The 134101-nt window shown below is 40.1% G+C and overlaps 5 protein-coding genes and 1 long non-coding RNA gene across 8 annotated transcripts; 3 read left to right on the top strand and 3 right to left on the bottom strand.

Annotated features, from left to right (window-relative positions):
• Positions 1 to 13280: 13280 nt before the first annotated feature.
• On the bottom strand, positions 13281 to 15833 carry LOC122645536 (phospholipase D alpha 1-like). Its single transcript, XM_043838847.1, has one exon. It carries the CDS (start codon positions 15798 to 15800, stop codon positions 13329 to 13331), a length of 2472 nt encoding a protein of 823 aa, XP_043694782.1. The 5' UTR covers positions 15801 to 15833; the 3' UTR covers positions 13281 to 13328.
• A 32537-nt stretch (positions 15834 to 48370) lies between these two features.
• LOC122646677 (60S ribosomal export protein NMD3-like) lies at positions 48371 to 54490 on the top strand. The gene is made up of 3 exons (XM_043840268.1): positions 48371 to 48431; positions 49604 to 51190; positions 54296 to 54490. The coding sequence occupies exons 1-2, from the start codon at positions 48419 to 48421 to the stop codon at positions 51139 to 51141; spliced, it is 1551 nt and encodes a 516-aa protein (XP_043696203.1). The 5' UTR covers positions 48371 to 48418; the 3' UTR covers positions 51142 to 51190; positions 54296 to 54490.
• Positions 54491 to 58975: 4485 nt separating this feature from the next.
• On the top strand, positions 58976 to 63703 carry LOC122644567. The gene is made up of 3 exons (XR_006330413.1): positions 58976 to 59121; positions 62423 to 62426; positions 63692 to 63703. It is a non-coding gene; the product is annotated as an uncharacterized LOC122644567 (long non-coding RNA).
• A 1457-nt stretch (positions 63704 to 65160) lies between these two features.
• On the bottom strand, positions 65161 to 86405 carry LOC122646516 (AFG1-like ATPase). Of its 3 annotated transcripts, none has more exons than XM_043840087.1 (15): positions 86282 to 86405; positions 85389 to 85634; positions 85177 to 85285; positions 84571 to 84671; positions 84285 to 84407; positions 79173 to 79242; positions 78545 to 78631; positions 78358 to 78423; positions 78136 to 78228; positions 77896 to 77952; positions 77662 to 77790; positions 77482 to 77572; positions 77004 to 77092; positions 66265 to 66458; positions 65161 to 65367 (listed from the first exon to the last, which is right to left on the bottom strand). In XM_043840087.1, the coding sequence occupies exons 2-15, from the start codon at positions 85607 to 85609 to the stop codon at positions 65259 to 65261; spliced, it is 1539 nt and encodes a 512-aa protein (XP_043696022.1). In that variant the 5' UTR covers positions 85610 to 85634; positions 86282 to 86405; the 3' UTR covers positions 65161 to 65258. The 3 variants fall into 3 exon arrangements, with proteins under 3 accessions (XP_043696022.1, XP_043696021.1, XP_043696023.1); XM_043840086.1 differs by having other exon boundaries at positions 65162 to 65367; positions 86185 to 86399; XM_043840088.1 differs by having other exon boundaries at positions 65163 to 65367; positions 85177 to 85259; positions 85390 to 85634; positions 86185 to 86399.
• Positions 86406 to 92351: 5946 nt separating this feature from the next.
• On the top strand, positions 92352 to 93570 carry LOC122644733 (F-box/LRR-repeat protein At1g55660-like). Its single transcript, XM_043838125.1, has 3 exons — positions 92352 to 92603; positions 93057 to 93212; positions 93295 to 93570. The coding sequence occupies exons 1-3, from the start codon at positions 92352 to 92354 to the stop codon at positions 93568 to 93570; spliced, it is 684 nt and encodes a 227-aa protein (XP_043694060.1).
• A 9729-nt stretch (positions 93571 to 103299) lies between these two features.
• LOC122644731 (F-box/FBD/LRR-repeat protein At1g13570-like) lies at positions 103300 to 132142 on the bottom strand. The gene is made up of 4 exons (XM_043838124.1): positions 131830 to 132142; positions 131332 to 131693; positions 103682 to 103837; positions 103300 to 103590 (listed from the first exon to the last, which is right to left on the bottom strand). The coding sequence occupies exons 1-4, from the start codon at positions 132140 to 132142 to the stop codon at positions 103300 to 103302; spliced, it is 1122 nt and encodes a 373-aa protein (XP_043694059.1).
• Between the last annotated feature and the right edge of the window lie 1959 nt (positions 132143 to 134101).

The following is a 134101-nucleotide window of genomic DNA, read 5'->3' as shown; positions in this document are numbered from 1 at the left end:
TGAGCTGAGCAAGGATTCCTCTAAGAAAAAGTCTTTCAAGCCTCCTTCTATGCCTTCTAGAAGTTCTGAGATTGTTGAAGCTTCTTCGGGTAAAGAGAGGACTCCTGACCCGAGCTTGATCTCTCAGGAGGAGGGATCCTGGATGATCCCAAATGGTGTTCCTCCCCCCACGAATACAAAAAAGGATAAGGGGAAAGGCAAGGCTGACCTTAGTGCGTTTGTTCCCCAATGGTCTATTACAAATGATCAGAGGGTAATTGGCGATATTGCAGCGACTGAGGATATGGCCTTAAACTGTGTCGCCCCGGCAGATCAGGTTTATCTTTCTGAAATGCCTGATGATCTCTTGGAAAAGTCTGCTCTTGCTCGGGGTTATGAGGTAATATTCTTTCTTCAATTGGCATCTTCATTTATTCTTCTACGTACACTAACATGGTTGTCATTTATTTTAGATTTTGGCTTTTGCCTCTGAGTTGGTGGAACGAAGAAGGAAAGTTGCAGAAGTATACAAAAAATCTGAGGAGGAGACGAGAGAGTTAAGAAAGACTCTGAGGTATTACGAGGAAGAGTCTCCCGGCTACGGAGAGATTTGACCAAATTAAAGGTCGACAAAGAGTCTATTGAGAAGACGTTGTTGGAAGTTCAGGAGACCTTAAGGAAGACTGAGGAAGAACTCCGATCTTCCAAATCTTCTTGTGAGAGTAGTGAAAAGGAGTTGAGCGAGAAGAATCAGTTGCTCGGTGATGCACAGGCTGAGGTTGCTAGCCTGAGAATTCAAGTTCAGGAAGCTGGAAGCAAAGCCCTTAAGGATTATCTGGAATCCGAGCTTTGGAAGAACCACCATAAGGTGACTGCTTCCAAGATTATGATGAAAATGTCATACTCCATCTGGGCCCGAAATAAAGAAGAAATATCCAGATCTCAGCTTTGAGGGAATATCTGAGGTGGAGCAAATGTTAGAGCGATTGGAATCTAGTGCTTATAAGCCCACCTCCTCAGTTGGAAATATGGATATCCCTCGCCCTTCCTCTTTCGTATTTCCCCTTGTAACTATTGTTGAAACTAGTGATCCAAGTTCTGGGATCAATCCCGATGGAGCTGCGGTTACTATTCCCGAGCAAGCTGTGCCTCCCGATGTCCCTAAGAGCGCTTCTCAAGAGAAGGAGACACAAAATGTGGAGTCGGGTACCGATCAAGGAAGGGAGTTAGGAGAAGAGAATCCTCCTCCAGATCCATCAACCACCTCGAATGCCCTCATAAACCCTGGAGATGCTGTAGATGCCTCTATAGCCTAATTTTTTTCATTCTGTTAAATGTTTCTGTGTTTTGGGATCTCTCGCTGTTCCTTTTTTTTTTTTTTTTTTTTCTTTTTTACTTTGCATTTTTTGTTCTCGTTGTAACCTCGTACAGGTTTTGTTTAATGGAGTACTTACCTTGGGTTTTCTTAGCTATCTCAAATTTTTGTTTATTTGCATACCCGATCATGACTTCCTACTACTTTTTGCTTAGGAACCTCTTCCTTTGGTCAATGTGGTTACCCGAGAAGCTTTTGAGTAGGAAAAAGAGTTACAATCTCGGATTTCGGTATTCGAAAGAGCTAACGATATTCTATGGAGGCGAAATTCTCAATTACAAGAGGAATTGGATGATTATAAGATTTTGGAACGTCGGCAAGAGGATTTGTTAGCTAGGTTGGAATTCGCCCGAGACATAGTGGACAACGTGAATGATTATCTTTTGGCAGAGAGATATGTTGCGGCCAATCTTACGATTAATCACGTGATCCAATCGCCAACGTTTGAATGTTTCTGCCAAGATAAAGTTTTGGAAGGTGCTCAACGTTTATATGATTGGGTGAGAGAAGTTGCCCCCCAGTTCAGTTGGAGAAAAATAAGGTTGGGTTTTGATCCTCGAGTACCCGTGCAGGAAGTTGTACTTGACTCATTGTCGTTGTCCGTACCTTTTCTTCCTCCTTCGTAGAATATTCCTGGGCATCTGCCCCCAGTTCCACCTAGTCTCGAGCTTAAACTTTTGAAATTATAGTCGTTATAGCTCAAATTTACAGACTTTGCTTCTTTGCGCTCAGGACGGGTTGGATCTATGTTGTTTTTCTATTTATTGAATAGTTAAATCCTTCTTTTCTTCTGACTTCTGTTGACATTTTGTCTTTTCCAATGACATATTTCTTCATCATGATGCAAATCCCTTTTTTAGAGATTTTTTGTAGATTCCCCATGCCATCATTTATTATATCCCTATTTGACTGGCTTTTCATATGCGTTTGCATTAATGTGACCGGTGAGAAAATCGAATCGTCGTTTAGGTAACTGTTTCACTTACAGTTTCTGAGAAACCATTGGTCCATTGGGGTTGAAACACGTGGCCTTGGGCATAACTTCTCAGTAAGTGGGACGTATTTCTCCAATATTTTGTGTCTCTTTTGAACCATCATCTTGCCCTATAAGTAGGGCTTGCATTTTTTCATAGTTTTGCTCCTCAGAGAGAAATGGGTTTTTCTGCATTTTTTTTCCTTGGCTGTTCCACAGAAACTCTTTATCTCTTATGGTGCTTTAGTTGTCATTGCTTTCTAAGATGCAGGGGTTGCAAGTTTTTGGAGATCTATCTTCTCAGAAGTATCACTTTCAATCGACATTTTTCACCACAGCTTCGATCCTCAATCGACATGCAGTGTCTTTTGAGTTGTCAAGTTGTAATGGTACCTCTCTGTGGGACCTTCCCATTACCAATTCTGTGGAGAAGGAAGGTTGCATCAGAGAGGTGGAGAATCTTGAGGAGACTTCTTGTTGCCGACCTTCACTGTTAACGTATTTGGTAGGCAGTGGTGTGGATCTGTCAGGGTGCTGAAGGACCCAAAGCCAGTGTTTCTCCCAGGATTTTTTGGGCTCCTCATCTCTGATGCCTTGAGAGGAGTAGAAATAGGGCTATTTTGGTACTTTAGCATACTGATGGTGAATCCCATTTGGCAAGGTGGTCAACTGTTGATTCTCGGGGCTGCTGTGGAGTAGGTGGTTTTACTTCATCATGATCGAGCTCGGTATCGATCATTGTGTCAATGCTACTCTTGTCTCACAGTTCCCCATTCTCGGCTTTTGGTTTTCATTAGCCTTCTTTTGTTCGGGATCCCAAAGCCAGTTTTCTCCTGGCGGTGCGGTTGTGCAATTAGTTTGCCACGTTTTCTCCTTATGGAAGACTTGTTCTGAAACCGAGCAGAGCTTCATCGTAGTACTCGTAAACTTTATTGTGTACTTGTATTTGAGGGATGTAATTGCTTTGTAAGCTTGTATCTGTATACTTGTACTAATGTACTGAATACTTAATAAAAGGATCTCGTTATCCAAGCAATCTTTTTGCCATATTTTTGTGCATTTTTCTTTAGTGATATTTTCTTCTGTAATCTTGTGATCGCTTCCTGTCGTTTGTGGAATCATTCTTGTAATGTTGCTCTCCAGTATACCTGATTGCTCATCACCCTCGCTCTGGAAAGACACTCCTATGGTACAACTCACCGTTGTGGTCGGATGACCATCTTCTTTACCTTGGGGAGGCGCCCCTATGGTGCAAATCACCATCATGGTCGGATGACCATCATCTTTGCCTTGGGGAAACGCCCCTATGGTGCAACTCACCATTATGGTCGGATGACCATCATCTTCTTCGGGGAAATGCCCCTATGGTGCAAATCACCATTATGGTCGGATGACCATCATCTTCTTTGGGAAAATGCCCCTATGGTGCAAATCACCATTATGGTTGGATGACCATCATCTTTGCCTTAGGAAAATGCCCCTATGGTGCAACTCACCATTATGGTCGGATGACCATCATCTTCTTTGGGGAGATGCCCCTATGGTGCAAATCACCATTATGGTCGGATGACCATCATCTTCTTTGGGAAAACGCCCCTATGGTGCAAATCATCATTATGGTAAGATGATCATCATCTTTGCCTTGGGGAAATGCCCCTATGGTGCAACTCACCATTATGGTCAGATGACCATCATCTTCTTTGGGGAAACGCCCCTATGGTGCAAATCACCATTATCTTAATTGCTGGCACATTGTTAATAAAAGTAATAATATTCACAAAGAATTCTGATGTTTGTCTTCAACTTTATTGACTAATCATTCATTTTTCAAAAAAAATGTATTTGGAGTCCCAATAACTAACAGCGCTGGAATTTAATTTTAGATTTTTCAAAATCAAAGTATTACCAGAATTCAAACAGCTGGGAATTAACCTCATTATTGATAGAATTTTCGCAAGTTCTTTGCATTCCAGGATCGTGGTATGGGTGCCCCCTCCAGAGTCTCCAAATGATATGCTCCTGGGGCTACTCGCTTAGAGAACCTATATGGTCCTTCCCAATTGGGTGATAACTTCCCCATGGACCTTGGGTCTGAGGCTTCTGCCTTGCATAGGACTAGCTCTCCTTGATGGAACCTTTTGGTCTTCAACTTTGCATTGTAGTAGCATGACGTGCGCTGCTGGTGTACTGCGTTTCTTACCCGAGCTGTTTCTCGGATTTCTTCCAATAAATCTAAATTTACTCTTAACTCTTCATTATTGATCTCGGGATTGTAGAGTTGTATCCTCAGCGAGGTTTCTCCTATTTCCACTGGGAGTATTGCCTCAATTCCATATGCCAGCATGAAGGGTGTTTCTCCAGTTGCTATCCTCATAGTTGTTCGGTATGCCCATAGATTATTGGGCAATTCCTCCACCCACAATCCTTTGGCTGTTTCTAGTTTTTTCTTGATTCCGTCCAATAGAATTTTGTTCGTCGCTTCTGCCAGTCCATTGGATTGGGGATGGGCTATTGAGGTCTTTCTTAATTGAATTTCATATTGGTCACTAAATTCTTTAAATTTTTGCTCAAACTGCTTCCCGTTATCGGTAATGAGGGTTCTCAGGATTCCATATCGATATATAACCGAATGCAAAAAGAATTTTCAGACCTTTGTAGCTGTAATGGTTGCCAATGCTTCTGCTTCTACCCATTTGGTGAAATAGTCAACAGCTACCACTGCAAATTATTTGCCTCCATATGCTTTGGGAAAAGGTCCCAATATGTCCATTCCCTATTGGACAAAGGGTAATGGACTAGAAATGGAAGTGAGCTCGGTGGCCGGCTGACGGGTGATTGGTGCAAATTTCTGGCATTTCAGGCATTTGCGCACAAAACTCACTGCTTCTTTGCAGAGATATGGCCACAAGTATCCTTGTCTAATGACTTTATGGGCTAGTGCTATACCCCCCAAGTGTTGTCCACAAATGCCTGTGTGTATCTCCTGAAGTACATACTCTGCTTCAGATGGCCGGAGACATTTTAGACAAGGCATTGCAAATGCCTTTTTATATAGTATCCCCTCTATCACTGTGTATCTAACGGCCCTCATCCTGACTTGCTTTGCTTCTTCTTTATCGGTGGGTAATATGCCCTCCTGGAGGTAGTTGACTAATGGATCCATCCAGCAGAGTTCTGTTTCCACCGGTAATATTTCCTCGGACTGTGTTATACTTGGGGAGGTGAGTACGTCTAGGTATACGGTTCTACCCAAATCTTGAAAATCCGAGGTGGTGAGTCTGGAGAGCGCATCTGCTGATGTATTTTGCGCTCGAGGTACTTGCAATATCTCGAAATGATCGAAGTTTGTGATCAGGTCCTGGACTCTTCTCAGGTATTGGGCCATCTGAGATTCTTTGGCATCATACTCTCCTCTGACTTGATTAACTATCAGCTGAGAATCACTGTATACGGTGATACGCTTTATTATTAGAGTTTGTGTCAGCTTCAATCCTGCAATCAGAGCTTCATATTCTGCCCCATTATTAGTGGTCTGGAATTCGAAACTTAGCGCATATTGCACGATAAATCCTCCAGGGCTGGTTAATATCAACCCTGCCCCACATCCTTACGTGCTGGACAAACCATCCACATACAACGTCCATTCTTCAGTTGTCTCCTCGGGCTCCATGGTGGTATTGATTTCTTCGTCGGGAAGTGTACATTCTATTAGAAAATCTGCTAAGGCTTGAATTTTTATTGCAGTTCGGGGTCTATAATGGATGTCAAATTCTCCCAACTCCACGCAACATGCTACCAGTCTTCTTGAGTGGTCTGGTTTGGCCAATATCTTCTTCAAAGGTTGATTGGTGAGCACTTCAATGGTATAAACTTGAAAATAGGGCCTTAACTTCCTAGCCGCCATGACCAACGCATAGGCATATTTCTCCACACTGCTATATCTGGTTTCTGCATCTAGGAGGACTTTGCTGACATAATATATCGGTTTTTGGGTTCGCCCATCTTGTCTGACCAATATAGCACTTATTGCAACGGTAGAAATGGCCAGATAGAGTTACAATATATCCCCTGGTTCAGGCTTGGCTAGAAGTGGGGGTTGTGCTAAATACCTTTTTAGTTCGATGAAGGCAATCTAGCATTCTTTGGTCCATTCAAAGGTAAGCTTGAGTCCTTTTGTTCCACGTTCCTTTGCTCGATTTTTGAGGGCCTTAAAGAAAGGTAGACATCGGTCGCCCAAAGCTGAGATAAATCTTCTGAGCGCCGCCACTCTTCTTGTAAGTTCTTGTAATTCTTTGACTCTTCCTGGTGGACGCATATCCAGTATAGCCTTAATCTTGGTCGGATTTGCCTCGATTCCTCTTCTTGAGACCATGAAACTAAGGAACTTCCCAGATGTGACTCCAAAAGCGCACTTGGCTGGATTTAACCTCATCTTGCTTTCTCTCAGGACTTGGAATGTCTCACTTAGATCTGTAATATGATCTCATGCTTTCAGGCTCTTCACAAGCATATCATCTACATAAACTTCCACGTTGCGGCCAATTTGATGCCTGAAAAGGTAATTCATCAAGCGTTGGTAGGATGCTCCAGCATTCTTCAGTCCAAAGGGCATGCAGATGTAACAATATGTATCTCTGCCTGCGATGAATGAAGTTTTCAGTATATCGGGCTCATACATCCTAATCTGATTGTACCCTGAATAGGCATCCAGAAAAGAAAGCATTTCATAGCCTGTTGTGGCATCTATTAGTAAATCAATACGAGGCAAAGGGTAGTAGTCTTTAGGACAAGCTTTATTCAAATTAGTAAAATCGATACACATTCGCCATTTGCCATTAGACTTGGGGACTATTACAACGTTAGATAGCCATTTCGGGTAGATGGCTTCCTCGATAAAGCCTGCATCAAGTAGCTTGGTCACTTCTTTAATCACTTTTTCTTGTCGTTCTGGTGCAAAGGTTCTCTTCTTCTGGAATACTGGTTCGGCGTTGGGATAAACACTGAGCTTGTGTTCAGCTATCTTTCTGTCTATCCCCGGCATGTCAGCAGCAAACTAGGCGAATATGTCTGCGTTAGCTCTCAGGAACTTTATGAGGTCAGTTTTCCTTTCGTCGGTTAGGTTTGCGCCTATCTGGACAATGCGCGTGGCGTCCCCTTCTACTATCTCCACTGGAGCTAGGTCCTCAGCTGGTTCACTCCTTTCTGGCTCTTTGATATCTCGGTTATCATCCAAATGGATTAGGTTCATTTGTGGTTCCTTCCCTCTAGTCCTCAAATATCCTTCATAGCAATGACGGGCCGTCACTTGGCTTCCTCGACATTCCCCAACCCCATGATCGGTTGGGAACTTCATGACTAAATGGGGAGTGGAAACCACTTCCTGCAGAGCGTTGAGACCAGGACATCCCAATATCCCATTATGCGCGGAATTCACCTTTACCACCAAAAATTTCATCATCACGGTAGAGAGTTTGGGTTCTGTCCCCACCGTGACCAGCAGCTCTATCGATCCTTCGACCTGGACAGGGGCTCCATTGAACCCGTACAGAGGGGATTCCACTCTTTTCAACATCTTGGATTTCAGGAGCATCTTTTCAAACGCATCATAATATAGGCTATCAACTGAACTCCCATTGTCCACCAAGATCCTCCCTACCGCGCAGTTAGCGATTACCATCTTAATCACTAGGGCATCGTCATGGGGCGTCTGTATATCTGCCAAGTCTTCGTCAGAGAAGGTTATAGGATAGATAGCTCTCCTACTCTTGGGCGTAGTCTCGGTTTGGAGTACATTCCGTGCATATTGCTTTCGGGAGTTTGAGGTTTCTCCCCCCATGCCAGGTCCACCAAATATGGTTGTGATCTCTCTCATTGGTGCATTCTCAGTATGGGGTTTACCTCGGGGGAGTTCTTCTTTATCAGCCTTAGGGGGTGATCTCCGCCTTCCCTCGGGCTCTCGAGCTCGGTAATCCGTCCTTCGGTCATTCGCCTCTTTCTTGACAAATTGACTGAGATGCCCTCTCTGGATGAGTTCCTCTATCTTGTCCTTTAACTATCTGCATTCCTCAGTATCGTGACCATGATCTTGGTGAAAACGGCAGTACTTATTCTTGTTGATCTCGTGGGCTGGCTTGACCATTTTGGCTGGCCAGCGTAGTGTCGTCTGATCTTTGATCTCGTTCAATATATGCGCTCAGGCTTGGGTCAGGGCAGTATAGCTTGGCTCGGATTCTCGATCTATAGCCTTAGGAACCCAAGCTTTCCTATCATCTTTCCTTTTCTTTCCATCCACATCATCTCGGTTGTGCTTCACGCCGGCCTCTCGGGGGATTTCTTCCTTCTTCTCCTGAGCTTTCTTCTCGGTTTTGTCTTCTCTTTTTGCCGCAAGGACTTCAGCCAAGTTGATATACTTTTCACATCTCGAGAACAGTTCATACATATCTCCTGGTTCGTCCATGATTAATGACTTTTTCAACTTTGTATCTCGGATTCCACTTCGCAGAGCTTGAAACTTCACCATTGGATCCAAGTTTTGCACCTATAGGGCTTCTTTATTAAATCTTGTAAGAAAACTTCTGATGGATTCTTCTGATTGCTGCTTTATAGCCAAAAGATTGGCGGCTGTCTTCTTGTGTACCCTGCTGCTCACGAAGTGAGCCAAGAAGGCCCGGCCTAGGGCTGTAAAATTAGAGAGAGATTGTGGTGGAAGACGAGAAAACCATTGACGCGCTGCCCCCTTCAGAGTGGAGGGGAAAGCTCTGCACATTATAGCGTCGGAAGCGCCTTGGGAGAATAGGAGGGACTTGAAAGTTTCCAGGTGATCCTCTGGGTCGATGGCGTTGGCATATTGTTCTACGGATGGCATCTTGAACCCTTTTGGGAGAGGTTCAAATCGCACCTCATCTGTAAATGCGAGATCTATCGTAAAGTGGAAATTGTGGATTGAGGCCTGGTTCTTTCCCTTTATGACTTCTTGTAGCTGATCTTGAAGTTCCAAGACCTTGTCATTCAGAGCTTGCTCTATTTAGAGCTTGCTCAAACTTTGTCATATGCGAATCTTGATTCTTGGCGGTTCTTGGGACCTCCTTGTTCCTTCGTCAAATATTATTTGCATTGCTGTGGTTCTTGCTGTACTCCGGTGAACGAGATCTTTCTCTATTTGATAATGGAGGTGGGGGTACAGGAATCCCCTGCAGTAGACTGCATTGCATTTCCAACATTTGCTTGATCTTATTGTCCCAGTGAGTCTGCATTGCGTTGAACTGCTCCACTGTCACATAATGCGATAGATCTCCTGGAAGTCTCGGCTATGATTCAGCCGAATGCGACAGTTTCGGATCTTCTGGGATACGATCTTGCGCTTCTTGTTGGGGAATTGCTGATGGGTCTCCTCCCAGACCAGCGATTGAGGGTCCCGAAGGAGGAATAGCAGCACGAGCAGCGGCAGCGGTGGATCGTGTGATCCTTGCCTGATTTCTTGTGTTTGTCATGGTGGGATCTTCGCAGGTTTCTGTTTTCGATTCCCACAGACGGCGCCAAATGTTGTACCAGAATTAATGCAGGAGAGAATCCTTGTTACAAACAGAATTCTTTGTGCCGTTAGGAAAATTGAAAAGAAATCGGAAATGGGAGAAAAAGACGAAGAGAAAGGGAAAGATCCAAAATACTCTATTCCTCTTGTTGAATGTTAATACAATCTGCCCTTTTAGGTGGGACTTGCCCTGTATTTATACAGATGGAGGGGGGGGGGAAACCTGTTGTAGTCCATTCTTTGTTGGCCACAACCCTCCTTCGTAGCACGATTTTTCTGGTACCTCCGTTCTTGATGTGGTCCCCTCTTTATCTCCGGGATTCTCGGTCCACGTGGGAGTTTTTCACTAGGGGGTCTCTAACGGCCATAGTTATGTAACTGTTGGGCACATGGGACTTTGCAAGCGTGCTCTCCAAGTCTTATCTTTGGGTGAGACCATGTGTACGGACATGATTTAAAGTGGAGATTTATGGTATAACAATGTTGTTGCTTTAGTTTAAACATGGTATCAGAGTGGGTATAAGAGTCGATCAGGTTGAAAATCTTGTGTTGTGCCTACTGCTGCTGTTTGCGACGTGCTCGTCGCGGTCTGGACCTTGCGTTGCCGCTGCCTACGCCATTGCTATCGCTGATTGTTTGTGAGTCGGTGTGTCGCTGGTTCTTTGCGCTGTCGCTGATTGTTTGTGAGCCGGTGTGTCGCTGGTTCTTTGCGAAGTGCTTGTCGCTGTATGCGCTTGATCGATTGTTGCATACTGCTCATTGTGCTTTCGGATTTCAGATAAGTCTTAATATTAGAAGAGTTTTTTATTTAAAAAGGATTATTGTTCGTAATGGGTGATGCAACCATGACCTCCTCTGTGTTCCCATTATTGTTAGACATACATTTTTGGGAAAAAGAACTCTGTCCGGGAGTGTGGCCTACACCAACACTCCCATGAGTCTATCTCTCTCTTCCACATATGAAAAGACACCTTTGCCCCTTTGTTTTGAGGAGGAGAGAGATAGACACATGGGAGTGCTGGCATAGGCCACACTCTCGGACAGAAAACTATTTCCCTACATTTTTATATGACATACACAATTCTATGGGTGCATACAGTTTTGTCTGTCGTACACGATTTTGTGCATTGCCCGAATCGAAAACAGAACATTGTTTTCCTCCAAATTGGTTAAAATCTCTCTTCTTCGTCTTCCTCCTACGTGTGTTTTTACATCGGTAATGGTAAATTCTTCAGTCAAATGGAACCTATCAATATGTTGTTTCCAATTAAGATTAATGAAAAACCATTTTCTTTTCTAATTATGTTGAATGCACATCATCAACACATGTCAAGGTTACATGGTTTTTAGTTTTTGATTTATGGCTTTAAGGTTGCTACTAATTTAATCACAATATTAATCCCTTTGTTGTATTTTAAGGTTTTAAAATATGAGAGAGGGTTTCCCATGACACCAATGGGGAGCAGGGAAATCTGCATGTCACAACAATGGTGGTGCGGAGAATGATATTATCCAAATTAGCACATATTGTCAGAATAGGAGAGAGAAAATTATAAAAAAAGCCTAATGTGAGATGAAAAATAATACCTAGCATTGTGGGGAACTTTTTCCTTCAAAATATATAATCTACAGATTCAAAATTAATAGATCCAGTCGACCAGATAGTCCAAGTGGTTGACCGACTTACTAGGATAGTTGATCACTGGGAACAACTTTTTTTTTTTTTTCCCTCCTTAGAGTATCTCTGAGACATACTTGTTGGGGCCGTTTAGACAGGTATGTCCAAGAGGATCCTCTCTTCTATATATAGAGGACATCCTGACCATTTGGGAGCGCTAAGTGACTTTTATTTCTCTCTCTCTCTCTCTCTCTCTCTCTCTCTCTCTCTCTTCATCCATATCGCACAGTTTTTTTTTTTTGTGTTGGAAACTCAGATTTGGAACATGCTAAACCACAAAGACGGGGAAGAAAGAACATGATATTACTGTTTTTCCCATCAAAAGAATGGTTGTGTACCACGTGCTCATTAACATCAGCGTGAAATAAGGTGAATATAATTTCAATTTCAAAATTGAAAGGATTTCTCACCTATTTCAGAATTTTTCTTTCATTTGATTTTTATTTCACTGAAATAAAGTGCAAAAATCAAACCAAACAATTTTTTAAACCAAAATCATCCCATGAAATTGAAATAGAAACTATACCAAAACAACCCTAAGTCGGGCAGGACAAGACAGTACGTTCTTGGGTTTGACCTAGCTATCTCTATTTGTCATTCCAAGCTTAAACATGCTAGCAATTATAATCACTTTGGTCATTGCTCAATAAAAGCAAAGAAAATAGACACAGGCAACCCTACATACAAATCAAGAAAGCTCTAACCCACAAGAGTATAAAATTCACATCCTCATAGTCTCATTTGTTTTTTTTTAATTATATTCCCTCATATCAGATAAAGATCAAGTTTCATAGATTTACTTAATAATTCTTAATTTTTTTTGTTTTGGGTACTATTCTTAATTTTCTGTAATTCAATTTTTAAATTAAGAAACAAAAATTTCTGAAGTACGAATGACATTTTGAAGTCTACAGATGCATTAAATTGAAAATCTTTAACCATATGAGCTAATTTATTCAAATGGAGATCAAGTTCCATTCGCTGAAGGCTTGACTTTCTTCAAGATTATGGCAAATAGAACCCATTAATAATTTTCTTTAATCTCGTTTAACGCAGTTTGATTATTAAAACATTCAAAATACAATGAGGAAATTGTCCCATAATTTATTATTGGAGGAAAAGAATGCAACCTGGTCGCGTGGACTGTGTGGCTCTTGCACCTAATACAGAAACGCATGAGAGTACCGTGCTGCCCCCATGGAAAGGCTAAAATCCTCCCCAGGGCAATGCTTACATGTGCACTCCCATTTTTTGGGTTTTCAGTTTCTTATCAGGTTACTATCGGTCTGGTCTCAGTTTTTTATCGCATACGGTCCAGTCTTTAGTTTCAATCAGTTTTGTTCGAATTTTCCATAAAACCCCAACCCCAAACAAACCGATAAAAGTTCAACCCAAGCCGAATTTGTCTTTTGGGTCGGTCCATCCGGTTTACAGCAAAGTTAAAAACAAATGAAATATTAAACATCTCTTACCACACAATCTGATCAGTTAACAGTCATTCTTAACTACTGAAACACATACATGATACAACATTAGAACTTATAAATCCTATAAATGCTATAATGTATTGAAGACAAAGATTAAGCAAAAAGGACAAGTGGAAATTATTTTATTTGAGCAATCCTACTATATAGTAAGGATTGGAGGAATTAACAGAGATTTGGCACCAAGAATGCTCTTATTACAAATCCTTATCCCCCCCCCCCCCCCCCCAAAAACCCAAAAAAAAAAAAAAAAAATTACAATACACAAAGACAAGTGGATATTACTGTATCTGAACTTAACAATCCTACTATGTAGTGAGGATTGGGGGAAGCAACAAAGATTTGGCACCAAGAATGCGAGCCTTGGTGTCAGGGAAACAATCAATCCCTGGAAGTGCTGTGACTTCTCCATTGCTACACACTTGAATTGGGTATCTAAGCAGGTGGCCTGGAAGATCATGTTCTAAAGACTCTTTAGAGTAAAGATCCCAATACTTGTCTGCAATCCCATTCACCGTCTGAACACATTCCAAACTCTCAGGATGGAGGAAGGATTTGTCAAGCATGCCAAGGTGCTCATACCATAATGCCATCCTGAAACCATGGATCTCACCCCTTGCCCTATGCTTGGTTGCTAGTTGGTAAGGTTGATATGCTCCCATGGCAATCTCAGTGTCCCTACCACCATCCATTGATCTCTGATTAAGGTTAGCAGATCCAATGATTATGTATTCATCATCAACTATCATCATCTTTGAATGAACATAGATCATGAATCGACGTGCTTGCTGTGCTCTACTGTAATCTGTTCCATTCTCTGGTTTCTCTGAAGGTTCATATTCACCACTCCTCTTCTTCTCCCTATTGCCAAGGCAAAAGAATGTCAAGTAATCTCTGGGATTTGCCTTAAGCCCCTTAGCATGGAGAGCCCTTGTGATATCAGAATACATCATTTCCATTGTCCTCCTCTGCCCATCTAAAATAGCTTGGACTGAATCATCTTCTGGAATACCTTCTGGCCACATAGGAACCACAACATAGGCAACAAACCTTTCACCTGCTTCAATCTTACTTACAATCTTTAGTGAGATTTCTTTTGGAATGAGATGTAAAGCACCAATATCTTCAACCTTGATATCACGATCTGGCTTCCAAGAGAATGAACTTCCAAGGAAATATTGATTTTCAATGTAAATGGAATGCTTTGCTCTTCTGATTGCATTTATATAGGCATCTTGAATGCTTCGGTCGATGATGTTGTTCTTACCACTAACAAGCCCTGCTCTGGTTGCATCTTCAGGTGTCTGAGGGAAGCCAAAAGCTGCACCACCATCGATTGATCGAAATAACTGAACATTCCATGTTTCATTGTCTTCGAGAAACTTAACTGGAGATGAGGATGGAACAATGTCTTGAAAGTCGCGGATCTGAACAAGAAGGTTCTTCCCACCTTGCTTCCACCATCTTTGCTCAAAGGTGTATAGGACATCCCAAGCTATAGGTCCTTCTAGCCGACAGTGAATATCATGCCAAGGCTCCCTTGGACCACCTTTTTGGATTGAAGAACCTTTGAAGGTGGGCTGATGAAAATCATCATGGTGAGCTGTGTTCAAGGTCCTGAAAAGGGAATGGAAGGGTGTATCATATCTCCCATCACAAAGATCAATACCACCAACAAAACTCACAATTCTCCTTTTATGCTGGGATGATGATCTGCTGGCCATGGGCATCTCACTGTCTACCACCACAATCTTCTGATGATGAGTGAACATTGTTGATGTCTGAAAGCCCTGAACCAAGCTATCACCAACATCAGGAACACGACCACACAGAACACAATGAACATCACTGTTGCGGAAGAATTCTTCGGTTTCTGTATCATGGTTACCCATAATTCCTTCATTCCTAAATACACCCACAGAAGTTATGTCATCCCAAACAAGCATAAGAACCCTAACACCTTCACTAGCCTTCTTCTTGAGCAGCTCCCCAAGAGTAATGTCTCCTCCATGTTTTGGCCTCGTCGAATCCCTTACCAAGGTAATCTTAGTATATACAGACCACCCGGTAATATAAATCAAGTGCTTCGCATTACTGATCGCATCAAAGATGTCTTCCCAGCATCTCTGAGGCTCATAGTACTTGCCTCCTGAAAGAGGGATTTTGGGGATAAAGTTGTTTGGGATATGAACATCTTGGTACAGAGTGACTCTGCATCCCTCTCTCTGTTGGAAGTAAGTGAAAGGGACACCGGGAAATTTTGGATTGCTGATTCCCCTTGACCAATTGAGATCATTAGTAACAGGAAGAAATTGAAGCTTGACATGGATCTTTGAATGTTCACGAATAAGCTTAGGATGTTCATAAACGATCTCAACCCATTTATCTATTTCTTTCCCACCAAGGATTTCCTCAACAGGTACATAAGCTCTTCCAATTAGAGTTGCCCCAATTGGATTATCATCTTTAACAGTAAAGATAATATGAGAAGCCATATGAGCACAGTAAATGTGAAAAGATTCATACCATCGAGGGTTGACATTCTCGCGTTCCAGCACTCTTGTCCGGCCAACTCTGGTTTTTTCTAGATCAATTGTTGCATATAGTCTACTAGCCGGTTTGCCAAATCCATTGTTGTTGTCTTCGAATTTCTCCTTGAGCTTCGCCAAGAATTTTGGGCCACTGAAACTTGGGCCAGGGCCAGGGCCACCTCCCAAGTGCAGCTTATCCACTTCAAAAATGGTGGCATGAAGTGTGCCATGGATCAGAATCTGCGCCATTTCTTAACTCCCGCCGGCCTACTGCAATGACCTCCTAAATTGATTTGAATTGAAGAAAATAGCTCTTGATGTATGCAGTAGTTCTTTGGAAGAAATCTTTACAGAAAAGGTATTTAAAAGCTGAGAAATTTAGATGGAAGAAACTAAAGAAGAAATGACAAAATAAGTAGTTTGGATTAAACAGAGGAGAGGAAGTGATTTGGTTTCCTTGGGTTTTGAAGTTGCAGGTAATCCAATCAAGAAGTGGAGTTGTAAGAAGTTTGTATCAGCTTCAGATACAAACCCAATTATATTGAAGGAAAATGGAAAAAAGAATGTCTGGGATAAGAGGAAGAAACTATTGACAGTCAAATTTATATGAATACGAATTCAAATAAGATGTGAATATACAATTTAGTGAAGAAACTTCCTTGTGTCCGCGAGAATGCTTTGGCGGCAAATAGGGGAGAAAAAAAAGGGGTCAAAATCATGGAAAGTGAGAGTGAGAGAGAGGGGTTTGTGAACTCTAGTCAACCTTCAATGGTGAAGGAAAATTTTATTCTTTGTTTTAGGTTATATCTGTGTTTTCTAAGCAAAGAAATCCTACTGCATCTTATGTCTAATAATTTATACAGAATGGGGCAAAAACACATAGCTCCTATGTATGCAATGTGTAGAGTACTGAATACCGAAACTGTTTCTACACCGAATAAATTCAATATTGTATTAGTATGAGATACCTGTATCAAGTCGGTATTCGGTATGGTATTAGTATGAACATAATATTGATATACACCATACCAAATACCTGTACCAAATAATATCGAATCAATTTGATACAATATTGGTATGAGATACATGTATCAAATTGGTATTCAGTATGGTATCGATATGGGATATATATGCAATGTATTGTACCAAAATCGTACCGATTGACATCCTTATTTGCACCCATAATTAAGATTTATGTCCCATCTTTGGTCCTAGTTGCTGGTCAAGCAAGGGATCTTTTGGCCAATTGAATTGTGTCTAATTAACCTTTGCCCTTTTATTACGTATTTTCATTTTAAAGGGAGTGTCACAATGACATCTCTATGTTCTACCTATATTCTACCGGCGTATGTAGAACGTGACAACTTCTTTTAATTACCAATTGTCTTATCCCAAAAGTCCTTCAAAATAGGTGTATAAAAAGAGTTTAAAAAAATAACCACATCATTGTGTCATTGTCATGCAAATTGTTTGAGTACATATATGAAATGACAATGTTACCCACATTGGAAAAAATTTGTGTGTTATACTAAAAGAGTAAAAATGTAAAGTTACAAATTATTTGACACCTTGAGGAATGTCAAATTTTAAACTAAGGTTGTCACTATGGCATTTTCTCTTAAAATAAAGGGTATTTTGGAAAAATATTCTCCACAACGCCAGTTGTAGGCAGCTTACCTATTCTGCATAGTTTAAATTTTGCCATGTGGATAGGTGATGTGGCTATTCTGGCTTTTAATAGAGAATTCATGCTTTGGATTAGCCACATGTTGAATCTTAAATCCTCATTTGATATAAAGAGAGGTTTCTTTGAGCAAGCGGCATAGAGATGCATACCAATGAGGTGCAACGGTATAGTCTCACATGTAGGAGGGCACGAGGTCATTTCATGTGATGAGAGAGAGAGAGAGAGAGGATGCTAGGTACCCCTGGCGGCTCAAAGAATATTTTCCATTTGATATAATACCCTCCAATGTATTAGAATGCATCCTCATGCATGTATGTCAATGCACACCTATGGTACTCAAATTATTGCTACATATTATCCTAAAAAAAATTCAAAACTTTGTTTTACCACATGGCAAACCCCGATGCTATTGAAACTTGAGATAAAAGTAGAGGACATAGGGCCTACTTCTCCACAAAATTTAGGTCTCATCTGATCTATCACATTGCAGTTGTTAGCATATAAAGCTGATATATGAGAAAGATTCTCGATGGATTCTCGATACCAGTGCCAGTATCAATCTCCGTTGATATGGATATGAATCCCAATTAATATAACACAAATATGTTAACTATGCAAGAGCGGGCCTTAGTGGAATGGTAAGGTTGCTCCATTGTGACTAAGTGATCATGGGTTTGAGTCTGTAAACAGCTCCTCTATGAAAGCAAGGATAAGACCGTGTACATTATGACTTCTCAGAGGCAGATGCCTTGTGCACTAAATACGTCCATTGAGGTTTTTACCTATTTTCATTTTTCTTTTGGGAGAGAGAAAGCCATCCGGTTGTGCTAGACATGCCACCGTTGCATCCTGACACAAGGATGTGCAAAATGACCGCATACCATTGATAATTTTGGGATTTCAGCAGTACAACGATCATTTCGTATATCCCTGTGTGAGGGCGTAAGGACAGCATGTCTGACGCAAAGGGGTGGCGTTCTGTCTTCCTTTCCTTTTATTTATTTATTTTTTTTTTATTTTTGGCTTTGTTGAAGCAATTGTACAGTCAAAGATGAACAATCTTCCCAGAAAAACTTATGGCACGCCTTCTAGATGGAATGACGAAGATTGAGGCTTGGGCGAAACTTTTTTGTTTTTTAGCCGACTTTGACTTGATAGTCTGCTTCTAGATGTAGATGACCTCTTTTCTCATTTTCTCATCCCTTTTTGCAAATTTAAAAAATTAGAAATCAGGGAGGTAGTTGGCTTTATTAAATCCTACTTTGACTCGCGCTGATTTATTCTTGCTCAAAGCTAAGGACCATGACCCAGTGCATCTATTTTTACTTGGTCCTAAGAGGAAGGATCTGATACCTCTACTTTCGCTTGCCCGGTCATGTCGTGCACCCCAACATTCAAGCACATAGGAAAGTACCGTTTTACCCCCACTTGGGCAAGGCACTCCTGTAGGGGTAAGAGTGTAAGACGGTACATTCTGCCTTGATTGTGTGTGGGGCGCACACGACAGTAGGGGCAGGCCGAAATAGAGGAGTCGAATTGGCATAGGAAACGAACATATTTATAGCATTGACCCAATTTTTAAAGGGGTAATTAATATCACTACCTTTCACTTAACCTATATTTACTAAAACTATCCTACATTAAACTTTTTTTTTTGAAACTATCCTGCTTCAAAACATTGACATCTTCTTCTACCCCTATGTTTTTAAATGCCCAGATTGCCCTTCCTTTTCACCTAGTAACCTGCTAATCTATTTAACGTACCATTTTTCTTCTAGTTTTTACTATTTTTGTCATTAAAATAGTAAAGGGTAATTTACATATACCACCCCTGAGGTTTGACGAAAGGATGATAATAACCCCCAGTTTTGGAAAATTCTACGTACCCCCCTGAGGTTTACAAACGGTAACAAATAAACCCATTCCGTCAGTTTATGACTAACACTGTTAAAATCAAAAGGTAAAGTGACAAAAATGCCCTTTCAAGAAAAAAAAAAAAAAAAAAAAAAAAAACACCTGCAACTCATCTTCCCCAAATCGAATTGGGGAAGATAAGTTGCAGGTATCCTTGTAGGGAACACCATGGAACTGATCCTGATTCACTCTCCTTCCTTTCCCTCTCCATTTGCTTTAGGTTTTAACCCATTTGTATTTGTGTTTCTAGCTTTTGCTTTTAACTCTACAATCAGCTTTGTTTCTGTTCAGAATCTAGGGTTTGTTAATTGTTACCGTCTTCAAAACTGCAGTTTAAGTTCAAAGAGTAATAACTAATGGGATTTTATGCTGCTTTGATTTGGTTAAAAAATTCCGGATTTGTGAGATGGAGTTGTCATTCACGCAAGGTCGTTGGAACTATGAACGATGGGGTGGATTTGATCCTGTATTGAGCGCAAATGCGAAACCTCCCGGAGTTGAGTTGTGGGCTGTCTTCGATGTCCCCCTGATCAGGTTGATTCAACCTGAAAAAATCTAACCCACACCTTCTCAGGTCTCTTCTGTGCTTCGATTAACTTCTTGGAATCATCTATTGCTTATGCTTCTCCACATTGGAGCTTTCGACCATTCTCTGGTACCCTTAGATATGGTGCTCTGCCACCGGAGGTTGTTTTTACTGAGAACCTAACTCCCTGGTTGAAGTTGCTCCCTTGTCGAGACAAAGCTGGGCTTGCTGTTCTAATGGACAGACCTTCTATCTATAGCCTGCAACTCATCTTCCCCAATCGATTTGGGGAAGATGAGTTGCCGGTTTTTTTTTTTTCTTGAAGGGGCATTTTTGTCACTTTACCTTTTGATTTTAACAGTGTTAGTCATAAACTGACGGAATGGGTTTATTTGTTACCGTTTGTAAACCTCAAGGGGGTACGTAGAATTTTCCAAAACTGGGGGGTAAAATCATCCTTTCGTCAAACCTCAGGGGTGGTATGTGTAAATTACCCAATAATAAAAAATGAAAGCATTCACCCGCTTCTTCTCTTTCCCGTGTTTTACTCCATTCGTTTTTTTTTCTTCAATTTTTCTATTTAATTAATTTTTGTCTTCAACATTTCATCCTCATCATTCTTCTTCGAACAGATCATGGTTCTAAGTATCGGTATCGTATCACCTGTATCAAGCGATACGTACCGGTTTTGCTAGTCATTGATACCATGCCGATACTATATCAGTAGCATGGTACAGACAAGGGGTAAAATGGTCAGAAAACTCATTTTTTAAGGAGATTCAAGGGTAATTTGGTCTGATACAACCGATCTAGGCCGATATTGTATTGGTTTTGTAGGTTACTGATATCGTGAACTAAAACCATGGAACAGATGGACTATCTTCAAAGCACCCCACTTCTTCTCTCTCTTCCTCTTTTTATTCAATTTGCCTTTTTGTGTTTTTTTATTAACCTACAACATGATTCTTGAGTCGTCACTTCTTCTCCCTCTTCATATTCACAGAAACAGAAGGCAACCCTCCCTCTCCATTACAATGATCTCTACACGACCATCTTCATCTCTCCTCAACCTCGTAGCCATGGGATAGAACGGCACAAGATCAATCATCGGATTTTCTCTGCCTTCGTGGTGATTTCAGTTGAGAATCCATGAAAGATGGATCGGTTTCAAAGAAGGAAACACACCTATAACGGAGATGAAGGAGAAGAACTGGATCACAGTGTGGATTAGATCGATCTGTTCGAAGAAGAACGACGAGGATGAATTGTTGAATAAAAAATTAATTAAATAGAAAAGTTGAAGAAAAAACAAAAAAAAAATCGAATGGCGTAAAAATAGGAGAGAGAAGAAGCAGGTGGGTGCTCTCATTTTTTACTATTTTAATGACAAAAATAGTAAAAAATAGAAGAAGAAAGGTAGGTTCAATAAATTGCAGGTTAGTAGGTGAAAAGGAAGGGCAATTTGGGTATTTAAAAATATGAGGGTAGAAAGAGATGTAAAAGTTTAAAAACAGGGTAGTTTCAGAAAAGAAGTTTAAGGTAGGGTAGTTTTAGTAAATATAGGCTAAGTGTAGGGTAGATAATAATTGCCCCTTTTTTAAATAAGTGGTCTTTGTTAGACTTGTTCTTTTTGTACTTGAAATTATGGTTTAATAAGGTAGAAAGAACGCCACCCGATCACGTCTGACACGCCATTCCTGTGCCCTTGACACTGGAGCATGCAAAATGAGCATGCACTATTAGTTATTTTTGGGTTTTTAGCGGGTACGATAGTCATTTTATGCAACCCTGTGTCAGGGCATAGGAGCAGCGTGCGCTACACAACCAGGTGGCATTCTCCTTCCCTTTTCTTTTGGGAGATAGATTTGATCTTTATGTGAATTGTTTACACATGCTTGTCTATGAGAGATCTTTTTGGTATTGATACCAAGTTGATAGTGGACCCCAGGCATAAGATCCTTTATTGTGGGTGAGTTGGGTTCGGGGTTATTGGCTGAAGGGAAAAAGAAAGGATGAATCCAGTGCATGAGGCTTCGGCTACTACGGGCTCTAGGCAAGGTCATAATGTACGTAGCCTTACCTCCACTTTACGGAGAGGTTGTTTCTTGAAATTTAAACCATGACCACTTGGTCACCACGGAGCAACCTTACTATTGCACCAAGGTCCACAAAAAGGGTATTATTATTAATAAAACCACAAAAAGATATGGCAAAAGTTGTCATGCACAGTTCAATAAATGTTATTGTTCTACCAAAAAAATAAGTTCAATAAATGCTAATGCAAAGACATAAAAGCTCTTGCCCCCCTTATTAGATGAAGTTGATGGGAGAACCTCCTGTGTACAAATAAATTCTCCAAAAGATATTGAAAAAGTTAATAGCTTTTGGGCGAGAAGGATTCAAGACCAGCAGTGTGGAAGGCAGAGAGTGTAGTGTGCCTGCATTTTTTTTTTTTTTTTGCCACATTACTTGTTAACTAAGAAAATTGGAATTGACTAACTAGTAGAGGGGATCTTGTGTTGATAATTATTAGTAGTTAAAGTAGGCATATGGGAAAGGTTTCCCACAACAGGGGTGTAGGAACCTGGCCTTGGAAAGAATTTCAATGCATAGACCATATTTATATGGTTGAGATAGACGACGAAAATTAGCAATTGACCAATCTTGACCATTATCTATATGACGAATGATTAGAATGGCCAAATCCACAATCCGCATGTCAAAGAAGGATTAACAATGGATGTCATTGAATAAAGGTCGGGGATCAATGAGTGTTGAGGTGGGTCGGTCGTATTCAATCATTCTTACTCCATTCAGAGATACCATACCCTCCAAGGTATCAAGTATCAGTATCAGCCAACATCTCAGAAAGCTTGTTTTAAGAGACTTCTCGAAGGGACACTTTGATGCACATTGATATGCTTATGATACATGCTGATACATCCAAGATTCACCGGACCAATTAGCGGCTGCCACGTGTCACAGAGCGACCCGCTCTAGAACCAAGGAGAACCAACCGGGGGTCCCACCCGGGCGCTGCCAGCACCCAGGCTCGGCCTCACCCAGGCGTGGCCTGCACCCAGGCGTGGCCTCACCCAGGCGCGGCCTTCACCCAGGCGCAGCCTTCACTCAAGCACGGCCTGCACCCAGGCATGGCCTCTCACTTAGGCGCGGCCTGCACCCAGGCGCGGTATTGTGGACACAGACGTGATGTACACAGACACCGGGGCCACTCGTCTATGACCCAATCGTGTCACTATAGACTCATGTCACCACCAGGACTCTAGGCCACCGCTTAGAAGTCACGTCACCCAGACGGATTCAAGCACCAATGACGTTATCACCACACGCGGGTATCTATCCGCCAAGGATCTTGATACCACTAGGACACTCCCTCCCGCGGGGAGATGGCCAATCAGGATAGAGCCCCATTACCCAGGGCCTCTATCCACTCAACGACACACTCGCCATCAAACTGGGACTCTCCACACCGCCATACACTACTATATAAGGCAAGGTACACAACCCCATTGGGGGACATCTAAACTCATATTGAATAATCACTACTCATCTATTTGCTCAAGAGATCTAACTTTGGCATCGGAGTGCCCTAGGCCGAAACCACACCAGTTCTCTCTGTTGCCCTTGGTCCACTAGCAGGTGACGACACTCGCAGGACCGCTCAACGATTTCTTGACGCAACAGATTGGTGTCGTCTATGGGAACGACGCGAGTCATTACAGTTACTAGCTCGCTTCTATATTCATTCAATGGCACGAAGGAAGACTACCACCACCAACAACGGAGCAAGGAATGGATCACCACCCCCAAAGTGCTCTCGCCGCAGAGCCAATGACCGGGACCATGTCCCTCTGGAGGAAGAGATCCCCCTTAATGACCGGTTTGTGGTCGATGAACCCAACAATGATGAGGCAGACAATGTGGTGGTGGAGGTGATACCTGACCCCAATGCTCCAGCCACTGTGGGTCAGATCAACGACCTACAATGACAGATCCTCGATGAACAACGACTCTTTCGAGAATACTTGACATAGAATGCGATGTCTCACCGCCGAAGGATGTCGCCATCAACAAGGGTGGAGTCCGTACCTCGACAAGAGCAGAACCCTAGGAGATCATCTCCCAGGGGCGTGGGATCAGAAAGACTTGCGCAATGGGCAACCCCCACTCCGCAGTGGGGGGAGCCTTCCCAGCGTCCCAGGAGAACAAGAGACCTCTCACCACGGTCAGAACGTGGGAGGACACCAACACCCAGGGCGAGGGTGCCTAGCCCGTAGAGATCGGTCCGGAGGTCTATGTTCGACGGACGACTTGAAGAATGTCACATACCACGACGAAGCCGGACCTATAGAGAGGAAAGCCCTTCACCTTCACGACAAGGTTCATCACGGTGTGACCATTCACCATCCCGCCAACACTCAAGGCGGGAGGGGACATCCAGGAGAGAGCGTGAACGAGGTCACAGCGAACATCCTGCCAGGCATGAGGGACAGACACTAGACGAGGAGCTCGATCGAAGACTCTGCGACCTGGATGAGAAGCTGGAAGGGTTGAAGAAGTAGACTAAAGGCGAGACACATTCCATACCTGGACAATACCCATTCTCGACAGAGATCATGTCAGCCACGCTACCTTCCAGATTTTGACTACCCACCTTTGAACTTTACAGTGGTACCACCGACCCTAATGACCACATCAACTACTTTAATGGCATGATGATGCTGTATGGTGGGTCGGACGTGGTCTCCTATCGGGCATTCCCTGCATCCCTCAAGGGAGCAGCCACATCATGGTTCTCTAGGCTACGACCGAGATCTATATGCTCATTCGTAGAGCTATGCGAATAGTTCGTCACCCGCTTCCAAAGCAGTGTCAAGTAGAAGAAGACCACCGTCAATCTACTAAACGTGGTACAGAACCCTGGGGAATCTCTCAGGGAGTACGTTAGCAGGTTCACCAAGGAGTCCCTGGAGGTTCGAGACTTGGATGACCAGACACAGCATGCAGCCCTAGCAGGAGGTATCAGGGACCTGGACCTGATCAAGGACCTGGCACCTCATGAGACCAGGACTATGAAAGAGCTCCTGGAGCGGTGCAACAAATTTGCAAATATGGTCGAGGTACTACAAGCTAGAACGAAGATAATCGAGGCCAAGCCGCAGGACAACAAGAGGTCAGCACCTGATGACCGTAAAGAAGGTAAGAGGTCGAGGACAGAGCATCGACAAGAGAAGGGCGATCGCCCATTTGGGAGGACAGACCGTCGCCCAGAGAGAAGTGAGAGGGCAAGCACCCCTGAGTTCACACCACTGAACACCACCAAGTCCCAGATACTCATGCAGATCCAAGACCGTGACCTACTCCATTGGCCACGGCCCACGCTAGCAGGACCAGAGAAGAGAAACCCTAACAAGTACTGTCTCTTCCACAAAGAGAATGGGCACGACATAGACGAGTGCTATCAATTGAAGAGAGAGATAGAACAACTTGTAAGAGCAGGAAGCTTGAACAAGTATGTGAAGGGGAGACGTGACAACCGCTCAGGCCAAGGAGACAGAAGTCGTGACGGAGACAGAGTGGAACCGAGACGAGAAAAAAGAAGAACAAATCGAGAGAGAGACCGCCCAGAAGAGCGGAGAGATGCAACAGAACCTAGTGGAACCAAGGGACCTCCTATCCTCACCATACTTGGAGGACCAGGGCAAGAGTCCACTAGAAAAGCTAAAGCCCATGCCAGGTTCGTGGGAGTGGCAGAGAAGCCAAGCAAGATATCCAAGACCGAGGCGGTGATCTCCTTCTCGGATGAAGACTTGGAAGGACTAAACTTCCCACATGAAGATGCCCTGGTAGTACAGGTGGAGGTAGCCAACCGACCCGTACACAGGGTATTGATAGACATAGGGGCGTCTGTTGACGTACTCTCCTTGGACGCCTATCGATAGTTCGGGTTCGGGGACGATCAGCTCAAACCAGAGCCCACGTACCTCCATGGATTCTCAGGTGCCATCGCCTCCATCAGAGGTACCATAGAACTACCTGTCACCTTCGGCGTACACCCTCGACAAGTGACTATCATGGTGAATTTTATGGTTGTCAAGTCCGTGGTGTCCTTCAACGGCATCCTAGGGCGACCATCTCTGACAGCCCTTAGAGGAGTCATATTGCCACTTCACCTGAAGATGAAGTTCCCCACCGAGAATGGGGTAGGCGAAGTCCGAGGAGATCAGAAGAAGGCAAGGGAGTGCTACGCCACCTTCATGAAAAAGAATAATGGTAACACCCGTGGAATGGCACTCTGCCTAGAGAACATGGTCAGTGACCAGAGAGATGAACTGACAGAGAGAAGAGGAAGACCAGTAGAAGACCTCATCCCATGGCCCCTCAGTAGGGATGACCCCTCTAAGGTCATACAGGTTGGCTTGCTACTAAGCAAGGAACAGAAAGAAGGGCTTGGACACCTCCTCCAAGCGAACATGGATGTCTTTGCATGGTCGACCTCCGACATGCCTGGAATACCACGTTCCATAGCAGAGCACCGACTACATATCGACCCAACCAGGAAGTCCATTCAACAAAAGCGGCGTAACTTCACCCTCGACCGACAAGCAGCAATCAAGGAAGAGGTCGAGAAGTTGAGTCAGTCAGGGTTCATTAGAAAGGAGAAGTTCCCAACCTACCTCGCAAACATGGTCATGGTACCAAAGCCAAGTGGGAAGTGGAGGATGTGTGTCGACTACACTGACCTGAACAAGGCATGCCCAAAAGATGAGTGCCCACTGCCCAGGATCGACCTACTGATCGACGCCACCGTCGGCCATGAGATGCTGAGTTTCATGGATGCCTACTCCGGGTACAACCAGATCCTCATGCATGAGGGTGATGAGTCCTACACCGCATTCCAGACGGACAAAGAGAACTACTGCTACAACGTCATGCCGTTCGGGTTGAAGAATGCAGGGGCCACCTATCAGAGGATGGTCAACAAGATGTTCGAGGAGCAGATTGGGTGCAACATGGAGGTATATGTGGATGACATGCTCGTGAAAAGCATCCGCGCCAACCAACACCTGACCGACTTAGAGGAAGCATTCACAATACTGAGGAGGAACCAGATGAAGCTAAACCCTGGAAAGTGGGCCTTCGGTGTAACGTCAGAAAAATTCCTAGGGTTCATGGTCTCAGTACGTGGAATAGAAGCCAACCCATCCAAGATCAAGGCCATCCAAGAGATGGCACCTCCTCGGACTGTCAGGGAAGTGCAGAGGTTGAATGGAAGGGTCCCCGCCCTTTCCAAGTTCGTGTCATGATCAGGTGATAAGTGCTTATCATTCTTTAAAACATTGAAGAACCTCTGAAGCCCTAAAGATTTCACATGGATAGAAGAGTGCCAGAAGGCGTTCAAAGAATTAAAGGAGTACCTAGAGAGCCCACCACTGCTTGGGCGACCAGAACCTAACGAAGAGTTGCAGCTCTACTTGACCACCACCCCTGTCGCGGTCAGCGCAGTACTGCTAAAGGAAGAAGACAAAGTCCAGAGGCCTATCTACTACATCAGCCATGTTCTGATCGATGCAGAGACCAAGTACACTAGGATCAAGAAGGTAGCCTATGCATTGGTAATCGTAGCTAGGAAGCTACGACCATACTTCCAAGCCCATAACATCACAGTCCTCACAGATCTACCTCTGAAGAAGATACTCCACAAGCCAGATGTCTCCGGACAATTAATAGCATAGGCGGTGGAGTTAAGTGAGCATGACATCAGGTTCCAACCAAGGATAGCCATCAAAGGCCAGGCTCTTGCAGATTTTATTACAGAATGTACCCTGTCTGAGATCAAACCAAAGATAGGGGAGCCCGAGGAGAAGGATCGTGGATCATGGGACATGTTCGTGGACGGGTAGAGTAACGCGGCGGGAAGCGGCACTAGCCTCATATTAACCAGCCCCGAAGGATTCCGTATCCAATATGCTCTCCGATTCACCTTCCAAGCATGCAATAATGAAGCAGAATACGAAGCACTACTAGCTGGACTCCGGGTAGCCAGAGCCATCCAAGTCACACACCTATCCACCCGGAGCGACTCCCAGCTTGAGGTGAATCAAGTGAATGGAGAGTACGAGGCAAAAGATGATAGGATGGCATCATACCTAGCACGTGCTCAAGCATTGATCGAGGGTTTCATGAAGTTCAAGATGGTTCGAGTTCCTAGGGACGAGAACGCCGCTGCCGACGCCCTGTCCAGGCTAGCTAATGAGGAACTCTGAAATTTGGCTAGTGCAGTCTATATTGAGATCTTGCATGAGCCAACGTATAAGGAAAAGCAGGTTAATGAAATCGAGGAGGGACCTAGCTGGATGGACCCTCTACTCAACTACCTCCAGAATGATGTCTTACTAGAAGAAAAGGCCGAGGCAAGGAAGATCAGGATGAGAGCTGCAAAGTATACAGTCCTAGACGGGGTACTATATAAGTGGGGGGCAACAACATCACTACTCCGGTGCCTAGGACCCAAGGGGGCGGAGTACGCCCTATCAGAAGTCCATGAGGGGATATGTGGAAGCCACATGGGGGGACGAGCCCTAGCCTACAAAATCCTCCGCCAGGGACTATACTGGCCACGAATGCAAGAGGAGGCCATCCAATATGCCAAGAAATGCGAGCAATGTCAGTTGTTCGCCCCAGTACCCCATCTACCCGCCACCAAGCTGACATCAATCCTCAACCCCATACCTTTTGCCATGTGGGGATTGGACATCTTAGGCAACTTCACCGCAGCACCGGGAAACAGAAAGTACCTAGTCGTCGCAATTGACTACTTCACCAAGTGCGTCGAAGCTAAACCCTTGGCCAAGATAACAGAGACAGAGATGGAGAAGTTCGTCCGCGATGACGTCATCTACAGGTTTGGGGTACCACAGATCCTCGTCTCAAACAACGATAAACAATTCAACAACCCCAAATTCCAAGCATTCTGTCACAGCTAAAACATCGACTATTGGCCTGTATCAGTAGCATACCCACAGGCCAATGGTCAGGTGGAGGTCACCAATAGAACACTGCTGGAAGGAGTCAAGAAAAGGCTAGAGGGAGCCAAAGGGAAATGGGTCGAAGAGCTACCAAGCATTCTGTGGGCGTACCGAACTACAGTACGGACACCCACAGAAGAGAGCCCATTCCGCCTAGCATATGGCACTAAAGCATTGGCGCCAGTAGAGGTCTGCGCTATGTCCCATAGGGTTCTATAATTCAATGAACGTACCTATATCGATGGACTATGGGCGAACCTAGACTTTATAGATGAGATCCGTGAGAGAGCACTACTAAGGAACGTCGCCTACCAACAATGTACTGCCAGGTACTATAATGCCAGGGTCAAGGAAAGGCTATTCCACCAGGGAGATCTAGTCCTACGGAGGGCAAGTGCATCATAGCCACGAGAAGGCGGGGAAGGCTGTCGGCCAACGGGAAGGACCCTACATAGTCTCCAAGCAGATACGTCCGAGGGACCTACCGTTTGAAGACTCCGGGGGGCAAGAAGGTAGACCGTACTTGGAACTCAGAACACCTGAAGAAGTATCACCAGTAGAAGCAAACAGCTCCATCAATAGTAGCAGTCAAGTAGTAGCAGTAGTGGTAGTGGTAACAGCAATAGTAGCAGCAGCAGTAGTAGTAGACGACATCACTGTTTCAAGGGCAATTTGAAAAAATTTTCATTCAAAATAAAGAGGTGTTTTGGGAATACTTGCCTTCTTCTACCACTCAATCGAATCACTGCCACTACACCAAGGCGTTAAGCCACCACTGAGGCTTTATGTCTAAGGTGTCATACCACCACTGAGGCTTTATGCCTAAGGCGTCATGCCACCACTGAGGCTTTATGCCTAAGGCGTCATGCCACCACCGAGGCTTTATGCCTAAGGCATCATGCCACCACTGAGGCTCTACGCCTAAGGCGTTATGCCACCAAGGTTCGATGACCGCCCAGGCGCAAGGCCACCAAGGTCCGATGACCACCAAGGCGCAACGCCACTACCAAAATCCCATGACTATCAAGGGTCATAGGGCACCAATGTGCAATCAACCACCAAGAGACAATGCAATCAAAGAAAAGCAATAGCGATCACATAGAGAAGTCATAATAGTTACAACTCAAGTTCAAAGAGGAAAAAGTTCAAGACATCTACAAGATCGGTACGGCCATAGGGTCAAGGGACCACAGAGGGGTGGGTCACCTCCGACCCAACAGGAGACATCATGTCCACCTCGAGAAGGCACGCAGCAGCACCCCCCTCAGGCAGGGCAGCCTCCACCTCTGACACTGGAACGCTCTCCACCACCGCTACACCAGGAAGCGCCACAACAAACTCAGAGGACCACAAGACAGAGAAGTCATAATCGGGGGTCACCTCCAGGACACAAGCGGCTAAGTCTCGGACCCCTCCCTCATAGGCAGATTGAAGTTGCGCCTAATACAGCACCGAGAACGCTGAGGACGCCTGGAACTCAGCCACAGCTCGTTCGCCTGCAGATGCATGCTCTGCCTCATGACTCCCCCTCAACAAACGAAGCTCCTCCTCCAAGGCAAGAACCCTGGCCGAGCTCTCGGCCGCACCAGCAGAGGTCACATGAAGCTCCTCAGACATCTCCAGGAGCTTCCTGGACACCACCGCGAGCTCCTTCGATGCCCTCTACGCGTCGGCCTCGGCCCTCTCGCGGGCATCGATCTGTCGCTGGAGCTCCCTCTCCACATCACGTAGGGTGCGCTGTATCTGTACCTCGCGAGAAGCGTGACGCTCCAGTCAAAGCACCACCTCAGCAACACGGTGATGGACCTACAATCAGCATGGCAAGCGATAAAACACTCTAAGTATAAGTGGAGCAGCGAACATGATGAGACAAAAAGGGATAACTCACTGAAGCCATATCATGGTAGAGAGTCTGGGCCGGACACACATCGCTAAGCCTCTGCAAGGCCACCCTCGCGGTAGGGAGCCTACCCTTGTCTACCCATTCCTGCGACACACTGGCTACAGCCAAGGTCGAGCCCTCCGGCACGCCCAAGGTGATCACCAGGGACTCATCCATTGCAGAAAGATCAGTGGCAGTACCACCGGAGGAACTCACCCCTTGCCCCTTGGAGAGGGGCAATGTAGAAGACCCGGAAGGGGTGACAGATGGAGGCAGAGGCACAGAGCCCGAAACACCATCATCATCAGGAGAAGTATGGGGAAGGAGGACACGCACACCAGAGCTCATCACATGGGCATGTCCCGGACTACTCTTCCGCTTCGCCCCAATAGCCATAGGCGCAGAAGGACCACCAACATCTATCACTCCAGCAGATGGACCACCCTGAGAAGCGGCCTTCCTCCGCAGATTGCCATGGAGCAAACTGAAGTCCGGACGCATATCCACTGCATAGATCGCCCAACCAATCAGATGACATATATATTCAAATACAAACATGCCAATCAAGTACAAAAGATAGTGCTCTTACCAGGACTCAGCTTCCAGAGGGACAGGAAGGCCTCCGAGTCCAACTCCTGGACGTGGAACGGATCGCGACCCAGGCGCAGCTTGAGGGAATCACCCTCAAAATCACTCAACTCAAGCCCCTGGTTGACCCTCTTGAGGTTAATGACTTCCCTAACAGCTCGTAGTGGGCATCGGGGGACCATGGTAAAAAAGAAGCGATCGCTCCAATACTTCACGTTGCTAGTGATCCCCATGAGAAGCTCCAAAGAGGCATAGGGCCCCTTGAGCATGCGGCGAGCAAAGTGATAACATCCATGATTCCCTTTCTTCAATAGATAAAAGTGGGAGAACAGGGGAACAGGCAAAAAAAACATAGAAACCCAAGATCGCCCTCCAACAAGTGGGTGAGGTGCCAATGCTCTAACACCAACTCGACAAAGCGAGGGATAGGAAGGCGAAGGCCCTGGAGAAAAAAGGAACGGTAGAGACAGATCTCATCCGCATGGTGAGAGAAGGCACACTCGCCAGGTCCAGGAGTACGTAACACGACCTCAGCGGGAATATGGAACTCCTCATGGAGGGAGACCAAGTCAAAAGGGGACAAGATGCTAACAACATGACCCAACCTATCAGCAGGACCGACAACTAAGGACGCCGCCCCAGAGGGCCTACGATCCCTACTGGGACTAGAGACACTAGAAGGTCCCACACCCCCATCAATAGCACTGGGGGAAGGTATAGAGGATGGAGTACCCACAGAAGAAGGCGATCCTGGGGAATGCTCCTCTGAAGATCCAACCCCGACTGAAGCAAGGCCAAGGTCACCCGAAAACGACATGAGCGACAAGAGAGGAATGGACTACTTACTCAAGAAAGTGATCTCCCAGATAAGAAGCTAGCAAGAAAAATAAAATGAAGGCCACCTGCAAAGTATAAACAGCAGATCCATCACAGACAAGAAGAAGAAAAGTGGAGAAGCATGAGGGTCCATCGCACCCACACCGCGGCCACCCTAGGTGCGGCCTCACACCCACAGGCACAGCCACCCCAGGCGCGGTCCCATGTCCGCAGGCACGGCCTCACACACGTGGGTGGCGGCCACCCAGGTGCGGCCTCACGTAGGCGCGGTGACCCAGCGGCCTCATGCCCTCAGGCACGGCCTCAGGTGTCACACCCCCATCCCTGAACCACGGGGAATGCAATTGGAGCGTACCAATACGCTCTCTAACCACCAGAATCACGATGCGATGCCCAAGACTAACTCATTCACAACGACAAATAATAGGTAAAAGGAAAGGATTAATATTAATAACATCGAGTTAGCGAAGCTAGGTGATAGCATATAAAATATTGTCTATTCAAATTTACCCCTTCATATCAATGGGTTCTAATCGGGATCTATGTATTATCACTTGTATAATAAATACACTTATCAAGAAAGGAATAAAAGAATACACCTTTGAATCAGAAAATAGTTTATCAAAGTGTAACAAAAGATGGCCACCAGCCAAGAATCACTGTTCCCTCGTGGAACACATCTCACGATAGCACTCCGGTCCATGATCCTCATACTCAAGTCCACCACTCTTCATGACCTTCATCAGAGTCTTGAACTCCGTGCCGTCATGCTCGAATGTACTGCATCAACTAAAAAATATGTTTCCTCGAGGAGTGAGCTCCAATGAGCCCAATGAGTGGCTAAGCCACACAAGCATACACAATAATAATAATGAATGGGGTTGTTGCAAACCATACATGATGGACGGATACCAAGGTGTCCCATACCACCAAGGTAGACCGTACATCACATACAATTACAATCATGCTACATGAATGAATGATGATGTATAGTTTTATTGTTATCCACCTAACACACAACTAAGTCGGTATAGTACTATAGCAACACCTTAGGTAGCATCCCGACATCGGTACCATAAACGGATGGTATACAGCGATGACAAACCCAAGTCGCACCGGAAGCCTGCTGTACGGTCTCCACCAAGAGATATCGCATAACCCCGACTCAAATCCCGTCCCGGCGTTCGGCCCAAAATACGGTTGGCGCCCGAACTTCCCGGTGGGTATACCCGAATAGCAGTCGGAACCCACGGTTTGACCGACACACCTAACCCCCGGTAAGGGTCATAAGTGCTGGGTAAACATTTATCCTAGCCACATTCACCTATTGTATGAGTGAGGAATGCATGTGCATAGGCCGAGGCCGAGTCCATAGATACCGAAATACGGTGGCCGGCTATCCTCTCGCCCCTCTAGCCCATACGTACGTATACAAGTACGAGATGTGAATACTGAGAAGCGGTCGATCGGTCACCATCCCGTTTCCACCTAATGCAATGGACAACTCTAATGCAATTTCAAGTACGGCAATCTCAAGCCCAGCACCCACGCACTTGGATCCCGCTCCGAAGCCCTAGATCTACATGCCATGAGTGAGTCCATATTATGGAATCCTCGGAGTCCGGCCAACGCACCCGAGTCCCATAACTAAATCCAACACCATTCGCACCATAGTGCGATGAAATAAATAATATCGCAAGACAAGAATGTAAAGTCCTATCAACATCTAAACATTTATATCGTCCTATATCTTACTAATAATTACATATTATAGCACACATGCATGAATGACATTCGCAAGACACGACACACAAACATTCCATAAATTAAGACGTTTGCTTAACTCACTCACCGATTCTCATCAATCGTCGATCAGGAGCTCTTCAAATCGGCGTTCGATGCCAAGTACACCGTCCCCACGTACTAATACGCTCCCGAGCCGGGTCAGTCCAACCTAAAGAGAGTGTACAACGTGGGGAGAGATTAGTGCCTTAGGGCTAGAAGAGTTGGGCCCCATAAGTTATCAAACAAGGCTAAAATAGGGGACCGGCACATACAAGAGCTATATCATGTGCTGTCCATGTGCTGTCCATGTGCTGTCCCTCTCGGACTTTCCCACCAGCAGATCTAGGTTCTCAAGGACTGCACTTGTATGTGCTGTCCATGTGCTGTCCCTCTCGAGACCTCCCACCGGAGATCTTTCTCGGGGACTGGCACTTGCATGTGCTGTCCATGTGCTGTCCCTCTCGGGCTTCCCACCGGATCTACTTTCTCGGGGACAGGCACTTGCATGTGCTGTCCATGTGCCGCTTCTTTGTTCATGCCATTCCGAGAATGGTTTTGCAGCCCCAAAGTCTTGGGCTAAAATGGGGTATTCTTAGGGGTTTTTAGGGTCTCTTTGGCCATGAGAACAACTCCAACCAAGGTGCCATAGCATACACCCAACATGGGTTTGTAAACCCCATGATCGATTAGGTTTTCTTCCATTAAAATACATATGGAAAGAAAACCCATAGGTTTGGGTATTGGGGTTTTGAAAGGGTCTTTAATTTATGTTATTTAACACCCCTCAAACCCACACATCTACGGTCTTCCATGAGGGTTGGTAAAACCCATAAATGGAGGTAAATCCCCAACTTAGGGTTCATAAATGGAGAAGGGTGAATGGGTTTAAGGTAGGGTTAGGTGCTTCATAGTTAAACATCAAGGATTTGCCATTAATGGCTCTTCTAATTGAGTAGATGGAGCACTCAAGGTGTGCTCAACCAATTCAAACCCTAGGTAATAGAATTAGGGAAAGAGAGATGGAGAGAGAGAGAGAGAGAGAGAGAGAGAGAGAGAAAGAGACTCACCAAGGGTTGATGATGATAGCTTGTGCTCCACCATACTTCTCCCTTCTCCTTCCTTCTTCCTCTTCTTCTTTCTTCTTCTTTCTTCTTCTTCTTTCTTCTTCTCTTTCTTCTTCTTTCTTTTTCTCCTCTCCTCTCCACGATTTAGGATTGAAATGTGAGGTGAATAGTAGTTTTGGGTCTTTAATAACCCATCTAGGCATTAGGTCTTGTTTGGTTAGTCTCAAGTCCTTAGGTCCATTTGTTTAGGAGCTTGTTTGGTTAGGTATAAGCCCAAGGTCTAGTTTAAGTCATTGGGCCATTGGATCCACTTGGGCCCATGGCCCATGGCCCATGTCCTAAGTTCTAGTTACAATTAGAAAAAGACTAAGCTCCTAAGCCCAAGCCCATTCCAGTTCTTATGCTTATTAATGGTCATGCATAGGCATGAATTATTCGGATAGTGACTTACTCCCAATCATCGTTAAGTGGATAAGGGCGATTCAGGTGCGGGCCCCATGGATCCCTATCATAAGGAATTCCAAGAATATGCTTTCGTGGGCGATTTTCCCCCTTTCTCGGCGGTGGATCTTTCCTCGAGGACTTCCCTGTTTCGCGATCGACAATCTCGTGTGATGGCTTGAGTATTATGACCCACGATTCACGGCGTACTCCACTCTTGGTTTTACACAAAGGTTTAAACCAGACCGGTGGTCGAATCGCGTTTCAAACCGGGTTTTGGGCGCGGATTTAACATCCTCCCCACCTTATAAGAATTTCGTCCTCGAAATTGAGGCGTACCTAGGTATACTGCATAGGTGAGGATACTTCGACCGCACTTCACCTTCTCATTAACGAGATGCCCCTTTAATCAATGAGATTGCTCCACCGAACTTTATCAAAAGTTACGATTCGATTGTGAGGATTGCTGTCCTTATAATCAAAGTTCTCTTGAGTAGCTCTTCATGTGTCAATCCATGACAAGGCTGATGTGGCTTTTTAGTCTTGACAATATCAATGTAGGGGGTGTACTTTCTCACATCATTACGTAAAATACATTAACACACTTGCCCTCTTTGTCGGGCGAATTACTCCCTTAGTTGGCGGTACTCGCAAGAAAACATAATCGGCATAGCTCTTCCATTTAGATTAAGCCGCCATGATTCGGTCCCTTATCAAATCTACTTTTCCACAAGTGGCTTGTATCAATTCAGACCCTAATATTCTTTGCTAATCAACTTCCTCCCAATATAGTGGTGTTCGGAAATTTCTATTGTCTTTGTGCTTTGAACGGTGTCATACCTATAGTAGTTTGGTAGCCGTTGTTGTAAACAAACACTACAGTGAGATGTGCTCATCCCGACTACCCTTCATATCAATGACACAAGCCCCGAGCACGTCCTCTAGGGTCCGAATAGTCCGCTCCGACTTACCATTAGTTTGTGGAGGGAGAACCGTACTAAAATTCAGCAGTGTACCCATAGCCTTAAAAACCGCCACAGGACTTCAATGCAAACTCGGGATCACGATTAGAAATGATATCCATCTCCATGTAAGTGAGTCACATTTTCCATGTATAGCTTATTCAACTTGTCCATTGGATAGATCTCCTTTATTAGGATAAATGTGCTAACTTGCTAAGTCGGTCAACAATGACCCAAACGGCATCAATACATTTAGCTATCCGGGGCAATTTAGTGACAAAATCCATAATGATGTATTTCCACTCGTTCGGGAATAGGAAGTGATTACAATAGTCCATATGGTCGTTGCCTCTCCATGCCACCTTAACTCGCTCACCATTGGGTACACATAACCTATCCACTGAACCGAAGGGCGTTATTTTCGGACAAGGTAAAATCACGATTCCTCCCGCATCTCTTCTGAATGTCATCTATCAATTTACGTAACTCCACATTGGTATGTTAGGCTTCCTTAATCTTCTCCGCCAATGAGGGTTGTCTTGTCGAGGCGGCAAATAACATAGTAGCATCATCAATTAACACTTCCAGCCCCATTCTTACGGCTTCCTCTATAAGCCTCTCATTGATATTAGAGGGCAAGGAAGGGTTTGTGATTTCCTACTAAGTGCATCTGCCACCACACCGGCTTTGCTTAAATGGTATTGGATAGTCTGCGGATAGAGGGGTTAAAACTATGCTCAACTTCCGCTCAGGAATTGCTTAGTTATTTAGCTTAAACTAAGTTGTATGGATTTGTCCTCTAATAGTTTCCACCTTACATAATGGTATAAATCAATTCCGGTTTAGTTAATATAAAGTCCAGTGTATATAAGGACCCGGTGAAAATCAAACTCGAGCTTATACTTCTAGGAATAGAGAGATGCAACTATTTCCATATACTTCGTCCGATGTCTGTACTCCTAAATTTTGGGTTGAATGACACAAGGCTGTACTACTTTGCTTACCTGGCTTTTCCTATGAGGACTTTCACTTTCGATCCTCCAATACCTAACTCAGACTTTAGAATGAATTGGAATATTGATGGAATCCCTCTTGTTCCTCCCAATAACGGAGGGGACATTCGGGGACCCATTACTCCACTCATATCTATTGTTGAGCAAAGTTTTGTCGAATCCTTCGGTTCCAATTCCTTTTCGTTCTTGATTGCATTTGGCTACACTAACACCGATATAATCTTGTTCATCAACTTAAATTGCTAGATCTATCATTCTCGTCCAACTACATGATATAATCCATACCTCCTAGCATCCGTCCTAAATTATCCTTTCTAGATATCCATCGGTTCATGGGTGTATAGACATATCGAGATTTAACTACGTGCCTATATATATATATATATATATTTTTTTTTTTTTCACCGTCCCTTCGAATCTAGACGCAAATGGGGTTTCCCTCTTGGGCAAGGTCCCCGAACGTACCAGGCCCATACACCAAGCCAATCCCAGCATTCCCGTAGATTTACCAACAAGTCCAAAAAAATGGCTCTCTGAGAGACATGTGGGCCATAGGCTTACCCAAGGGTACTTAGGACCAATACTCAAAATTTCTAGGTGGTTCCCAAAGAAAGCGGGCGAGTCCATCGAGGATACGAGAAAATGAAAGATAATTTCTCCCTAATCATTAGCCTACGTAACAGTCTGTGAGAGTCTCTCACCAATAGCTAGCTTTTTATGGTTAGGCTAATCCCAATTATCATTATATTTTACATCATTGTTCATGACTTTACCCTCATAAACCTTAGTATATATCTTCTTCTTTTTTTTTTTTTTTTTTTTTTTTTTTTTTTTTTTTTTGTAACTCCTAGGGTTTAGTATGTAGTTTCTCATCTTTTCTTCATTTCTAAACTGGTTTATGTTCTATGGAAGTCCCATACCTTTATTTGTATTATTAAAGCATTGTTCTATCGCCAAAATTTATATATTCTCCTTGTTCTCTGATTCTTGTTTGTGGATAAGGTTTTTAATATTTAACCCTAATTTAGAGTAAATCGGGTCGTGTGAACCAGGTTAGTCCATAAGGTAGAGCATCGCTGCTCGATACCAAGTCACACCCCATCCCTGAACCACGGGGAATGCAAGCGGAGCGTACCAATACGCTCTCTAACCACCGAGAATCACGATGCAGACCCAAGACTAACTCATTCACAACGACAAATAATAGGTAAAAGGAAAGGATTAATATTAATAACATCGAGTTAGCGAAGCTAGGTGATAGCATATAAAATATTGTCTATTCAAATTTACCCCTTCATATCAATGGGTTCTAATCGGGATCTATGTATTATCACCGTATAATAAATACACTTATCAAGAAAGGAATAAAAAGAATACACCTTTGAATCGAGAAAATAGTTTATCAAAGTGTAACAAAAGATGGCCACCACCAAGAATCACTGTTCCTCGTGGAACACATCTCACAGATAGCACTCCGGTCCATGATCCTCATACTCAAAGTCCACCACTCTTCATGACCTTCATCGAGTCTTGAACTCCGTGCCGTCATGCTCGAATGTACCTGCATCAACTAAAAATATGTTTCCTCGAGGAGTGAGCTCCAATGAGCCCAATGAGTGGCTAAGCCACACAAGCATACACAATAATAATAATGAATGGGGTTGATTGCAAACCATACATGATGGACGGATACCAAGGTGTCCCATACCACCAAGGTAGACCGTACATCACATACAATTTACAATCATGCTACATGAATGAATGATGATGTATAGTTTTATTGTTATCCACCTAACACACAACTAAGTCGGTATAGTACTATAGCAACACCTTAGGTAGCATCCCGACATCGGTACCATAAGCGGATGGTATACGGCGATGACAAACCCGAGTCGCGTGGAAGCCTGCTTGTATCGGTCTCCACCAAGAGATATCGCAAACCCCGACTCAAATCCCGTCTGGCGTTCGGCCCAAAAATACGGTTGGCCCCGAACTTCCCGGTGGGTATACCCGAATACGGTCGGAACCCACGGATTTGACCGACACCTAACCCCCGTCGGTAAGGGTCATAGTACTTGGGTAAACATTTATCCTAGCCAGCATTCACCTATTGTATGAGTGAGGTACGCATGTGCATAGGCCGGAGGCCGAGTCCATAGATACCGAAAATACGGTCGGCCGCTATCCTCTCGCCCCTCTAGCCCATACGTGCGTATACAAGTACGAGATGTGAATACCGAAGGCGCGTCGGTCGGTCACCATCCGTTTCCACCTAATGCAATGGACAACTCTAATGCAATTTCAAATCGGCAATCTCAAGCCCGCACCTGCACGGCACTTGGATCCCGCTCCGAAGCCCTAGATCTACATGCCATGAGTGAGTCCATATTATGGAATCCTCGAGTCCAGGCCCAACCGCACCCGAGTCCCATAACTAAATCCAACACCATTCGCACCATAGTGCAAGAAAATAAATAATATCGCAAGACAAGAATGTAAAGTCCTATCAACATCTAAACATTTATATCGTCCTATATCTTACTAATAATTACATATTATAGCACACATGCATGAATGACATTCGCAAGACACGACACACAAACATTCCATAAATTAAGACGTTTGCTTAACTCACTCACCGATTCTCGTCAATCGTCGATCACGGAGCTCTTCAAATCGGCGTTCGATGCCAAGTACACTGCCCCACGTACTAATACGCTCCCGAGCCGGGTCGTCAACCTAAAGAGAGTGTACAACGTGGGGAGAGATTAGTGCCTTAGGGCTAGAAGAGTTGGGCCCCATAAGTTATCAAACAAGGCTAAAATAGGGACCGGCACATACAGAAGGCTATATCATGTGCTGTCCATGTGCCTGTCCATGTGCCTGTCCCTCTCGGACTTTCCCACCGCGAGATCTAGGTTCTCAGGGACGGCACTTGTATGTGCCTGTCCATGTGCCTGTCCCTCTCGGACCTCCCACCGGCAGATCTTTCTCGGGGACGCACTTGCATGTGCTGTCCATGTGCTGTCCCTCTCGGGCTTCCCACCGCGATCTACTTTCTCGGGGACAGGCACTTGCATGTGCCTGTCCATGTGCGATCTTGCTGCTTCATGCCATTCCGAGAATGGTTTTGCAACCCCAAAGTCTTGGGCTAAAATGGGGTATTCTTAGGGGTTTTTAGGGGTCTCTTTGGCCATAAGAACAACTCCAACCAAGGTGCCATAGCATACACCCAACATGGGTTTGTAAACCCCATGATCGATTAGGTTTTCTTCCATTAAAATACATATGGAAAGAAAACCCATAGGTTTGGGTATTGGGGTTTTGAAAGGGTCTTTAATTTATGTTATTTAACACCCCTCAAACCCACACATCTACGGTCTTCCATGAGGGTTGGTAAAACCCATAAATGGAGGTAAATCCCCAACTTAGGGTTCATAAATGGAGAAGGGTGAATGGGTTTAAGGTAGGGTTAGGTGCTTCATAGTTAAACATCAAGGATTTGCCATTAATGGCTCTTCTAATTGAGTAGATGGAGCACTCAAGGTGTGCTCAACCAATTCAAACCCTAGGTAATAGAATTAGGGAAAGAGAGATGGAGAGAGAGAGAGAGAGAGAGAGAGAGAGAGAGAGAGAGAGAGAAAGAGACTCACCAAGGGTTGATGATGATAGCTTGTGCTCCACCATACTTCTCCCTTCTCCTTCCTTCTTCCTCTTCTTCTTTCTTCTTCTTTCTTCTTCTTCTTTCTTCTTCTCTTTCTTCTTCTTTCTTTTTCTCCTCTCCTCTCCACGATTTAGGATTGAAATGTGAGGTGAATAGTAGTTTTGGGTCTTTAATAACCCATCTAGGCATTAGGTCTTGTTTGGTTAGTCTCAAGTCCTTAGGTCCATTTGTTTAGGAGCTTGTTTGGTTAGGTATAAGCCCAAGGTCTAGTTTAAGTCATTGGGCCATTGGATCCACTTGGGCCCATGGCCCATGGCCCATGTCCTAAGTTCTAGTTACAATTAGAAAAAGACTAAGCTCCTAAGCCCAAGCCCATTCCAGTTCTTATGCTTATTAATGGTCATGCATAGGCATGAATTATTCGGATAGTGACTTACTCCCAATCATCGTTAAGTAGATAAGGGCGATTCAGTGCGGGCCCTGGATCCCTATCATAAGGGAATTCCAAGAATATGCTTTCGTGGACGATTTTCCCCCTTTCTCGACGGTGGATCTTTCCTCGAGGACTTCCCCTGTTTCGCGGTCGACAATCTCGTGTGATGGCTTGAGTATTATGACCCACAGTTCACGAGCGTACTCCACTCTTGGTTCTACACAAAAGGTTTAAACCAGACCGGTGGTCAGATCGCGTTTCAAACCGGGTTTTGGGCACGGATTTAACATCAGGCCCCACAGGTGTGGTGACCTAGGTGCGGCCTCGCCCCGGCAGGCACGGCCACACCCGCAGGCGCGGCCTCACCTAGGCGCAGCCTTGCATAAAATAAAAAAAATTTTAAAAAAATTTTAAAAAAAAAGAAAAAGAAAGAGAAGGTGTCGAACTTACCTCAGGGGGAAGGCGATCGCACGGGGAAGCAGGCACACGACGACGCGGCCACACCACTGACACGATCAAGTGACAGAGACCACCAGATGCAAGGTACTCAAGCCAAGCACCACTCAAGCCCTCCAAGTAAACAAGGCACCAAGTGAGCACAAGGCAAACGCAAGGACCCAAAATCAAGCAAAATGGATACTAGTCTAGGTGACCCAAGGACAAGCACATGGTGGGCACCAAAAAGAGGACAAAAGACAAAAGTGCAATGCAAAGGAGAAATTCAAGAAGAGCAAAGTGGGAGACAAAAAGTAAGAAAGAGAAATGAGAAGTGAAAAAAGAGAAAGTGAAGGAGAGGAACATATATCTACAAAAAACAAAAGAAGAAAAGGTGTAGGAGGAAAGGTTTGAACCCCCAACCTCTCCTACCTCACTAATAGATTTACAGGCAAGCCCCGTAAAGAAAGTTTATTCGCAGCGGACCCCTCACTATGTAAAGGCATCTACTCTCTTGGACATCCTATCTCAAGAGAGTGGGGGGCAAATGATACATCTAAGATTCACAGGACCAATCAGCGGCTACCACATGTCACTGAGCGACCCGCTTCAGAACCAAGGAGAACCGATCGGGGGTCCCACCCGGGCGCGGCCAGCACCTAGGCGCGGCCTCACCCAGGCGCGGCCTGTACCCAGGAGTGGCCTGCACCCAGGCGTGGCCTCACCCAGGAGCGGCCACACCCAAGCACGGCCTTCACTCAGGCGCGGCCTGCACCCAGGCGCTGCCTCTCACTCAGGCGCGGCCTGCACCCAGGAGCGACCTCTCACCCAGGCGCGGCCTGCACCAAGGCGCAGCATCGTGGACGTAGACATGATGTACACGGACACCGGGGCCACTCGTCTATGACCCAATCGTGTCATTACAAACTCATGTCACCACCAGGACTCTAGGCCACCGCTTAGAAGTCACGTCACCCAGACGGATTCAAGCACCAATGACGTTATCACCACACGCGGGTATCTATCCGCCAAGGATCTTGATACCACCAGGACACTCCATCCCACGGGGAGATGGCCAATCAGGATAGAGCCCCATTACCCAGGGCCTCTATCCACTCAACGACACACTCGCCACCAAACTGGGACTCTCCACACCATCATACACTACTATAAAAGGCAAGGTACACAACCCCATTGGGGGATATCTAAACTCATATTGAATAATCACTATTCATCTATCTGCTCAGGAGATCTAACTTTGGCATCAGAAAGCCCTAGGCTGGAACCACACCGGTTCTCTCTGTTGACCCCTTGGTCCACTTGCAGGTGACGGCACTCGCAGGACCGCTCAACGATTTCTTGACGCAACACATGCAAAACTAGACTTTTTAAGCAATGTAAACTATAAATTAAGGATATCAAATAATCGGTTCAATCCAATTTTGATTCTTTTTTCCTTGAATTTTTGCATGTATCGATTGATTTTGACATCCTTATCATAAAAAAAATAATAAATTAATAATGATATCCAACCAAAGTTAGATTATCTCCTTCTTCACAACATCTTTGTAATTGAAAGCTTCATTATCAAGTGGAATTTGGTTCGTCTCCAGGGAGCCCAGCACGCCCAGGATGCATCCAACCTTTGGGCTGTGCCGCACACATCCCTAGGTGTGTGCCGAGATATATGCAGCACAGCTCAACCGCTGGATGCCCCCTGGGTGCGCCCTGGGCGATGGGCTCCCTAGAGACAATCCTGATCCTATCAAGTGCGGTTTGCAGTTTGCATGAACTTTTCCGGTGCATCTTGAGTGCTAATACAAGATGGTTTTTTGAATGAGCCAATCACATATTTTTAATTAAAAAATATAACAAGAAATAAAAGAAAATCACACATCCTCTATGCCAGAAATCCTTGGTCTTTAATAAAATAGGTAGAGAGCAATGCAAAGTATGTTAAGAGATTTTTAGTATTATACCTCATCATAGAGAGTCTCTTGGTTTAAATCTTGTGCTACTATGGCCTCCCCTACCCCATTGTGCATGGATTGTACAAATTTCAACCTTTAGTTTAATGAAATTTTCTTTTTCATCAAAAAAAAAAAAAAAAAACGAAGATCAAATAAAAGCTACCCTTTTTCAAAGCAACCGAAGTAGACCACGAATTATTAACTTTTGCTTCGAGGAAGGTTAAGGATTATAGACCCGACCATTCAATTTCGAGTGAACAACTTGAATGGAATTTTATTAGGTGAATCATGTTGCAATTTCTATTTCTTTTCTAGCCACCACCTCCACCACCATCTCCACTGCCACTGCCACCACCACCACCTCCATCAACACTGTCACCACCACCATCACTACCACCACCATTACCACCACCACCACCACCACATCGACCAAAATTTTAGGTATTCAATGGCATTTTTGAAAATTTATAAAAGTTCCAGAGATAGAATTAGTGTGCATTACAAATCTATTTATATTTCTTTTCTAGCCAAAAATAAAAATTACTTTGCATTACCAAATGCATTTTTTTGTCCAGAAATTTGACCCAGTAATAGAAATACAAAAAGTCATTCTGGAATAGAAACATGGTCCAGAAATAGAAGTGTTATCATGCAGCCCTAGATTACCGATCTTTTCTTAATAATTTTTTTTGCCTTTCCCTCCTCTTTAATAGTGACTTTGGTAGATTTTCTTATTAATGTGTAGTTGAAGGCCAATGGAGGTTATTTTGGGACATTTTTTTTCCAATTGTCAATAATTTTATTTCATTTTTTTAATGTTATCATTTTTTTTTATTGGTAATCAAATTGAAGGTTATCATTTTAAAAAAAGATAACTATTAATAGTTGTCATTTTGCAAACCCTAAATAACCTACAAATAGATCAGGCTCATCATGTAAAATTAATTAGCCTTATGTTATAGTCCAATCTGCATGATATAGTATGAGGTTCATGCATGGTTTTATAACACAAAATTAATTCTCTTAGTTGATTCCCCTTAATTTATAGATTTATTGATTTTCGTTCTCTCAATTGAGTTAAAAATCTGTTAACAATACGTATGAACTTAAGAATTTAGTGTAGGATTGCTATGCAAATGAGGCATCTATAGATGCAGAACCAAATAGGCAACTCCTCTGTATGTAGGTGAGTTGTTCTTTGTTGAACAGTTCATATATAGCATCATATGAAATTAGTGTTGGCTGATTGTACCGTGTGGACATTTATTTTTACACGGCACACAAATAGATTGTTATGTAAACTCAATAAAAGTTAGAGACAATTAATTTTCGGAAGGAAGGAACTGTCTATTTCAAAAGGGTGCATCTTGTTGCCAGTAAGTAGGTGAATTAAGAAGTTGTAACCTTATTTATTTTTCCTGTTGTCTCATTCTCAAAAGTTATTTAATGTATGTGTAATCTTGTCATTTCACATGGACAAGACATAACGAGAAGACACTTTCAACTTATTGAAAATCCTTTTTTATCTATGACTAAAATAACTTTCGAGATTAAGACAAGGGACAAAAAAGTAATGTAAACAACCTTGGTTACAACAAGATTTTTCCATTTAAAAAAGACAAGGTTTTTAATTTTCTCAATTTTACAACTTCAAGACCTGCAGCTACAAGGTAATGCGTTGTATACTAGAGATGATACTATTTGGTTTCACCACATAAAGGTTGTATTCATATGAAAGTGGCATACAAATATGGATTGAATGGAAAAAATAAAATGTTCTATCTAGTTTGACAGAAAATATTCTACAATCCTTTTGGTTTTTATTCAGTTCCATATTCAGTTCACTATTCGATTTGTGTTCTATTCAGCCAACCAACATAAATAAGCCCACGGGCCAACCTCATCAAGCCCATTGACTTGAACCATTGGGTAAGGAAAATCCATGTCAATCCTGGGAAGTACTGTGACTTCTCCATTGCTACTCGCTTGAATTGGGTATCTAAGCAGGTGGCCTGGAAGATCATGCTCTAAAGAATGATTAAATAAAGGAAATTTGATTTTTATCTTAAAAGAAATTATTGAATAAAGGAAGTTTAAATGTAAATCAGATGTAAGTCTAGTATTGAGTAATTAACAAATTAGGAAATTTATTCATTCCAATTATATCTAGTTTGTCAACTTAATTATCTCTTCATCCCTTGTCCTAGGGGTGTCAACCAGTCGGGCCTAGCTGGGCTTAACCAAGTTCAAGCCCTAGACTGTGACCGTTTATTTAGCTAATCAGGTAACTAGAATTGAGCCTTAATTGGACTATGGGCATGTTTAACCCTAGACGGGTCTCTAAACGATGCAGCCCTAAAGTGAGGCTTCTGGATGATCAAAGGTCTGAGATTAGGGATGTAAATAGGTTGGATTCGGCTCGGATAGTGCTATATCCGTATCCGCATCCGATTAGCTTTCGGACGGATTCGGATAGTGCTAAGCGGATACGGATTGAATATTTTATCCGTTGACATGTAAATATAGCTTTTCAGATAGCTATAGCCTATCCATATCCGCATCAGTTTAGCTTTCAGACGGATTCGAATAGTGCTAAACGGATATGAACACGAGTACGGAAACGGATTTCAACTATTTATTTACACCCCTATCTGAGATGATAAGTAATTGGGCATTAGAAATTTTTGGATGCCAATGTTTCAGTTTAGTTCCACTTTTTATCCTCAAGTGTGACCTGTTTTGACAAAGTTTTTATGACATAGTCTAGTTTAATAAATGAAGTTTGTTACATAGCTTCCATATGATGCTAATTCGATTGATGACATCTGAAATATTAGAGTTCAAGATCATATGTGTCTCATAAGCCTTAACAATTTGCTAACTAAAATTTTCAATAAAAGTTTGTGGGGAACCATGCCTAGGCAGTCAGATATTATATGAGCAATACGCCAAGGAGTAGAAGAATTGAGGCCTCTGAGACTGTCGATGACTGTGAGATTATCACTATCAATAATAATCGTTTGAAAGCCTTTCTCATAAGCAATAAGGAGACCCAAACGAACTGCTAAGGCTTCAGCTATATAGGTGTGGTTAGGATCATAGTTAGTAAATTCTCGGGTATGATAATAATATAGGAGAACGGATACGTATGACAATTAATTGACCTATACGACAATAGTTCATTTTCAAAAATCCGGCGCAATAAAACGCGTACAACAATTAATTAATATGTATTTAATACGCGTTTTAATATGGTTGCTCTGAAATAGTACGAGAGCAGAAATACGGGTTTATCCTAGTAAAAATCAAAGAGAAAACAGATTTTTTTGCAACTAAATTCTAATTTTCTCATGCATTCATGAACGCTTAAAACCAATATGGCTTTAAAAATTTGAAATCCTTTCCCATTCTTTTGGATCTCTACATCTAATATTAATTAAGTTTCTATCAAAACAAATGTTGATAGGTAATCCATCAACCACAATCTACCATAGCCAATAATAACATGTATCAGTAAAAAAAATAATAATAAGTAGACGACCAATTAATACGGCATTTAATACATCGATTAATACATAAATATGTATTAATATAGCAATTAATACAATATTTAGGTTTAGGTTTTAGGTTTTTATTTTGTTTAATTAAAAAAAAAACATAAATATGTATTAATACAACAATTAATATGCATTTAATAAAGCGATTAATACGACTGCTTTTAAAAGTATTGAATTAAGCTACCCCATAGAATACGATAAGAGTCGAGAATTTGAATTATACAGTCAGGTACTAACTATGATTAGAATTTAGAACCGATGTAGGACACAAACCCAAATATGAATTGCTATCACCTTGACCATTATCATTAGCAAAATAATACTAAAGATTGAAATATAGAACTGTCCCATACTGAGCACACTTTTATTGCCTTGAATTACGGGTGTCAAAACCTAGCCCAAACCAGTAAAACCGATCCAAAAAACCTGGATCGAATCGAATTGGTTTTGGACTGGGGTATGATGGGATAGGCTGAAATGTAAATACAATAAGTCAATGACACATATTGCCTCAATTCGACATCAAAGTAGATAATTCAGTACGTTTCAGTACATATCTAACGGTTTTGACTTAGAAATCGATAACATTTCCTATATCCAAACAAACCGTATTGAATACGATTTTATACAATCGGTTTTGATTTTGATCACAACTTTTTTTTGTTTGTTTGTAAAAAATCAAAATTTTTTTTTTTTGAATTTGAACGTAAAAATAGACACATAAATCAATCATTGTTTTTGCTTATTATGTTTCTTTTTCTTTTCTTTTCATTTCTTGACAACCAAACATAGCCTTAGTTGAAGTTATGAAAATCCCTTGTACCCTAGGTGTTTGTTTGTCACGTGGACCACGAGAAGAAAAACCCTCTCCTTAACGATCATTTTCCCATACAATATCGTACAACGAAACAAACGCAACCCTAGGGTGAGTTGAGAGTTCGCCTCTCAAAAACAGCATCGCCTCTTCTAAACCTTTTGATAATTGATATCACTTGGTCCGATTAGCTCAATAAGAACAAGAAGAATCGAAGAAGTGAAGCATTAGAGCTCACTGCTCACATGGATCAATCAAGTAAGGCCCCCTCTCTCTCTCACAGAAACGCACATATCTGAATTCAAAAACCCAGAAATCCGAACTTGTTCTTTCATTGAATCAACACAGAAAAACCCTCTTTCCGATTTCGTCTGCACAACTCCCATTATTTCACCCTCAGAATGGACCCAACGGCCTACCCTGCTACTATCCTGTTCCCCTCGTATCATTTATTGTTTCTGAACTTTGGTTTCTTGTTTCTCTCATAAATATTCAAAGTAGAAAATGATCTTGTTTGGATTGTGTTTTTAGTTCTGAGAATATTGAATGCAAAATTCTAGCTATTATTTTGATGCTTTGGTTTGGGTTGGGGGGGGGGGGGGGAGGGGTTGTATTACTTCTTATGATACTATTAAATCAATGGGTTCGTTAATTTGTGATAATTATTCGTGAATTGTTTTCACTTCGCATTTCCCATGCGAATCTGAAAATGAATTCATATTATTTTTGTATATTTAATTTCTCTCTGTAATAAAAAAAAAAGTACCTCAGAATGGACCCAACGGCCTACCCTGCTACTATCCTGTTCCCCTCGTATCATTTATTGTATCTGAACTTTGGTTTCTTGTTTCTCTCATAAATATTCAAAGTAGAAAATGATCTTGTTTGGATTGTGTTTTTAGTTCTGAGAATATTGAATGCAAAATTCTAGCTATTATTTTGATGCTTTGGTTTGGGTTGGGGGGGGGGGGTTGTATTACTTCTTATGATACTATTAAATCAATGGGTTCGTTAATTTGTGATAATTATTCGTGAATTGTTTTCACTTCGCATGTCCCATGCGAATCTGAAAATGAATTCATATTATTTTTGTATATTTAATTTCTCTCTGTAATAAAAAAAAAAAGTTCATGTATATTACCGTGTATGGTCCAATTTAATTAATTTTTTTTTTTTTGAGAAAAAAAGTAAATTCATTTTGAGTAGTGGCATAGGATGGTTGGAGGGATGTGATTCTATGCCTTATTTCCTGCTGGAGTGTTGTTTGATATGAGTATGGACATTCTTTTTTGTTTAGTTCTATTTTATTTATTCCATTTTGGCTGCACAGCTAAATAGAAATGTTCTTATTGTTTGTTATTCTCTGGGTTAATTGATTCATGTAACTCTTAGTCTAATTGATTTTGTGAATCCCATGATTGGATTATCAGCCATGGCTGAAGAAGCAGGTATGTTTCGAGTACATCAGACAATTGGAAGTGTTCTTTGTTGCAAATGTGGCATCCCAATGGCACCAAATGCTGCGAATATGTGTGTGAAGTGTTTGCGTTCTGAAGTTGATATTACAGAGGGTCTACAGAAGCATGTGATCATAATGCATTGCCCTGAGTGTGACACTTACTTGCAGCCTCCAAGAACTTGGATAAAGGCTCAACTGGAATCGAAGGAACTATTGACATTTTGTGTGAAGAGATTGAAGAACTTGAACAAGGTCAGATTGGTACATGCAGAGTTTGTTTGGACTGAACCTCACTCTAAGAGGATCAAGGTGAGACTGAGGGTTCAGAAGGAAGTCCTTAATGGCGCAATACTTGAACAAGCATATGTTGTTGAGTATGTTCAGCAAGACCACATGTGTGAGTCCTGTTCCAGGGCTCAGGCCAACCCTGACCAGTGGGTGGCTGCCGTCCAACTCAGGCAGCATGTTTCTCACAGGAGGACCTTCTTCTATTTAGAGCAGGTTATTCTTCGGCATGATGCTGCTGTTTCTTGCATAAAAATTACACAGATGGATCAGGGTGTTGACTTCTATTTTGCGAATAGGAGCCATGCTGTAAAATTTGTAGAGTTCTTGGGGAAAGTTACCCCTATCAGGAGTCGAAGTGACAAACAACTTGTATCCCATGATTCTAAGAGCAACAACTACAACTATAAATACACATTCTCTGTTGAACTCTGCCCGATTTGTCGGGAGGATCTGATCTGCCTTCCACCAAAAGTAGCTAGTAGTTTGGGAAATTTGGGTCCACTTGTCTTGTGCACAAAGGTGAGCAACAGCTTGACTTTACTGGATCCTTTTACTTTAAGGCATTCTTTTATGGACGCAGACCAGTATTGGAGGGCCTCCTTTGCATCTCTACTTTCAAGTAGGCAGCTTGTGGAATATATAGTGTTGGATGTGGAGCCTATGTCAGCTGAAGTCAATGTTGGAGGCTCAAAATATGCTTTGGCTGATGCACAAGTGGCCCGTGTATCTGATTTTGGGAAAAATGACAAGATTTTCAATATACGAACACATCTTGGCCATATTTTGAACCCTGGGGATTACGCCCTTGGCTATGACCTCTATGGGGCTAACACTAATGATATTCAACTGGACAAATTTAAAGGTCTTATTATTCCAGAGGCAATTCTAATAAAGAAGAGCTATGAAGAGAAACGTCAAAAGCGACGTGGGAAGCCTCGTAATTGGAAGCTTAAATCCCTCAATATGGAAGTAGACAGCTCTACCAAAGCTAGAATAGATGAGGAGAAGATGAATAATGAGTATGAAGAGTTCTTGAAAGATTTGGAGGAGAACCCAGAGTTGAGGTTTAACATATCATTGTACCGTAATAAGGAGTACCAACCATCAGAGATGGCATCGATGACTGATGGGGAGGATCTACCTTCTATCCCACTGGAGGAATTGCTTGCTGATCTTGATCTAGATGTTGAAGAAGATTTCAACGAGAGCATGAGGGAGTGATTGATGGTTGTCCTTTTCATCTGGTTTCAATGTTAATTTTTGTCGATAGGTATGATCTTTTTGAGCATTATTCTTTAGAGATGGCCTATATACCAAGAATAATCTGTATGAACTTGGATAGGATTATATCTACCATTTGTTCGATCCCATATTGGAGCTGTGATGATGTCAAATCAGTTCAATTCAACCAGATATTCCTTGTCATTGATATTTCCTTTTCTTGTTCCCCCCTCTCCCCTCTCTCTTTCTATACCTCTAAGATGAATTTGGCTGTTTCGGGTTAATATCTCCTTTTCGTGCATCATGGTGATTTTCTATACTCAATGTGAAGACCTTTATTTGTTTATTATTTATTTTTGCCCCTTTTTGTTTTATTTGAAATTGATGCATCAAAATTTCTATATGCAGTCCATCTTTGTTGATATTGTTACGTATACTCCTTGGTCATGACATTTTTTTGGTAGACTCCTTGGTTATGAAAGTTCAATTTTGGTAGAAGCTCCTTGGTTATGACATATAGGATCAGTGTGCAATATCAAACCATTTGATCTGTGGACAAGAAACAGTGGTTGACATATCAACTAGTAACACTTTTCTTCAGACTGTCTCTATGGATTTTAGGTTTCTGATTTGTGATTTTTTTTTCTTTATTCTTTTGATGATTACATAATTGTTTGTTAATTTCATATAGTAATGCATTTTCAAGTAACTTATTTTGTATCTTCTGTATCTAGCAATTGTTTTCTTTAATTTTTTTTGGTAGGGAAAAATGATTTTATTTGTAAGAGCATTAAAGCAATGCTATGTTAAATTGTCTGCCTAACTAATCCAGAGGAGAAAAGGCCTAAAACAACTAGCAGCTCATAAATCTACTGTAGAAGAAATCCTGACATACACACTGTGCCTACTGCTTCTGTTAGTTCATCAAGTGAAATTTTTATAGACCTTGGATTCCAGAAAAAATATATATCACGAAGTCAATTAAAAACTTCTTTTTCCATATCGTATAGGATTGTTTCCACATCATACTGGTATGTAGAACTTGGTCTTTTGTGCGAGGACCTGATGGCAGAAGTTGAAACAGTAACTGTAAATGCTACGTTTAACGACAAGGGAAAGTAGTTTTGATGGAAAGGCTACAACCAAAATAATAGCAAGAGAGGATTGTTGTAAAGGAAGAGCAAGCACATAATTGTTCAAAGCAATCTCAATGCGCCATCTTCCTCTTTTGCTTTGGCTGCCCTCCTTTCCTCTATGTTGCTAAAATGCTTCCAGTTTTAATATTCCTCACTTACTAATTCTTAGTAGGCTAGTATTGTTGAGGTTGCTAAAAATTGGGAAACAAATTCGATAAAGTAACCACTTCAAATTTAAGACTTGCTTTTTGGTTTTGAACTTTAGACTCAGACTTGGTACTTTGACCCAAATTGCAAATCTAGCAACTTTCATGAACCATAAAGAGTTCACTAGTAAAGAAACTTAAATCTCAAAATATGGATTCCTGTCCCGCACACAGTCTAGTGCATGTGTCATTAAGCATTATGGTGGTTATCAAATGCCCGATAAAAGATTAACTTTGGTGGTTCCCTTGGCATAGTGATGTAGGTAAATCACAAAAATGGACTTATTTTTATTGGAAATAAGCCTTAGGTTGGGTTACATATGTGTTGGTCCTTTGGTCCAATGGGTTTTCATTGCAATAGCCACTTTAATGGGCCTAAAATATGGGTAGGAATTAGGAATACGAGATGAGTCAAGTAGTATTAGTTTAGAGTCTTTTTATGTTAGAAGCTAACTAAGTTAAAATCATTAGGAATTTGAGTCCAGATTTCATTCTAAGTTTCTGTTTTGTTTTTAGAGTGTTTGTTTGTGTAGTGAAGGCCAAATACTAAAATATTTAGACTATTCCAAGTAGTAGTTTGAATTCTAAATCAGTTTGGACTGTTCTAGTCAATTTACGAAATCTATATATTGATGTAGTGGCCTATGGCCTGAGACGCAGATTTATGAAATATGGCTTTCAGATTTCTGAAACCTTGGCTGCTGTGGATTCCAACTGGGGTTTGGGTGGATTCCTAGCCTGATTATCTCTTCTTTCTTCTTCATTCTTCCATTGTACTTAATTCTAGCAGATTCAACAGGTCAGTCTCTCTGTTTTGCTAAGCCTGCCATATTCTATTTTCTACCAGCATTCAAGCCAACTTCTAATTGATTATCTCATTGAATACTACTCACGTTAATCTGAAACTTTACAGTAGATTACTATGTTAGTTGTTCTCCAGTAATCTGGTCGCATTCTCTGAGTTGTTCTGAAATCTGGAAGTTCTAGTTTTCTGGTTAAGAATCCTAATCGCATTAAGACTTCTCTGTGAATTGTTATTTATTATCAGAATTCACCAACTTTTGCAAGTCTATTCTGTTAGTAGAATAGACTACTCGACCAGGCTTATGGCTTGTTACTGTTATCTCAGTCTACACTTATAGTTTTTCTCCTAATTCTGGTGTATGTATCTCAGTCATACGACCAGCCATGATGTATGGTGCGGAATGTTGTGCAGTTAGAAATATCACATAGATAAACTCAGTGTAGCTGAGATAGCTGTGTGGTAAAAACTAGGAAGGATAAAGTAGGGAGTGATCAAGTTAGAGCTGATTTGGGAATAGCTCCAATACATGATAAGCATCGAGAAAGTCGTTTGACATGGCCATGTACAACGAAGGCCTTTAGATGCTACAGTACGGAGGAGTGATTTGATTCAAATTGAAGGAACTAAAAGAGCTAGGAGCAGACCTAAAAGGACTCTGGGAGAAGTGGTGAGGAAATACATGCATGGCTTAGGGCTTGTATCATGTATGACTTTGAATAGAGCTGATTGGAGGGTAAGGATTCATGTAGCCGACCCCATTTAGTTGGGATAAGGCTGAGTTGTTGTTGTCGTTCTCTGTTTTTTTATCTTGTCTGTACTATTCTTTTGTTGGATTTTTTTTGGTTCAGGGTTTAGTCTACATTACAAAGACTGCATATTATGTTCTTAAACAAAACCTTTAAATACAGCTGTTAGATACAATGTCCATATTATTTCTGTTAATTATTAATTATGCTTAATCTTATGCACAAAATGACATATATTATTTAAATTTTCACTGTCTACAGGAACCTGATTGATCTTTTAGTACATGGACAAACCTGGTTATCATTTGTTTGTTGGAGAAGCTAGTACCTGAGTTTGGAATCTTCCAGGGTTTAAATGGTTATCTGCTGCTGGGGTGAAAAAATATGGACACCAGGTAAAAGTTGTCTGTTATTGTGTCGTTCCAAAGAAAGAAATTCTGCAAGGAATGAATCTTGTTATTTTTATTCTTTCTTAGGATCACAAACATCAAAGTAAGTTTTTTGGAATGCATTTTTTTTTTTTTTTTTGAGTGTATACAATGAAATTTGCTCAACTTTGAGCAATGGAGTTTGGATAACTATTTGTTAGTTCAGTTCTTATTATGTGGGGTCTTGATAAATATGTTTAAAGATTGATAAATTTAAGAATACTGTCTTGGATTCTGGGAGTCCAATCACCTCTTCAAGAATTAAAATAGTGAAGGAAATAAGTCCCAACTCCATCCATCAAAACTAGCTGGATTCAGTTGGTATACCATGTTCTTGCAATCTGATAAAACAGCCACCCCGTCCCAGGATGAACTCTATGGTCTTTGTCTCATGGTTCAACACTTAAGCAAACATGACTCCATCTTCCAAAATATTTTGGAACCGTCAAAAGTTGATGACCCAACGTAGATAAAAATTGTCAACCGGCAAATGGTTTAGCCATTTGGCCTGAAATGGTTTTTTGAGTGGTTGAATGCAAAAGAATATTTAAAAAAAAAAAAGAAAAAGATAATACGCCGCCTTTGTACAGATTCTTTTATGTCTTCCTCACATAATAAACAATGAGGTCTATATTGATACTCTCTCATTGGAGTACAAGTGAGGATTCTCGATTTTAGCTTACATTACAGCAATGTTTTGATCCTTCCATCCCTTGAAATTTACAAATCTAAATAGTAATTTCTTCCATCCCTTATAGATGAAACGTATGAACTCGTTCGTTCCTGGGTATTATGATTGAAACATGAACTGGGTAGAGTTCTAAATTTTTGCTAAATCTTCCTTAATTCTTCATCCATACAAATGAGGATATTATTCTTGTTAATTTGGTTTGTTGTTGGAGGTGGACAACTTATTGTTTCCGTTGTGAGCATCTAGCGAATTTGGATGCACAACACAATAGTGTATTGTAGACATTGAATTTTGTCACTCTCCGTAGCTATGACAATAGGACATAAATTGACATTCACACCTCTTTCAAGGAATCATTCCCATGCTCAGAACATTAGACACTCACCTACCATAATCCCTATTATTCCGAGCAGACAATTTTGGTGTGAGACACTTAGTGTTATTCAATGGTGCGGAAGTAGCACAAGGAAGGCTGCTGAATTCTCCCCCCATTTCCAAAACGGTGTCGAATTCTTATCTCAACTTTTCAGGGAAATTTTAGGCAAAAACTTGGCCCATCTCCCACATCATTAGATAGTGTTCAAAGAGATGATTCCAACTATACATTGCTTGAAAAAAATCCGACGAACGAGTGTGATTCAGTGCCTAAACTATGCATCGGGGTTCGTGGATCACTTCTGTGGACCTATGGATCACATCCGATCCACGAAACCCTAAGTGGCCACCGTCTCCCTCATTTGCTTCCCTATAAATAGGGGACCCATTCTCTCACTCCAAGACATAGATTTTTGTGCTTTGGACCCTCTTTCCAAGAGTGTCTGGCCATTTTTCGATGTCCCTAAGCCTCCCTCCTCTCACAAGCAGTCCCTTGATAGTCCCTAAGTGCCCCGAGTTTCTGAGGAAGGAAATCCCCGAAGTTGGCCTAAGAAGTGCATGCCTGATCCACTTCTAAGCTTAAGTTACCCTAAGTAATATAGTCCTTCAAGAGAGAGAAAAGTAGTTAGTCCCCTCTCCTTGAGCCAAGAGTCAACCAAAGTTTCTTGCTTATGCTTGTATTTGGAGCTAAGGGGCTCTCCTCTCCTTTGGGCCGAACTTAAGTTTAATCATTTTCCCTATTTTATTTGGAGGCTTTAGCAAGAATGATTGGAGGCTTCAACAAATGATTCAGGTTCATGAGAATATTAAACTGACATGAGGTAAGCTCGATGTTTTGGGGAAAACGAAGGAACAGAGCCCCTAGGAGTTGGTTAGACAAATACTTACGAACCGGAAACCATTGGGATTTCATTTACCATTAACCTCATATCCTACTATGAGGATAAATGGCATGTCGGGGGATCGCCATGTATCCTCAACTAAAGTAAGCAAAGAAACTAATGACAAACACCTATGATACCTGGCAATCAATGAAGTTCGAGCTGCCAGGGCATATGCCTAGGTTTGAGTAGTTAGGGCCAAGTCCAATCGCATGCCTCGCAAACCCCTCATAGGTAGGATCAGAAATGGGTAATTGTTATACCCGCACCCGAGATTCTAATTGTTTATTACTATCCTCCTGATGTGTAAATGGTATTGCCACGTATGCCGGTGAGCTGTTCGTGATGGTTGTCAAGCCCAACCACAAGATCATTGATTTTGACATGGGCTTACCCGTCAAGGAAATGTTCCTCAACCGGGAGTGGGGGAAATTCGCCGATGGTTTCACCAATTATCCTCCTAGTACAAGCCCTAAGAGCGAGGAGTACCGGAAGGAACACCCCGTTTTGTGCCATATCGACACTTCGTCCCTCGATGAGGTTAGCAACGAAGTATCTTAATGTATCCGTCGATACTAACCGATACGTATCTTATTATTAGGGTTTTGATACGATACGACACTGATACGATACTTAAAGTACCAACTGTATAGGGTCGATACGTGATCGTATATGGTTAATACTCTCCAATACGATATGATACGATACGATATGTCTCTTAAAATCACATTTCCGAAACAATACCCGATATTGATACTTTAAACCTTGCATGCAGTATAGGGTATTTGAAACAAACATCTCAATATGGGTTTAGGATTACCTCTTTAGTGCTACAAGTGAAGCACCTCCAACGATTCACAATACTTAAACATCAAATCCGCAAAGGTATGAATCAATCTCAACTCAACGCTTTGATGGAGAAGAATGCAGCGGAATCCTTCCTGTAACAATAGCAATCGCCAACTATTGAAAAGATAGAGAGAAGAAGAGGAGAGAGAGAGAGAGAGAGAGAGAGAGAGACAGAATCTGCAATTTTTAGGAGAAAATCTTTCTCTCAAAATATGAGTTAATAAGGAATTACACTCCTCTTTAAACTAATATAAAGCATCCTGACCACTAATTGGACACGATTAAATGTTTATAAAATATATTTATTAAAAAATAATAACTTTATAATTCTTTATGTAAACACTTTACAAATCGCCGAACTCGGAATTTCTATCCAATCAAGTTCAGGATTTTCTCTTGAGATATTCTCCTTACACGGGAAGTGGATTCATTATTAAACATTTTTGTCCACAGGCAAGCACAGTGGACCCATCATAGTGATATATAACTAGTCATATGTAGTCAATAACCTTGTACACTAAAGTACACCATGACAGTTTGCAAGAATAAAGACTTATCAAGTCTGGGGTCCACACAACTATCACGAGAACCCATTTACACTAAAAATCCTATAGTAGACCATGCTGAGTTCTTGAATGATCGAGTCTGATAAACAACTACCCACATCTGAGTCTGAAATCCCCATTCCCAAAAACACACAATGCGACAACCATATAAACAGAGAGCCCTACACAATCCCTAGTCGCGAACACTTTGAGGTCATACTTCTGCATAAACAATCACCCACATAAAAGTAAATGTGAATTAATTAAAAGTGAGAATGTTTTTTGTGCCGTTGGCATAGGCAGCGCCGAGACACATGGGGTGGGCAAAATGACCACCCTACCTCCTGAATGGTAGGCCCATGTGTCTGGGCGCAGGCTACGCTGCGGCACAGAGAACATCACCCCTTATTAAAGTAAATAATTTATTTGGATTTGATGGACACCATAGCCTACATACACACCCTCTCTCCTCATTAAATGCCCACCCCCCATTGGTGCAAAACTACACCCTGGCATTGCAGCGAACGGTCCCTCTTTATCTTAATATGTTTTTTCTTCCTTTTATTTTATCCATATCTTGCCTTTCAATAGAAAATGCGAGCCCCACACTCATTAATTGAGCATTATGTTGCCGCTCCAATAGAACCATAAGTGCAAAACACACAGCCATCATGTTCTCATTCAGAACCTATACATTGAGCTAATAACCCTTGGAATAGATACCGCATGTCATGCTCCTATTGAAATATAGCCACACGCTCAATAGATGAACATGGTGCCAATATAATTGTTAAATCCACCGAATTATTTGGCCAAATGCAAATTTGCTAGTATTATAATGGAGTTAACTAATTGTATTTTTTTATTATAATAAAATTAAATAGCTATATTAAAGTTAAATTTTCTTAGGGCAGAAGATCATTGGCAAGCTGCGTTGCCCCTGCACAATTGTGGGGGCCAATGAGAGCACACCCAGAGGCATCAATTGGGGTGGGATTTTATCCTTTCAGGGGATGGAGTGGTCATTTCGTGCAATTTTGTATCTAAGCGTAGGTTGTACATGGCCAAGCAGGAATTTTTTTCTTATTAAAGATGATTGGTGAAAACAGAGGTATTTGGAAGACACAAATACAGAAAGAAGTATATATCAACTAGAGTTGTAAGTCTTGTGTTGGACTTTATGGGATCATCAATAACTGAAAATAATACATCAATTGAATATGTATTTGAATAGTTAAATAAAATATGTGCAATTGCTTCCATCCTCCTATTTATGTGTAAGGATGTGAACATCTAGAAAAGACTTCTTTCATGTCAGGTAGAGGATAACCAAATTTTACAGAATATACTCTTACAAGAATATTCTTATGCGTCAAGCATGAATTTAACTAGTTTTATTGCTTTCTTCAAATTAGTTAATGCAAAAAGGCGATAGATTAAGGAGTAGTAGTTTCCATCCAATGATCAAATTCTTATTTGCGAGCTAATAAACCAAATTAATTCAGATAACAACACTGCTAATTTGATTAATATTTTATGAATGTGCATAATCATTTGCCTACACAACAGAAGACGTCTCAGGGCCACCAATTTAAATTCTTAACTAGAAATTAAACTCTGTGATTAGAGGACCAGTACATTCGCCTCAAGTGTCACAAAAGAAAATAATAGTCCACAATTCAATTATAGAATCTAAGCAAAACAATACGAATTTCAAAAAAATCAAGGAAGAAAAAACAAAGAAGGTGATGATTTTCCAGATTTCTCACCAATAAGCAAAGACCAGAGAGCGCTAGTGTTAGGGACGATGATAGCTTACCAAAACATCAACAACGCTTTAAGAGTATAGAAACAAGAAAAAAGGCAAGATCAAACATCCTTGAACATTTGCTTCAAATGTCACAAAGAAAACAATAACCCATGGTTTCATTACAGACTCCAAGCCAAAAAAAGAAGAATTTTAGAAAGACCAGTGAGCACTAGGGCGTGGAGCATGATAGTTTACCTAAACCACGAGAAAACCATAAACAATGGAAAATATAGCCAAATTGTAGAGAGCAAGAAGATAGTGCGAGAGAGAGTATACAGGAGAGCGAGGAGATGACACAAGAAAGGGCGAAAAGATTCAGGCATCAATGAGAGGGTTGAAGCAACCGGTGATTTGTAGAGGGAAGAGAGAGAAGGTTTAGGCGACTCTATACACAGAGCTGTATAAAAAGTCTTATTAAATCTGCCATGGACAAACCATTTCCTCCTGTACGTGATCTTGTTCGGCCTAGAAACTTCCATGACCGAACTCGATCCCTTTATGTGAACTTCTATTGCATGCCATGATGATCTGTATGTACCATGTTGTGCTGGTACCCGGGTGCTAGATGGAATGAGACTTTGATGCACTCGGAATACCTCTCGACACGATAGGACTCATGTAGTATAACTGTGGTTAGCTTTCGTTCCCTATGCTACGACCCTTACCAACAGAGGTTTAGGTGTTCGGTGGTCAGGGCTCCCTACTGCCTGTGGAGTGTATTATGAAGAATAAGATTGCACATAAGGGTTTTCAAATCGAAACTCTACACAATAAAGTGGGTGGCTCTTATACCAATCTGAAGGAGGGAATGGTACTGAATCGATATTTTTCTGATCCGATATAAATAACAATCCTCATGTAGTCAAGGTTTTAAGTATCTTAACGTATCTGCTGATACTAACCGATACGTATCTTATTTTTAGGGTTTTGATACGATACGACATCGATACAATACTTAAAGTACCAACTGTATAGGGTCGATATGTGACCAGATATGGTTAATACTCTCCGATATGTCTCTTAAAATCACCTTTCCTATACGATACCCGATACCGATACCTTAAACCTTGCATGCAGTATAGGGTATTTGAAACAAACATCTCAATATGGGTTTAGGGTTACCCTATAGTGCCGCAAGTGAAGCATCTCCAACGATTCACAACACTTGAACATCGAACCTGCAAAGGTATGAATCAATCTCTACTCAACGCTTTGTAACTATGGCAATCGCCAACTATTAGAGAGAGAGAGAGAGAGAGTCTGCAATTTTTAGGAGAAAATCTCTCTCAAAAAATGAGTTAATAATGAATTACACAATATTTCTCCTCTTTAAACTAATATAAAGCATCCTGACCACTAATTGGATGCGATTAAATGTTTATAAAATATATTTATTAAAAAATAATAATTTTATAATTCTTTATGTAAACGCTTTACAAATCTCCGAGCTCAGAATTTCAGTCCAATCAAGTTCAGGATTCTCTCTTGAGATATTCTCCATACACGGGAAGTGGATTCATTAAACGTCATTTTCACCCACAGGCAAACATTGTGGACCCCTCATAATGATATATAGCTAGTTATATGTAGTCATTAACCTTGTACACTAAAGTACACCATGACGGTTTGCAAGAATAAAAACCTATCAGGTCTGGGGACCACACAACTATCACGAGAACTCATTTACACTAAAAATATTATAGTAGACCATGCTGAATTCTTGAATGATCGAGTCTGATACACAACTAAAATATACCCACATCTGAGTCTGAAATCCCCATTCCCAAAAACACACAATGCGACAACCATATAAGCGGAGAGCCCTACACGGTCCCTAGTCGCGAACACTTTGAGGTCATACTTCTGCATACACAATCGCCCACATAAAAGTAAATGTGAATTAATTAAAAGTGAGAATGTTTTCTGTGCCATTGGCGTAGGCTGCACCCAGACACATGGGGGTGGGCGAAATGATCACCTGCCCCTAAATGGCAGGCCCATGTGTCTAGGCGCAAGCTGCGCTGCGGCACAGAGAACATAACCCCTAATTAAAGTAAACAATTCATTTGGATTTGATGGACACCATATCCTACACACACCCTCTCTCCTTAGTAAATGTCCACCCTTATTGGATGATTTGTAACCCTCCCCCCCATTGGTGCAAAACTACACACTGGCATTGCTGTGAACCGTCCCTCTTTATTTTAATATGTTTTTTCTTCCCTTTATTTTATCCATATCTTGCCTTTCAATAGAAAATACGAGCCACTCACTCATTAATTGAGCATTATGTTGCCGCTTCAATAGAACCATAAGTGCAAAACACATAGTCATCATGTTCTCATTCGGAACCTGTACATTGAGCTAACCCTTGGAATAGATACCGCATGTCATGCTCCTATGGAAATATAGCCACACGCTCAATAGATGAACATGGTGCCAATATAATTGTTAAATTCACCGAATTATTCGGCCAAATGCAAATTTGTTAGTATTATAATGGAGTTAACTAATTGTATTTTTTTATTATAATGAAATTAAATAGCTATATTAAAATTAAATTTTCTTTGGGCAGAAGATCACTAGCAAGTTGCGTTGCCCCTGCACAAGTGTGGGGGCCAACGAGAGCACACACAGAGGCATCAATTGGGGTGGTATTTTATCCTTTCAGGGGATGGGGTGGTCATTTCGTGCAATTCTATGTCTAAGCGTAGGTTGCATATGGCCAGGTAGGGATCTTTTTCTTATTAAAGATGATTGGTGAAAACAGAGACATTTGGAAGACACAAATACAGAAAGAAATTTTAAGTCTTGTGTTGGACTTTATGAGATCATCAATAACTGAAGATAATACATCAATTGAATATGTATTTGAATAGTTAAGTAAAATATATGCAATTGCTTCCATCCTCCTATTTAAATGTAAGGATGTGAACATCTAGAAAAGACATTTTTTATGTTAGGTAGAGGATAACCAAATTTTACAGAATATACTCTTACAAGAATGTTCTTATGCGTCAAGCATGAATTTAACTAGTTTTATTGCTTTCTTCAAATTAGTTGATGCAAAAAGGCAATAGATTAATAATATTATGGTCTTATTATACTTGGGCAACAATGACAATCTCATTTGCCTAATCCTTTGTTCTACTATTAAAGCAAATAATCCTTATATGATTAGAGGAATGCATCATAATCCATACTAGTAGAGAATCTAAATGGTGATTATTAGATGTTTTTTATTCTGAAACCATATAAGTTGGTATTACTTTGAGATTTTGATTTTCTTAAATTATTGTTACTGATATTCTCAGTTCACTATCATGTGGAAAGTGTTAATTTGCTAATCATCTATGTGCTTCTTCTTCTTCTTCTTCTCGGTCAGGACCAACCAAAGTTAGTCCGGCCCAACCCTAACAACGGTTCAGGTTTGGATTTTTCAAGCCTTGAGGTTAGGGTCGGGCTGAGCCTAGACCACGCTAAGGGGACTTAGAATTAGGTTGGGGTTTTAAAATGCCTGGTCCAATCCAACCCTGCTCCAGCTCTACTCTAAAACAACATGAATATTTTCCGGTAAAACATACAATACACTTCTATTTCTTTTTTTTTTTTTTAACTTTTTTAGGGGGGGTGGAATAGGGAGGGGGAAGGGGAAAATTATCACCTCCAGTTTGTTGACCGGCCCAGTTCCCCAGTTCCTCTAATAGGGGATGGTGGACCCCACTCGGGCAGGGTGTTTGGGCATGGGTAGAGAGGTCATTTCAGCCCCCCTTTGTTAGAGGAACTGGGGAACTGGGACGGGCAGCCAACTGGAGGTGATAAAGATCCGGGGGAAGGTACCTGCCAGGAGACTTGAATTTGAGACCTCTTGGTGAGCATGTGCATAAAGCGCACCACAACTCATCATCTGTTGGTAATAAGGCCGTTATGCTTATTACTAAACTTGTTGACGATATTTATACCAAAACAAAACTTGTTGAAGATATAAAATATAATCAAGATATATCTTTTCATCTGAGGTTGAATCAATCACCAGAAGAAGAATTAGATAAAAAATAAAATTTCCATGGAAGAGAAGCAAATGAAACGCTTCATAAAAATTCTCATAGAATCGAGAATGAGTAGGAGACATGGTTGTAGGGCTATGCCTTGAGGAATCGGTATCAAAATCAATCAAAATCGGAGAAATCTGCCGAAATCAATTGACTCCAATTCCAATCACATGAAGTGGAGCAGCTAGTCCACAATCCGTCCCAATCCCCGAAGTAACATCTCCGCTGAATTCCCCTGATTCCCTTATAACTTATAAGGGCAACAATTGTCTATTCGAAAGGAGGGTGTACCAATACTTTCCACTCTCACTCTTTCCTCTAGGCAATGAGGTCATTTCACGATCAAAGGAGAGAAAATTGAAGGGGGGTGCTGGCACACTCTGGTCCCAGACAGAGAACATTGTCCCAATTTATAAATAGGGCAAGAGAACAATGCCTAGTCGTGTGAGGGGCAAATGAGAGTGCATGTTAGGGCATCAACATGAATGAAATGTTTTATTTCAAGGGTGATAATTTTGCACGCTCCCATGTTTGGGCATAGGATCCATTGGATGGGCTGAGTTTTTGTTTGACCAAATTCATCTATTAGTGAAAATGCCAAAACAATTTCGAAACAAACTGATACATAATGAATTAGAGGGAGGGCCTTGGTGCAATGATAAAGTTGCCACATTGTGACCAAATGATCATGGGTTTGAGTCTAGAAATAGCCTCTTCGCGAAAGCAACGGTAAGGCTATTTACATTATGACCCTTTCCAAACCCCACAATGGCGGGAGCCTCGTACACTGGGTACACCCTTCCTTTTTTATTTATATATACTGAATTATTCATTTTTTCTGGAATAAAAAGTAGTCACCAATATAACCATATTAGTCAAGTAACTAAAATAAATTAAATGAAAAATTGCAATATGAAATGAATTTAATAACCAAGATTGTGAGAATTGGAATGGGAGAGAAAACAAACAATTCTCATTATGCCATATAACCCGTATGATCCAAAGTAAATCACGAAAAGAAAAAAAAATGCAGATGCATTCCATTCAATTTGGATACCAAGAACCAGATAATAAGTATTTGGCTGTTATAGAAGGTCCTAATGTGCAATTAAATAGGCTTAACCGGAAATAGTGGTATAATTGCTATGATGTTTAAGAATTGAAATTATACAAGAAAAGTCACTATGAAACTAAAACCGAACTGTTGATTCTGGGAAAAAGAAATGAAAATTTCAATTATTATTGCAATGGCACTTAATTTACTTTTAATATTACATTTATCTGGATGAGGATAACTTCCAAGCTTATTATCCTAACTGCCAAGTGGACACTAAAGCTGTGTTAGGTATGCGTTCTTGGAATGCATTCTAGGTCGATTTTGCATTCTCGGACGATAAAAACAACAATTTTTATCAGTCTAGAATGCCCACAGTAATCAGCCTGATAGTTTTACAAATAATGAATCACATCTTGTTCAGTTGATCATAATCATTTTACATCATCTCCTTCTCTGAGTGATGCTTTGACCCTCGACCGAGTCATGCCAAAGAAAATGAATCACTTGAGCTAGCCAAAGTCATATGATCCTCAGTGTTAGGCTTGTACAGCATCTTCATTTGCTTTTCGTACCGAGATTTGCGTCTCAGAAGCCAACATGGCAGCATGCTGCTCTAAGTACTCTCTGCTATTCATCTCTGTTAATCTGCAGTTTCTCCAGATATGTTAGGGACAGACATGATAAGCAATAACCACATCAACATCTGCCACCAAGAGAGAGAGAGAGAACCTTTATCATCTGACAGGGTTTGGACCAATCGACATGTTTTAAGTACCTCACTGAAGTTATAACTTGGTGTTGTTCATTTTCATAAAAAAAAAACACTTGGTGTTGTTCATGCGTGAGGACCCTAGTTTATATGGTACTTGTAAGTGCATAAAAATTGACTGCAACTTAAATTTCGTAACTGAATCCCACACGGTGAAAAAGCAATTAGATGGTGAGATTTGAATCCCTGGATCATTTTATATGCCTGGTACTTCACAAAATAACCAAGAATATTAGATGTATAAACTCTCTTTGTTTTGATGTAAATATTTTAAATATTTTTTCCAAAATTGTGTTAATAAGATCTTGATAATCATTCCAAGTTTATAATTACAAATGTCATTTTGTGGAAAATAACAAGTCCAAATAGTCAACCACCTTACAATTTTTTATATTTAATATGATTAGTGCAGCTTTTTCAATATTTTATGATAACGTAAACAGCATAGCGGCGAGGCGTGGGGGGGGGGGGGGGGGAGGTTATTGTTGGCGCAATGTTTTTCTTTTAAGTGTACTTTAGAACATTAAGAAAGAAAATATCATGAACCAACTCCTATGGGATGCTTGTGCAGTAGCAGGAGCCTCATGCACTGGGATGCACTTTTTTTTCAACTCCAGAGGTTAGAGGGGCCGTATGCCTTTGGTATGACAAGGGAGTTGGAAGAATTTGCACTTCAAAAGCTCCTTGAGAATACGACCAAGTTGTTATCCATGATGGCTATGGACAAATTTAAACAAAAAGAGGGTGAAGGAAAAACTGATATAGCAACATACCTACTGACGGTCCGCTCTTTTGCAAATCCCAACTCATTGTCTACACAAATGTCAGAATCATCATTTTTCCTTGATCTTGAAGAGGTTCTAGGTGCCATGTGTTGGGCATCAGAGATGGTAACAATTCTTTCTAACAGTTCAGTGGGAGTACCCTCGGCTGTACATAGTAGTCTGGCCTTGTTTTCATACATCACCTATAGCCAACCAAACAGAAAAGAAAAAAGGTCCATTAAAATTGGCTTTTCATAAAAAGAACAAAATTTTGCTTGGAACCATAAACCATGATGGCAAAGTTAACAAATAAAATCCCCAAAATTAGGGGAGGGGGGTAGCTAAGACCTTGCCAAGCAGAGGAGGCCTTAATTGAAGGGAGAAGTGCTCTCCTTGGTTAAATGGTGGTGACAGTTTTTTATTTTATTTTTTTATTTTTATTTTATTTTTGTGGTTGGGGAAAGGGGGGGGGGGGGGGTTGCATGAATGGTGGTGACAGTTCATACAGGATATTTGGGAATGTGTTTGCCAAACTTAGTATCAAGCCATGAAGACATATACTATCAAAGACAAGGGATAACCAGCAGGATACAGTCCCACAAAACAAGATGAATATCCAACGGTCGGATCTCAAGTTACTAGCAAGTAATGAAAATAGAAACTAGAGCTCAGATTTAGAAACAACCCAATATCTCAGCAACCATGTGGCAGAATAACATGAAAACTTGAATATAGCCAGCATTCCACGAGCAGTCTAACATATGTGAAAATCAAACCAATCCAATGGCTATCTCAGATCAACAACACCCAAAATAGGCTTACCTCTGTTTCAGAATCAGAAAACAAAAAGAAGTAAATATGACAAGAACATCCCACTCATGCCTGAGTCCGGATCCTCTACCCACATTGGGTGCCACCCCACCTGGTGAGAACCAACCAAACAGAATCTCCATACCTCTGACCGCTGTGTCAGATGGAGTGGAGATTCTGTTTGGTTGGTCCAGACTCCTCATGCCTTGCTTCACTGTTTCTCATAGCAGTCTTGGCATCTCACAGGGAAGAACCAAGCACAGGCCATAGAATAGTTTGGTCTAAAATCGGTGGCTTCTTTTGCTGCTCTCATCTTTTATTAATAAGTAAACCCCTGTTATAGAAATAGAAGTCTCCAAAATAGAACTTATTATGTGGCACTCTAACAGCAACATCCTACCACTAAATAAGTAATAATAAGAATAGTAACAAAAACTAAAGAAATCTTCTACTTGTCTCCTATGCAAGACATAAACAGAAGCCCTTATTGGGCCTAAAACATGAACCATAAGTGGTTTCAAGGCTAGGCTTTAAGGCTGGCTCGATGGGGCTTATTGTCTGGGCTTGAACAATACTGTTGGTCCTTCTCTTCACCTCCTTCAATCTACATCACCTTCCCTAAAGGTGATAGTACGAGTAAATATCCTTCTCAACTAGATAAGTCATTCAACAAGCCACCAGTCAGCGGTTCTTCTATGGAATCTTCACGACCATCACACTTTACCTTGTGAATGTGGTTCTGACAGACCTACTTCGAAGCCAAAATTGAGAAACAGTGCTTCAAGTGCAAAATATGCAGAAATTTTTCTGCTCAGTGTCTTAATCGTCTAGCACCTTTGCTGATAAGGACTCAGTGCCACTACATAGGAAGGGCAACGAAAAAACAAGATAGCTTATCTGGAGGCAGAACATCAGCTTATTGAAGGCAGCAGTAATGACGATGATGGAGAACAACCACCTTGCTACATTCTTCATCGTCTTTTGGACACAAATAAAATCTATGAAGAGGATGATTGGCGCCGTAGCAGCATTTTTAAGAAATGCAACAACAGTTTGTGCAATACGGTGATTGATAGTGGCAGTTGTAGCAATGTCATTTCTGAAGAAGCCATTCATAAGCTTAGATTGAAGACAGCCACATCCCAATCCCTACAATGTTGCTTAGGTGAATAACACCATTAAGGCTACGTTTGGTTGCACTCCCAATTAGGCAGAAATGATATTTCTTGATTCTGTTCCGATAGAATGAGAAACAACGTTTGTTCAGCCTATTCCAGGATCAATTCTGGAACACAAAAAGATCAGGAACAGCGTTTGGAAGGTCTTATACAGAATCAATTCGAGCACTACACATAATAATTATGAAAATACCATTATGGCTTATGATACTACAGTATTTACAGAAATGCCATTATGGCTTATAAAAACTACAGAGTATTTACAAAAATGCTATTATGGCTCATGATTGTATTTTCATAATGCAAATAAAAAGAATCTAATAATGTAACAAGCAACATTTCTCATAAATATTGGTCGCTGTATCAGGGAAAGTTAAATTCATAGAAAGATGAACAGTTTGATGGCCACTCTTCGCATAAAGGTTTTGTAGAAAATTCAAATCTAAAGCTCATTCATTATCACAATGAATCAGGTCAGATTTAATTGCATAAAACAAAATCTAAACAGTTTGATCCTCAATTCACATTAGCTTGCTGCCTTAGATGTAACAAGAGGTTTAACTGATTCACAAAATGAAATACCATCTCTTGGACAACAAAGCAACCGAACAGGACCTATCATTTAAACAAGTCTTTCAAAACCTTGTTTGAATTATCCAGGTTGATTAATTCAATTTGTCACCCAATCCCCAATATACATGGATCAACACTTCTGCCCAGCAACTTGTGATAGAATGGGATAGAAGAATTCATGTGGCTGACCCCAAAAATATTGGGAGAAGGGAATACTGATGTTGTTGCTACATTCTCATCTGCACACAAGCAGAACGAGCACTAGAGATTGTGAACCTACCCACTCAACATTTAATAAAAGCATATCCCTGAAAATATCAATTGCCTGGCGTAGAGATCCCTTTAATGAATAGCCACTAATCATTGACTTCCACACTACAGTATTCCTTTTGGGCATTCCTTCAAATAATTTCCTTGCATCACGCAATTGTCCACATATCATGTAGAAGTCAATTAAGGCAGCCCCTAGTTTTACACCTGTGGTAAAGCCCATCTCTTTTACAAACATGACCATGGATCTCTTTCCCCAATTTAATTTCTTTTGAGACCAAACACAATATTGTCCCTTGAGGGCAGATAAAATGGATTTTGCATGAATTTCTTTCAGTTCACGAAGGCTTCTGCAAATTTTATGAGAGTTAAAAGAGATGTGGGCTGATGGAGTTTTGGGTTCTGATAAAAAAAAGAGCAAAGGCGAGGTTTTGACATGGAAAAGAACTTTAGTTATTAGTGTAAAGTTTTCATGGCGGATCTGAAAACCAAGTATCTCACGGCTTAGTGGGCTTTTCACTCTATGATCGGAATGGAGCATCAAAACCTGAAAAATAGAGAATCAAAGTCGGCTTACTGTGTCAAGAAATAGAGAAGATTTGAAGACGATGGAGAGTCTAATAAGCAATTCAGACACCTCAGAAACGCTACAGCTCAATTGATAGAAAACATTGCAAATGAAATGATGAGAGAGAAAGAGAGAGAGAGAGAGAGAGAGAGAGAACAATAGAGAAATGTGAGAAAGATGGTGATGTAGTCCAGGTAGGAGTAATCCCACTAGGAACCAGGGTAATAGGATCAATAGCAAAAGGAACTAAGGGGGCTGCTGGTTCAGCAGTTACAATAAGACAGCAGTGTAGTTTTAGGTCAAAATTCTAAGGTTAGGGTAAGGTAATGGGAAAATAGTTTATAGGATTAAACTAGGCAGGTTTTAAAGGTCTTACTGAACTAGGTTTGGTTAGGTTTGAATAAGTTTTTAAATTTCAGAAATTTTAGGTTTAGGCTTTTGGGTTTGGGAATGAAGGGGGAGATGAGATTTAGCATTTAGAGCTGGAATTTGGGCTGGCGCTTAAGGTCGAGTGTTAAGGGCAGTGTAGGGGTGGTTCGGTTGTAATATTGAAGGATTTGGGTGGTTGGATAGGTCTAGGTAAGTTTTTGGGTTTTAATGGTGATGGAGGGATTTAGGGTTTTTTATGGACAATTGAGGCTGCAGGTTAGATCGAGTGGAGGTACTAGTATGGAGCAAGGTACTAAAACTCGGGTCTCGGTACCAACTCGACTCTTGGAAAAACCGAGACGAGTCGAGATCTCGCTGAGTTGGTGCATTTTTTTTTTTTCAACTCGAAGCCTCAACTTTGGGTCAACCCGAGATCCGAGATCTCGCCGAGATATGTCGAGTTTTGTCTAATTAGGTAAGGTATTTAAGTGGTAGGTGGGTTAAAATAATGGGTCGAAACCGAGATCTCGCCGAGATATTGCACTTTTGAGACTCGTAGGCAGTCTCGTCTCTGCTTTTCCAAAAACCGAGAAACTCGACGAGATCTCGCGAGTTCTCGTACTATGGTATGGAGAGGTTATGTTCTGATTTTTGATGAATATGGGAGAAGGATGAATGCTGGAATGTATTTAGAAAAGCTAGGGTTTTGGGGGATCGATTAGGTTAGATGGGGGGAAGAAGAAGAGAAGGATAACTTGCAGGGAATTAAAAATAACTCACTGATTTGATCTCCTTCAAAGGCAACAGCAGCTTTATGTAGCTTGATAGCAGAAAAAGGACCTCCCGATCTACAAGATGCAAGGAGTCGCCGGAATCCACCAGCCCTTCCACCTTGATATGACTCACAAGGCCTCCTTGATATTACCCACAAGGAACACTCTCAAAGAGCAAGCAGCAGCATTCATGGCAGCAGCATAAAGAAACGATTTTTTTTAAAACATAATTAGGTGGGGGAGCCTCTCCCACGATCTCTTATTAAAGAAGAGGCCAAAGGCCTAAATCCTAAAACTATTACAACTTAATCTCCATCCAAAATCGTGGAGAGGTACAATTAAGTGTTTTAAAACAATTCAAAAAGTATAAAAAGACTCAATTGACCCTAATGACTTAAAAACAAATTAAACTACTTAAAATAAAACAAGATTCCCTACTAGCCAATAGGATATAAGAACCTCTTAACCAATAGGATCACTTCACTTAAATTAGACCAATTGAACCAATTGGATGCAACCAATTTAACCCGGTTCAATTAAAAACACAAAATAAAAACTAAGTATAGAACTAAAATAAACTAAACTAAGGCTCCTACTAAAACCCTAGGCTCAGGGTGGCTTCTTCAATTCGAGGAGGCTAGGATTTGCATCAACTCTCCCAGACTTAGAAACATTCATCCCCGATGAATGGGTGAAATCCATGCAACACCCTGACAACTTGGGGCTGAGCTTTTTGACATCATGAGTGGGAGTCCAAGTACTATGCTTGTGTGAAGAAACTCGTCCACGAACCTTGTGATGAGGAGGAGGAAGCAACATGTGGGCAGCAGCTTCAACACTTCCCTGGCAGAATTCTGTTGAGGTTAGTATAGTGGGAATATGGTCTTCAACTCGTGGAGCCTTCTCTTCGAAGAACCAAGGGAGCATCACAAAATCAATGTGTTCAACCTCCATAAAGTCTTCAATATTGATAACCTTCTCATTCAGCCCAACTTCTTCAAGAACAGAAATTTGCTTGTCATTGTCTCCCTGTGAAATGTTCCCAATTACCTCTTCACAATCAACCACATCATCCATGAGAAATGGAGCAATCGTATGGACACCTCGAGCACCACCATCTATATCTTCAAGATAACGTTCTAAGTTGTCATCACTATCAGGGGGTAGTACATATATACCTTGCTCATCGTTCCCTTTAGGGGTTTCCTCTGCCTTGGCAGCCACATTAATAGGTCTATGCTTTTGTGGGCAATCTTTGGCATAGTGCCCAAGCTCATTGCAGTGGAAACACTTGTGGGGTTCATTGCTGTCCATGGGAGCTTTACCTTTATGATCAGCACGGGGAGGGGCTGTAGGGCAGGAAGAACTACCAACAGAGTAGCCTGATCGAGTAGGACCAGCAGCAGAGTTTCCAACTCGATTGTGACCATTGGTAGTAGACTTGAATGCTGAAAAAGTTATGTTGGTACCTTCAATGGAGGAATCAAATCTTCTATTTCCAGCCAATAATTCTTCAGCCTTCAATGCCTTCTCGAAACAGTCCTTGATGTCCAGAACGTCAACAACTCCAATAGCTTTAATAATGCCTAATCTCAATCCCAACCGAAATCGAGACAGCATCTGAGTATTACTTTCCCTGGTGTCAGTACGAGAAGAAAGAGCATCGAACTGCTGCATGTACTCAACTACAGTCATAGTCCCTTGCCGTAGGGAGTTAAGTTGATCTTGCATCTGGGCTCTGTAATGTCTGGGCAAGTATTTCTCTTTCAAATCATACTTCATATCTTCCCAATTAGTAGGTGCATTACCTTCACGTTCCATATCTCTCTCTGTCTTTCGCCACCATTCTCGGGCAGGGCCAATCAGTTTGGTACGTGCCAATCTCATCTTTCGATCTTCAGGCAAGTCATACCAGTCAAAATAATCATCCAGGGCAGCAAGCCAATCATAGAACACCTATGGATCACCATGCCCATTATACTCCTTTAGCTCTAGTTTGACCTTCTGTGTATCGTACCTCCTATTAGTAGCTTCATCTCCAATGAAGTAGGATCTCATGTATTCCTCAAAGTTAGGTCTTCGAGGTGCTTCTATAGTTCTGTCCCTGTCTTCTCTGTAGTCATCTCTGTCAGGTCTACGTCAGTCCCTGTAATCTCTGTCGTGTCTGGAATGATCTCTGTGGTCCCTGTGATGTCTAGGATGATCTCTACGATATTCATCCCTTCCCAGAGTTCCATGTACTTCAGAATGAACTTAGAATCTGTCCTCCTCTACATATAGAGAGTTGCTTACAAGAGGCACAACTTGCCTTTGTTCCATTGCTGTCATTCGATCACCAAGGGCTTGCTGGTCTGTTGAAATCTTCTGCAGCATAGTCATAATTGCAGCAAGGAAATCGAGTGGGGGTGTTTGTGTGGGGTCCACAGCAGGGGTGCCATGTTCAGCCATGGCTTTGATACCAATTTGATTGTAGTCCTAGGTAGGAGTAATCCCACTAGGAACTAGGGTAATAGGATCAATAGCAAAAGGAACTAAGGGGGCTGCTGGTTCAGCAGTTACAATAAGACAGCAGTGTAGTTTTAGGTCCAAATTCTAAGGTTAGGGTAAGGTAATGGGAAAATAGTTTATAGGATTAAACTAGGCAGGTTTTAAAGGTCTTAATGAACTAGGTTTGGTTAGATTTGAATAAGTTTTTAAATTTCAGAAATTTTAGGTTTAGGGTTTCGGGTTTGGGAATGAAGGGGGAGATGAGATTTAGGGTTTAGAGCTGGAATTTGGGCTGGAGCTTAAGGTCGAGTATTAAGAGCAGTGTAGGGGTGGTTTGGTTGTAATATTGAAGGATTTGGATGGTTGGATAGGTCTAGGTAAGTTTTAGGGTTTTTGGGTTTTAATGGTGATGGAGGGATTTAGGGTTTTTTATGGACAGTTGAGGCTGCAGGTTAGATTGAGTGGAGGTACTGGTATGGAGAGGTTATGTTCTGATTTTTGATGAATATGGGAGAAGGATGAATGCTGGAATGTATTTAGAAAAGTTAGGGTTTTGGGGGATCGATTAGGTTAGATGGGGGGAAGAAGAAGAGAAGGATAACTTGCAGAGAATTAAAAATAACTCACTAGTGTGATCTCCTTCAAAGGCAACAGCAGCTTTATGTAGCTTGATAACAGAAAAAGGACCTCCCGATCTACAAGATGCAAGGAGTCGCCGGAATCCACCAGCCCTTCCACCTTGATATGACTCACAAGGCCTCCTTGATATTACCCACAAGGAACACTCTCAAAGAGCAAGCAGCAGCATTCATGGCAGCAGCATAAAGAAACGATTTTTTTTAAACCATAATTAGGTGGGGGAGCCTCTCCCACGATCTCTTATTAAATAAGAGGCCAAAGGCCTAAATCCTAAAACTATTACAACTTAATCTCCATCCAAAATCGTGGAGAGGTACAATTAAGTGTTTTAAAACAATTCAAAAAGTATAAAAAGACTCAATTGACCCTAATGACTTAAAAACAAATTAAACTACTTAAAATAAAAGAAGATTCCCTACTCGCTAATAGGATATAAGAACCTCTTAGCCAATAGGATCACTTAAATTAGACCAATTGAACCAATTGGATGCAACCAATTTAACCTGGTTCAATTAAAAACACAAAATAAAAACTAAGTATAGAACTAAAATAAACTAAACTAAGGCTCCTACTAAAACCCTAGGCTCAGGGTGGCTTCTTCAATTCGAGGAGGCTAGGATTTGCATCAGATGGGGGGAGTGTTGTGGGTGGGTTTGAGAGGCGGGTGCTTAGGGGGGTTGCACAGGGGAGTCTTGCGGGTGGATTTTTGTAGTGAAGGAGGGGATGGGGAGTGTGGTTGCGAGATTGCGAAGGTTGCAGCGGTAGGAGGAGAATGGAAGGTGCAGGGTTATCATGGCTGGAGGGGGCTGGGAAATAACAGGAAAGAGACTGGGTGTCGCTGCTGGCCACAACCTATGGTCTGGCCTGTTGCCTCAAGGCAGCGGCAGGCATGAAAGGAGCGCAGGACGCGGGTGTTGGGGAAAACACGGGTGTTTCGAGTGGCAAAATCGAAGGGGTTTCAGGTGGGTTGCGCTGGCGAGTACGGGGAATTTCAGGTGAGAAGCGCTGGCAATTTCTTTTGAGCCACCACGGACTTTACCAGATTAAACCTAGGAGATATGCCAGAGTTGCAATAGATGGTGATGCTGCCCTTTGGAAGCTGACCCATCTGCCCGAATCCACAGTAGAGGTGTCGCATTCAGGTACAGTGGCAGGATGGAAATGGTGGCGAAAAGATGGGCTTGCATGGGTAGAGGCAGGGAACAGTGGGTGGTGGAAGAAGGCCATGGAGGAACTGTTGGAGAGAGAATCGCAGTCAGACCTCATCTTGGAGTCCGAGGTAGGGGATGAGAGTGGCGGAATAATGGGAATTTTTTTTTGGGGGGGGGGGGGTGTTTGGTTTTATCGGGATCAATAGAATTGGGGTAAAGTGTCACTCCCTTCTTTCTAATATGGAATGCAAGTAGCATCTTCAAAATGCTCCTTGATTCCTGATTCATAGTGAGGTTTTCCACCGGCTCAATCCGTGGGAGCAAGGAATTCAACCGAACATGCCAAACAAAATTCCACTCCCAAATTGATTCCGGAGAGCAAGAATCAATGGAATCAAGAATTGGGACTGCAACCAAACGTGGCCTAAAAATCCATGTTAGGTAGATCACATAGATACAGTGCAGTGCAACCAAAAGTAGCCTAAAAATCTACCTCTGAAGGTTTGTCACATTCTCCTTGGGCGACCATGGCTATTCGACAAAAAGGTGTAGCATTGTGGGTACGAAAATACCTATTCTTTTAAACGGTGGCCTAGAGATGAAGATTCTTCCCATAAAGGACCTCCCACCATTAGGCTCAAGCAGATATCGAGATCGTTTTTCCTCCAATGAGTTGATTCAGACGACATCCTTGGTCCTCATCCAAACTCAATGGAGTTGAGTGGAGAATTGATGCAGCTGCATTTGCATGGCTGGACTGGAATGACCAGAAATTCAAACCGAGACAAACCAGACCCAATCGGGATTTTGGTACATTAATAGAGTGGGTGTGTATTTGCATTTTATCTTATTATTGAGTTAGACATGTAGGAGATTTATTTCAGTTTTAGATTGTTTCCAGGTTTCAAGTTTCCTAGTTGGAGTCGACTTCAGTCTTTAAGAGTATATATACTTAACCTTACGATTGTTATTGAATAGAATTGAATATTGACTGAGTCGATTTCAGTCTTTAATAGTATAAATCTGATCTTCTACTTTCTCATTATTCTGTTCCTCCTTCCTCTTGTTACTTGGGTTTCTCCGTACTTTCAGATTCACCCGTTTTGGGCAGTAATTGCAGCCCCATAGGTTTGATCAAGCTCCACCAATTCAGGCCCCTTTCACTATGAAATTTGGATCAAAGGAATCCCTCCCATAGGATGAGTTTCGTCTCCTGAATCCTCTCCTATCGTGAGTTCCATAATCCAGTTCAGAACAGATCTGGTGACTTCCACCAGATATGATTTCAGGGTTCTCATATAAATACTTTAATTGATCCTACGGGTGGTATACAGTAGGGGGTTCAAGAGCCCTGGAATTTAGGATTTATATCCTGAAATTTCAGTTTGATGGATCTCTCTTGAATAAGTTCTCTCACTTGCAACCAAGGTAACTCACCACTGGTTTTGCTATTTATCAACAGGCAAGGTATGAACTACTTATTATTTGCATAAAATCCTTTTCATTCTTAATTTATTTATGTTTAATTCCCATTCCTATTTTAAATTCCAGAATTGTCATCCCCTTCAAATTTAATTACATTTACGTCTCAGATTCTGGTTTTATTTTATTCAAGGGTCCTGAACTTAAGAATATTTACAGAATTTCCACTAAAACCTTACCTTGAGATATTTATCATCTTACCTAGAGATATTTATCATTCTTGTGGCCCCATAGCGATCCAAAACTAGGGTTTAGAACCTGGAGTTGCATTAGGCATATATTTATTGTTTTCTAAGGTTTTATTTTAACTTTGGTTGAGATTTGCCACTGGATATGCAAGCACACAACTTCATTACAAGAGGAAGAATTTTCAGAAATATAAAGCAGAAAGAGAATGCAGTAATGAATTCGAAACAACAAAGTCTTAGTGAAAAGAACAGTCACGGACATCAATTAGAGTGACAAACCGGTATGCTGCTGTCCTGTTGTGGAGCCCAAAAATTGGCACGCCTTCCAATGCCAATGTATGGAATTTTTCTGTCAAAAGGGGGGGGGGGGGGAGGTCAATTATGCACATAGTCATAATTGAAAGAGAACAAGCATAATCATTAGCAAAACATCCAGAACCCCATAAGAGATCCAGACTCAACTTTGATTAGAAATTAGGACATGTAACAGGCTGGGCCCAGGGACCCACCATTTGCATGGTCCCATTTAGGACTTGGGAGGTCTCTTAAGCTAAATGAACAATCATATCAGAAAACAATAAAAGGAACTCAAAAAACATGCATTCACAGGGCTAGCAAGTAAAGGGAGAGAAAACAAATAAGAGACCAATAACATAGGTTAGGTAATTTCTGTGGCTATTTGAATTTTGAAATCCCAACACAGCATGGATGAGACCCACACTAGCCATAATGACTTACTGAACAATCCTAAATAGTCTGCAGCGCCAAGAGGTTTGTCACAGAGATCTTCAAAAGGAAAATATGCACATCCATTAGCTCCCAGTGGAACCTGGAAACAAATTTCAACTACATAATTTGATATTCAAATGGTAACCGCGGCAAAACTGTGCATTTGAAAATATTTCATAGGGGATAAACCTGCAATGTCCTTCCCATAACAACTTCCACCTCTTGTGGACAGGCAGAATGTTCCCCAATTAACTGCTCAAACTTTTGCTTAAGAAGGCCTGACAACTCTTCTCCAACAAAATAGAAGCCTTGTTCAGCCTGTAAAACAGGTGACAAATAAAAGAAAACATTAAGAACAAAGGATTTCCCAACCAGAAATGCAACTGTAGAAATAGATCCATAATGGAAAGAACAGATACTTACAGAAGTCATTTTCCTATAGTCCACTGAAGAACCAATTTCGTGAACTGCACATCTTTCCTGCAGTGAAAAAGCAATCAGAGTTAGGCTAAGATCTTTGAAGAAGCAGAGAAAGGAAACCAGGAAAGAGGAATCAAAGGATCCAGCAATATGTGGTCCAAAGTATGATTGAATGGTATATAATAATGATGACTTAGCATCCATCAATTGCCAGAAAGAGGAAAAAAATGTCTGTTTGATTACCTTCAGCGTGGCAATGAATGGTAAGAAAAGATCTCTCTGCAAGCCACCTTCATACAGGTTATCTGGAGCACGATTCGAAGTAGAAACAAGAATCTATGATCCACACCATTACAAAAGTTGTCCACAGATGGGATACTTAGTCTTCAAGTAGAAGATCCAACAGATTCATTTTGCATAAGGAAAATTGAAAAATAAAGATCTGATGAGAACCAAAATACTTACAATGCCGTTGCTGTATAGATATCTAAAGAGGCGGTTTAATATCAATGCATCAGCAACATCAGTAACCTATAAGAAATCACAAGTAGTAAGAACTAAACAGAATACAAAGCTATTACAAGTTATCAGAAAAACAGAAGCTACCGTGATTATCAAAAAAAAATATGATACAGAGCTATTTCTAACCTACCATAAATTCGTCAAGACATAATAATATTGACTCATCTGATATCTCTCCTGCAACAACTTCAAGTGGGTCAGCGACACCCTTGTGCCTCTGCAATTACATCCATTGTGCCAAGTTAAACCTATAGCAGTATATGCAGAATGAACTACTGTATGAGTTCTGCAAGAGAAGCATAAAAATTGGCACAAACAACGAATGCAAAGCAGAGCTCCATGAATGGCACAATAACAGAAATTTTTGCATCTTTTGAAAGATACTATATAATGTTTAACCAGCCTATGTACCCCATCTTGGAATACATTGACGGTTAAACTATTGGATGGATCCATAACTACAGACCACAATAGTCAGCTACCATAAACCACATCACAGAAAATTGGACAGCTTATATAACATGGTTAAAGGGTCTAACGAAAAGAAAGACATTGAACAGTTATGAATCCTACCACTAACTTGTACGAGTTTCAGTCTATCATCCTTTCAAGAACCTGTCCATCCAATGAAAAATGTGTATTGTGTAGTGTGAAGGACATTTACAATCTCTTCAAAGGCATATATCATTTTCTAACCACTGTAGTACATAGGTTACTGTTGACTTGACAAGGAAAAACATACATGTTTACATTCTTACTTGTAAACGGCTATGAACATTCAACATAAAGTCATGGAAATGGGTTCGTTTCTTCCTCCAGTTAGATGGCCTGAACCAATGGGAGATAAGTGTTAGGAGTTACAATTCCCAGCAAACTGAACAGAAATATATTAAACAGAAAAATTGAACAGAAACAGAATAAAATAATGAAACAAATTTATTAAATATATTGCAAGTGCTTCTTGTTTCATATCCCATGGATAATTGCAGTGCATCAAACAATCTAGAGAAAAGAGGGGTGACAAAATCCATAATGCCAAGCAGTAGATTGACCATGGCTCTCCTGCCACTCGTGTTTTTCAGCATTCATTACGAATAAACAAGAAATGAATTTTTTGGGTGATTCAGATGGGGCTATGATGTAGATCAGCAACAAGAAGGTACTTTAAATATGCCAACTAAGGAAGAAGAACCTGACTCAGTAACTCAGCTTCACGGTTCTTCACTGAACCAGTTGTTTAGGTTCAGACCAATCCCATTCCCATGCTTGGTTTTTTTTCCTGGTTCACTTAAAAATCAGAATCAGGGGCTACTTTAGGAGTTTTATCTAGTTGTTTTGATAGCTACTTCTTTAAGTAGAATACTACAAAGTCACTTATGTAATACCCTACAATACCAACCCCACAGTTTAGAGAGTTTCTTTTTTCCTTCTGGCTTTTGGTTTCCTTCATAACATATGGTTCTTACATAGAGTTTGAAACTGAAACACTCAACTCTATAAAAGAATGTAAAAGGGTAAACCCTACCCACGATTTTGCTATTGAATAAAGCTGGCTTTCGCTACCTTGATATAGTTAGAAACTAGCTATGTATTGATTCAACCAAAGGAACAAGGAATAGCAGCTGGGAAGAAGAAGAAACCGAGGGGAGTAGCTTGAGAGCTTCTCTCACTTATTTGATTCATTACTAATATTCTCGGAATTACATATGCCTCCCTAGGGAGGTAAAAGATAAAAAATAACAAAAGAGAAAAATTACAACTAAATATGACTTACAATAAACTAGTGACAGAAGTACCCCTAATATATTAACTCTAACACCCCCCCCTTCAAGCTGGAGAATAAATGTCATACATTCTCAGCTTGCACAGAAGGGTATTGAACTAGTTAGGGATGAGACCTTTGGCAAAGATATCTGCCACTTGAACACCTGTCTTCACAAAAGGCATACAAATGCAACCTAAATCCAACTTCTCTTTGATGAAGTGCCTATCGACCTCAGTGTGCTTCATTCGGTCATGTTGCATGGGATTATGAGCAATACTTGTAGTAGCCTTATTATCACAAAAGAGCCAAATGGGTCCATCAATGTCAAATCCCAACTCTTAAACTGACCGCTTCAACGATATGAGTACACACTCCATAAGCCACGACTCTAAATTCCGCCTTTGCACTAGACCTGGCTACAACCGGCTGTTTTTTACTCCTCCATCTGACTAGATTACCATCTACAAAAATACAATAACCTGATGTAGATCGTCTATCCGAAATAGAACCAACCCAATCAGCATCAGTGTAGCCTTCTACCCAAAAGTGATTGTGACTGGCATATAGAAGTCCTTTTCCTGGAGAAGATTTCAAGTACCTGATAATGCGATAAACAACATCCAAGTGCCCACTCTTGGGGGCATGCATAAATTGGCTCATCACTCCAAGTGTATAAGTGATATCTGACCGAGTCAAAGAGAGATAGATCAATTTTCCAACCAATCTTTGGTACCTGCCTACATCAATAAGAGGAGAGCCACAATCTTCACTAAGTTTGTGGTTTTGATCAATTGGGGAGTTTGTTGGTTTACACCCTAGCATTATGCTTCCTTCAATAGGTCCAGTACAAACTTTTTTTTGGTAAATATGGATTCCTTTCTTTGATCTTGACACTTCAATTCCCAAGAAATTCTTTAAGAGTCCAAGATCTTTAATCTCAAACTGTTGGGCCAAATATGACTTCAATCTACTTATCTCGGCTTGGTAATTCCCACTTACCATAATGTCATCAACATAAACAATAAGAGCTGTGATCATACCATTTCCTCACCGGATAAACAAAGTGTGATCAACCTGACTCTGGGAATACCCATTCCTTAGAATGGCTTGCCTAAATCGCTCAAACTAGGCCTTAGGAGACTGCTTGAGGCCATAAAGTGCCTTTTTTAGGTGGCACACTTTCCTTTCTACTAAGGAAAACTTGAAACCAGGTGAAGGTTGCAAATACACTTCTTCTTCTAGATTACCATGGAGAAACGTATTCTTATATCTAATTGATACAACGGCCAGTCTCTATGGGCTGCCACTAATGGAAGAACTCTGATTGAGTTGTGTTTGGCCACAGGAGCAATGTTTCTTGGTATTCAATGCCATACACCTGACTGTACCCTTTGGCCACCAACCTAGCCTTATATCTTTCTACAGTACCATCTGATCGATACTTAATTGTATAGACCCACATGCATCCGATTGGAACTCTCCCCCTAGGAAGGTCAATAAGAGTCCAAGTACCACTCTTCTCAAGAGCCATCATTTCCTCAGACATGGCCTCCTTCCAGTTTGGGTCAGACATAGCCTTAGTGACATTTTTGGGAATGGAAGAAGAAACAATAGCAGTAGAGTAGGCAATACCTGTAGGAGAAGCAGGCCTTGCCAACACCTGTCCCCAGACAGCCAGCACTCACCAGGCTAGCATTGCTAAATGCTCTGCCACGAAGCAAGCTCTCTCGAATACGACAGATGCGGAAGTGGCTAAAGAAGTCGGAGGAAGCGAAGAAGCGAAGAAAAGCCTTACCCCTATATAAAAGCACAAGCCAAAACAAGGCGAGCCTTCGCCCCTAGGGTGGTCTACGATCACCAGAACAACAAAGACAAGGCTTCTGTGCCCAATTATTAGTAAGCTGATCTACGAGCACCGTTGCGCGTTAGTGATCTACGACCAACCTTTTCTTGCTGCTGATCGTAGACCACTCTCTCCCGGTGGTCGAGCTGATTTACCGTTGGCGCCCCTGTTGAGTTTTGGTTTTCTTGCTGGGCCGTGCGTTAACCCTTAAAAGGGAGCATCATAGGAAACAAACTTGGCTATGGGGTTAGTACAAGCTCTCTTCCCTGTTATGAGAATCAGTAGTATTATATGTCTACATCTCCCGCTGTCTCTGATTTATTATGATTCTCAATGGTTGATTGTGAGGTTAAGTTACTGCATTTGAGATCCTGGTGGTAGATTAGGATGGCATTAAGCATCCTAGTCACATTACCGAGGAATTAGGAATTGGGGTGTGACAACTCTTCCAAAACTACTGAATCACTTGTTAGAGATGACTTTTGGGTGATTCGTGTTATTGTTCTGTTATATAGAATGTGATATCCATGGCATGAAAGCACTTGAACACATCTTTTACAGATTTCTGTGGAACATTACACTTGTTTTATCTCTATGTACTTGCAAGGCAAATGATTCAGTTGGGTCATGGGTGTCAAGCAAAGCCAAACACGGAACTGTACAGACGCTCATCCATAGCCTGAGATGTATGCAATTGGGTTTATTTTTTCACTTCCCTACTCTATCTGTAAGATTGTTATACAATTGTCCTATTTCATTTTAAGTTTTAAATAAGAGACTTCTAGAGATGAAGGTGATCTTTTTCTGATTCAATTCTAACCAGTGATGGGACACTAGAGATCTCATTCTCATGGCTAATAATGTGCAATCGTATCAGGACTGATATATATCCTCCCTCCTTGGAGCTATGTTTAGTGGTAAACTGTAAATGGTAAATTTGTCACCTGTGGCAAGTTTGACTCACCTATGTACTTTGTGGGTTGTATAAATTCATACCAGAGCCTACTAAATGGGTCATAATCAATGTGGATTAAGAAATCGGGTTGCATCAATACCAGAGCTACTCTATCGAATGGGCCACTCAAATTGGTGGCACTGTTTCTCTGAGAGACCCCTCTTTGCCCTTGAGATTGTATGTCTCATATGTGTGTTATAAGCCTCAGCAACAATTGATGATTATAGTATTTAATAAAAGTTTACATGGAAAGACAGAAATTATAGTTAACTAATAAATAAGAAGTGAGTTTCTCTATCTATGGATTAGTAAATTAGAATACATGATGAATGGTTATCAACCTGACCATTGGCAAAATTAAAATCAAAGACGGAATCATGTGGGTCCTATGTCAATACCTGGTTCTTACAAACATATAATATTGGCTGCCTAATTCAAATTTGTTATAATGGTATCTTATGCCATTATTTTAAATAATTTCACCATGAAAAATAAATGGCAAACAATAAATGAAAAATTTTACAATGACATTTACATCATATTTTATCTCTTGGAAACAAACATTGGAAATTTTTTCAAAATGTAAAATTTTACTAGTACGCTTTTTCCATGTAAAAAATTCCCATGGAAAATTTTTGTTGTAAATTTTACATTGAAACAAACGGAGCTTTTATTGGTTTTTTTTTTGGCAGAATCACTCAGATTACTATTCTGATATTATTCTGAAATCTCCTAACTGTTATTACTTGATCTGAGTAAATCTGTTTTCTGTCCTGAAATCACTCCAAGCACTGACCGATTCTTTGTTTGGAAAGTCCTATCTCAAGTAGGATTCTTCTGTAACTTAGGCTCATAAAATTGGATTGACTCCAGGTTTTGGTATTCTGTTCTTTTACCTGAATAGAATATTTGACCAGTTTTTGGACTATATCTGATTCTTTGATTTCAAGTCATTCAAATTTTCTACAATCTGATCCTTTGTCTTCTTCATTACCATTCTGGTTTCAATTGAGTTTCTGATCCCAGTCACCTAGACCATTAGAAACCCATCAGGCTTTTTCTGGAGCTGCTAGTTCTATTTAGTGAGACTATTTAAGATTCAGAGATAATGTCCCAATTAGTTTAGAATCTTTTCCTTAGAATCTTTTCCTTCTTTTTTTTTTTTAAAATAAAAATCATGATTCGATTTAATCAAATCATCTAGGGCATGATCCCATTTTCCTTCCATCTCCAATTTGATTTACATGAGGACTTTATGAAGTAGGAATATTAAACTGCAAATGTACAAAACTATACACGAGACTTACAATTGGTCGAAAAACAAATCCATGAGCATAGTTTTTCCGGTGCCCACTCCTCCATAGAGGTAAAGTCCCTTGACAGGTGAGTAAGAATACTGTGGGATGAAACGGGACCACAACCACCTACTCCTGAACGAGGGCAGAACAACAAAGCCATTAAGTTATACCATAGATGTCGAAAGAAATCTGAAAGAAAACCCAATATAACTATTGGTGGCCTCAGTAGAAAAGACATGGTCCAGTATATCAGCCAGTGGGTCTTGAAAGGCAAAACATAAATAAAAAAATTTACCTCCCAGCTTTATCAGAGGTTGTATAACGATCCAATCGACAGGCATCCGCATACTGAACAAGTTCGTCATACAGTCTTTGAAGTTCTTTTAAGGTGACAACCTGAAAATGTACCCATGGATATATTCCAATAAGAGTAGTGGAAATAGTTAAGAGGCAAGGACAGACATGAAGCCTGGACAATTTAGTAAATCGTACAGACAGCTTGAGACATCCATTCATTACCCCATTTGCTATAGATCATCTAATTGATGGGTTGTCCTAGTCTGAAATTATCAAGTAACTGGGTCATAATCATTTGACCACCTGTCTGATTTCGGGAGACACAATAGGGAAACTGTCCCAACTGGCCAGTCAGGGGAAACTCATTTAAGTTATTTGTTTTCTTAGCTGTGAATTGAAGCTATTCCAGCATTGCCCATCAATTGGACTGTCTGAATTGATAATGTACACCTATTCTAAGTCTGTCGTCTGAAAATACTACAGAATAAGTGATAGAGTGTCTTGCCTATTTTTTCTTTTAAAGGCATTTACATGCAAATAAAAAACTTTAAAAAAATACTTAAATTCAAATATGGATTGCTTGGTTGTGAAAATTGAAAAATACCTGGCAGTGATCACCATCTACAAGTTCCTGTGCGGCAATTCTTCGATAATACTCCACAAGAGGACCTGCTCTTCCGGCACCTGCTAATAAACCAGAAAAACCAAGAATTGATACAGAACACACAACCAATTATGGGAAGTATATGACACCACAATTCGCCAATCACAACTAATATGAGAGTAGGTTGAGGTCGAAAGAAAAGACCTACAGTACCAGTAGTGTAATTGGCAGCAGGGGTGTGCAGGGCTCTTGAGATCATAATGTGACGCTTGTATCTATCAATTTCATCATTGTGTAGGGTCTCATATACAGTGACAGGAACTGGATTAACCAAAGATTTTTGCCTTCTCCCCATAGCACTAAGGAAACTGCCACCTTCTTGAAGCCTCAAAGCAGTCCGAACTTCTCGGACAGCTTGAACTAATGTCCTCATCTTGACTCCAGTGTTTGATTATAAACTGCAGAAACTAAACCAGTCCAGTTAAGTGACAGAGAACAGTGGAAAGATTTTCAGGACGACAAGAACACCTTTCAGTCTCCCAGGTGTACCAAGGAAAACTAGGAGGGGGTGGGAAACTATCATCCATACAACATTTACTCAAAAAATAAATAGCAGACAAACGGAATCCATTGCGAATTATGAAAGTTGCGTGCCCACAAAGGGGGGGGGGGGATTGTTGCTACCCAAATCAAAAATCAAGTTGAGAATCTTCATGAAAATTAAACATCAAACAAGATCCAGATTAGATTTTGATACTGACAACTTAAAAACTGAGCAGCCAAATTACAACTTCACAATTTAAAGAGAAAAAAAAAAGAAACTTTACTTGAAATTTTAATAAAAAATCGAAACAGTGAAATGAACATCAACAAACGACGAGCAAACCCATCATCATTACATAAATTCCTTCAAAACAGTGAAAATTCAACAAAAAACAAGGAAAACCTGCTCCATCTATTCAAATGAAACAAATGAAAATTAGGAACAGGAAAAAAAAATTGACGAACCTGACTCAAAAATAAATCTCCAGAAAGATCGGAAGACGGAATTATCATCCAGGTCGCTGAAATCGGATCTCTGTAACGAATGTATAATATAGTCCACCTTTTCTAGATGAAATCAAGTTATAAGAAATGAACTAACTTCAATAATTACAGAAAAAACAGAGTTATCTCCGTCTATCTTATCCTGCTTGGGAACCACCAGCTTCAAAGCTCAGGAACTCCAGCGAATCTCAATCTTCCCAGAGAGAGAGAGAGGACAGTGGCTAGAGTGCTAGACCCAGAATCCCGTTTAGGCTGTAACGCCTTAAATCGCCATTTTTTAAAATTTAAAAAAAAAAAAAAAAAAAAAAAAAACCCTCTCTCTTTCTCCAACGTTGGAGAAATATACATCAGTGAAAAAGTAGAAGCATTCATTGATAGCGAGAACCCCGACCGACTTTGTTTCTTGTTTTGGGGAATGGTGGTGGAAATAATGGGCCCCACCACTAAGAAGAAGCATCTTCTTTGGATTCCAAACAAGTGAAAAAGACCCATAACCCCATTCTCTCCACCTTCGCGTAGCCGCGCACCGGGGAGCCGTACCTGCACGTAAAAGTTGAAAAGTTGATATGTTATTCTTTATGGATCCCTATTCTATAAAAACCACAGTCTCTACCATCCTACTTGTATGTTGACGCTATTGTACGGTATAAAAGTATTTTTTATTATCATTGTATAAAATGGACAAAAAATAAACTAATCATTATTTTATTTTTTGGTAAACGAAATCATTATTGCAAGATTAGACAAGAGGAGCACGAGACGTCCTCATTACAGAAATCAAGCGAATGAAGTCAAACTGTCTTAATTACCATTGGCAAGGCCTGCAGAGTTCGTCTCCCTAGAAATACATGAAAAATTGCTAGTGAATACAAGTGATGCAAGCTACGCAACATAACTAATCATTATTATATCATTAGATAGTGATCATGAAACATACGATAATGGTTATCCAAATCACAAGACAAATATGTGTTATTTATTCATTAGAATAGTACACAGTATTATATTAGTTGTATGGTAATATATGAGTTTATGTCAATACAAAGAAGAGTATTTGATTGAATTAAATTCCAAAATTTAACATGTGTCTAATCTAAAGATGTTTGTATCCCTCGATCAAATGAACATATCATTTTTTACATGATAGAATAAATGCTTTATAAATGTTTGAAAAAACTTAACACATGTAATAATAATAAGAGGGAGGTTTTCATGCATAGTCACATGCATGAAGGTAAGGGGTTATGAATTCGTCCAATAAAGGGCTTTTTGTCATCGTGAGAGGGGTGGATAAGATCGTGCATCAAATAGTGCATGATGCACGATCATGCATGGAAACTTTTGCCTAATAATAATTCAACTTATTTTCAACTTATTATATTTTCATAATCTTATCGGAGAGGCATAGGCACTCCACCTGTGCAGCAAACTAGCGGGTGGCACAATGGGGGGCACGGGCTGGATATTATACAAGAGGGGTATGAGGTCATTTCAAAGGGGAGATAAAAAGAGACACAATCTTATGTTTTTGCATATCAGACCAAATTCATCACATAGTTTGGTGGAGCAAAACCCTTTTGAAAGATATTTAACCTCTCACTTTAGCCCCCCTAAGTTCCATAGGTGAAACAGGAAAGCACTTGGGTTGCTCATGGCATAGTACTCAACAAAGACTCCACCATTACTATGGTGCATGGTTTTTAAGTATAAATATCAGCATCTGTATCCATACTAGTATCAATCTATGTATCAATTGTATTGGGTCATATTAGATAATTTTATCTTTATGTTTATTAAATTATTCATTAATATTTTTTTAGACATATATAACTTATCAAAAAAACTGTTACACCAATATGAAAATAAGTTTGGCCCGATCTGATCCTGTTTTAAATTATATTATGAAATATATATTGATATAATATATATTATAAACTTTAAATGTCATCCACATTTTGTTATATAATATATTATATATGAAGATAATAAGTGATATAATATATTTTATTGTAGTGTTATTTTACATGAAATAGATAATTTTCTCTCCGGCCCATACCAACCCATGCATTTCCTTCCCCCTCTCCATGATCAGGGCCAATCAGAGTCATCCCGGTCCTACCCTGAGGCAGGATCAGGGTTGGATTTTTTGGGCCCTGAGTCAAGGTCTGGTTGGACCCGAGCCCAGCTAAAAGGACTCAAGGTTGGACTAGGATTCTATAAAGCCTGGCCCAACCCGACTTGTTGCAACCCTAGTTGCTAATGTGCTACAAAATCTAAAGCGGGTAGGATTTCTTTTTTTCTTGTTTTGGTAGAAAAGATCACTTTTACTATTTTTGTTATATAATATATTATATATGAAGATAATAAGTGATATAATATATTTTATTGTAGTGTTATTTTACATGAAATAGATAATTTTCTCTCCGGCCCATACCAACCCATGCATTTCCTTCCCCCTCTCCATGATCAGGGCCAATCAGAGTCATCCCGGTCCTACCCTGAGGCAGGATCAGGGTTGGATTTTTTGGGCCCTGAGTCAAGGTCTGGTTGGACCTGAGCCCAGCTAAAAGGACTCAAGGTTGGACTAGGATTCTATAAAGCCTGGCCCAACCTGACTTGTTGCAGCCCTAGTTGCTAATGTGCTACAAAATCTAAAGCGGGTAGGATCACTTTTTTTCTTTTTTTGGTAGAAAAGATCACTTTTACTATAGGTCTTCTTTTCTTACATCTACTAAATAATCTAAATCTAAATTAATCTTTCTTCTGGGGTTATATTGCGGTGAAAGTGCAGCAAACTCCGTGTAGGGTACTAGGGTTCAATTCTGTCCATCTCCGGCACTCTTTTAGGGTTTTTTCTTTTCTGTTCCTCTTTTTCTCGTTTTCTATTGATTCTCCTTTTCTTCCCTCTTGAGGTTGTTTAGTCGCAATTGGTTCGACAAACAGGGTTGAGAGAGACAGAGAGGTTCTCAAAATTCAGATTTTGGATTCTAAAAGTGAATATTTGGGTTATGCGAGAGAAGCTCCAATGGTTTTCGATTCCAATATGGACAAAAAGAAAGATTTAAGTCTCATGGGTATATTGTTCCTGTTGCGTGTGGAAATCTCCGATGCTTGGTTCGCCCATAGATGAGCCTACAAAGACCAAGTGATGAGCACAAGAGAGCCGGTGTGGCTTCGGCCTAGGACTCTCCGATGCTAAAGTTAGATCACCAGTGCAACAGCGTAACTGCTAGTAAAAGTGAGATGATGAATGGTGCTCCATACCTGGGTATTTATAGAGTGAGGATGAGATGAGGCGGTTGGGAGAGTCCTAGTATGGTAGGAGTCCTTCTTTTGGAAGGCTCTCTCGCGTAGAGCGGAGTGGAGAGCTATTTTCGGGGTCGGACTCTTATTAAGGTAAGAGTCCATGTAAATTGTAATTTCGTATTGCGCTGGGATCGTGGCTCGATCCTTATCCCGTGATTCTAGGGATGTGCTGACGTGGCCCCACGATCCCCGGTGGGGCGCTATGGTAGCCTTTGTGGAGGAGGGCTCTGCCTAGGAGGTCGGCCTGAGAGGTCGGCCTGTTAGGTCGGTCTCGGCAGTCAGCTCGGCCTAGGATGTCCTATGTATGCTCGATTAGGAGTTTATGGCTGACTTGTGTGAGCTCAGCCTCGGCTTCGGCTTCAGTGCTTGGCCTCGGCTTCAGTGCTCGGTCTCGGCCTCGGCTTCAATGTTCGGCCTCAGCTTCAATGCTCGGCCTTGGCCTCGGTCTCAGTGCTCGGCCTCGGCCCCGGCTGACTTGTGCGAGCTCGGCCTCGGCCTCGGCTTCAGTGCTCGGCCTCTGCTTTAGTGCTCGGTCTCAACCTCGGCTTCAATGCTCGGCCTCGGCTTCAGTGCTCGGCCTCATCTTCGGCTTCAGTGCTCGGCCTTAGCTTCGGTCTCAGTGCTCGGCCTCGGCCCCGGCTGACTTGTGCGAGCTCGGCCTCGGCCTCGGCTTCAGTGTTCGATCTCGGCCTTGGCTTCAATGCTCGGCCTCGGCTTCAGTGCTCGGCCTAGGCCTCGGTCTCAGTGCTCGGCCTCGGCCTCGGATTCAGTTCTAGTATGTTTACGTGGTAGCTTTTGGTTGGTTGGGGGATTTTATGACACATCAGTTCCTCTGCATTTTTATCTTAACTTGCAATAGCTTTTTTGTTTTTAGTGGTAAAAGCTTTGGTTGATTGTTTACCAAAAAAAAAAAAGCTTTGGTTGATTTGCTATATAGTCTTTTATGATAGGAAAATTATCAGGGTCACCCCTGACATTTGTCTATATTTTAAAGCACACCCACTAACTATCATAATATCAATCGTTACCCATTTTTTAACAGTAATAACCTTTAAGTATTTAATTTACTAAATCACCCTTTACACTTAACACATAAAAAACCCAACCCACTCGTTGACTCATTGTACCTTATTCAAGGGACACGTGGAAACCCATAAACTTCTCTTCCCTCTCTTCCATTTTTTTTTTAATTTTTTATCAATAGAAGTGGGACCCATTTATTGTTCTTCTTCGTCTCCCTTCTTCGTCGTCGATAATTGGATTGAACAGTCGGTTTGGCAACTATAATCCGGAGACCGTTTGTGAGGTGTTTCTTGTTCTCTTTAGTAACCATGATCGATGATTGTATGTCCTTGACTTCCTGTCGTTCTACTCGCGATCAGGAAGCTGATGTAAGAGGGCGATCAGCTTGTGCACCGGACGAGACGTTTTGATCTCGAAGGGATGACCTGGCTGAGTGATCTTCTGCTACCCGAAGGTGCCATTAAGCAGTTGTGGCTGCTCCGCGGGCCCAGAAGATGATCACCACGATTCTCGATGGGGGTGAGGTGGGGATGCAGATGGAGATGGAGACGAAGACGAAAGCAAATTGGAAACCATGATCGATGATTTCCAAATTCCAATACAGATTCTCAGATGCTTGAAGCCTTTCTTTTGTGCGCAAGAAATTGACAAATTGAGACTATCGTCTGCCTCAGGCCCCCAATGAGAGGAGGGAATTATGGGAGGGAATTATGGGATTGCGACTTTGGGTTCTCTGTCCTGAGCCATACGATAGACTTCATGAATCTTCCTTGCAGGTTCAAGCCACAGACGTCATAAGATATTCGATTAAATATCAATTTTAGTGACATTGGCTACCACAGGATTGGTCTTACAACGAAAGTTTTTGATGCGTTGACGTCCATAACTCAAGGAAAGGGATCTCTCATTGGTTCGTGTACATTGCTTCGGGCCATTGGCGTTGTTTACCTTTCTACAATTCTATATGGTAGGGAAAAGAAGAAGAAGAAGAGATAAACAGTAATAGAGAAAAAACTAATCTCTGCTCAGAAAGTTCCACATCAAATGGAAGAAGAGATACACATCAACGTAGAAATTTTTTTCTGCATTACTATCATCAAATGGAAGAAGTAGTTTCATCATTTGAAGTGATAACAGGTAAAGGGGCAGCCAGGACTTACACTTCTCTCACTCTAAGCCATGTCTAGAGGCACTTCAGCAGCTTAAGAGACGCCATTATTGTTCAAATACATGTGGCAAAAAGAGAACTTGACCATAATGTACCTAAAATCCATAAGCTTCCACAGCCGAACTCGGGCATTTATAAACCAATTTGAAAACTGAAACCACCATGAATGAAGAACACCATATTTCCATACCATTAAAAGAAGAAGAAGCGGAGTGAGGAAGATGGTGGTCGGTTGACGCCGGGCTGTTTTATCGCCAGAGTTGGTCTCTTCTTCAGAACACCGGTAGGTTGTAGTGGATTCTCCAAGGGTGTCGGTGAGTGTGAGGAAGAAGAAGGGCGTGTGGGTGTTTTAATTGAAAGGGTAGATTAGGTAGTTCGCCCACTAAGAAGGGCAGAATTGTCATTTAAAAATTATTTAATTGCTGACATCACCACTTAACAGCTCTTAACTAGCGGTAGGGGGTCGCTGTGGAATTAGTTTGGTAAAGTAGGGGGGACGGTTGATATTATGGTAGTTAATGGGTGTGCTTTAAAATATAGGCAAACGCCAGGGGGTGGCATTGATAATTTCCCTTTATGATATCAGAAATCTGGTTTCATTCATCAAACTATTAACCATTGCAGGATGGAAATGGCTTTGCGTTCAATTCGAGACATGTTGAGTAATCTACCAGAAGAGATACTAGAAAATATCTGTTCATCTTTGTCAATAAGAGATGTGGTAAGGACTAGTATCCTGTCAACTAATTGGAGATATAAATGGATTTCAGTTCCACATCTCATATTCAATGATGAATGTATACCAGTTTCTGATGGTTCACTTGGTGGTCATGATAAACTTGTTAAAATTGTCAATCATGTTCTCCTACTTCATAGAGGCCCGGTTCTGAAAATTCTACATCTCTAGTTCGCAGTTAAAAACTTGTTCAGATATAGATATAGATAGTTGGATTCTTCTCCTCAAGTTATTAAATTCTGTGAAAGACTTTGGACTTTGGATTAGAAGATTTGTGCCTTACAGTGTTCATCCATGTTTATTCTCCTTTAGACAATTGACTTATTTAGCACTGGCTAACTGCATAATTGTACCTCCTAAGACGTTCAAAGGCTTCAGTTGTCTCAAAACTCTGCTTTTTAACTATGTTACACTCTCTAATGCAACATTGGAATATTTGGTTTCTACCTGCCCTGAACTTGAAAGTTTGTCATTGTACAATATTGATGGACCTACTCATATTGAACTTTGCAATCCAAATCTCAAGTACTTGTGGATCTCTGGAAAATCCATTGGTTCACGCAATCTTTTATGTTTTCTTCTGCTTGCATCCTATTACAGTCCTTACCCAATGTTGATGTGCCGAGGAGGCTTACTTATACTTATGGTCATTTGAAGAGGATCTCCTTCCGATTAAACTTGGAGGATATGAAAGAGATTTTAGTTTCTATCTGTTTACTTAACAGCTCACCTAATTTGCAGGAACTTGAAATCAGGGTAACTTACTTGGAACACCATCCTTTTTCTTTTTCTCTTTCTTATGGTTCTTTGCAATAATTAACTTTTTTCAATCCTCCAGCTCTGGAATTTTAGGAAATATGCTATTGTTCCTGTCATGGATCTGCAAGAAGTAAATGATCAGTTGGAGTGTACATTCAACAAACTCCGGGTTATAAATATTTCTGAACTCTTTGGTATGGAAATTGAACTGGTACTCGTTAAATATATCCTTGCCAATTCGCCAATGCTTGTGACAATGAATATCAGTCTTGCAAAATGGGGCATTGAAGTAGTACCATTGTTGAAAGAATTGCTTCAATTCAAAAGAGCTTCACCACAAGCAGAAATTGTGTAATTGGGGACTCCAAAAATTGATAGAAGTGATCCAAGTTTATGAACACTTGAGCTCTGTTCAAGCACTTCCCAAGTATGTTTCCCATAGCATTAGGTGTGTCTATAGTAAAATGCGATTGTTGAAGACAATTCATGTTCCCAATTGAAACTAGTGATGAAAGCTTGATTTTCATTGTTCAGTTGGATCCTAATGCTTTGGCAATGTCATCGTTCATCTCTCTCTCTCATCTTTTCTACTCATTATATGTTTGCCAGAAAATTTGCAGTTGCTTTCTAAATCATTTCACATAATCAATTTTCTCCCTATAGGCATTGTGGACTTTTAGAGTATGACACCCTCCTATTTCGTTCAAAGAGACATGCCATTTTGACAAGAAAGTTTTATTGGAGGTGGTGGAGGGAGTATAGAGAAAGAGAAACAACAGAAATTTCAGAGCAATGTTAGATTATGACCAATCCAGGTGAGGCTGGAATATAAGGTATATCAGAACCATTGAAGCCAATTGAGCTGAGGTAGCAAACACAATTGATGCATATAAATTAGATTAAGGATAACTATGGACTGGAAATTGCAAAAAGAATGCAGAATTCCACTTAGTTTGGACTCTGATTCTGGGATGTGGTGAAGTGGATGAATATGGAAGCAAGAGTTTCTTAGCATTTGCTAAATTTAATTGGATGTAATTACTTGAGTATTAACATTTGGCATGAAAATTGCATTGTTGTGCGTCTCGATGTAATGAATCCGTAGCTGGACGAACTTGCAAAAGCCAGAACAAGGAAACACTAACTGGACAATGGGAGATATAAGTTGATGTAATCTATAGTTTATCTCTAGAGTCCCAAATCTCCTTGGAAAATGTGGAGTATTCTTAGAGTGCGTTTGGTAACGTTCAGAACAGCGTTCTAAACAGTTCTTTTGTTCAAAAAGAACAAAAAAACATGAAAAAATGTTTGGCTTTGCGGTTCGTTTTTTCGTTCTTTTAGAACGAACTGGAGGTCTTGAGCACCTGAGACGGTCTGCAAAGAACAAAGAGCGAACGAGCGACGGACTCACAAACCCGTGATTTTTTTAGAGAAATCACGAAACTCACATCTCTCGCTCTGCTACCACGAATTTGGGAGACGACGAAGGGCTCGCTCTGCAACCCTAGGTGAGATCTCTCGCTCTCTCTCGCTCTCTCTCCCTCTCTATCTCTCGCATGCTCTGTAACGTTGTTTCCCTCTCTCTGTTTCTCTCTCTCCCTCTCTATCTCTCGCACTCTCTGCACCTCTCTCTCGCTCTTTCCCTTTCTCTGTCTCACTCTCTCCTTCTCTCTGTGTGCGAATCTACTGAAACCCTAGTTGAGGTCTTTCTCCCAGCGTCTATTTCGCTTGCCCTCTCCCTCTCCCTACCGATTCTGCATCACTAATTGTACTGGATTAATTGGGATTTTCGGCTAAGTTTCTAGTGTATAAACAGAGGGCTTCGGAAGGTATATTTGAATCTGTGGGAGGTGTTGCCTATTAAGGTGTTGAGGGTGAAAGCCGTGAAATATCTAATCTCACTCCAGTTCCAGATTTGGCCGTTCTCATCTTCAAAATTTTCGCGGTCAGTTTTCTCTCTGTTTACGTGTCCCGCGTTCGCTCTCTGTTTAAGCTTATAATTAGGATTTTGCTTCATATTATGTCGATCTTCCGTTTTCATTTTCTTCATTTGGTTGGTTTCGTAGAGCTTTCAATTGCTATAAGGTTATTCTATAGAATGAACGAATTAAGTGGGTTTTCTTTTTCAAATTATGTATTTGTTCAGGCAACTGTTCTGTTTTTTCTTCTCTTTATGATATCGATCAATTTTGATACTCTGTTGTGTTCTATAGGGAAATGGTTTTTTCTTCTTTTTTTTGGATTGTATCATGGTAGTGGGTGTTTCTCTTATCCATCGGGTCGTTTTAGTAGTTGCTAAAAGCTCCAATCTTTTTTCCTGAGATTTAATTTGTAATCCTGACCTATTTTTCTTAGGCTTTGTTTCTGATTTCTTTGCACAGTCTTAATTTGTAGTAAGTTAACCCTCTTTCAAGTTATTGGTTTGTACTACACTTCTATTCCTAATGGTGGTTGTCATGTTCTTGGGTATTAGTTTTCACTTTGCTGGTTTGCTTTTCATGTCTTGGTTCCATATTCATGTCTTGCTTTTTAAACCTGTTTAGGTGGTTATGGTACTATGGAAGAACTGTTGGAGATGATAACATGGTCTCAACTAGGAATTCATGAGAAACCAGTAACATGGGGTGCCCTTTAATCCAGGTTACTTTCCTCTTATGTTTCTTGCACTGAATTTGGCAACTGGGTTCTCATTCTCTCTTCCTCTGAAATTTGAGACAGGTGGGCTTGTTGAATGTTGATAAAATATTATGACAACTTACTTGCACTTTCAAAGGAGTGGAGGAAGGTTTTATAGAGGATTCAACAAGACAGATTGTAGTTTCAGCATATACGGTAGATCGAAGAACTGATCAGGAAAATGGAAGTAAGATGAAGACATTCTTTCTCTTCTTTCAAAAGTAAATATCATTATTTCATAGTGTGGCAAACAATATATATATAAATTTACGTTAGAGTTGGTTGTTAAATTATTGGATTCTGTAAAGAAGAAAAGTTGCAAGAAGTGGCAGGGAATGATTTGTTGTTGTTTTTGATTGCTATTTGCAGGAGTATGCACCACTTCATGACAAGGTTGTACCCAGAAAAAACTGGGAAGTAGACCTATTAGACTCTGCTACTAGTCGGCACCCTTTATATTCCAAATTCAACTTACTTATTTGAATACTGTTCAACTTACATTTTAATTTCTTCTCCATTACCAAATTGATACAAAAAGTGAATACTGTTCAAGTTATAATTTTAGTTCCTTCTCCATTACCAAATTGATACTAAAAGCCAATCTCTCTCTCTCTCTCTCTCTCTCACACACACATTCTTGTGGACAATGTCTCTCAAGTTGCATGCAATGTCTGGGGTCCCAAGGAGGGAAGGGAGTTGAGAGTTCATGAAGATGTGGAGGAACTTGCCACTGATTTGGCCGACTATATAGCTGAATTATGTGAGATATCAATGGAGAGGGGGTTCATGTCTGTTGTGTTAATTCATTGACAACTTGATGGGTCTTTAGCTCAAATTGGTAGAGCACTTGGAACATGCTCATATTCCAAGAGGATGGTGGTTCGAGTCCACCAAGGCCCTCTTTATTCAACTGTTCATCCATACAAGAACCCAATTTTAATGGCATCTTTGAAATTTTGACATATTTTTATACTTACTTTGGTTATGTTAATGAGATATTTTAATTTTATGCTAAGGTTGGTAAGTGAAAAGGATTTTACAAGTCTTTTTTTTGGTATAATTGACAAAGAAATGACATTATTGTAATTAATGTCAAATAGGAAAGAACAGATTTTACCAAACACCATTTTCGTTCTGAACAGCGTTCTTGAGACCGTGACCAAACGGTCATTTTCGGTCTCAGAACGCCGTTCTAGACTAAGAACGCAAAAGAACGTTTCTAGCCAAGAACGGGCGTTCTTTGTTCAGACCGTTACCAAACGCAGCCTTAGTTTTTTGACTGTTATGGCTGTTTACTACTGTACTGTTGGACTCTCTTTAATAAAACTTGTATGGGAAAAAGAACTCTGTCTGTATTCCCAGGAGTCTATCTCTCTCTTCCCATATGAAAAGACATCTTTGCCCCCTTGTATTTGAGGAGGAGAGAGATAGACACATGAGAGTGCTGACGTAGGCCACACTCTCAGACAAAAAATTACTTCCCAACTTTTATTTATTAATAACAAAAAATTTAAACAAAAAAAAAACGAAACAAAAGAGTTTATTTATAGAACTTGGATCTAATTTGACGAAACCAATTGAAACTTGATACAACAAGTCCCTTGACCTTGTGTACCAATGCACATACTTGATAGAACAATTAGAAGACATGCAGGGGATGCAAAACTGGAAGAATGATTGGTCCCTTGACCAGTATTAATAGATTTAAGGGTAAATTACATGTCACCCCCTGGTTTTTGAAAATACTCAAATCACCCCTTGTATTAGACCCCAATATGACAAATTAGTCTCTACCGTTAGTTTTATGCTGTTAATTAAGTGATGATGTCAGCCAATTAAATAAATTAAAATCCCTAAACTATCCTTGACATCCAAACATAGATTTTGAAGGATAGCATTGTAAATTTAATTCTAATGTTTTAGTACAAGGGCAAAGTAGTCCTTTCACACCAATAATTAACAGCAGACTAACACTATTACTATAGAGGGGGACGGATGAGTTTTTTCAAAAATCAGAAAGTGATTTGTGTTTCGTTTGAAAACCAAGGGGTGACGTGTAATTTACCCTAGATTTAAAACAAGTAGAGAATCTTATAAGAGATGGAACTCTTCATAACCTATCAGTTACAGGACCAGATAATAAAATATCATAACCAATATTAAACATTTTCTAACATTATATAACAGGGGATAACAAAATAACAAGGCTTACCTAGGCTAAGGGAGTCAATGAATCGGTGCCCAATTACGGAATTGACCATCCCCAATTAGTGAGTTTAGGTCAAGTACTAGGAAGAGAGGCTTGAGAACTAATCAACTAAGCTCTAGGACCATGACTTTATCCTTGACTAGAAACCTGTTCTAATATCAAAGAGCTGGACTTATAATATAGATTCATGTCTTGTGTTGTTTATACTCCTTTCAATTTCTCTTTCTTACTTGCAGAAACTGAACGAATTCATCAAACCAAAATAGATGAGTACAAGTGTACAACTCTCCTTGCAGACTTCCAATTGTCTCGACCTCTGCCTTCCTTCAAATATGTGGCAAGAGATATAGGGGCGTACTTAGTGCACAAAGCTCCCATCACTGTGGGGGTCTGGGGAGGGTCATAATGTACGCACCAAACTCTGCTTTTACAGAGAGGTTTTCCCAGACTCGAAGCCGTGACCACTTGGTCACAATGGAGCAACCTTATCTTTGCACCAAGACCCGCCCTTAAGGAGTAATAACCATACCTTTATGGATAACTTTGACTCAATTTTGTGAAATGGGTTACCAAAATCAGTGGATTCTAGCTGATTCAAATTGGAATTGGATCGGAATTGACAGAACCCAATTCTGGTTTTTAAAACTTTGACCTGATTCTACTAACACTGTTGCATCATCTAAATATGAATGCTTGGCTCTCTGTTTTCATCCATATCTTGAGGCTCTGGCTTGGGTGGATTTCAAGCTAACCCAGCATATTGCTCGAGCCCCAATCAAGATCCAAAAATACTAGACTGCACTTGCGGTTAAACCCATGCCCTATTATGACATATAAATGTACTCAGACATTAAAATTGTGACTATCATATCCAATTCAATTACACATCTTTAGTAAAAATAGTGTACGATTTATGTGTCCAACAAACCAATTTAAGTGATTTAATAATAAATTAATTTACATTGATTTAATATGGGGTTTGATCATCCTAAGGTTAGATGTTAAATTGTTCATACGTACGGACAAAACTGAGCATTTAATTGATATGGATATCATATCGCGTAATTTAAGAATGTAATTCAAAAGTACAAATGTGAGTATTCATATTATATGCGTATTGAATTGGATCAATTGAGAATCTTGTATGATGTATTGTCGAATGTTTGAGAAATAAGATTCTCTATAATGGAATGTTCTGGTCCCCGGCCCTGAGATGTCTATACCATTGCAATCATATATTGTGCATTTTGGTGCATCAACGGTTAATGCCTTCCTGATTATATATCATTCCATTAGATTCATTTTGTTTGTCTATAAATTGAAGAGATGTTCAATAAAGAATCCACTTCCCAGATAGGATGAATATCTTAAGAGAAATATTAGATCGTGATTGAAGAGAAATTCTAAGCTCAATGATTCTCTTTATAAAGAGTTTGCAAAAGAAATTAAATTATTAACATTCTTAATAATCATAATTTAAAAAGAAGTTTTGAAAAAGCTTTTTATGACTAATCAGTGATCAAGATTGATTTGATGGAAGATTGATCTCTCTCTTATGTTGTTGGTTGATACAATGACACACCTATCTCCCGAGTTTAAGGGTTGCGAGTTGGTGCCTTGGCGGGCATTTGCCTGATTATACATCACTACAGTGGGTCTATTATGTTTTCTTATCAACAAAAGTGACATTTAATAAAGAATCCACTTCTCGTATAGGAGAGATATCTTGAGAAAAAATCCTAAATTTAAACAGACAAAATTCCAAGGTTGATCGTCTAATTGTAATTTTTTTCTACTAAAAAATTATAATAATTATTATTCTTTGGTCAATGATGAGTATATGAGTCTCTTTTATGAACCTTTATCTGTTCTATTTCCTAGGGAATTCATTTTCCCAAATTCCTCTAATAGAGGGGGGCAAAAATGACCACCCTACCCCTGTCTGAACACACTGCCCAGGAGGGGTCCACCCCCCTCTATTAGAGGAACTTGGGGAAATGGAGCAGGCAGGAAATGAAATAGATAAAAATACCTGTTTTACTAGAGAAACTTGGAATTTTTATCCTATGCAGTTACTGCATGGTGCAATGCTGCATCTGCAGTGGTTGCAAAGGCCATGTACACCATGTGGGGCCCGTTGTGCCACATGACTTCTGCATTGCACGATGCAGTACTGCACCGTGCAGTAATAAGAGAGGATAACGATTCGAGAAACTTGTTGTCTTAGGCAACTTTTTTTTTTTTTGGTATGGCTGTCTTATGTAACTGGTGTCTTAGCTTTGAGGCTTTGACGCAATGACGCACCTATCTCCCGAATTTAAGGGTTCCGAGTTGGCGCCTTGGCCCCTGGCCCCTGGCCCTTGGCCCTTGGCCCTTGGCGGTCAAGAAAGGGCTGTTACCTTACAATTAAGTGGGTCCCAGAATTCAATTGGAGAAACCTCCATCGTTCAATAAGAAGGCACATGTGATAGAATGGAAACTTCTTGAAATGACTGATAGCACAATATTTTCACATTAAATCACAATATTTTGGGCATGCTCACGCAGCACGCATGCTCAAACGGTTAGCTGGTGGCATTTGGAAATAGTGAAGCAGGGAGAAGGAAAACGGGGGAAAAAAACGTGAAGAATCGCTGGAATCGAATGGCAGAAACGAGGAGCTCCAGCAAGGTTATGGTTATAAAAGAGAGTGAGAGAGACAAGGAAGGTCGTCTTTACAGGAGTGAGGTGAGAGGATAAGCTGGGGAGGGAAAAGACTTTAGGAGAGGTGAGAGGAAGGAGAATGGCTTTACGCCATTAACCAGAGGGTGAATCGAGGGAGTTATTGGTGAGAGTGTGAGAAAGAGTGCTCCTTATTCTTTGGATCTGCTATCATGGTCTACATGGCAAGGTTGCAACAAATGTTGTAGCTGAGAATAATCAATCGAATTGATGATGGAGCTAGACTCCTCGCTAGGTTTCCCATGCCAATCCGATGAGGTTTTTTCTATGAAATATTGAAATCTGTGGAGCTCTCAACCATCAAGCCTTCGTATCATCAGAAGTTATTTGAGAAAATTAGAATAATCTGAGCCCAAGGCTGACTCAAATAGCTCTGAAACTTCAAAGTTAGAGTCGCCTAGGGCTGCTAGATCCGACCAAGTCATTAGAAATTGATTTAAAAAGGAATATGAAGAACCTATTTCAGCTGGTTTAGAAAAAATCGTTAAACTTGGCAGATCCGATTTCAAAATTTCTTATCCCTAGTTTAAAAAGGAATATGAAGAATCGATTTTAGCTGGTTTAGAAACAATCCTCTGGTCTTCCATGGGTAGATGAAAATAGGTTGCAGAACACCATTCAGGTTCATCCCTTTTATGGGAGTTGAAGTCGGAGAGTTGATTAACACTTTTGAAAGGTCTATTCGACATCAGTTTCAGAAGTTTTTCATTGGCTCAATTTACAAAATTTTTCCCCTCAGTTCGACATTGACGTTACTCTGTTTTAGTGAAGGTTTTCAGACCTGAATATTCTGAAATTACTTTTTATATGGCCTGCTGATCGTATCAAGCTATGAAGTACTTCTCGACCTCAATTACCCATCAGCCATTCCTTTGATATATGATCTTGAAGATTCTCCAATTTCTCCTAGCGGTAACCCTGTTTTGCGTTTTTATTTTGGTTATTTTCATATTGGGATGCTCTCAGACCTCATTGGTGTTCTCGTTCTCTGTCCCTTGCAGTGCGAGTTCTTCTCTCTGTAACAGAGGGCGGTGATGGTGGTAATGCTGGGTGGTGGTGGTATTGGGTTGGGTGGGTGAGGGTATTTAGGACTTTTCAATGCCCAAAGGTCTTTTCATATTATGAACAAATAGGTGAGGGCATTTAGGACTTTTCAAATTTATAAGAAGAACGGGTAAAATAATCAAGTTTTTAGCACTTAACGGCTAAACTTAACGGTTTGAACTTATCTGGCATTAGGGGGGTAAAATAGGGGTGATACGTGGAATTATAAGGGATGGTAAGCAAAATTGTCAAAGCCTTAGGGGGGTATGAGGAATATTGGGTGCATCATAAGGGGTACGCGTATTTTACCCTATTTTTAAATACCCAATTGCCCTCCATTCTTAGTGAGTGGCTCACAAGTTGCCCTCCTACACTTCCCTTCCAACCCAACCAAACAGAACCTAAATTTATCAAGAGTGGATTGCTTTCCATTGAGCACCTTCAACATATCAAACAGTAATGGCGTTGTGGATTATTTGAGATTCATGTTCCCAGTTGTAGCTTGGTATATGATACAAGATTGTGGAAGTAGCTAAGAATTCATTAGATCAAGACACACAACAAAGCAATTTTCATGCCAAATGCTAATGTTCCAAGTACATCCGTTTAAATTTAGCAAATGCCAAGAAACAGTTACTTCCTTATCCATCCACTTTGCCACCATTACAGATTCACAGTCCAAAATAAATGTTACAGATTCACAGTCCAAAATAAATGATTCAACATTTTCTTTTTTGCAATTTCATTCTAAGTTATATGCTTCAATTGAGTCTGCTACCCCAATTTGCCTTGCATAGCATAACATCACTTGGACCATTCATATCTTCTTATAGGATGTTGCACTAATTCGATCACAACCATGTGTCTCATCAGCCTTGAATGGATTGTCATTGCTCCATTTGCTGATTACTACATCCCCTGAAATTCCCTTCAAGTGTTCAATGTGGATGGTCATCAAGCTCCATAATCTAACATTGCTTCCAACACCTATATAGAATCCTTTTAGGCAATACTGAAATTTCAGTTGTTTCTCTCTATACACTGTCCACCACCTCCAATAAACCTTCTTTTTAAACTAGCACATCTCTTTATCTGAAATGGGAGGGTTTCATACTCTGAAAGTCCACAATGAGTAAAGGGATTAAAGTAATTATGCGAATTGATATAGAAAGCAACTGCAAATTATAGCAAACAAACAAAGAGTAGAAAAGGTGAGAGAGAGATTAATGCTGTCATTACCAAATCATTAGGACTCCACATAACAAAAAAAAAAAAAAAAAAAAAAGCCTTGGTCACTAGTTTCAATTGGCAACATGAATGATCTTCAACATATGCATTTGACCATAGACGTACACCGAATGCTAAGACACATATAAACAAACAAGAGGGAAGCTTGAACGGAGCTCAAGTGCTCATCAACTTGGATAATTTCTATCAAGTTTTAGGGTCCAAGTACACAATTTCCGCATGTGGTGAAACTCTTTTGAATTGGAGCAACTGTTTTAACAATGGTAATGGTTCAATGCCAATTCCAAACTTGATCTTCATTGTCTCAAGCATTGGAGAATTGGCAAGGATAAATTTAACAAGTACCAAATCAATTTCCATGCCAGAGAATTCAGAAATATATACAACCCGGAGTTTGTTGAATGTACACTCCAACTGATCCTTTGCTTCTTGCAGATCTACGACAGGAACAATAGCATATTCCCTATTATACCAGAGCTGGAGGATTGAAAAAGCTAATGAGACCAAAGACCAAAGAACCAGAGGAAAGGCAAAAAAGAAAAAAAAGATGGTGCTACAAGAAAGTTACCCAGATTTTAAGTTCTTGCAAATTAGGGGAGCTATTAAGTAAACTTATAGCAATTAAAATCTCTTTCATATCTACCGCATTTAATGCTAAGGAAATTGTCTTCAAATGATCATAAGTATTAGGAAGCCTCCTCGCCACATCACCAATGACTAAGGACTGTAATAGAATGCAAGCGGAAGTAAACATAAAAGATTGTGTGTCAATTGGTGAGTAAGTACGAAAATCACAAGGTTCTTTACCTGTAGAAACCAGCCTCTCATGACAAGCTCTTGAATACCAAGTAGCGAACCAAAAAAGTTGCTAAAATTGCAGGTTCTTCGTTGATCATGACAAGCCGCAGTTCTTGCACTAAAGCAAGCATGAACTAAAAGTCTCAAATCTTTGAGGCATATACCATTGGAATTTCCAGAGATCCGCAAGTACTTGAGTTTTGGATTGCTAAGTTCAATATGAATAGGACCATCGATATCAATCAATGTCAACCTTTCTAGTTGTTGGCATGCCGAAACCAAACATTTGAATGTTCCATTAGAGAGTGTAACTTTTTCAAAAAACAGACTTTTGAGACAACTAAAACCTTGGAATGTCACAGGGGGTACAATTATGCAGCCAACCAGTGTTAGATGAATCAGTTGTCTAAAGGAGAATAAACATGGAAGAACATTATAACGCTTCACTGTAGAAATCTGAAGTTTAAATTCTGTCAAAGAACTTAACGATAGGTAAAGAATCCAACTGTCTATCTCTGAACAGGTATGCAAATGCAAACTAGAGATCTTGAATGCTAGAATTGGGCCTCTATGAAGTAGAAGAACATGATTGACAATTTTCACAAGTTTATCATGACCATAAAAACCATAATAAGAATCTGGTATACATTTATCATTGAATATGAGAAGTGGAACTGAAACCCATTTGTATCTCCACTTAGTTGATAGGACACTGGTCCTCACTACATCTCTCATTGACAAATGTAATAAGATGTTTTCTAGTATACTTTCTGGAAGATTACTCAACATGTCTCGAGCTGAATATGGAACCATTTCTCCTGCAATGATTAATAGTTTGATAAATACTTTGCAATTGAAACCAGATTTCTGATTTCATAGAAGACCACATCAAAACAACAAAAACATCATCTCCCAGCAACAAGACTGCTATTGAAAGTTATGATAGAAATGTATATTACTAGCAAAGAGAAAAAACAGACCCATAAGCTACACTGAAATGACTAAAATTAATTCAGTTCCTAAAGCATGTGACTTAAAAGCTTTCTCCTTGTTTACAGGAAAACAATATTCATATTGGAATCTAAAATTTCTATCACTCCCCTGTATTTACCTTATATTTACTCAAACTCTCCTACCAAAACTTTCTTTTTTTGATTCCAAAAAAAAAAAAAAAAAACTTCTATTTGAATAACCCAACCCATTTCTCACTTTACACCTAATTAGTTTACTGATTGAACCGGGCCGGGCAAGGTTGGAATAGCTGTCTTCTTCCATAACAGTCTCTGAGAGGAAGAATCTGAGTTTCTGACACCTCATCCCACCACCTTCTTGAGAACAAGAACAATGGAAAGAAGAAAAACACATCTCTCTCTCTCTCGATGCTAGGGTCCAATTGCAGGTGCAGTTGTTGGCTTGCTTGTTTGTAGAAATCCTTTGTGTTTCATCTTTGGTTGTTGTTGCAGTGGGAAAAGAAGTATTACTATTATGTGTTATTGGTGAGGCCTGATTTCGGTTCAGAAAGTGGTTCAGAGGATCTTCGGAGGGCCATTTTAGCCTCGAAACGGTCTCGGATGGCCTAAAAAGCGGATACATCATTGCCAAAAGGCAGTAAGTTGGGTAGAGCTCGTCGAGACCTTCGAACGATATGTATTTCGACATATATTTAGTTTTGGTCCGACCCTGCTAGTTGGTCTTTTTTGGGCTCTAGGTTTTTGGGTTAGGGCTTCTCTATATAATGTTCTTTTTTTTGGGAGGGCTGCATGAGAAGGTTTGTAACGTTTCAAAATAGTGAAATCTGTTCTGTTGCTCGGCCGTGGACGTAGCTTCCCATCTTGGGGGTGATCCACGTAAATCTTTGGTGTTGTGCGCTGTGTGTCTTCTCTATTTTTTGTTTTCTTTTGCAAATCGCTATTTCTTGGGCGTTGTTTTCTTAACACTATGTCAAATATTTTTATCTTTACCATGATCAATTCTATTGCTATACTGCATTTATGAAATATACAAATACGAAGAAACTTGTTATACTGCTAATAATGGCTCTTCCCTAGATCCATACAAGTGGCAAAACCAATTTGGGTAGCAAAGTGGTTCCTTTTGCCAAAGCTGGATTTCTCAGTAGAATATATATCATTTTGGTGGTGGTTGAACCTTTACTAGAGAAAGGTAAGGAAAAGACCCTAATTAGGGCAGCAGATATACGAATCCTATTAATTACTTGATTTTCATGGAAAAAAATTGAATAGCGAAAAACAAAATAGGTCATCTACCACACATTAATTTCTTTGCTACTGTAAAGAGATTTAAGAATGAGTGGTGCTACAGCCTCATAAAGGTATAATTTTCCAGAAACAACAGAGTTGGTTTCAATTAGGAAGAGAAGTGGTTCAGGCTTGAGACATGTTTTGCTAAAATATCTCCATAAATTACTACTTACTGATAAGTTAATTTCTAGAATCTTTCAGTCTATTGTATTGTTTTCCTCTGTGTTTGTGTGTGTGTGTGTGTGTGTGAGAGAGAGAGAGAGAGAGAGAGAGAGAGAAATCGTACCTTTGAGTAGATATCGATGGTTAGCACCCTGAACTCCGCCAATAGAGAGACCAAAATCTGCAAAATTGAGAGAGGAGAGAGAGGGAAACGTATTTATTTTCTCTTCTTTTCATTGTTCTTGGAAGAGGTAGAGTTAGAATGGGATTATTCCTCTGAAAAACGGTGGAAGAAGGCATGTTCAGATAGAGATCGAGAGGCAACGTAGCAGAGTCAGAATGGGATTCAGAGACGGTGGAATAAGACGGTTATTTCCCCCGTTCAATCAGTAAATTGGTTTGATTTCAAATCCAAATAAGTTGAACCAATTAGATGTAAAGTGAGAAATGGGTTGGGTTATTTAAAGGGAAAATTACATCCCCTTCCCTGTACTTTGCCCTAATTCAAAATTCCTCCCCTTAACTGTTTCAATTACACCAAAACCCCCTCTGGCTGAAGGTGTTAGCCTGGTGTTAGTTTAGTTTGAATGACTATTTTACCCTTGTACCAAAACATCAGAAAAGAAAATTATAATGCTATCCTTTTCTTCATCTTCAACCTAAAACACCCATAACTATCTTTCCTCTTTCACCGCCAGAACCACCACCACCACCACCATCACCATCGCCACAACTGCCGTCGTCGCCTCCTCCATCGCCTCTGTTCTGAGTGTTTATAGTGTTGTTCAAATAGCTAATTGAAACTCTCTTGGAAATTGTTTTGAACGGAGGAGTTGCAGGAAGTAGCTACAAGGGGACATTGTGGACACCCTAATTTAACCAGTTTTCCATCCAATTTGTTTGGTAAAGACATTTGAATAGTTCATCCCAGAGGCTGCAGCGCAAAGTATACCAATTACTATAAGGTTTTAGCTTCTTGGTGGTCTCTGAAAAAAGCAATTAGATTGAATCATTCATCTATATATAAACCCAAAAGAATTGCAACCGATTAGAAAATGTTTTGAACTTTCTTCTTCACCACAGTCCATTCGATCAGATAAAGCCTTACTCACTTCAACTTGATGACGAAGGGTCTTTGTATCTTGGCTTTTGATTGATGAATCAAGATCATCAACACACAAAAGGAAAGAGAAGTGATGAATGGACCGCTTGGGTGGGCCCTTGGAGAATGGTGATGCAACTCAGGGCGATGAGGATGGCGGTGCAGGGAGGCCGAGGGAGGAGGGGTTGTTTTTGCTGATTGTCCAACTCCAGTGGAGTTTCAGGCAGAGGAGGGTGACCAGGCACTCAGTGGTAATGTTACTCCTCCGAATGAAAGGAATGTCCATATCCCTGATGGTTTGACAGGGAAGAAATCATATGTAGCAGCGGTGGGGAAGGCCTCTCTCCCTAACCTTGAAGGTCTGCCAGAGCCTATCCAATCTGGGAACGTTACTAGAATTGTCATTCCCAAGAAATATTACGAGGAAAATCTGGATAAATTCAAGTTCGCTTTAATCGGTCGGGTTAATTTTCGCTTCGCCTCAATGGATTATCTTAGAAAGATAGTGAGGGATTTATGAAACCTAAAAGATTTGGTTCATGTGATTTCAATCGGGAAAGGTTATGTTTTCTTCCAATTCTCCTCAGAGACTGATATGGTGGTGGTATGGCGTAGAAGTCCGATTAGGTTCATAGGCCAATTAATTAAATTTCAGCGATGGAAGCTAGACTTTAACATCAATGATGATCATGTCTCCATTAAACTCGTTTGGATCAGGTTTTCGGACCTCCCATTCAAGTATTGGCATGAGAGTATGTTAGCCAAATAGCAGTCCATGGGATCATTGTGGTTCACCTTGGAAACCAATAAACTTTATACTTTGAGTTCCCAACTCTTGGAATCTCCAGGGTTGCCCTTGGGCACCCTATTTAATTTTTAGGGATTCCCATGATCTCCCATGGGAACCCTAATGGTATTTGGTATAAAAATTCTTTACCAAAACCTTCTCTTACTTGTCCCATAACATTATGGGATCCCCAAGAGAGAAATTTCATATCTTTTCCATCCCATGGAAAGAGGGATCCATTTCATACCCGAATGCGCTACGAAAAGAGATCGATTCGGGTTTCTTTCACATCCCATGATTATCATATAATTAAAAAACAAGAGGAATCAACAAGGAATTGTTAACCTGATGAGCTTCAAGTGTAGCTCATCCAATAGATAATGGTTCTTCAACCAACGAGCACACCCAGATAAACAAAACTTGATCCTCTAATGGTGCAACCAAGAATCTCCAAGCCAAACTAGATCTTCCTCTTCAATTCTTCTAGTATAAACCTAGGTTTCCAAAACCCTACCTCTTAGATCTAGAGAGCAGGAAGAAGGAGATAGAAGAAGAGAGAGAGAGAGAGAGAGAGAGAGAGAGAGAGAGAGAGAGAGAGCCAAAACCGTGGAGAGGGGGGAAGCACAAAAAATCGTGGGAGAGTTCTCTCTCTCCCCTCCATGTTTTTGATTATATATAAAGCAGGGGTTTTTTAAAACCCTGACTCCCAGTGAGAGTGTGAATCCTCTCTCTCCTCTTTGACTTGATTTTGTTTAAACCTAGAGTGCTTCTAATTAGTGAAGAAGCAGAATCTAATAGGAATAGTTTAATTAATTATTTATTTCAATTTATGGATAATTATAATTAGCACCATATCCATTAATTAAATAAATAATCAATTATTTTAGCAAATTCCAAATAAATCCCTACATGATAATAAATCATCATTTACCAAACCACCACTAATCAACACCATCATTATGGAATCTAGGGCATGTACATTAGTACTGCCAAACCCCATTCCATAGAACAAGTCCATATGAGAGAGTCTGTGTATATGATCGAGTCCCGCAAAACTTGACAAAATAATTTTAATTAAAACTACATGTAATTTATCATTTTATGTAAAATAGGTTTTGCAAAAACCATTTCCAAAACGACACTGGATCCAGATTCTGATCCGACCATTCACAGACAATCTCTATCTTAGTGTTCCCCAATCGGGCAGTGGTGACCATGTTGAGTAACTCCTTCACTCACAAAATGTTTGCGCATTCCCAGAACACCGGCTTTGACTCACTTGAATCTCAGTCATTGATGAACCAAAAAATGCGGTCACATTTTGCAGTGATAAGGTCCTCTCAAGTATAGGGTCTCGGTGACAAATGTCTATCCCATCCTACATCTGACAGTAATACATGAGGGAATCGACAAAGTAGATTCTTCGTCAATACACACATCAAACATGTGAGTACTCGTATTCGTACCCTGACATCACATGTCTAGGCATATCCAATGCGACGACCGTATGATAAGGGTACCCAGCCCAAACCCTAGTCATGACTACCATTTTAAGTATAACTTATGGACACATAATGCTCAAAAAATTTATATCGCATGTGATAATATTAAACCAAAATTTATAAAAGATTCCATACAAAGTAAACCGGATCGAATCGGACCGAATTGGGTTTGAAGGACACATAAATCCAACAGGGTATTCTACTATCCATGGCAAAAGCGGTGGGAAGACTACTAGCATTGGACAAACGCACACGGAGTGCACTAGTGGGGAGCTTTGCTCGCGTTATAATTGAGATGGATATCTCTGCGTCCAAATTAAAGGAGATCCAAGTGGAGCACTTTCAACAAGGCTCAAATGTTCCTTACTTTTTTAAACAAATGGAGGTTTATGAGGATTCAACCCTCTTGTGGTTATTATAAAAAATTGGGTAACCAGATCACAACCTGAAGAGAGAAGAAGGTGGCGAATCTAAGAGAAAGGAAGGCTCACCTTGCAACAGATATCCCAGGAGCTATCTACACTGATGAAGAGGAGGAGGTGAGTGCAGGTGCTGCAATGGCAACCATGCAGGGTGATCCAACTATAAGGGTATTTATGTAATATCCCTTCATATGTTCTAATATAATCCTACTTATATTAATACTCAGGCTGTGAGGGGCAATCTAGTAATTAGCCCATCTGATCTAAACCCTAGTTTCCTATAAATACTAGCTGGAGGCAACAGTCTGGGTATTCCAAACTAGATACTCAGGGTGTAATGCTTTAAGAAACCTTGTGCTTAAACCCTAAACCCTAACAATCTTAAAGTATTAGATTAATTTTGTTTCCCTCTTTGATCGACTTTAGAGTTTGTGTGATCGGATTTTGGTGATCGGATCCACGGTAATGGCTTCTTGAGAGATCGATTTTCGACTTTGGTGATCTATCGTTCACGATTCTGGTCTTTTGAAGATCAATTTCTGGAAAGTGTGAAAAGTGATCGTTCGTTGGTGATTGGAAGTGTGCAGAATTTTTCTGGTCAGTTGTGCGTTATATGGAATCACGGTTCTGCCCACTCCTCGTTTGATCGGTTTTGGATTTCACTGTTCTGGTTAGTGCGCGTTGATCTTCAAAACCTTTTATTTATCAAAGTCAACAAGTTTTCTTAAAGGTTTTCTTTTGATTTCTTTGATTGCCACAAAAGTGAAAGAGACAAAAGACTGACTTTTGATTTGATCATTATTACTTCATTAAAAAAAAAAAAAAAAAGCAGAGAAAGAGACAAAAGGGAATTTAGGATGAATGGTTTGACAGAATGCTTTTCACAAAGCATTAAATGCTATTGATTGTTTGTTTTAAAAAAAAAAAAAAAAAAAACAAATCAAAAGCAGTTTTGGAAGATTAACTTTTGGCAGGAGCTTTTGTCCGTACCAATCTTTTAGTGTTTTTCTTTGGCATTCGGTTATACATAAGTGATCGATACCACTAGAGTTAACATCAGTGCCGACGCTACTGTAACTCTGCGATTCTTCCTCCACCGTCTAAATCCAAGGTTCTCCATCTCAGGTGTGATTGTTCTTTGGAGCATTTATTTTTATTTGAATTTTTTTTCCTTGGTCATATAAACAAATCACATAACAATAGAGAAACATGTTGTTCCAATTGAGATGATCAAATTGGAAAACTTTAGTCGCTCTGAGTTCAGTTCTTGGAAAAGGAGGACTCAGTTTGGACTGAAGTACCTCAATATTTTTTACACTATAGTAAATAAAATTTTTTATTGCACGGACCTAACTGAAGCCCAATGGATAAGTGATGAGGACTTTTGCAAAGACTACCTATTGAACTTCCTGTCAGATAGACTGACAGAGATCTATAGTAAATATGAGACTGCAAAAGAGAGGACCTATCAAAGACTCACTTGGTTGACAAGTTTATGGATTTCAAGTTTCAAGAAGACAAGGAAATACTTCGTCAAGTAACAGACTTTGAGGACTTGAGAACAAAACTGAACCAAGAAAATATCCCTGTTGTTGATGCATTCTTAGTGGGTGTAATTATTTTTAATTTTTAAGTTACTCTCTACCTGGCATTCCTTTCAAACTGAGATGCAAAAGAAAACACACGTGTGGCTGGATGATCTCAAACGGTTCATTAGAATTAAAGATAAGAACAGAGCCAGGAACAACTTGGAGATGGTGAAACAACAACAGACATCTACCAATTTAATTTCACAATCTAAGAAAAATCCTAGACAGTCCAAGCCACTTAAGAAAGAACCCCCAACAATTGGAGGCCAAAAAGACTAACTTTAAAAAGAAGGGCAAGTGCCGTAACTGTGAAAAGTAGGGTCACTATGCATCTGAGTGTAGGGGTCCTAAGAAAGGGAATACTAACACACCACAGAAGAAAGTTCACATGTTGGTGGACAAGACTGAGCCTACTAACTTTGTTATCATGGTTAGCAAGGATAAGGGGTTCGCCAGTACATCTTCAGATTGGTGGTTAGACTATGGAGCGACTTCTCATGTTTGCAATAGGAAGAACCTGCTAACTGATGTTGTTCAAGTAGCAGAGACTGTCACTATTGTAAATGGAGATGTCGTGGAAGTGCTTCAATAAGGAATAGCGAACCTGGTTCTTTCATCAGGTAAAATACTTACTTTGAAAAATGTTAAAGTCTTTCCTGGTTTTGAAAAGAATTTAATTTCAATTGAAATTTTGCTTGATGCTAACATGTCTATTACTTTTAGTAGTGATAGAGTAACACTGTCTGTTAACTCTTTTTATTTTGGATGTGCTTACAATTTAAATGGTATGTTTAGGTTCAGTTTAGCTAATGAGACAATAAACCAGGTTAACCATATTTCACTTGATCCCAAGATACTACACTGTAGGTTAGGACATGTGAACTATAAGAAAATACTCAAACTATCTAAAACTCATAATTTACCATTAGACACTTCAATTAGATTTAACAGATGTGAAGTGTGTACTCAAACCAAAATAACTAAAAAATCTTTCAGATCGGTTTCTAGGAGCACTCAACTTCTTGAACTTATACATTCTGACATTTGTGATTTTAAAAGCTACACAACTAAAGGAGGTCGGAAGTATCTGATAACATTTATAGACGATTTTTCTAGACATTGTCATTTATACTTGTTAAAATCTAAAGATGAAGCATTTAAAAATTTTAAAATTTTTAAGAATAGGGTAGAAAATCAGTTGAATTTGAAAATTAAAAGATTTAAAAGTGATAGGGGAGGAGAATACAAATTGACAAAGTTCAAGGAATTCTGTGCCTCTGCGGGCATAATCCTTGAAACTACTGCTCCTTACTCACTTTAATCAAATGACATAGCTGAAAGAAAAAACAGGACGTTAAAAGAGATGTTAAACTCCATGTTATTGACAACTGACATGCCCTCTTGCTATTGGGGAGAATCAATGTTGACTGCAAATTACATGCTAAATAGACTACCACATTCAAAACTGACTTCTACACCTTATGAACTATGGCATAACCATCCCTATAAATATGACACTCTTAAGGTTTGGGGCTATATAGCTTATGTTAGGATACAAGATCCTAGGAGACTTAAGATGGGAACTAGAACAAATACTTGTGTGTATCTAGGTTGTGCAGAAGACAGTGCTGCAGATCGATTTTTTGATCTATCCACCAATGTGCTGATAGAATCTAGGGATGCTATATTCTTTGAAGATAAATTCCTCAGAGATAAAAGCCTGACATTGCCTGGTCTGACAGAAATGGTTATAGAATCACCTTTGGAATCTGAACCAATTGTTTCTGACACTACTCCCACAACACTCCCTGAATCAGAATCTAGAAGAATATCTATTAAAGATCGACTACCCAAGAATTTTGGTGAGGATTTTGTGACCTACCATTTAGAGACTGATCCATCCACCTATAAGGAAGCGATGAGATCTAGGGACTCACTGCTATGAAAAGAAGCCATTGGTGAGGAAATGAACTCTTTAATATAGAATGAGACCTGGCACCTTGTTGATCTGCCTAGAGGGGCCAAGACAATAGGGTGTAAGTGGGTACTGAAGAAGAAACTTAATCCGGATGGGTCTATAGCCATGTATAAAGCACGGTTAGTAGCTAAGGGCTATACCCAAGTGAGAGGGATAGACTATTTTGACATCTACTCCCTGGTCTGCCATTTGGCAACAATAAGGATTCTTCTTGTCATAGCATCTATTGAGCATTATATTGTGCATCAAATGGATGTAAAAATGGCTTTCCTTAATAGAGACCTAACAAAAGAAATCTACATGAACCAGCATGAAGGGTTTGTCATGGAAGGTTCTGAAAAAAGAGTTTGTAAATTAAATAAATCTCTCTATGGTCTTAAACAAGCATTTAAATTGTGGCATGAGAAGTTTGACAAGACAGTAAAGAGCCTTGATTTTCAAACCAGTAACTCGGATAAATGCCTTTATTTTTTGTCTGAGTCAAACAAGGTCGCGATTATTTACGTGTATGTAGACGACATGTTGATTCTAGGTTCTGATCTCTCTGTAGTGAGTGACATTAAAGAAACCTTGTCTAAAGAATTCGACATGAAAGATCTCAGTGTGGTGGATACCATTCTTGGAATGAGAATAAGCTTCGATGAGCAAGGGATCACCCTTAGTCAATCTCATTACATTGAGATGCTACTTTTTAGTTGGGGATACAGTGATTGTAAACCGATTGAGACACCTTCTGACTATAACAAACGGTTGAAACCTAACACAGACGACACCGTGAATCAATTAGAATATTCTAAACTGATTGGTAGTCTCATGTATGCAATGAGTTGCACTAGGCCAGACATATTCTTTATGGTAGACATGCTGAGTAGTTTCACTAGTAATCTTGGAAAAGAGCATTGGGATGCCCTGACGAGGCTGATGAGATACCTTAAGGGTACTCTTGGTTATGCTCTATGTTATACTGGACATCCTCCAACTTTGGAAGAATATTTTGATGCATCTTGGTGCTTAGATTTAGGAGACAACAGATCCACCAGGGGTTATGTATTTACACTAGGAGGAGCAGTTGTAGCATGGAAATCTAAGAGACAGACTAATATTGCTCTATCATCTATGGAATCAAAAGTTTATGCTTTAGCTTCTGCAGGAGATGAAGCAGAGTGGATAAATGATCTGATCATGAATATTCCATTGAGGAGTTTCAAGTTAAACTCTATATCTATATTCTGTGATAATCAAGCAATAAAGACGATAGTGAATAACTCATTCTTTAATGGTAAGAGGAGACATATCAGGCTGAAACAGGTCATGCTAAATTATAAAATGGAACAAGGGATTATCACTTTGATTGATATGAGATCGAAGGATAATACGGCAGATGCCCTTACAAAGAGATTGAACAAAGATCAAATATTCAAAACTACGGGGGAGATGGGGTTAAAGACCATTTAGTCAGGTTTTAACCTAACCCAGTATTATTTTGAATTATTCAAATCTCATCTGGCCTTAAAAAGCATTCGGGACAGTTTACATATTTCAGATAACTTAGTTAGGTTACTATGTATGGGGCTTTGTGAAACCATTCCAAACTTGATGTTGTAGCAAATTTTTCATGTGAAGTTTTCTTACTTTGTTATTCCACAAAGGAATATAAAAAATGTCTGATATGTTTCAATGATATTGTGCTAGTCTGTATGTCATTCCAAATTTGAAGACATGTCTTTCATAGTATGGTATACCATTCTAAATTTGATGATACAACATAAATCTATGACTGATATGACGAACATAGTATTACAAATGAAAATATGGTATGATCCTTGTGATAGAGACTATATAGGATCGAATTCGTGTAAAAAAACTTGATGATGATGCTTAATGCTTTTGATTTACCTTTAGCCATATATGGAATGTAATAAGTTCTTATTATTGAACTAGATACTATTGTACAAATGATTGAATTTATATTATCTTATGAAATTCATATTTGATAAATTACAGAGAATGGCAAAGATGGAGGAGCACGGTTGAATCTGGATCTCGATGAGGATGACTTACTTGATGAATAAAGTCACATGGATTGCAAGGACTTTTTCTTTTGACTATTTCTTTTGATTTAGCCACTTGCATGTGGAACTTCAGATTTATTGTTGGGTTTAGTTTTGATCTAAAACCCTAGTTTTATTTCTTGAAGTTTACTTATTTGATGTTTTGGATTATTAATATTCAATTTATTCAATTTATATTGATTCAATTACTGATTGAACAATGATTTCTATACATGTGTGATGAATATATGTAGAACATAGGAGGAGATTGTAAGGGTATTTATGTAATATCCCTTCATATGTTCTAATATAATCCTACTTGTATTAATACTCAGGCTGTGAGGGATAATCTAGGAATTAGCCCATCTGACCTAAACCCTAGTTTTCCTATAAATACTAGCTGGAGGCAGCAGTCTGGGTATTCCAAACTAGATACTTACAGTGTAATGCTTTAAGCAACCTTATGCTTAAACCCTAAACCCTAACACCAACTTTATCCTACTCAGCTCTTGTTTTGGAAAGAAATCTTTCCGTGGAGAGGGTGCATTCAGTTTCTGGCGATGGCACTTCACAAGATCAATTGTTATCGATGGAATTGGTGACAAGGGTGCCACCAGTTTCGCTAGACTCCGACGAGACTGCAGTGAGAGAGGAGGCGGTTGAGTCTTTTTTTTTTTTTTTTGATAAGTGAGGCGGTTGAGTCTTTATTGGTAGGTGAAGCATTGAATGAATCACAAATTATTCAAAGGAAGCAATTACAAAGTGGGGAGGGAGTTATGTGCCAGCCTATATAATTATCAATTAAATAATGTAGAGTCTAATGTGGAGGATGGGTCATAGCTTTGCAATAAAATCAAAGGAGGTTTTATCTTTCTTGAAGCATGGCCACGACTGGGCCATAGGAAACCACGTTGAGGGAATGCTAGAACATGAGTTGGCATATGAAGGTGGTGGAGACATTCACATTTATATGGATTTGATTGCTTAAATCGGATCAGAGAAAGAATGGGATTGTGGGTCAGAATCCAATCCAGAAAATCAAAATGAAGTTCGTGATGAAGAAAACTCGGTGCCGGGGGAGGTTGAGATTGAGTCACCAGCTCAACCTTCTCAAATAGAGCCTCAAGCTGTGGTGTATGAATGCAGCCATAATCAAGTAAATAAGTCTCCGCCTCCCAAGCGAACTGTGGCGCAATAAGTAGGAGTTTGGGGAGGACATGGAGTGAATAGTGTAGGAGAGCGACCTCCTCGAGTGCTTGTTCTACAAGAGCAAAAATCACAAATCCTCAATTGCATGAAGGTGTGGAGGAGTCTGTTCCTATGGTAGCGGAAATTCAAGATGGAAGGATTGTAGTATCTGTTAGGGTTTAGGGTTTAAGCACAAGGTTGCTTAAAGCATTACACCCTGAGTATCTAGTTTGGAATACCCAGACTGTTGCCTCCAGCTAGTATTTATAGGAAAATTAGGGTTTAGGTCAGATGGGCTAATTACTAGATTGCCCCTCACAGCCTGAGTATTAATACAAGTAGGATTATATTAGAACATATAAAGAGATATTACATAAATACCCTTACAATCTCCTCCTATGTTCTACATATATCCACCACACATGTATAGAAACCATTGTTCAATCAGTAATTGAATCAATACAAATTGAATAAATTGAATATCAATAATCTAATAAATTAAATAAGTAATAAGTAAACTTCAAGAAATAAAACTAGGGTTTTAGGTCAAAACTTAACCCAACAATAAATTCAAAGTTCCACATGCAGATGACTAAACCAAAAGAAATAGACAAAAGGAAAAGTCCTTGCAATCCATGTGACTTTACTCATCAAGTAAGTCATCCTCATCGAGATCCAGATTCAACCGGTCTCCTCCATCTTCGTCATTCTCTGTAATTTGTCAAATATGAATTTCATAAGATAATAGAAATTCACTCATTTGTACAATTGTATCTAGTTCAATAATAAGAACTTAGTACATTCCATATATGGCTGAAGGTAAATAAAAAACAATAAGCATCATCATCAAGTTTCTTTACAAGAGCTCAATCCTATATAGTCTCTATCATAAGGACCATACCATGTTTTCATTTGGAATACTATGGTCGTCATATCAGTCATAGATTTATGTTGTATCATCAAATTTGGAATGATACACCATACTATGAAAGACATGTCATCAAATTTGCAATGACATAAAGACTAGCACAATATCATTGAAACATACCAGACATTTTCCATATTCCTTTGTAGAATAACAAAGTAAGAGAACTTCACATGAAAATTTGCTACACCATCAAGTTTGGAATGGTTTCACAAACCCCCATACTTAGTAACCTAACTAAGTTATCTGAAACATGTAAATTGTCCTGAATGCTTACCAAGGCTAGATGAGATTCGAATAATTCAAAATAATACTAGGTTAGGTTAAGAACTGACCAAATGGTTTTTAACCCCATCTCCTTCGTAGTTTTGAATGTTCGATCTTTGTTCAATCCCTTTGTAAGGGCATCTGTCATATTATCCTTCAATATCACATCAATCAAAGTGATAATCCATTGTTATGTTCGATAATTCAGCATGGTTTATTTCAGCCTGATGTGTCTCCTCTTACCATTAAAGAGTGAGTTATTCACTATCGTCTTTGTTGCTTGATTATCACAAAATATAGATATAGAGTTTAACTTGAAATTCCTCAATGGAATATTCATGATTAGATCATTTATCCACTCTGCTTCATCTCCTGCAGAAGCTAGAGCATAAAGTTTTGATTCCATAGATGATAGAGCAATACCAGTCTGTCTCTTGGATTTCCATGCTACACTTGCTCCTCTTAGTGTAAATACATAATCACTAGTGGATCTGCTGTCTCCCAAATCTGAGCACCAAGATGCATCAGAATATCCTTCCAAAGTTGAAAGATGTCCAGTGTAACATAGAGCATAACCTAGAGTACCCTTAAGGTATCTCATCAGCCTCGTCAGGGCATCCCAATGCTCTTTTCTAGGATTACTAGTGAAATGACTCAACATGCCTACCGTAAAGGCTATGTCTGGCCTAGTGCAACTCATTGCATACATGAGACTACCAATCAGTTTAAAATATTCTAATTAATTCACGATATCACCTGTGTTAGGTTTCAACCGTTTATTATAGTCATAGGGTATCTTAATCGATTTACAATCACTGTATCCCCAACTAGAAATGAGCCTCTCAATGTAATGAGACTGACTAAGGGTGATCCCTTGCTCATTGAAGCTTACTCTCATTCCAAGAATGGTATCCACCACACCAAGATCTTTCATGTCAAATTCTTTAGACAAGGTTTCTTTAATGTCACTCACTACAGAGAGATCAGAACCTAGAATCAACATGTCGTCTACATACAAGCAAATAATCGCAACCTTGTTTGGCTCAGACAAAAAATAAAGACACTTATCCGAGTTATTGGTTTGAAAATCAAGGCTCTTTACTGTCTTGTCAAACTTCTCATGCCATAATTTAGGTGCTTGTTTAAGACCATAGAGAGATTTGTTTAATTTACAAACTCTTTTTTCAGAACCTTCCATGACAAACCCTTCATGTTGGTTCATGTAGATTTCTTTTGTTAGGTCTCTATTAAAGAAAGGCATTTTTACATCCATTTGATGCACAACATAATGCTCAATAGATGCTATGGCAAGAAGAATCCTTATCGTTTTCAAATGGCAGACCGGGGAGTAGATGTCAAAATAGTCTATCCCTTTCACTTGGGTATAGCCCTTAGCTACTAACCATGCTTTATACCTGGCTATAGACCCATCCGGATTAAGTTTCTTCTTCAGTACCCACTTACACCCTATTGTCTTGGCCCCTCTAGGCAGATCAACAAGGTTCCAAGTCTCATTTTGTATTAAAGAGCTCATTTCCTCACCAATGGCTTCTTTCCATAGCAGTGAGTCCCTAGATCTCATCGCTTCCTTATAGGTGGATGGATCAACCTCTAAATGGTAGGTCATAAAATCGTCACCAAAAACTTTGTGTACTCTATTTCTAGTAAATACACTTCTAGGTTCTGATTCAGGGAGCATTGTGGGAGTAGTGTTAGAAACAATTGGTTCAGATTCCAAAGATGATTCTGTAACCATTTCAGTCAAACCAGACAAGGCCAGGCCTTTATCTCTGAGGAATTTATCTTTAAAGAATATGGCATCCCTAGATTCTATCACCATATTGGTTAATAGATCTAAAAAACCGGTCTGGAGCACTGTCTGCTGCACAACTTAGATACACGCAAGTGTGTGTTCTAATTCTCACCTTAGGTCTCCTAGGGTCTTGTATCCTAATATAAGCTATACAGCCCCAAACCTTAAGAGTGTCATATCTACATGGATGGTTATGCCATAGTTCATAAGGTGTAAAAGTCAGTTTTGAATGTGGTAGTCTATTTAGAATGTGAATTGCAGTTAACACTGGTACTTCCCAATAGCAAGAAGGCATATCAGCTGTCAATAACAAGGAGTTTAACATCTCTGTTAACGTCCTGTTCTTTCTTTCAGCTATGCCATTTGATTGAGGTGAATAAGGAGTTGTAGTTTCAAGGATTATGCCTGCAGAGGCACAGAATTCCTTAAACTCTGTCAATTTGTATTCTTTTCCCCTATCACTTCTAAATCTTTTAATTTTCAAGTTCAACTGATTTTCTACCCTATTCAGTCAACTGGCCTAGAAACCGGTCTGAAAGGTTTTCTAGTTATTTTGGTTTGAGCATACACTTCACATTTGTTAAATCTAATTGAAGTGTCTAATGGTAAATTATGAGTTGAGCTAGTTTTAGCATTTTCCTATAGTTCACATGTCCTAACGTACAGTGTAGTATTTTGGGATCAAGTGAAATATGGTTAACCTGGTTTATTATCTCATTAGCTAAATTCAACCTAAACATACCATTCAAATTATAAGCACATCCAAAATAAAAATAGTTAACAGATAGTGTTACTCTATCACTACTAAAAGTAATAGACCTGCCAGCATCAAGCAAAATTTCAATTGAAATTAAATTCTTTTCAAAACCAGGAAAGACTTTAACATTTTTCAAAGTAAGTATTTTACCTGATGAAAGAACCAGGTTCACTGTCCCTTGTTGAAGCACTTCCATGACGTCTCCATTTGCAACAGTGACAGTCTCTGCTACTTGAACAACATCAGTGAGCAGGTTCTTGCTATTGCAAACATGACAAGTCGCTCCAGAGTCTAACCACCAATCTGAAGATGTACTGGCCAACCCTTTACCCTTGCCAACCATGGCAATAAAGTTAGTAGGCTCAGTCTTATCCACCAACATGTGAGCTTCCTTCTGTGGTGTGTCAGTGTTCCCTTTCTTAGGACCCCTACACTTAGATGCATAGTGACCCTATTTTTCACAGTTGCGGCACTTACCCTTCTTTTTAAAGTTAGTTTTTTTAGCCTCCAACTGTGGGGGTTCTTTCTTAGGTGGCTTAAACTGCCTAGGATTTTTCTTGGATTGTGAAACTAAATTGGCAGTGCCTGTTGTTGTTTCACCATCTCCAAGTTGTTCTATTTTCATCTTTGATTCTAATGAACCGTTTGAGATCATCCAGCCCCACTTGTATTTTCTTCCTATGCATCTCAGTTTTAAAGGAATGCCAGGTAGAGGGTAACTTAAAAATAATTGCACCCACTAAGAATGCATCAACAACAGAGATATTTTCTTGGTTCAGTTTTGTTCTCAAGTTCTCAAAGTCTGTTACTTGAGGAAGTATTTCATTGTCTTCTTGAAACTTGAAATCCATAAACTTGTCAACCAAGTGAGTCTTTGATAGGTCATCCTCCATTTTGAATTGGGCTTCTAAGTTTTCCCAAATCTCTTTTGCAGTCTCATGTTTATTATAGGTCTCTGCCAGCCTATCTGACAGACAGTTCAATAGATAGTCTTTGCAAAAGTCCTCATCACTAATCCATTGGGCTTCAGTTAGGTCCGTGCAATTAGAAAATTTATTTACTACAGTGTAGAAAATATATATTGAGGTACTTCAGTCCAAACTGAGTCCTCCTTTTCCAAGAACTGAACTTAGAGTCACTAAATCTTTCCAATTTGATCATCTCAATTAGAACAGCATGTTTCTCTATTATTATGTGATTTATTTATATGTCCAAGGAAAAAATTCAAATAAAAATAAATACTCCAAGGAACAATCACACCTGAGATGGAGAACCCTGGATCCAGACGACGAAAGAAAGGATGACGGCGGTGCAGTGGTGTCGATACTCGTGATGTACACGCTAGTGCTGGCTGCGTGCTGACGCGTAGTGGTCGAACCAAAAAACAAATCAGAAGCTAAAACCTTTTTGTCTTCTTCTGTTTTGTCTTCTCCTACTTTTCCTTTTTTTTTTTTCAAAATCAAAAGCAAAGTTTGACTTTTCGTCCTGTTCTCAAACAAAGGCTAAAGACCTTTCTCTCTCAATGAATTATGATTTCCCTTTTTTTTTTTTTTTTCAAACAAATCAAAACAATTTGTTGAAGAGATGGCTCTCTGCCAATGTACTTTGCCAACATGATTTGGCCTTTTCCTTTATTTGTTTTTTCTTAAATAATCAATGCAATCAATAGCCTTCTTGTCCATCGAATATCTCTGACGCAAAAGACAAAAGGCAAAACTTACTAATACACAAGCTTTGGATGTTCTCTCTGATGAACGCACAAGCACGATGACCAAAGCTACAAAGTTGAAAGGCGCAAATAGAATTTCGATTCCAGGAATCAACCGCGGCTTCCACTTTGCAATTAACACCTGACACAAAAGCTTCGTGAATGATATGCCCGCGTCAAAACCGATCAAAACCAGAATTGTAGATCCGGAAATCCAAAACCGATCACAGAGGTCACCTTGCCGTGAATGATAAACGCCAATAAAACCAGAATTGCAAAAATGATCTCCCAATCGTAATTTGATCTCCAAAGTCGATCGAGAGAAAATACTTAATGCTTTAAGATTGTTAGGGTTTAGGGTTTAAGCACAAGGTTGCTTAAAGCATTACACCCTGAGTATCTAGTTTGGAATACCCAGACTGTTGCCTCCAGCTAGTATTTATAGGAAAACTAGGGTTTAGGTCAGATGGGCAAATTACTAGATTGCCCCTCACAGCCTGAGTATTAATACAAGTAGGATTATATTAGAACATATAAAGGGATATTACATAAATACCCTTACAGTATCTTTCAAGGAGATGGATAGTATAGATGCGGTAATTTACGACAAGTCGCAGGTGGAGGAAGTAGCAACAGAAGGTGGGCTTCAGAAGAAGAAGTGAGGAGGTGGTCAGACTAAGAAGTCTAAATGGGTCGACGTCATCTAAAAAGTGAGTAATGAGAGCCCTCTTTTGGAATATAAGAGGGATAAAGAAGGTCGCTGGTGCTATGGCCTTGAGTATGTTTCTTCAAAATATTTCTCCAGATGTATTGTGTATTGTAGAGACTTTAATGCTACGTTAGCCTTGCATGAGAAGTGAGGTCCGGGTCAGTTTAATCTAGGTTTGGCGGCAGATTTTCAAGCCATGGTGGATGCTTGTAATCTTATCAAGGTTCCTTCCCAAGGCAAGAAACTTACATGGTCTAACAACAGAAGAAGGGGTCATGTTTCCGCTATTTTGGATCGGAGCTTCTGTAACGAGCATTGGCTTCTCCTTTTTGGTGATTATGCTCAGACGGTGGTGCAAGGTTCCGCGTCGTATCACGCTCCTCTAATGGTTATATCATAAACAGGTGAGAAATCACATAATATTCCTTTTAGATTTCATAGTTTTTGGATGGAAGATGAATGTTTCTTGCAGCTGATCAAAGAAGCATGGACAATGGATATTAGAGGATGTCCTATTTTTGTTTTAACACAAAAACTTAAACACATCAAATCATTATTGAGGTCGTAGGCAAGATCGATGTTTCCTAATTTGGATGAGGCGGTGGAGAACGCAAAGGCTGATCTTGATGCTGTTCAATCTATGACTGAAGTTTCAGGGATGACTGAGGAATTGTTTGACAAGGAAGCAGATGCAAAAACAGTTTATGTGAAAGCGATCGAAACTCAAGAAAAACTTTGTGCAGAGAAAACAAAATTGAGGTGGTTGAAAGAAGGCAACCGGAATTCCAAATTTTTTCATATTTTAGTAAAAGTGCGGTGAGCAAGAAATATGATCAAGGCTAATTTGATGGATGTATTAGTTCGAGGAGGTGGAATGGATTGAAATTAGACGTGCAAAAGGCCTATGACACATTGTCATGGGATTTTTTTTTTTTTTCAGTTCTAAGAAGAAATGGGTTCTCTGAAAAGTGGATTGCTTGGATTCATAGTCTTTTAAGGTCATCCAGAATCTCGGTTCTACTGAATGGAAGACAGGTAGGGTTCTTCAGGGTGGAGTGTAGTCTTCACCAAGGGGATCCAATTTCTTCGTTGCTTTTTATTATTGCAGAAGAGGTCTTGTGTAGGGGGATAAAAGCTCAAGTGGATGGAGGTCAACTAAAAGCTCTTTTGGGTCCAAGAGAACTGATAGTTCCTTCGCAGTTACTCTTTGCAGATGACATATTTATCTTCATGAATGCTTCCATGGGGTATGTTAGAAATATAAATTATTTTTGGGTAATTTACACAGACCATCCCTGAGGTTTAACGAAAGGATGATTTTACCCCCCAGTTTTGGAAAATTTTGCATACCCCCTGAGTTTACAAGCGGTAACAAATAAACCCATTCCATCAGTTTATGACTAACACTGTTAAAATCAAAAGATAAAGTGACAAAAATGCCCCTTCAAGAAGAAAAAAAAAACCTGCAACTCATCTTCCCCATAGATGAGTTAAAGGTATCCCCATCGATTGCTCCATCCATGGCTTCTAATGGAACACTTCAATTTTGTATCTCCTGAACTGTGGTGTCGCTAATGGCGAACTTGCCGATTCAGACGGCCGTTAATGGGGTTCAGATTCCAAATACCTCGAACCGCAGACGATTCCATCTCTATCAAGGCTCAAATTCAGGACTCATCTCTGCCTTCCACAGTCCCTTACATGTCAGCAAGAATTTTCACAAAAAATTCCACTTACAACTTCAAGGTATCCTCAACACATCCCTATTGGATCAGACTCCATTTCTACCCATCTGATTACAGTAGCCTCAACGCTTCTGATGCATATTTTGGGGTAATCATTAATGGGATTACGGTCCTCAAAAATTTCAGCGCCTCTATTACTACAAAAGCTCTAACCCAGGCTTACATTCTCAGAGAATTCTCTTTCCCGGCTTCCTCAAACGGCAGTCTCCAAATCAATTTCTTGCCTTCTTCCTCCCACAACGGTTCTTTTGCTTTCATCAATGGCATCGAAATAAACCCGATGCCGGAATTGTTCACATCAGCGAAAATGGCTGGTTACTCCAACCAATCCATTGATGTTGGAACCTCAGCTTTGCAGACTATGTATAGGCTCAACGTTGGTGGGAGTTACATTCCTCCTACCAATGACTCTGGTTCGCTTAGCCGGACATGGTTTGACGATTCTCCATATGTGTTCGGTGCCGGCGTCGGTGTCGTGGACGATATCGGAAAGAACGTTTCGATCCATTACTCCACAGACACACCAGAATATATAGCCCCCGTGGATTTGACGTTCAGGTCTATGGGCTCAGATATGAAGGTCAACCAGAATTACAATCGCACTTGGGTTTTTACCGTTGATGCAAATTTCACTTACCTCATTAGATTACACTTCTGTGAGCTTCTTCTCACAAAAGTCAGTCAGAGATCCTTTCAGATTTTCATCAATAATCAGACGGTAGATGATACAGCAGATGTGCTCGTGTTGGCAGGTTCTAAAGGAGTGCCGGTGTACAAAGAAGACTTTGCTGTATATGTAGAAGATTCGTCGGAGGTCGATGAGGAGCTCTGGTTGGCAATGCGTCCGGTGGTTTTGTTGAAGTCTGAATATTACGATTCAATGCTTAATGGAGTGGAGATCTTTAAGATGAGTGACAGTGCAGGGAAGCTCACCGGAGATGTTCCATTAGAAGCCATGGATGGAGCAATCGATGGGATACCTGTAACTCATCTTTGGGGAAGATGTGTTGCAGGTTTTTTTATTTTTATTTTTCTTGAAAAGGGATTTTTGTCACTTTACCTTTTGATTTTAACATAGTTAGTCATAAACTGACGAAACGGGTTTATTTGTTACCGTTTGTAAACTTCAGGGGGGTACGCAGAATTTTTCAAAATTAAGGGGTAAAATCATCCTTTCGTCAAATCTCAAGGGTGATATGTGTAAATTATCCATTATTTTTTTACTAAAATATCAAGAATTTTCACGTCAAAAAGTTAATCCGGAGAAAAGTAAACTGTTCTTTGGGAAAGTGGTTCCGCATAGAAAGCAGTGTATCTTTGATGTTTTGGGAATATCAACCTCCAGTCTTCCTACACGATATTTGGGAGTTGATATTTTCAAAGGGATAGTTAACAAAGAGCGTATGCTGCCTCTATTGGATAAAATTAAAGCTCGTCTTCTTCTGGGGTGGAATGGTAAGCTTCTTTCTCAAGCTGGTAGGGTGGAGCTGATAAGATTGGTTGTATCTGGAATGCCAATCACAACTTTGCTGTCTATTGGTGGCCAAAATCCATCATTAGAACTGTTGAAAAATGGATGTGAAACTTTATCTGGATAGGTGATATAGCGTCTGTGAAGAAGATTATAGTTAAGTGGGAGGAAATTCGTCATCCTAAAGAAGAGGGTGGTCTTGGTATTCGAAAATTGAGAGATGTCAACAAAGCTTGTCTTAGTAAATTGGTGTGGCAAATCAAACATAATGACACAATTATGAGTAAATTTTTTAGAGTTGTTTTGTGAATGTTGATGGGTCATTGAAAGGCGGATATAAATCTTCCTCTATTTGGCCTGGTTTAAAGAAAATTTGGGGATTCGTCTCTTCAAACAAGCAGTGGACTGTAGTGATGGGGTAAAAGTCGTTTCTGTTTAGATAATTGGCTAGGCCCCTCCTCCATTGCAGAAATGTAAAATATGAAGCTTTCCTTTTTCAAGGATAAGATAGCGCGAGTGTTGGGCTTCATTTCAGAAGCGAGTTGGAATTTCCCTCATGTAGATTCTACATTTATGAAAAAAGTTTTTGATTCACCCAAGAAGATTCCCATTCCGGTTTTTCAAATAAATGATAAGTGTCATTGGCATCCAACTTCGTCGGGAGTTTTCTCAATCAAATCAGCATGGGAGGCAACAAGTGCCATTTCATTTCAGCTATTTGGCAAGGATTTGGAAATTGTTTTGGTATTCAATGTCCTATACAAATTAATTTTTCAGACCTTGTCTCATGGTGGAAAAATAAAGCTCGGTCTCTCTCTAAGATCAATCTGGCTCAAAGGTTGTATCTTAATCCCATACTTTACTTGGATGGAAAGAAATGCTAGGCGGTTCGATGGAATATCCAAACCAGCAAGGTATGTTTCAGCCTCTCTGAAGCAAGAGTTAAGTTCTCAACCTTATTTTGTAGCCGGTCAGTCCTTTTCTCAGTTGGATTTGAGTAACGCAAGAAGGGTAGGAGTGTCAGTCTCTTTAAGAAGACCTAGAGATTCCTTAGAAATTTTTTAGGTGGCTCCTCAAGTAGGTTGGTATAAATTCAATGCTGATGGGTGCTTTTTAGGGAATCCAGGAAAAGCAGGAGTTGGAGGAATTTTTAGAGATGACAATGCTAAGGTTGTGGATTCTTTCAGAGTTTTTCTGGGGTTAAAACAAACCTCAAAGCTGAATTTGAAGATCTAATGGGTGGGTTGGAAAGAGCAAGGGACTTGAACATCCAGTACTTGTGGGTAGAAAGCGATTCTGTGGCAGTTGTAATGTTAGTGAATAAGAGGGTATTCCATTGGTTCCTGTGACAGCATTGGTTGGGAATTCTCCCTTTCCTAAACTCTATGGAATGAAAGCTCTCTCATTATTTGCGTGAAGCCAATCCAATTGCAAATTTTTTGGTTAATTCAGCCGCCAGATTTGAGTACTCTTTACCAATTGTGAATGGGCAGCCTTTGTATCAATTTGGAATTGGAATTGGACGCTCAATAGAGATCAAGATTTCGCTTCAGATAGCTCTTAATATTATTTTTTATTTTATTTTTTTTAGTGGGGAGTATTCTTTCCTGTCAAAGGTTTTGCCTGAGGTGGGCTTAGTTACCAACCTGGTTGTAGCTTTGTTGATTTTGCTGTTTTAAAAGTTTGTTCGTATTTTTTCTCTTATCCTTTTTAATACAAATTATCTTTTAGTAAAAAAAAAAAAACATTCCATTCGATGAGATATTCATTTATTCTTCTTGAAACCAATTTTTTTTTTGAATAAAAAGGGCTTTATGTAGTTTTTCTCAATGTTCGCTTTAAAAAATTGTGTTTTTAGCTTTCTTTTTTCTAAGTTAAAAAACAAGGAATTTGTCTAAACTCAGAAGTGATTTACTGGGGAACATTGAAGCAATCTGTGAAAAGGAAAACGAGGGCTTTGATTTTTAAATTCAAAATTTTCTTCATGTAATAACTCTGTAAGAGAGAGAGAGAGAGAGACGGGTTTGTGTGTTCAAAAAAAATTGATTCAATGTCAAAATCAGAGGTTGAAGGAGTAGGGTGGGGCCGGAGTTGCATGAAGAAGAAGAATGGTAACAGGGTCATATAGGTGCATTAGTAATTTATCGTAAACTATGGGGATACAAGTATAATTAGAGAAAGTAGAGGGGCAGAATGTATAATTATGGCAAAGTACAGGGGAGGGGATGAAAATTTCCCTTATTTAAAATAAAAGGGCGGTTTGGGCATTTTAAAGTATCAGGGGAGAAAAAAAGGTAGAAGTTTATTTTTTTGAGGAATCAGAAAAGAAAGTTTAAGTAGGAGAGTTTGAGTAAATATAAGGTAAGCACAGGGGAATGATAGAAAATTTCCCTACTTTATAATAGGTCTAAAAAATAATTATATATTAATTTGATGAACTAACCTAGTCTGGACATGGGCCAGATTCGAACTTGGCCCAAAAATGAAAAGTGGTTTGATAAGGTAGTCGACATCCAATAATAACTTGTCAAAGTTCAATGAAGACCCATCGACATCGACTGAGAGCTTGCCGATGGCTAGTTGACTTATCTTCAATTAGCCTTATTAATTCTGCAGTTTTGGAGTCCTAATCTTCAATTAGCGTTATCAATGACCGTCCTGTTGATGCCGTTGTGCGCTCTCATTGACCCCATTCATGCATAGGGGCCATTCTCCCCCATAGAGAACACTTGCCCATTAAAAATTATCCATAAAAGATATGGTTACTGCTCCTAAAACATGACCTAAACTCACTAATTGGGTATGGTCAACTCAGTAACTGATTGGGAACCCATTGACTCCCCTAGCTAGCTAAGCCATGTTATTTTGTTATTTCCTGTTAGATAATGTTAGAAAATGTTTAAAATTAGATAGGAAAAAGGCTGAACACCCTGCCTGCGTGCCCAACATTTGTCATCCTCCCTCTTCACTCTATGGAAAAAATCCCATTGCCCTCCTGTGTCCAGCCTTTGGGGCATGCCGCTATCTTGCCTAAAGCTGACAGCATACCCAACCCTCTCCCTTATCTTATGTTCTAACTGATCACTGATGAAGAGTTCCATCTCTTTCAATCTTCAAGTAGTTTTGCATCCCCTACATGTCTTTGATGGATCATGTAGGCATGCCATTGGTAGTGAAGGTCAGGGAATTTGTTGTATCATGTTTGACTTGGTTTACTCAATTTAGATCCAAGTTTTTAAAATATCTCCTATTCTGTTTCGTTTGATTAATTCTTTTTTATGAACAAACAAAAGGTTTATTAGAAACAGAGAAGCCCAGCAGTAAAAATTTAAACAGTCATAACAGTTCAAAAACTAAAAATACTCCATATTTTCCAAAGAGAGTTTGGACTCCACATATAATCAACTATATATATTATATTAATGAATGCATAGCTCTCACTGTACAGTAATTGTTTCTTTGCTCTGGATTTTGCAGGTTCATTCAGCTAAGGATTTATTAGATTGAGACACAACAATGCAATTTTCATGCCAAATGCTTCCCAGAATCATAGACCACAATAAGTGGGATTCTGCATTTTTTTTTTTTTTTTTGTGCAAGTTCTGGTCCTGTTATCATTGCTCAAGTTATATGTTTCAATTGAATCTGCTGCTACCCCAATTGGCCCTACATAGCATAACATTACTTGGCTTCAATGGTTCTGATATACCTTGCATTCTAGTCTCTCACCTGGATTGAGGAAAGGGCACCTTCCATATCTTCCTGTAGGAAGTTGCATCCATTCGCTCACAACCATGTGTATCATCAGCCTTGAATGGATGATTTTGCTCCATTTCCTGTTTATAACATCCCCTGAAATAACCCTTCAATTGTTCAAGGTGAATGGTCATCAAGCTGCATAATCTAATATTGCTTTAAGGGGGAAAATTAATTATGTGAAATGATTTAGAAAGCAACTGCAAATCTTCAACAAACAGAGTAGAAAAGGGTGTGTGAGAGAGATGAATGTTGTCATTGCCAAATCATTAGGATCCCACAGAACAATGAAAATAAAGTCTGGTCCACCAGTTTCAATTGGCAACATGAATGATCTTCAACATTTGTATTTGACCACAGACACCTAATGCTAAGGCACACTTTAAAAAAGAAAAAAAAAAAGAAAAAACAGAGGGGGACTTTGAACAGAGCTCAATTTTTTTGATGCATAGATAGTTTCTACTTCCTAGCTTGGATTGCCACCGAGACAAAACATCTAGTTTGCTTCACAATATCCACAGATTCAAAAGAACTAAAAAGAGTTTTCAGATCCAACAAAAAAGTAAATAGTTCGCAAGGCCATTGATCCATACCCTTGGAGTTGGATCACTTCAAATTTCAGGGTCCAAGTACACAATTTCTGCTTGTGGTGAAGCTCTTTTGAATTGAAGCAACTGCTTTGATAATGAGAACGCATCAAAGCAATATTCTGAAGGAATGATATTCATCGTCTCAAGCACTGGTGAATTGGCTAGGATAAATTTAACGAGTACCAATTCAATTTCCTTGCCAAAGAGATTAGAAATTTTCACAACCTGGAGTTTGTTGACTGTACACTCCAACCAATCCTTTGTTTCTTGCAGATTCACATCAGGAAAAATCACATCTTCCATACCATACCAAAACTGGAGGATTGAAAAAGTTAATGAGAGCAGAGAACCATAGGAAGACAAAAAGAAAAAGTATAATACCACAAGAAAGTTATCAAGATTTTAAGCTCTTGCAAATTAGGGGAGCTATTAAGCAAACATATAGCAACTAAAATCTCTTTCATATCCTTCGCATTTAATGAAAGGGAGATACTCTTCAAATGATTATAAGCAGAAGGAAGCCTCCTCTCCACATCACTACCTATTAAGGACTGTAATAGAAGAATTCAAGTAGAAGTAAACACAAAAGATTATGTGCCAATTGCGCGTAAATACGAAAATCACAAGGTTCTATTACCTGTAGAAACCAGCCTCCCATGACAAGCTTTTGAATACTGACTAGAGAGCCAAGAATGTTGCTAATGTTGCAAGTTCTCCATTGGAGGAAATGATCTGCAGTTGATGCATCAAAGCTTGCAAAAACTAAATGTCTCAAATCTTTGAGGCACATACCAGTGAATTTTCCAGAGATCCACAAGTACTTGAGTTTTGGATTGCTAAGTTCAATAAATATAGGACCATCAATATCAGTCAATGTCAAACTTTCTAGTTGAGGGCAAGCAGAAACCAAACATTTCAATGTTACACTAGAGATTGTAACTTTTTTAAAAACCAGATTTGTGGGACAGCTAAAGCCTTTGAAGGTCACAGGAGGAACAACTATGCAGCAAACCAGTGTTTAGATGAATCAATCGTCTAAAGGAGAATAAACATGGATGAACATTATGAGGTTGGGATTTAGAAATCTGAAGTTTAAATTCTGTCAAAGCATTTAAAGATAGGTAATGAATTCAACTGTCTATCTCTGAACTAGTTTGCAAATGCGAACTAGAGATCTTGAATGTCAGAATTGGGTCTCGATTATGTAAGAGAACATGATTGATAATTTTAACAAGTTTATCATGACAAACAAGTGAACCATCAGAAACTGGTATACATTCATCATTGAATATGAGATGTGGAACTGAAATCCATTTGTATCTCCAATTAGTTGATAGGATACTTGTCCTTACCACATCTCTTATTGACAAAGATGAAAAGATTTTTGCTAGTATTTCTTCTGGTAGATTACTCAACATGTCTGGAATTGAGCGCGAAGCAATTTCCATCCTGCAATAGTTAATATATAGTTTGATATAAATACTTTATAATTGAAACCAAAATTCTGAAAGCTTCTACCAGTAGAAAGAAAAAGAAAACAAAAAAAGGAGAAAAAAAAACCTGTTGCAAGTTATGATAGAAACGCATACCATTAGCAAAGAGGAACAATATATATACCCATGAGACTTAAAATCTTTCTTTTTCTAGTCTTTCTAACTCTTACCTCAAACGAGAAGAAGAGGAACGGAAAAGTACCCTAAAAAAGTGCCGGAGAAAGAAAGAATTGAACCCTACACGGAGTTGCTGCGTTTCCACTGTAATTTTTTCTTTTTTTATTTTTTGGTAGGACACTTTCACCGCAATTTACTTAATAAGAAAGATTGATTTAGATTTAGATTAGGGGAAATTACTTATACACCCCCGTACTAGGGCCGATTGCTTGAAAAGTAAAGCCGTATTACAGGGGGTCTACAAGTAATCTTCTTCTTTTTAGAAAAGAAGACTTATAGTAAAAGTGATCCTACCAGTTACTGATGGTTGGTTACAGCGTCCTCTTTTTAGAAAAGAAGACTTTATAATCCTACCCATTAGGGTTGAAGAAAATCCCAAATTGAATGAGATATCTTTTTTGTGATATTTGGATTTGCAATCTATCTTGCTTCTAAAGTGAGAAGAAATAGAATCTAAAAGGAATTTGATATGTTTTTAATTGTGATTGAAAATTTTATTAAATAAAATTATCATAATTAAAAAGATAATCAATCTATTTTATTTTTTCAATATTTTTTGTGTATAATTAAACTTTTTAATTTGCTTATAAGACATACTAAACAATATCCCATGATAAACTATAGGACATGTAATTACAGACAAAACCCAATTCATCATATTTGTCCTTATCAGAGATTCTATGATCACAATCAAATGCTAAAAATGCGATCAAACATCGTTAAAAATAATATATTTGATAATAAGAAAATAATTTTATAAATAATTTATAAAAATGACATTGGATTTAGATTCCAATCTGATTTATCACAGAATTTCTCTCTTCTTTAGTCTCTCCAATCAAGGGAAGTGGATGAGCATCTCTTTCGTTCATGATGCGCATCACAATTCCAACACACCGATATATAGTTCATTAGACATCAACTGTTGGTATACCAAAATCCATAACATAACACCGTAACGATAAAGATCTCTTAAGTCAAATGGTCAACTAGTGATGGGTACGCATCTCGTCCTTATATCACAAGCTGCAACACATGTGAGATTTGTACCAGATTCTATTCTATACGTATACATAATATGTAATTACATTTATGTCCTAAATCATCATTTCTAGTGACATACATTGTAACAACTATATGAACAGGATGTTCAGTCCTATCCCTAGTTGAGAATGATTTTGGTTGAAACATATGGAACAAACTTATAAGCCCGTAAATGAAATTCATGCAAAATGAAAATTAAATTATTTATTATGCCTTCCTCTTTGATCCAAATTGATATCGTCTATTAGTCTATGATTATGAAGTTCTCAGAAATCTAGAGCTCTTATTGAAAATCAAGGGAAAAGAAGAAAACCAAAGCAGCATATTCCACTGGCTTGGTGTTTTTGTAAATCCTTAAAAAGGACAAAACAAAAAACACTATATGGTTGCTTTAGGCCTAGTGACATCTTTGTTGCTTGAATTTTGTGGTTTCATTGAACTGACCAACATGTAGATCTACCATGTATTGCTTCACCGCATATTTGTAATTGCTTCATTTCTTCGTTGTTCAATCTATGACAAAACAAGGCATTCTCCAATAAACCACTTTTCAATATGAGATTCTCCTTCTTTTATGTGGCCAACTCAAATCATTTCTTATTTTTCAAATGGTTGGATTAATTGCACATCACCATTTGCAAATAGGATGCTCATATGAATTGAAGAGGTGGTAACCTGTAAGTTTTCAAGTCC

Source organism: Telopea speciosissima, chromosome 11 (assembly GCF_018873765.1).
Source record: "Telopea speciosissima isolate NSW1024214 ecotype Mountain lineage chromosome 11, Tspe_v1, whole genome shotgun sequence".
Taxonomy (NCBI): domain Eukaryota; kingdom Viridiplantae; phylum Streptophyta; class Magnoliopsida; order Proteales; family Proteaceae; genus Telopea; species Telopea speciosissima.
This window is presented reverse-complemented; position numbering and strand designations above follow the sequence as displayed.

Coding starts and splice junctions, on each gene's coding strand:
- LOC122645536 (XM_043838847.1), bottom strand. CDS start 15,800: ATGGCGCAGATTCTGATCCATGGCACACTTCATGCCACCATTTTTGAA.
- LOC122646516 (XM_043840087.1), bottom strand. CDS start 85,609: ATGAGGACATTAGTTCAAGCTGTCCGAGAAGTTCGGACTGCTTTGAGG. Junction 78,632..79,172: donor ATGTTCATAGCCGTTTACAA/GTAAGAATGTAA, acceptor ATGTAATTGCAG/AGGCACAAGGGTGTCGCTGA. Junction 78,229..78,357: donor ATCTATACAGCAACGGCATT/GTAAGTATTTTG, acceptor TGTGGATCATAG/ATTCTTGTTTCTACTTCGAA.
- LOC122644733 (XM_043838125.1), top strand. CDS start 92,352: ATGGCTTTGCGTTCAATTCGAGACATGTTGAGTAATCTACCAGAAGAG. Junction 92,604..93,056: donor TCCTACTTCATAGAGGCCCG/GTTCTGAAAATT, acceptor ATCCTATTACAG/TCCTTACCCAATGTTGATGT. Junction 93,213..93,294: donor TGCAGGAACTTGAAATCAGG/GTAACTTACTTG, acceptor TCAATCCTCCAG/CTCTGGAATTTTAGGAAATA.
- LOC122644731 (XM_043838124.1), bottom strand. CDS start 132,142: ATGGAAATTGCTTCGCGCTCAATTCCAGACATGTTGAGTAATCTACCA. Junction 131,694..131,829: donor AACTAGTTCAGAGATAGACA/GTTGAATTCATT, acceptor TTTGCTGCATAG/TTGTTCCTCCTGTGACCTTC. Junction 103,591..103,681: donor TGCAAGAACTTAAAATCTGG/GTAACTTTCTTG, acceptor TCAATCCTCCAG/CTCTGGTATAATAGGGAATA.